This window comes from Anas acuta, chromosome 3, assembly GCF_963932015.1.
Source record: "Anas acuta chromosome 3, bAnaAcu1.1, whole genome shotgun sequence".
Classification (NCBI taxonomy): Eukaryota; Metazoa; Chordata; class Aves; order Anseriformes; family Anatidae; genus Anas; species Anas acuta.
This window is the reverse complement of record NC_088981.1, coordinates 117347948-117489288: the sequence shown is the minus strand read 5'-3', so window position 1 is coordinate 117489288 and position 141341 is coordinate 117347948. Positions and strand designations below refer to the sequence as shown.

The 141341-nt window shown below is 50.3% G+C and overlaps 4 protein-coding genes, 1 long non-coding RNA gene and 1 pseudogene across 12 annotated transcripts; all 6 read left to right on the top strand.

Moving 5' to 3' along the window:
* The first annotated feature begins 5714 nt into the window (after positions 1-5714).
* On the top strand, positions 5715-14337 carry LOC137854989 (interferon-induced very large GTPase 1-like). The gene is made up of 2 exons (XM_068679046.1): positions 5715-5964; positions 6730-14337. The coding sequence occupies exon 2, from the start codon at positions 6732-6734 to the stop codon at positions 14064-14066; it is 7335 nt and encodes a 2444-aa protein (XP_068535147.1). The 5' UTR covers positions 5715-5964; positions 6730-6731; the 3' UTR covers positions 14067-14337.
* Positions 14338-24212: 9875 nt separating this feature from the next.
* LOC137854999 (interferon-induced very large GTPase 1-like) lies at positions 24213-106160 on the top strand. Of its 7 annotated transcripts, XM_068679062.1 has the most exons (4): positions 24214-24355; positions 38900-39518; positions 40056-41538; positions 96993-106160. In XM_068679062.1, exon 4 carries the CDS (start codon positions 96995-96997, stop codon positions 104309-104311), a length of 7317 nt encoding a protein of 2438 aa, XP_068535163.1. In that variant the 5' UTR covers positions 24214-24355; positions 38900-39518; positions 40056-41538; positions 96993-96994; the 3' UTR covers positions 104312-106160. The 7 variants fall into 7 exon arrangements, 4 of the variants coding, with proteins under 4 accessions (XP_068535162.1, XP_068535164.1, XP_068535163.1 ...); XR_011095482.1 differs by lacking the exons at positions 38900-39518; positions 40056-41538; positions 96993-106160 and adding exons at positions 26225-28331; positions 28433-30053 and having other exon boundaries at positions 24213-24355; XM_068679061.1 differs by lacking the exon at positions 38900-39518 and having other exon boundaries at positions 24213-24355.
* LOC137855003 (interferon-induced very large GTPase 1-like) lies at positions 48377-56051 on the top strand (annotated as a pseudogene).
* Positions 63259-70349, top strand: LOC137855004 (interferon-induced very large GTPase 1-like). Its single transcript, XM_068679072.1, has one exon. The coding sequence runs from the start codon at positions 63264-63266 to the stop codon at positions 70344-70346; it is 7083 nt and encodes a 2360-aa protein (XP_068535173.1). The 5' UTR covers positions 63259-63263; the 3' UTR covers positions 70347-70349.
* Positions 106161-116477: 10317 nt separating the features above from the next.
* SELENOI (selenoprotein I) lies at positions 116478-137078 on the top strand. 2 transcript variants are annotated; one of them, XM_068679078.1, is made up of 10 exons: positions 116478-116619; positions 123137-123205; positions 123546-123654; positions 125442-125516; positions 126004-126266; positions 127505-127613; positions 129121-129169; positions 129611-129791; positions 130559-130741; positions 132741-137078. In XM_068679078.1, exons 1-10 carry the CDS (start codon positions 116572-116574, stop codon positions 132855-132857), a joined length of 1203 nt encoding a protein of 400 aa, XP_068535179.1. In that variant the 5' UTR covers positions 116478-116571; the 3' UTR covers positions 132858-137078. The 2 variants fall into 2 exon arrangements, with proteins under 2 accessions (XP_068535179.1, XP_068535180.1); XM_068679079.1 differs by having other exon boundaries at positions 132741-132854.
* LOC137855009 (uncharacterized) lies at positions 121769-122436 on the top strand. Its single transcript, XR_011095486.1, has 2 exons — positions 121769-122226; positions 122319-122436. It is a non-coding gene; the product is annotated as an uncharacterized lncRNA (long non-coding RNA).
* Positions 137079-141341: the final 4263 nt, after the last annotated feature.

Genomic DNA, 141341 nt, shown 5'->3' with positions numbered 1-141341 from the left:
TCCAGGTCTCGCAGATTGATGCTCAGGACACGTATTGGCCACAAAAGTGGCTACCCATTGCTTTCCCAATGGGGCTCCAACCAGACAGGTGAAAAAAGGTTCTTCGGTGTAGCAAGACCCAGGCACGTAGTATCTTGGCTTGGGGCATTAGTCCGGGTTACCATATGTTCTGTTGAGGGAGTGTGACGACCCAGGCTGACCTGAAAAACAGCCAGGGGGGATCAGGGGTGAAAGACAGCAGCTGGGAGAGAAACAGAAGTGATAAACACCCTTACAGACACTAAGGTCAGTGAAGAAGGAGGGGGAGAGGTGCTCCAGGTGCCGGAGCAGAAGTCCCCTGTGGCCTGTGGTGAGGACCATGGTGAAGCAGGCTGTCCCCCTGCAGCCCATGGAGTACCATGGTGGAGCAGGGTTCCACGCTGCAGCCCGTGGAGGGGACCACGGTGGAGCAGGTGGACCTCCACAGAATGAGGCTGCCGCCTGTGGAGGATCCCCACTGGAGAAGATTCCAGGCCAGACCTGTAGCCCATGGAGAGGAGACCACGCAGGAGCAGGTGATCTGGCAGGAGCTGCTGCCCGTGGGGGACCCAGGCTGGAGAAGTTTTCTCCTGAGGGATGGACCCCGTGGTACGGACCCATATCTGGAGCAGTTCTGGAAGAGCTGCTGCCTGTGAGAAGCCCACACAGGATCAGTTCAGGAAGGATGGCATCCTGTGGGAGGAACCCCGAGTGGAGCAGGGACAGAGAGTGACCGAGAAGGAGCGGCAGAGACAAAGTGCCATAGACTGACCACAACTCCCATTCTCCCATTCCCCTGCATCTCTTGGGGGAAGGAGATGGAGGAGGGTGGATAGGGAGAAGGCGTTTCTGGTTTATTTCCTTTGCTTCTCACTTCTCTAGCCTGTTAGTAAGAGGCAACAAATTTTATTATCTCCCTACGTTGAATCGGTTTTGCCCATCACAGCAATTGTTGAGCAATCTCCTCATCCTTATCTCAAGCCTTGAGCCCTTTGCATCGTAGTTTTCCTTTCAGGCCGTGGCATGGTTTACTGGATATGTTTCCAGCCACCCAGTAGTTGCTTCTACCATGGTGAGTATGTAACGTTTACCTTGGCAGCTTTGTGGAAGTGGTCCAATGTAGTCAATCTGCCAGGCCTCACCATTTCAAAATCCAAACCATCTCCCCCTGTTCCAGGGAGACTTTACCCTCATGGCTTGCTTGATTGCAGCACAGATCTCACACTGATGGGTAACCTGTGTGATAGCCTCAATGGTCAGGTCCACCCCTCGATCACGAGCCCACCTGTAAGTGGCATCCCTCCCTAGATGTCCTGATGTTTCATGGGCCCATCGAGCTACAGACAGCTCACCCTTACGCCCCCAGTCTAGGTCCACCTGAGCTAATTCAATTTTGGAAGCTCGATCTACTTCTTCATTGTTCAGATGTTCTTCAGTGGCACGATTCTTAGGCATGTGAGCATCTACACGATGTACCTTTACAGCCAGGTTTTCTACCCGGGCAGCAATATCTTGCCACAGGGTAGCAGCCCAGATAGGTTTACCTCTGCGCTGCCAGTTGTTCTGTTTCCATTGTAGCAGCCACCCCCAGAGAGCATTTGCCACCACACTAGGGTGATATCAGTGCTGTTACAGCTACGAGTGCAGAGCACAGCACTGTGTGGGCTGCTGCAGGAAAAAGGTGACTCCAGCTCAGACAGACCCAACACACCTTTGCATCGTATTTTCCTCCCCTTTCCCTTTGAGGAGGAGGAGTGAGAGTGGCTGAGGTGGAGCTCGGCTGCCCATCCGAGTAAAACCACCACACATAACTACCTCAGTAGCAACTGGAACATGAGCCTCCTCCGCTATTTTCCCTACCCGGACTGCTTGCATATGCAGCCACTGTGTGGTGCCCAATGCCCCTAGGGTGCCTCCTATTTCTAGTGCACCTCCTCAGAGTATATCCATGCCAGTCATAAACTCTTCAACTTCAGCAATCATGACCTGATAGTCATGAGGTAGCCAATCGCCTATTTGCAACTTGCGTTTCATGAGTTTCCCCGTGACTGGTTGCTCCCCTAGACCCCGCACCGGGCTTAAAGTTCCGCTATGTTTTCCTGGGTTGCCATGTATAATACTGACCTCCGCCCCAGCGTCCACTAACGCCCTAATCAGTTGCTTGTTTATTTGGGTCCACCATGTAGTACAAAGGATAAACAGCTGTGGGTGCTGTCCAGTTACATAATTGTCCATAAGTTCTGGGGGGATTAGGGTCCCAGTGGAGGTCTCTCAGGGGAACACAAAGAATTTATTAATGAGTTAGCTTGTTAACATACCGACCCCAGGGTGATGACAAGGGTACTGATGTTCACAATGCTTTTCCCAGTCATTGGTGTCATAGATACTTAGCCAGGTCATGGTCGGCATCCCGTTGGTGTGGTAGGCATCAATGTCTTGCAGGTTTCCCTGTGGAGGTAACATTAACCTCAGTTGATGTTCCTGCCCCCCCGCCCTGCTGACACAGAGCAACTTGCTCTTTTTATGGGTTGTGCCCCTGCACAACCAAGGTAAACGACCTGATGTGATCTTCTTGGACTTTAGCAAAGCTTTTGACACAGTTTCCCATGGGATCCTACTGGACAAAATGTCCAGCATAGAGATAAAAACAAAAAAATAAATCATATGATGGGCAAGCAATCAAAACATTCCTAACACAGGTGACTTGCAGCCTGGTGCCATATTGCTGAACAAGCAATATGTACTTTCAAAGGTTAGAGTTCTGCCTTGCTACTTTCATAGCAATCCCTGTTTCACATTGGACCAACCTAACTGTTTAGTTCTGTGAGGAATGTTTTAACAATTTGTGTCAATAAAGAACAGTCCTGTCTGCCTATGGGTCCTGCACTGGCAATTTAATTCTTGAACCACAGATGCAGTGTGTCCCAGTCTCCCCCTCATTCTAGTCAGTTTATCAAGTCTTCAGAAAATACTCCTCAAATCTATGAACCAGTTTGCTTTTGTTATTCCAAACTTCTATTTCTAACAGTTACAGCCTTTTTTTTTTCTCTTCTTCGAGATTAACTTAACACTGCTATAGATGTGTCTGTGAATGGCTGGGGAAGAAAGTTTTAAATACTCGTGAAGCGTCAAATAAGAAAGCTGTTTGTGTTTGATGTCTGGGAGTTTCAGAACAACTGATAACAACTAGTGACTGCTATGGGATACTATGCAAGCCTCTGATATCTGGCCAGGTGGCCAAGAGATTAAGAAGAAGAAAAAAAAAGAAGCTGAAGGACGGTTGGGAGACAAGACCTGCAGGGGATGCTGTGTAAACTTGACATGGTGCCAAGGAGTACAAAGGGGAAGGACAAGAAAAAAAACTTGGAGAGGAAGACTACAAGCCTTCAGCATGAAAGTCGTCTAGAGACCCCCAGAGGGACCACCGGAGACTGATGTGCATGCTCCAGTAGGAGGGACTGGACCCTGGAAGCTAATTATAATAACCCATTTTTTTTAGAATTAGTAATAAATATGTATTAGTCTAGGAGCATAAAAATCAGCTACTTGATGTAACTGGTGTGCGTCCTGGTGGAGCAGACACTCCTGATGCAGCCAGCGCTGTTTGCTTACCTCTATTCCTTTAATAAATTGTAAACTTTGATTATAATCCTAATTTGAAGACTGAGCCATTTATAACACTTCTAACACATACCCGTCCATTGGGATTTATTTCTTTTTCATTATTCTCTGTAAATAAATTAATTGAGACTGTTACTCTTTTTTCACACGTCTTCAACTGCAATCCTAATTTGACTATTCAATCTCCCCCTAATGAATTCGTTCCTGCTTCTGTACATGTAACAATTGCCTGGTGACCCTTTTAGTCTCCCAGCTTAATTCAGCAGATTCAAAAAGTGACACCAACATTCCAGACCTGTCTACCCCTGTTACTCTTAAGGTATTACTAGTCAAATTAAGTCCTGGTATCTTATAAGCTAAGGATGATTTGGCTGCCCCAAATTCTATCTACTAAGAATACAGACTCCTTATTAGGCCCCACCTCCAAATTTATCAAGGGGTCTTGGTGGGACGACTCTTCAGAGAACCTCTGACTGCCCTATTCTGAGTTTGTGATAGTGAACAATCTCTCTTCCCTTTTCAATTCAGAGCATTCTCCTTTAAAATGACCAATCTGCCCACATTTCAAACATCTTCTCTGTACTTGTTATTGCTGTGGCTGGGGGGCAGGTGACCACTTTAATTTTCCATTCCTGTTTCCTTTTTCTTCTTGATTCTTCTTCCAAAAGTCGGGATTTGTTATTAACATATAAATTTAAGTCTTTCTCAGACCTATATGCTGGCCAAACTACTGCAGGAGGCATTGTGGAACTGCAGGAGGCTCTTACTGACCCATTTCTCCAGGCTGGCCGGATCCCTTGGGTGGGCTGCAGCACCCTCTGGTGTATCCTCTGCTCCTGTCAGCTTTGTGCCATCTGCAGACCTGGTAAGGGCTCCCTCTGCACCATCACCCACATCATCAATGAGGATTGAGGTCAAACTGAACCAGACCCACTACTGACCCCAGGGTACTCTGCTGCTTACTGGCCTCCAACTAAACCAGGCCGTGGCCTTTCAGCCAGTTTTTGATCCACCTCATGCTGCCCATCCAGCCCAAACGCCATCTGCTTGTCTATGAGGATCTGAGGAGAGCCAGGGTCAAAGTGCTGTCTGATAAAGTGTTTGCATTTCTTATGCAGTGTGCAATACTCCAGATACACAGAATAGGTCGTGATATTGGTTTTTACAGCACTTCACAAATCTCAGTGCCAAGTTGCTTTTCCACAAAGCTGGCCCGACTCTGGACTTTCCCTGTTGATTTTTATAAAATTCTACACAGTAGAATTTTAAACTTATAACCTCCCTTTTACCCAGGGAGTTTGTTGAGTCTACTTCTGTGGTGGTTTTACTTGGGTGGGCGGCCGAGCTCCACCACAGCCACTCTCTCACTCCCCCTCCTCAGAGGGGAGCAGGGAGAAAATACGATGAAAAGGGCTCAAAGGTTGAGATAAGGACAAGGTTATCACACAGCACACATGGTGATGGGCAAAACAGACTCGGCATAGAGAGATAGTAAGATTTATTGCTAATTACTAACAAGATAGAGAAGTGAGAAACAAAGGAGAGAACCCAAAAACACCTTCCCCCCATCCACCCTCTTCCACCTCTTTCCCCCAAGCAGCGCAGGGTAATGGAGGAATGGGAGTGGTGGTCAGTCTATGGCACTATAGTCCCCTCCACGGGCTGCAGCGTGGAACCCTGCTCCACCGTGGCACTCCATGGGCTGCAAGGGGACAGCCTGCTGCACCATGGTCACAGAATCACAGAATCACAGAATTTCTAAGTTGGAAGAGACCTCAAGATCATCGAGTCCAACCTCTGACCTATCACTAATTAATTAAATTAAATTAAATTAAATTAAATTAAATTAAATTAAAATTAATTAAATTAGATTAAATTAAAATCACTATCTCAGTCCATGAGTTTTTTGGGTTTTGTTTTCCTTTAAGCATACTTTCTTCTCCACATCTTCTTCAAAGGAGGGGGAGTGAGAGCACATTGTGGTGGAGTTCAGCTGCCCAGCAAAGTAAAACCCCCTGGCTGGAGATTGGGATGCAGATGCCCCAGCAGCCTGGCTCAGCCCCAGAACAACCAGCAGCTGCCAAATTTCACTTTCAGGTGCTGTATCATCTAATGGCCTGACTTCCAAGAAAGAAGAAAGCCTCTCCCTGCTGTGTAAACAGGAAGCTTCAACCAGTGCAGAGGCTTGGGGCTCTGTAAGGGGTGGGGTAAGAGCTGGACTTTGGCAGTGCAAGAGCTGGGCTGAGGTGGTGCAGCAGCTGGGCTGAGAGGCTGCCGGAGCTGGGCTGAGGCGGTGCAGAAGCTGCAGAGCACCAGGGTGGGCAGGTAGGTCCTCGCTGACTTGTGCTGGGCAGGGCAGGTGCCACACAGGGAGCCCCCTTTTCCCCCAGGCCTCTGGTGCACAACCACCCTCTTGGTGAAGAACCTTTTCCTGATATCCAGCCTGACCGTCCCCTGTCCCAGCTCCATGCCGTTCCCTCGGGTCCTATTGCTGGTCACCAGAGAGCAGCGCCTGCCCCTCCGCTCCACTCCTGAGGAAGTTGGAGGCCACCATGAGGTCTCCCCTCAGTCTCCTCTTCTCCAGGCTGAACAATCAAAGTGACTTCAGCCGCTCCTCATATGCCTTCCCCTCTAGAAAATTTACCATCGTTGTTCCCTTAGTTAGTAGTTTTGCATGACAAAAGTGTAAGGGTATGTGGATGGCGAGAGTGTTGGCTTCATTAAGGTCATCCAGTCTCCAGTCGCTACTTGATGGGCCAGAGATTGCCTCTCTCCAGGCAATCCCTTTCTCTACCTCGTTTCGGTGAGTGCTGTAAGGACGAGGAGCCAGTGACGGGTGAGACCAGTCCTGACAGCTTATACATGGGTGCTGTTGAAGGCAGCGCCTTGTCCATGGCTATTTGTGCAGCCGTGCCAGTGGTTGCGTGTGTCTGTCTGGCTGTGTCTGCCTGTCTCGTGGGGTGCCCGAGGCTGGGTTCCAGCTGCAGAGCAGAAGAAATCCCTGAGCCAGGAACTGTGGAGAGGCCTCTTCGAAGGGGTGGTGGCCTCCTCTAACCTGATGTAACAAAAGTCTCTTTTCCCCTTCCACAGCCATGGAGTCACAAGAGGAGAGAGCAGATGCTGGGGAAAAGGCACGAATTGCTAAGCAATTGCTGGCAGAAGCATTTGAGAAGGAAGGACTTGATGAAGAATACTGGCTCCCCAAACTGTCAGAGATATTGGGTGTTAAGTCAATAAATGCTTTGAAATATCTGCAATATGAAGACTACATTAAACTGGAGTGTGAAATACGGTCCCCCTGGGAGACCAGGGCACTCCGAAAGCTCTTGGGAATCACAGACAACAAAACAGCTGTTGAAGAGCTGCAGAAGCAGCACTTGGAGATGATGAAGCAGAGAAAAGAAGAAGCCAAGTCAATCCTACGGGAGCTGGAAGAAATGCAGAAGAGCCGTAACCACAGCAAGGAAATGATAAGACAGAAAGAGGAGGCCCTACAGCAAGCCATGGACATTCCCAAGGAGTACTGGGCACCTCCAGAGAAGGCATTGCTGGATGAGCTGGTGAGCATCCGGAAGCAAGAGGAGCAGCAGGAGAAGTCCATGGGGAAGAGGGAGAACGTCTCTGACGAGGAGGTCCTGAGGCGGGCATCGGGAGGCCTGGCTCTGCAGGGGATTTACCAAACCAAGAGCCTGGAGGATGTGCTGGCAAAGCGAGAGCAACTCATCAGGGTCCCTGATGGCTTCATGCTCACTGGTCCAGTGCAAGGGTCGCTGCTTGAGAGGAAGGAGTTCTCCTCCTCTGCAGCAGAAGCCACTTTCACCAAGTCCATGGAGCAGCTGGGGTTCAGCATCAGCGCTTCTGCCAGTGACAGGTTCTCGGGGCTCATTGTTGAAAGAGGTGTAGATTCCAGCATGTCCTCACCATCAGAGGACTCCCGTCGGTCATGCTCGGAGCAGGCATACATTTGCATCACCAAGTACCAATACATGCCTCTGGCCTCCTACTACTTCCAAAAGGACCAGCTTCGCCTCTCAGACGCAGCCCTGCGAGAGCTGCAAGACATCGAACAGCTTCTGAGCATCACCCAGGAGGCAGAGAGGTTCCACCTACTGAAGAGCAGGTGCACCAGCTTCTTTAGCAGGTTTGGGTCCCATGTGAACCAGGGACCCATCCACTTTGGGGGAATATTCTGGTGGAAAGCATCTGCCGAAGGTTTCAGGGCAGAGCAATGGGATGAGATGAAGCAACAAACATCTGAAGCACTGAACAGCTACGTCGGGGCTAGCTTCAGCGGCTTCGGTACCAAGTCGAGAGTGAAGGGGGATGCTTCAAACTCCAGCTCACAGGCATCATTTCAGGGAAGAGACGGAAGCAGCACCCACAGAGCAGTTCAGCTCTATGTGACCAAAACAGGGGGCCCAGCAGAGACGGATTCCCTTCCCGAGTGGAAATGCGGGCTTGTGGCCAATAACACAACCTGGTGTGTGATCGACCGGGGCTCTCAGCTGATCCCAGTGTGGGACATAATCCTGTCCAACCACAGCAGCGATTTTAAAGCCTCCCATCAAATGGGCAGCAGCCTCAGGACTGTCTACAAAGCGCTAACGAATCACAGCTCCGGCATAAGCTTTGGAGAGGAACTAGCCAGTGCTGTAGAAGAGGCCAGAGCATTCCTGGAACAAGTGAAGACCTGGGAGGGGACAGTGGATGAAAAGAAACTGCTCATGTTGCTAGATTTTAAACAGGGTCTAAATAAGAGAACAAAAAATCACAGTGTCTGGATCAACATATGCCTGTCAGACAAAGCATTGCAGGAGTTCCTGGTGAACACTGTTTCTTTTTGCCAGAAGTCTTCTCCAGAAAAGACCACCTACATCAAATCTCTGCTGCAGAGCCTGCTGGATCCTCACATCTATTCTGTCAGGGACTTCCCCAAGACTTCCTTCATTATGCAATGGGTCTTCCACAAGGATCAGACACTTCCCCAAACTCGCAGTATTTCCAGTCTTGATGATCTCAATACGACACTGCTACAAATGAAGGAGTACATCATGGAAGTCACCTACGCACCGGCAACTTCTGTATCTGCCATTCATGAGGCAAAGATCAAAGCCACCTTCACTGTAAGCCAGTCTGTTTCTTCCTTGCTCCAGTCTCTGCAGCAAAGGGCACAGGAAGACATAGAACTCTTAGTGCTCTTAGTTACAACCAGCACGGGATACCAAGTAGAAAGCGGCACTTTTCAGTACCTCCTTGGGTGTCGAGAAATTAATTTCATGATAAAGGAAATGAGCGTGGCACATAACGAGTATCAGAGCCTGAAGGAACAGGATGTTTGCAGAGCTCAGGCCTTCCTGCTGCTGACAGGGCTCACCATAACATCCGAAAACAAGAAGGTCACCCCTGAGCAGAAACATGACCGCTTGGTTTTCATGAAAGAAAAGATGAAAAACACATGGTCCACAGAGATGAAAGCTCTCCTCGAAAAGCACAATGCATTCAAAGACTGGGAGAGGCTGGAAAGAGATCTGCAATCCTTCATCGATGGGCAAGTAGAGGACACATCTGGCAACCTGAAGAAAGCCAATAGAATCAAAGACATGAAAGATGCTTTTCAAGGCATGCAGCCTCCCAGTCAGTGCAAACCCAAATCAGACAGCAGCAAATCCAAAGCAAGTCAAGCCACTGCAAGCTCAGAGCTCCTCAACTTGCTTAAGCGCCTCGGGCTGGAAAGGTACTATCCAAGAAAAATGGGCACAGAAGATTTCCACAGAATACACCAGACATCTGTACACGACAGCCAGCCCAGCAAGGACAGCGAGCTACCATTTTACTTCCTGCAAAGGCTCCTGACCGTGGATTATCGGGTGAGGTACCTGACTTGCAAGGAGGCGAGTAAGCCGGGAGCTGTTCCCACACCAAACACCTCAGCAGAGGAGCACGAGCCCTCTGATTCCTTTGATGACTTTCTCAGTGACTTGGACAAAGGAGCCCCTAAATCTGCAAGCAGGGGGAGTCATGTGCACCCCATGGACCTCCAGATGGCAATTTTTCATTGTGCTGATGATTTCATGAGACAGTACCTTTCATCCAAGCTCGCTTTCTGCCAGTTTGCACTACCCCTCCTGGTACCAAACCCGGGCACTTCACAGATAGAGTTCCCTCTCTGGTCCCTCAGCCAAATCAAGAAGAGCTGGACAGGGGCGGTGAAATCGGGAGAGCAGACAAGGCTTAGCAGTCACAACAACAAACTCATTTATCAGGCAGAGACACCCATTGTGTCCTTCCTCCGCATCGGCAGCTCTCCTTCGTCTTCCAAGTCTCAGCTCCTGAATGCCCTACTGAGCAGGAAGAAACACGACACTTTTTTCCACCGCCATTGCAAAGGCAGCACCAAAGACTGCTTCCTGATGAAAGGTGTTGTGGAGATCTCCTGGTACCTTCCCCGTGGTAGTGACAATGACAGCTTTAAAGGCCCTGTTGCTTTCTGTAACCTGCACGGAGATGCAAGGGATCACGAACCCCAGCTGCAGTTTTTACAGGAGATCTCTGCCGTGATCGTGGTTCTTGTTTCTGAGTTGGATCAGAGCAATGAGAAAGGCAGGAAAATTTTACATGATCTGTGGCAGTCTCAGAGGCCTTTGGTTTGCCTTTTCACTGAGAAAGAGAGCATTGCAGCTGGCCGATCTGGCCAAAACGTAAGAATAGGGATCAAGAACAGAAATGAAGCAGAATTAGTGGCTGAGCTGACAAAAACCATCCGAGACCTAGTGGAAGGGTCGAGCATGCTTGTTAGCCTCAATGCATGCCTGAGCACAGCTCGCCAGCGCGGCTTCTTAGTTGATGAAGATGCAGAAGCGTGTGTGACAGCCAAAGAAATGGCAATCAAACTGGTGAATCTGTTGAAGAAGGAGAAGTTGTCTGAGATCAAATCACAGCTACTGCCTCTTCAGGGAAAACTGTGGTACCTGTGGTGTAAAAAGGACAAAGAACTCACTCGCTTGCAGGAAAAGGGGAACAAGAGCATAGAGCATCATCGGAGCCAAATTGAATTGGAGAAGTCGGCAATACGAAGACAGCAACTAGGCAAAGCATTTCCCCTCAATCAGCTGATGAAAACAGTCCTTGACTTTCTCCAGTCACAGCCAGACAATACCAAGAAATTCTTTCTGCAGTGGATGAAGATCTTCATGGACGACATCTCCCCTGATCACCTTCATGAGCTGAACAGAGAGTACCATCAGGTATGGTCTCAAATCCTGGCATTAAAGAAAAATAATGAAAGCAACAACCTGAAAACTGAATTGATGAAGAAATTAAATGCCCTTTCCCATGAAATCAATGATTCGTCCATTGGCCTTGAGCATATTTTGAGAGAGGTGGGGCAGATTTATGAGGCACTGGAATCAACAAACTCCAAAGAAAAATGGTATGTCAAACTACCTGAAATTGCTGCCAATCTGATGCTTTTAGGGTATCCCATTGAGCTGATGGATGGTGATGCTTCTTACGTACCACTGCAATGGATTGGAGCTGTCTTTGACAGGTTAATTGAGAAGCTAGGGGACAAGCGAGTATTTGTGCTTTCCGTGCTTGGCATCCGGAACACAGGGAAGTCAACCCTGCTGAATGCCATGTTTGGTCTCCAGTTTAACGTCAGCGCAGGGAGGTGCACCCGGGGAGCGTTTATGCAGCTCATTAAAGTGGACGAGAAGCTCCAACAGGATTTGAACTTTGATTACATGCTCGTTGTTGACACAGAAGGACTTCGTGCCATAGAGATGGCCAATAAGCAGTCACTTAACCATGACAATGAGCTGGCCACCTTTGTCATCGGCATCGGCAACATGACTCTGATCAATATCTTTGGAGAAAATCCTTCGGAAATGCAAGACGTCCTTCAGATTGCTGTGCAGGCTTTCCTGAGGATGAAGCAAGTTAATATTTCCCCAGCCTGCCTCTTTGTGCACCAAAACGTGGGCGAAAAAACTGCAAAGGAACAGAACATGGAAGGACAAAGACGTCTGCAGGAAAAGCTGGATGAAATGACCGTGACTGCGGCCCAGCAGGAATTCTGTGACATCACCTGCTTCAGCGACGTCATCCGCTTTGACGTGAACACCCACATTCATTACTTTGCTCACCTGTGGGAAGGAAACCCACCGATGGCACCGCCCAACCCCACCTACAGCCAGAACGTCCAGGAATTAAAGAGCAAAATTCTCCAAGCTGCCAAGAAGGAATCGCACAGCAGCGTTTTGAGGCTCTCCAGCCTGAAAGTTCGTATTAGTGACCTGTGGAATGCCCTGCTGAATGAAAACTTTGTTTTCAGCTTCAAGAATTCAGTGGAGATTGCTGCCTACAAGAAACTGGAAACTGCATTTAGTCAGTGGACCTGGCAGCTGAGAAGTCACATCTTAGACTTGCAAATGAAACTGGAAAACAAGGTGCGGAATGGGGAGTTGGGCAAGGTCACCATGGAACACCTTGAAAAACTGGTGCAAGAGAGAAGTGATGCCATCACCAAGAACATGGAAACATTCTTCAGTGAAGACAAAGACCGTGAAATACTGATCCAGTGGAAATGCAGCACAGAACTGAAACTGAAAGAACTGAGAGAGTCCCTTCTTGTTGAAACGCGAAGGAAGTGTGAGAAACTTCTAGAAGTAAAGAAGAGCCAGAGTAAACTGGATGAGATGAAGTCTGAATATGAAAATGAGCTCCTGAGAAAGAGCAGAGAATTGGCCCTGTCTCTAAAAGGCCAGAAATTAAGTGAAAGTCAACTGAGAAACCGCTTCAATTCTATCTGGAAGCTGTGGGTTGCTAAAGTGTCCTCTGCTGCTCCCCCTCTGGAACAGGTGGACATCGATGTGGACATAGAAAATGTCCTTTTAGAGCACTTTAGGGAGTCTAATGTAGTTAAACAAATATTGAATTTATACCAAAATACTATCTTTTCTCTTGACATAGAGAAATATGTGTCTAAGAAAATAGGCTTCCGCATCTTTTCTAAGGGTTTGGACGATGCCGACGTGAACAACATGCACCACATTACAGAGAGCATCATAATGCATGTGAAGAAAAACATTGAGAAGAAGGAAAAGGACAAAATGGATTACAGTCAAACTTTTATTCATGAAATACTGAATGAAGTGGAGAAAGGTATGAACTCTGTTCCTACCACTGCAAATTACAGTTTCAATAAAGATTACAGAATAGATCTATCACTGTACCTGTGCAGAATGGCAGCAGAAAGGTTTAAAGACATGCATGCAGCATTCAGGAAAGCAAATGATCCAGTTGTCTACCTGGAGAGCAAGAGAGAAGACTTCTTCAAATGTTTCCAGATTTCCTGCCAAGGAGCCTCTTGCATCACATTTGCTGATTTCCTGTGCAGCAAGATTGCCCCAGCTCTTCGACACGCCATCTATGAGAAGACAGCTCTTGACATAGCTCGAGATGTGAAGAATAAAATACCAGATTTCAGAGGCAATAGATCGACTCTGGAATATTACATGCTGAAATTCCTAGCAGAAGAAGAAAAATTTGAAAATTTCATGTATTACCTTAATGCCCCAGGAGAGTTTTTAAATAATTACATTAAGACAAAAGTTGAGATGTACTGTTTAGATAAGAACAGGAGGCTAGAGATGTTTTTAAGAGAATCCCTCTCCTGTTACTATGAAAGCATAAAGTCAGCTGTTTTTGCATCAACCACGGTTGTCAAAGACAGAAAAGACAGAAAGGATCAAATCTCTCTTTGGCTGGATGAATTCTGCAGAGCACTCGGAGATGTGCTAGACTTGTCCAGGAGTGACCTGAAGGGCATTGAACATCAGGAGATAACAGACATAGAGTTCCTGAATTATGCCATGACAAAGGCACTGTCTCCCGTTATTGATGATCTCAGGAAAGAGTTTGAAGAAGCTCGTATGAGCTCCTTTGAAAGGCAGCCTCACACAATACTGGCTGAGCAGTTTGCAGGGTGCCAGGAGCAGTGTCCATTTTGTGGGGCTGTTTGCACTAACACTATGCCAAACCATGATGGAGACCACCGGGTTGTCTTCCATCGTCCACAAGTTTTGAGAGGATTAATATGGTATGAAATCAGAGGATCCAAATGTCATAGAACAGACAACCTAATCACTGATATTTGTTCTAGCCTTGTTTCAAGTGACTGCACATTTGTGGTTGGTGAAGACACATGGATCCCCTACAAGAAATACCGGGATGCAGGACATCCCTATTCCACTTGGAGCATTCCTCCTGACCCATCCATGCAAGCATACTGGAAATGGTTTGTGTCTTCTTTCAGGACACAGCTAGAACATCACTACAATGGGAAATTTCATGGCAAAGGAGAAATCCCTGCTTCCTGGAAGAGAGTTACAAAGCAGAATGCACTCGCTGAACTGGAGAAATGTTAGGCTAAGTTGGTATGAAGGAAAAACTGCAAGTGCTTTGCATTTTAGAAGAACGTAATACGAGGATGACCACAAAATCTTCTTGTAATGATTATGATTTAACCATGTCAATAAAAACTAATATAATTACTGCAACATTGGGTGAACTAAGGACTGCTTCTCATGCCGCTGCTCAGCTATTCCCTTGCTGTGTGATAAAGTCAAAGTCCTCTCCCTTTCTTGCCATAAATATTTACCTCAGCTTTGTCTTAAAGCAAACTAGAAAAATATTCCTGCAGGAAGCAGTCCATCGAGTCCAAGCAGATCATCGAGTCCAACCTCTAACCTAACACTAACAGTACCCACTAAACCATATCCTTAAGTTCTACATCTAAACGTCTTTTGAAGACTTCCAGGGATGGTGACTCCACCACCTCCCTGGGCAGCCTGTTCCAATGCCTCACAACCCCTTCAGTAAAGAAGCTCTTCCTAACATCTAACCTAAATCTCCCCTGGCGCAACTTTAGCCCATTCCCCCTCATCCTGTCACCAGGCACGTGGGAGAACAGGCCAAACCCCACCTCACTACAGCCTCCTTTAAGGTATCTGTAGAGAGCGATAAGGTCGCCCCTGAGCCAGGCTGAACAAGCCCAGCTCCCTCAGACGCTCCTCGTAGGACTTGTTTTCCAGGCCCCTCACCAGCTTCGTCACCCTTCTCTGCACCCGCTCAAGCACCTCCATGTCCTTCTTGTAGCGAGGGGCCCAAAACTGAACACAGTACTCGAGGTGCGGCCTCACCAGAGCCGAGTACAGGGGGACGATCACCTCCCTAGCCCTGCTGGTCACACTGTTTCTGATACAAGCCAGGATGCTGTTGGCCTTCTTGGCCACCTGAGCACACTGCTGGCTCATATTCAGCCGACTGTCCACCATCACTCCCAGGTCCTTCTCTGCCTGGCAGCTCTCCAACCACTCGTCTCCCAGCCTGTAGCTCTGCTTGGAGTTATTGCGCCCCAGGTGCAGGACCCGGCACTTGGCCTTGTTGAACTTCATGCAGTTGACCTCAGCCCATCGGTGCAGCCTATCCAGATCCTCCTGCAGAGCTTTCCTACCCTCGAGCAGATCGACACACGCACCTAGCTTGGTGTCATCTGCAAATTTACTGAGGGTGCACTCAATGCCCTCGTCCAGATCATCGATGAAGATATTAAAGAGGACCAGCCCCAGCACCAAGCCCTGGGGAACGCCACTAGTGACTGGCCTCCAACTGGATTTGATTCCATTCACCATGACTCTTTGGGCCCAGCTATCCAGCCAGTTTCTAACCCAACAAAGCATACGCCAGTCCAAGCCATGAGCAGCCAGTTTCTTGAGGAGAATGCTGTGGGAGATGGTGTCAAAAGCCTTGCTGAAGTCAAGGTAGAGCACATCCACAGCCTTTCCCTTGTCCACCCAGCGCGTCACTTTGTCATAGAAGGAGATCAGGTTCGTCAAGCAGGACCTGCCTTTCATAAACCCATGCTGACTGGGCCTGATCGCCTGCTTGCCCTGCAAGTGCTGCGTGATGACTCTCAAGAGGATCTGCTCCATGAGCTTCCCTGGTACTGAGGTCAAACTGACAGGCCTGTAGTTTCCCGGGTCTGCCCTCCGGTCCTTCTTGTAGATGGGCGTCACGTTTGCTAGCCGCCAGTCAACTGGGGCCATGATAAGATCACCCTTCTAGTCAATCAAGGGAAATCACCTGATTTGATCTTTTTGGACTTCACAAAGCTTTTGACACAGTTTCCCATAGGATCCTACTGGACAAAATGTCCAGCATAAAATTTAGCAAAAACATCATACCATGGGTGAGCAATTGGTTGAGGGGCAGGGCTCAAAGGGTTGCGGTTAATGGGGCCATATCTGGCTGGTGGATGGTCACTAGTGGGGTCCACCAAGGCTCCATTTTAGAGCCAGTCCTCTTCAATGTCTTTATAAACGATTTGGATGTAGGACTAGAGGGTGTTTGGAGCAAATTTGCCAACGACACCAAACTTGGAGGAATTGTGGACTCAGATGAGGGTGGAAAGGCCTTGCAGAAGGATCTCGACAGACTGGGGAGCTGGGCGGTCACCAACCACATGAAGTTTAACAAGAGCAAGTGCGAGGTCCTGCTCCTGGGATGGGGCAACCCTGGCTGTACGTCCAGACTGGGGGTCGAAACGCTGGAGAGCAGCCCTGCAGAGAGAGATCTGGGGGCTGTGGCTGACAGCAAGTTGAATATGAGCCAGCAGTGTGCCCTGGCAGCCAGGAGGGCCAACCGTACCCTGGGGTGCATCAAGCAGGACATCTCCAGTTGGTCGAGGGAAGTGATTGTCCTGCTCTGCTCTGCAGTGGTGCGGCCTCTCCTCGAGTACTGCGTGCAGTTCTGGGCACCACAGTACAAGAAGGACATTAAACTGTTGGAGAGTGTCCAGGGGAGGGCGACGAAGATGGTGAAGGGCCTAGAGGGGAAGACGTGTGAGGAGCAGCTGAGGGCACTGGGCCTGTTCAGCCTGGAGAAGAGGAGGCCAAGCGGGGACTTCATCACCATTTACAACTTCCTCACGAGGGGGAGTGGATAGGCAGGTGACCTATTCTCTGTAAACACCAGTGATAGGACCCGCAGGAATGGTGTTAAGCTGAGGCAGGGGAAGTTTAGGCTGGACATCAGGAAGAGGTTCTTCACCGAGAGGGTGGTCGCACACTGGAACAGGCTCCCCAGGGACGTAGTCACTGCATCAAGCCTGTCGGAATTTAAGAAGCATTTGGACTGTGCACTTAGGCACATGGTCTAAACTTTTGGGCAGACCTGTGCGGTGCCAGGAGTTGGACTCCATGATCCTTATGGGTCTCTTCCAACTCGGGATATTTTATGATTCTATGATTCTGTGTTTAAAGGGAGAATCCCTGCTACGCATCACACAACTGAAGCTACAAGACACTGGAACTCATGATAAGGAAGCAGCAGACAGACAGAGAAACAAATGTAAGGACTATAAATCTCGAAACTGGACATTGGAATTCATTATAAAGATACAACAAACAGAAGAATTAGCAACGACCAGCTGTTGCAATTAAGAAACATGCCAACTCAGCAGATTCCTGACCAAAGGTGAAAAGTATACTGTGAGGAAGACTCGGGGTCTTCCTCCCAAAGACCCCTGCCCACGTCCCAAAGACCCCCGCCCACAATTCTTGGGAGGCTTGTCGTGGTTTAACCCGGCCGGCAGCTAAACACCACGCAGCCGTTCGCTCACCCTCCCCCCTCCCTCTCTGGGACGGGGGAGAGAAATGGAAAGTGAAGCCCGTGAGTTGAGATAAAGACAGTTTAATAAGACAGGAAAATAATAATAACAAAATAATAATAACAATAATAACAATAATAATACAATGGTGATAATAGGAAAGTAATAATAGTATGTACAAACAAGTGATGCACAATGCAATTGCTCACCACTCGCTGACCGATGCCCAGCCTAACCCCGAGCAGTCCGGCCCCTTCCCCCCAGCTAGCCACCCCTATATATTGTTTAGCATGACGTCAGATGGTATGGAATACCCCTTTGGCTAGTTTGGGTCACCTGTCCTGGGTCTGTCCCCTCCCAGCTCTTACTGCACCCCCAGCCTGCCCGTTGGCAGGACAGAGCAAAAGGCTGAGATGTCCTTGGCTTAGTATAAGCACTGCTCTGCAACAATTAAAGCATCGGGGTGTTATCAGCACTCTTCTCATCCTAAGCCAAAACACAGCATTCCACCAGCTACTAGGAAGAAAATTAATTCTGTGCTAACTGAAACCAGGACATCTATCCACCCCTTATTCCATACCATTTATGTCATGCTCAGGTTACACTCTTTTCCATACATTCTAATTAGTCACCTATAGTAATCATGGTAGTGATAACATACAGTATAATATACTATTTAACATGGTACAATTCAGTTCATGGGCTATTCTCACCCAGTATTAAATCTCCTTGAGGTACACACCGGACCTCTCCGTTCTTTTGCATCACCCACCAAGTGTATCCAGGTCCCTGAGCGAAAACAATTCCACGAATAGGTTTGCCTTTTCCTGAGGCAGGAGTAGCCCAGACTGTTTTACCCAGCATATTTTTTACATGCACTACAGGAACTTTATCCCCATCTACAGTACGTAACAGGTTTGATTGGGCAGGTCCAGCTCGGTTGGTAGATCCCCTAGTATTGACTAACCAGGTGGCCTTTGCTAAATGCGTATCCCAGTTTTTGAACGTCCCAGCGCCCATTGCTTTCAAGGTAGTCTTTAACAGGCCATTGTATCGTTCAACTTTCCCGGAGGCTGGTGCATGATAGGGGATGTGATACACCCATTCAATACCATGTTCTTTGGCCCAAGTGTCTATAAGGTTGTTTCGGAAGTGAGTCCCATTGTCTGATTCTATTCTTTCTGGGGTGCCATGTCGCCATAGGACTTGCTTTTCAAGGCCCAGGATGGTGTTCCGGGCGGTGGCATGAGGCACAGGATATGTTTCCAACCATCCGGTGGTTGCTTCCACCATTGTAAGTACGTGGCGCTTGCCATTGCAAGTTTGAGGGAGTGTGATGTAATCAATCTGCCAGGCCTCTCCATATTTATATTTCAGCCATCGTCCTCCATACCAAAGAGGCTTTGACCGTTTGGCTTGCTTGATTGCAGCACATGTTTCACAGTCATGAATAACCTGTGCTATAGCGTCCATGGTCAGGTCCACCCCTCGATCACGAGCCCATCTGTATGTTGCGTCTCTACCTTGATGGCCTGAGGTGTCATGGGCCCATCGGGCTATAAATAATTCACCTTTATGCTGCCAATCCAAGTCCACCTGAGCTACTTCAATCTTAGCAGCCTGATCCACCTGCTGGTTGTTTTGATGTTCTTCAGTAGCCCGATTCTTGGGCACATGAGCATCTACATGGCGTACTTTCACAGCCAGGTTCTCTACCCGAGCAGCAATATCTTGCCACAATGCAGCAGCCCAGATGGGTTTGCCCCTACGCTGCCAGTTGTTTTGCTTCCATTGCTGTAACCATCCCCACAGGGCATTTGCTACCATCCATGAATCGGTGTAGAGATAGAGAACTGGCCATTTTTCTCGTTCAGCAATGTCTAAAGCCAGCTGAATGGCTTTCACTTCTGCAAACTGACTCGATTCACCTTCTCCCTCAGCAGCTTCTGCAACTCGTCGCGTAGGACTCCATACAGCAGCCTTCCATCTCCGATGCTTCCCCACAATACGACAGGACCCATCAGTGAACAGGGCATATTTCTTTTCATTCTCTGGCAACTGGTTGTACAGTGGGGCTTCTTCAGCACGACCCACCTCCTCCTCTGATGATATCCCAAAGTATTTGCCTTCTGGCCAGTCCATGATCACTTCCAATATTCCTGGGCGACTGGGGTTTCCTATTCGAGCCCGCTGAGTAATCAGTGCAACCCACTTGCTCCATGTAGCATCAGTTGCATGATGCGTAGAGGGGACCCTTCCCTTGAACATCCAGCCTAGTACCGGCAATCGGGGTGCTATGAGGAGCTGCGCTTCAGTACCGACCACCTCCGAAGCAGATCGAACTCCTTCATATGCTGCCAATATCTCCTTTTCAGTTGGAGTATAGCGGGCCTCAGATCCTCTGTATCCCCGACTCCAAAACCCCAGGGGCCGACCTCGAGTTTCCCCAGGTTCTTTCTGCCAGAGACTCCAGGTGGGGCCGTTCTCCCCGGCTGCAGTGTAGAGCACATTCTTTACATCTGGTCCTGTTCGAACTGGCCCAAGGGCTACTGCATGGACTATTTCCTGCTTGATTTGTTCAAAGGCTTGTCGTTGTTCAGGGCCCCATTCAAACTCATTCTTCTTACGGGTTACTTGGTAGAGTGGGTTTACAATCAGACTGTAATTTGGGATGTGCATTCTCCAAAACCCCACAACACCTAGGAAAGTCTGTGTTTCTTTTTTGTTAGTTGGTGGAGACATAGCTGTTATTTTGTTGATCACATCCATTGGGATTTGACGACGTCCATCTTGCCATTTTATTCCTAAAAACTGGATCTCTCGTGCAGGTCCTTTGACTTTATTCTGTTTTATGGCAAAACCGGCTTTCAGAAGGATTTGGACTATTTTCTTCCCTTTCTCGAAAACTTCCTCTGCTGTGTCACCCCACACAATAATGTCATCGATGTACTGCAGGTGTTCAGGAGCTTCCCCCTGCTCTAGCGCAGACTGGATCAGCCCATGGCAAATGGTAGGGCTGTGTTTCCACCCCTGGGGCAGCCTATTCCAAGTATATTGGACTCCCCTCCAAGTGAAGGCAAATTGTGGCCTGCACTCTGCTGCTAGAGGGATGGAGAAAAATGCATTAGCGATATCAATTGTGGCGTACCACTTGGCTGCCCTCGATTCAAGTTCATACTGAAGTTCCAGCATGTCCGGCACTGCAGCACTCAGTGGTGGCGTGACTTCGTTCAGGCCACGATAGTCCACCGTTAGTCTCCACTCGCCATTAGACTTTCGCACTGGCCATATGGGACTATTGAAAGGTGAATGGGTCTTACTGATCACTCCTTGGCTCTCCAATTGACGAATTAGCTTATGGATGGGAATCAGGGAGTCTCGGTTAGTGCGATATTGCCGCCGGTGCACAGTTGTGGTAGCGATTGGCACTTGCTGTTCTTCGACCCTCAGCAACCCCACAACAGAGGGGTCCTCTGAGAGACCAGGCAAGGTAGATAATTGTTTAATGCCCTCTGTCTCTAAGGCAGCTATACCAAAAGCCCACCGGAACCCTTTTGGGTCCTTGCAATATCCTCTTCTAAGATAGTCTATGCCAAGGATACATGGAGCATCCGGGCCAGTCACAATACGGTGCTTTTCCCACTCATTCCCAGTCAGACTCACTTCAGCCTCCAATACAGTCAACTGCTGAGATCCTCCTGTCACTCCACAAATATAGATGGGCTCTGGTCCTTTATAGCTCGATGGCATTATAGTACATTGTGCACCGGTGTCTACTAAAGCCTTATACTTCTGTGCGCGTGATGTGCCAGGCCATCGAATCCACACAGTCCAATAAACTCGATTGTCCCTTTCCTCCCCCTGGCTGGAGGCAGGGCCCCCCTAATCCTGGTCAGAATCTTCTTCGTTTCTGTGTTTGAAGGATTGTCTGCTGGAAGTTGGAGCAGCAAACTTTTCGGAGAATCCTTTTTTCCTGATTGTTTTCTTTTGCAACTCACGTACCCGTGCCTCTAGGGTCGCGGTAGATTTTCCATCCCATTTTCTCATGTCCTCTCCATGGTCTCGTAAGTAAAACCACAGGGTGGCACGGGGTGAGTACCCACCATATCGTCTTCCTTGTGTGGGTGAACGCCTACCCCTGACAGCTGAGACACTGCTTTGTGCAGGTGCAGAGGAGAATAATCTCTCTTCAAGTTGGTGAACCTTTTCAGAAAGTTTCTCCCAAGTGTTCTCTTTTGGTCGGTGGGCACTGGTTGGTTCAGGTGGGGAGGACAATAGATTCTCTTCAAGTTGGTGAAACTTTTCAGAAAGTTTCTCCACAGCTGAGACGCAGGCCTGTAAGGAAGAGGAGAGACTTTCTTCGTACTGCCGGAGTTGTTTAGCCGCTTCATCCACTGTGGGTTCCTCATCCTCTTTCCAGGCCATTACTGCCAATGAGCTGGCATATGATGATGGTGCACTCCGTACAAACTTCCGCCACATGGGTCGTGTACACTTGACTTCATCTGGATCTTTGGATGTTTGTCTCTGGTCTGGATCCTCATAAATCACTTCCCGTACGGCTAATTCCCTCAGGTACTGGATTCCCTTCTCCATAGTGGTCCACTTGCCTGGTAGACATAGAATATCTTCCTTGAAGGGATACCTTTCCCTCACAGCTGAGAGGAGACGCCTCCAGAGGCTGGTGGGTCGTGCTCCATCTGCAATTGCTTTGTCAATGCCGGCATCTCGAGCAAGGGATCCCAACCGTCTGGCTTCCCTGCCGTCTAATTCCACACAATTGGCTCCAGAGTCCCAGCACCGGAGCAGCCAGGTGACAAGCTGCTCACCTATACAGCGACCAAAATCTTTTCGCACATCTCGTAGCTCGCGCTCGTTTAGGCTTCGGGTAGTTACTGTTGCTCTTTCGGCATCCTCATCTTCCTCCTCCTGAATCCTTGATGGCCCAGCGTCGTCATCATCTTCGTCATCTCTATACTTAGTTTTGGCAGAAGCTTTACCTGGATTGGCAGAAGACTCTCTGCGTTCTAAACGACTTGAATTTCTATACCATATTTTCACCTTCTCTACAGGGGCAGCTTGCACTGCTACTGCTCGTTTCTCTGACTTTGTTACAGGGTCTGCCACAGGGGTTGGAATACCCTCTGCAGGGGCAGCTTGCACTGCTACAGCTCGTTTCTCTGACCCCGTTACAGGGATTGGAATACCCTCTGCAGGATCAACTTGCACTGCTACAACACACAGCACCATAATGATCTGAAACCAGGGCCCGGAGAGGATAAACAACACGACAGAGAGCAAATACGGAAAATAATGTACTATAATACTCAATTTGGAAAACAGGCGCAGCAGAGTTGAGATTAAAGCAATCAGCATCATGACAAGTGACTATTAAGCAGGTCTAATCCTTACACCAATTTTAGTTTAACACACTCTGGTCAGATCTGCCGTTATCTCAACCTTTCGGGCCCCACGTTGGGCGCCAAAAAGGCTGTCGTGGTTTAACCCGGCCGGCAGCTAAACACCACGCAGCCGTTCGCTCACCCTCCCCCCTCCCTCTCTGGGACGGGGGAGAGAAATGGAAAGTGAAGCCCATGAGTTGAGATAAAGACAGTTTAATAAGACAGGAAAATAATAATAACAAAATAATAATAAAAATAATAACAATAATAATACAATGGTGATAATAGGAAAGTAATAATAGTATGTACAAACAAGTGATGCACAATGCAATTGCTCACCACTCGCTGACCGATGCCCAGCCTAACCCCGAGCAGTCCGGCCCCTTCCCCCCAGCTAGCCACCCCTATATATTGTTTAGCATGACGTCAGATGGTATGGAATACCCCTTTGGCTAGTTTGGGTCACCTGTCCTGGGTCTGTCCCCTCCCAGCTCTTACTGCACCCCCAGCCTGCCCGTTGGCAGGACAGAGCAAAAGGCTGAGATGTCCTTGGCTTAGTATAAGCACTGCTCTGCAACAATTAAAGCATCGGGGTGTTATCAGCACTCTTCTCATCCTAAGCCAAAACACAGCATTCCACCAGCTACTAGGAAGAAAATTAATTCTGTGCTAACTGAAACCAGGACAGGCTCTACGCAGGCGCAAGGTTCCAAAAGGCTAATTAGCATGAGAAGCGAGGGAAGGCGGGGATAGGTAATGAATATGTATAGGCGCTTGTAGAATATTGATAGATTGATTGTATAAATTCAAGACTGCTTTCCGCTTTGGGTATGCACGATAGGTGGAGAGATCCCCCCGTGCATCCAGCGCTGCAATAAAGAATATACCACTTAAGGAAATTTCGGCTTCAATCTTTGAAGCAGTTCCATAACACCGTTTATATATTTATTTATTTTTATTTATTATTTTTTTTCTTGAGGACCGGGACCCTCCTGTTTCCCCCTTGACTGGGTAATAATCCAGGTTCACAGCCTATCCGGTGCTTCACAGCCAATCCATGGCTTTCAGCTGCCGTCCCGTTACGAGTCGGATTTTTTTTGCCTTTGACACTCTTTGCGGCGGCCTGCATTTTACAAGGTCGCCTGCTGCGCTTTCTGATCGCTGCGAGCGTGCCCCAACACCACCTTCCTTCCTTCCCTCTCACCCACGTAAATGTCCCAAAACAACGTTTTTATGCCCAAAACACCAAGCACCCCCCGTGAAGGCGATGAAATGAAAGAGGGCACGTTTGGGACAGGTGCAGGGACGAAATCCTTTATTCTGAGGGTGGTGAGGCCCTGGTGGAGGCTGCCCCATCCCTGGGGGTGCCCAAGGCCAGGCTGGATGGGGCTGAGGGAGGGGGGGGGGGGGAAATGGCAGCCATGTTCCTGCCCCCCCCCCCCCCCACTCAGGGTCCTCCAGGCCGCTAGGGGGCGCTGTGGGGAGGGGCTGTGGGAGGGGGGGGCGGCGGTGACGTCACGGGCACGCCCGGTGGGCCGAGGCGGCGGCGGGAGGCGCCGTGAGGCGGCGGGCGCGGTGCTGGGGGGGGGGGGACGCCATGGGGTACGTGACGGGAGAGCAGCTGGCCGGCTTCGGCAAGTACAAGGTGAGGGGCCGCGGGGGGGGTCTGCTGGGTGTGGGAGGGGGTCGTGGTGCCGGGGGGGGGGCGGCCCGGTGCTTGGGGGGGGGGGTTGGAGGGAGGGAGGGAGGGGGGATCGGGGCCTGGTGCCGGGGGCCTGGTGCAGTGGGGGGGGGGGGCCCGGTGCTTGGGGAGGGGGTCTCGGTTCTTAGGAGTGGGTCAGGTCTTGATGCTGGGGGTCCCGGTGCTGGGGGGGGGGTCGGGTCCTGGTGCTGGGGGCCCTGGTGCAGTGGGGGGGGGGGTCCCGGTGCTTGGGGAGCGGGTCCCGGTGCTTGGGGAGGGTGTCCCGGTGCTTGGGGAGGGGGTCCCGGTGCTTGGGGAGGGGGTCCCGGTGCTTGGGGAGGGGGTCCCGGTGCTTGGGGAGGGGGTCCCGGTGCTTGGGGAGGGGGTCCCGGTGCTTGGGGAGGGGGTCCCGGTGCTTGGGGAGGGGGTCCCGGTGCTTGGGGAGGGGGTCCCGGTGCTTGGGGAGGGGGTCCCGGTGCTTGGGGAGGGGGTCCCGGTGCTTGGGGAGGGGGTCCCGGTGCTTGGGGAGGGGGTCCCGGTGCTTGGGAGGGGGTCAGGTCTTGATGCTGGGGGTCCCGGTGCTGGGGGGGGGGGTCGGGTCCTGGTGCTGGAGAGGGGTCGTGGTGCCAGGGAGGGGGTCCCGGTGCTTTGAGGGGGGGTCTCAGTGCTTGAGAGGGGGTCTCGGTTCTTTGGGGGGGGGGACCCATGTGCTTGGGGGGGGTCAGGTCTTGATGCCGGGGGTCCTGGTGCTGGGGAGGGGTCGTGGTGCTTTGGGGGGGGGCAGGTCTTGGTGCTGGGGGTCGTGGTGCTCTGGAGGGGTCCTCGTTCTTATGGGGAGGGGGGGGGTCTCGGTGCTTGGGGGGAGGGTACTGGTGCTTGGGAGGGGGGAGTCCCGGTGCTTGGGGAGGGGTCTTGGTTCTTGGGTGGGGGGGTCAGGTCTTGATACTGGGGGTCCAGGTGCGTGGGGAGGGGGTTTCGGTTTTTTTGGGGGGGGTCCCATGTGCCGGGGGGGGTCAGGTCTTGATGCCGGGGGTCCTGGTGATGGGGGGGGGTCGTGGTGCTTTGTGGGGTTGGTCAGGTCCTGGTGCTGGGGGTCGTGGTGCCGGGAGGGGGTGGTGTCCTGGTGCTTGGGGCGGGGGTCTCGGTTCTTGGGGGGGGGGTCAGGTCTTGATGCCGGGGGTCCTGGTGCTGGGGGCGGGGGGTTGTGGTGCTGTAAAGGGGTCCTTGTCCTTAGTGGGGGGGTCTTGGCTATTGGTGGGGGGTCAGGTCTTGGTGCCAGGTGTCCTGGTGCTTGGGGGGGGGGGGTCCTGGTGCTCTGAGGGGGGGCAGGTCATAGTGCTGTGGGTCATGGGAGGGGGTCCTGGTGCAGTGTGTGTGGGGGGTCAGGTCCTGGTGCTTGGGGGGGGGGTCCTGGTGCTTTGGGGGGCCTCGTGGTGCCGGAGGGGGGTCAGGTCCTGGTGCTCTGGGGAGGGTCGTGGTGCTGTGGAGCAGTCCTGGTGCTTCAGGGGGTGTTTTGGTGCTGGGAGGGGGGGCTCTGGTCCTTGGGGGTGGGGTCTTGGTCTTTGTGGGGAGGCGTCCAGACGGGCCTTGAGCATCTCCAGAGGAGGAGACCCCCCAGTCTCCCTGGGCAGCCTGTCCCAGCACTCCAGCACCCTCACCGTGAAGAAGTTTTTCTGTGTGTTGGTGCGGAACTGCCTGGGCTCCGTTTCGTGCCCATTACCCCTTGTCCTGTCCCCACAAACACTGAAAAGAGGTTGGCCAAACCCCTCTGCCTCCCACCCCTCAGGTATTTATGCACATTGCTGAGATCCCCTCTCGGTCTCTTTTCCCCAGGTCTCTCCTCCTCTCCTCGCAGGGAGGCTGCTCCAGGCCCCTCTCAGCTTTCCATCCACGCTTCGTGCAGCTGGAGCTTGGGTCCTGCCCAGTTCTTCCAGCTCTGGCCGCGTACTGGCAGCACCAGTTGCTCTTACTGGCCTTACTGGGAGGCAGCGTGGGGCCGGCAGGAGCCCAGCCAGCGGCGCGTGCCCCCGGGGCAGGCCTGCGGTCGTGTTGGCAGCAGTAGCTGCGCTCAGGAGGCTGTGGTTTCCCCGAATCAATAGGGGCTGTGACGGAGCACGATTCTGGAGCATCTCCACTGGTGCTGGGGCCCGGGAAACTCCATCAGGGCACAGCGTGGCCCCAAAAGAGGGAGCGAGGAGGCTGCTGCTTTTGGGGTGCGGGTAGGTGACGGTGCAAAATAGCAGGTTTCTTTCAGCTCTTGCTGTGCCGCTTGCTCTGCCTCATCCCCTCAGCAGCCTGCGTTCAGCCCTGGAGGAGGTGTTTTGTGCCCGGAGCACGTCCCCAAAGCCAGCACATCCCAAAGCAGGTGCCCTGTTGGGTGTTGTTGGGCGCTGAGCACCCCGTGCCGGGAGGGATGCAGCGCGGCTCCGCTGTTCAGGAGCGCAGACCTTGCGGCTGGCTGCCAGAAATCACGAGCTGCAGCTTGAAAAACCCATCTCCAAATCTATTTCTGGCAGGCTCCTGGGCAACCTCCTCCTAGAAAACTGTGGCCAGGGGAGAAAACGGGTGCGGGACGCTCACGGAGGCGCCTGCTCTTCCTCTTCCTCTCTCTTCTCTCGCCCTCGTGTGAGTTCTGTGCCTCTGCTGCGCGGTGCCCAGGGCGCAGCTCTCATCCAGCTGCTGCAGGAGGAGCAGAGGAAGCTCTCAGGTGATAAAAGCTGCGCGCAAGGCTCTTGCCACAGGGCTACCTGGCGTCATCCTTACCTGGCGATCTGCTGCTGGACCTTGGCTCCCCGCGCAGGGAGGCGATGCCCCGGGGGCAACGGTCTGGGGGGAGCGCCAGCGGAGCAGGGCGCTGGCACCGAGCTGCGGCAGCGCCACGTGGCCTGCTCGGGTCCAAAGGTGGGGCAGGATGCTGTCTCACCTCACAAACTCAGCGAGGGGAGAGGGAATTGGGGTTTGGGAAGTGCCTTTCAGAGCTGCCGCACCCCAAAATCCTTCTGGGGCCGTGTCTAGCAGCAGCGGTGCGGGGGCGGCGGGCAGCAGCGCGCTCGGTGGCGGCTCTCGTGAGAGGCTCTTTGTCTCCTTACCTGCGTGGGCGCTGAAACGAAGCCCTCGTGGTTCTCATGTGTCTGCAGGGCTGAGGCCGGGGAGCAGCTGGAAGGGACCACCAGTCCCGTGCGGTGTCCTCTGCCCCCAAAAAAGAGGGTGCCCCCTCTCCCAGGAGGAAATCCTTTTCCCCGCAGCCTCCAAACAGGGCTGCAGATGTGGCGCTGCGGGAAGCAGGTGGCTGGCGGCTGTCCTGGCAGCCTTGCAGAGGCTCGTCTGGAAATACGAGCCCTAAAAAGATCTCCGCGGGGCTTGCTCTGGCGAGCAGGCTCTGCAGAACAACACTGCAGCTGGCGGGGAGATTTTTGATGGTAGCGACCTGGATGGGAGGCTTGAGGCTACACAAAGGCCGGTCCTCACCCCCCCTGGGCAAACCGCTTGTCTTCTCCTGCAGGGCCCTTCCTGGGAAGGGTGCGGAGGAGGAGAAGCCTTTGAGCCCTGTTCCTGAATCACTTAACTCCTTCCCCAAGGGCTCCCTAATTGCTCTGAGGCTTCCGCGTGTGCCTGCCTTTAAACATCTCCTTCCCAAGGCGCCGCTTGCACAGGGAGCCGTAAGCTCAGCATCCTCCCGGCCTTCACCACTTCCAGGTGAGCGGCTGGGAGGTGGAGCTGCTTCCTTCTTTTTCTCCAGTTCTGCAGGGAAATTGAGGGGCTGAAACCTCAGCCCAGCTCAGAGCATCCCTTGCCTGTCTGAAAGCCCCCTCTTGGGTGAAAACCACCCAGCTGCCGGGGCTGCAGGCGGTGGTGGCATCGCTGTTCCCAGCCACACACGAAGCCCTCTGTGCTCGGGGACCACTGCAGTCCTGTTCAAAGTGTGAACTGGGTGCGAGGGGTGCAGGTAGCAGGCTCCTTGCCTCATCCTGCAGCAGGAGCCCTCCCAGCTTTGCTCAGCCGCCTGCCACCCGCATCCCTCTGCGTCCTTTGTCCCGACAGAGAGGGAGGGGACGGCTGCTGGAGCCGGGTGCCTTCCTCCTGGATGCGTGTAACAGAGGGGTGGGAAAGCAGAGCCGCTTCTTGGCGGCGTTTTGCTCTTCAGGTTGCCTTTAAAGCAAATGAAACCAAAAGCTCTGTCTTTTACTTTTTGTTTTTGCTCCAAATATCTGAGATATTCGTGTGCGCCTTCCTGCTGAGCCTGCTGGGATGGCCGGGTGCATCTTGTGCGTCTCGTCCCGAGTCGTGGCTGCGGGGACTCAGAGGGAGGTGATGGCAGGACAGAGGGCTTGTAGCTTCCCAGGGAGGCCCAAACTCTGCCGTGAGAAGCTTTCCCTTCTGCTGTGGGGTAGGAGAAACCCAAGGGAGGGTCAGCCCATCTCGGGTCTTCTTCGTGGCACTGAAATCCTGCTGCTTTGTTTGTTGCTGCGTGTCGGATCGTGGTGGTGAGGAGCTCCATCCAAAAAGTCACTGCCTGGTTCTCGTAGTTGTGAACCTCCTCTAGCCCTCGTTCCTCCTCTCTGCAAACAGAGCCAGAGGGTTATGTTTTTTTTTTTTGGGGGGGAAAAAACAAAAGTTTTATCTCTTTCAGGTCACATCTTGAAACTCAGCACCAGGAGCGGGCTCGCAGAGCTGCCTGCTTGGGGCCGATCCCCCTCTGGGCCCTGCAGCCCTCCCCTCCAGATCCCTGGCGGGCTGTAGATGAGCGTAAAAGCTTTGTTTGGCTGTCACAAGGCTGTTCTGTCAGGTTCCTGTTCGTGCACTTCTATTTCTGCCTTGTTTCCCTCCCCTATCCCTGCTCTGATCCTGAAATTCCTGCTCCGGATGAGCAAGGAGCCTCGGCTTTGTGGTTTGGGGAGCCGGACGAGGCTTCTGCTCGCCGTGGCAGCTCCTCTCACAGCAGAGGGGCTTCAGCCCTGCTCATGGACGTCATCAACGTGTGAAAACGGGTGAGAGGAGGGAAATGGGGCAGGCAGTGAGGCTGGGGGGCACCTCGAGCACCTCCTCCCCAGCGTCCCGCTGCCCCATGCGTCCTCCCTGCCAACAGCCACCCCTCGCACCCTTCCCTGCACGCTCCTCGCTGCCCCCGTGCTCCCTCCTGGTGCCAGCAGAGAAGTGACCTCGGGGAAAACAAACAGGTCGGTGGCACTGAACGCCCTTAAAGCGTGGCAGCAGAGCACGGGCAGAGTGCAGGGGGGGTTTGTTTGCCCTGGCACGGCTCGGCTGCGGGTCCTGGGGCCTGCCGGGCTCGCTGCCTCCTCTCAGCCCCCGTGGGGCAAGCTGCCCCCCTCGTACCGAAGGGGGGTTGTAGGAAACGGCCTCCTGGATGTTCTGGGGCCCCTGTGTCGAGCACACGCTGCCTTGCTCCTGCCTCGGGGCTCCCCCAGCCCCCTCTGGGTGTTTGAGGCCGGGGCGCCTGCACAGCAGGGTGCTGTCTGCTGCTGCCTCCCGCTAATGGGATTACTGAAAAGCCGTGGTGTTTTTCTGCCCGGGAAAGCTATTAGTGGAATCTGGGCTGTAAATCTGCGTTTTCTTCCTCGCGCACGTAATTGGATCCTGCGGAAACGTCCTGGTTTGGTGCTGAACGTTGGGTGTAAGCTCTGCGAGCCGCTCGTGTCTCTAAACCCCGTAACTGGCAGGCTGGCAGGCAGCTCAGTGCCGTGGTGGCACCAAGTTGTCCCTTGCAGGCCATGCTGGCGCTGAGTACCCCTCAGAACCCCCCCAGCTGGCTTCTTCGTGCGAGGAGGGAGGCTGAAGGCTGCCTCGGTGCACGCAGCGTGACCCCACTGATGGGCTCTGGCTTAGCACCAGAGCGTTGGGCTCCTTGCTGCCTTTATCAGTGCCGTGTTAGGTACGGGGTGTGCGTGTGGTGCCCCTTCCCCAGAACCGTGCTCATCAGCTGTGCCAAGAGCCTGCACGAGCTCACGCGTCCAGGTAAAGAGTTTCCGAGTGTAAATTACGCTGAGATCAATCAAATTGCCTATTTACGGCTTTTTTTTGTGCGTAGGAGCAGCTGCTTTTGGAAACGTCACCCAGCAGGGGCTGGAGATGGGGGGCAGCGGAGCTGGACAGAGGGCCCCTCATCCTGGTAGGGTTTTTTTAAGGAGATTGTTTTAAGGAGACTGTGGCCCTCTGCTTGGAAGAAGCCTCCCTGGGGGTGAATCTTTGAGCTGAGGGGACGTGTCCCATCCGTGTGGCTGGAGGGACGTGGCTGGGAGTTGCAGGGTGGCTCTGTGGGGGCTACGGGGTGCAGGGAGGCTGCTGCTGCACTGTGCTGGCCATGGGATCGCTGAGATGGGGAAATGGGGAGAGGGGAAAGAGCTGGGACCTTCCCCAGGGCACAGCCCCAGCAGACAAACTGCAGGGGGCTTCCCCTGCCTCGCTCCTGGTGTGGCGTTTGTTCCCTCGTTCGAGGCCGTGACAGGGATAATGAGATTTAATGGGCCTGCAGCCCTCCTCCTCCCCTATCTGGTGGTTACTCCAAAGCCTATTATCTCGTAAGGCGTCCAGCGTTCTGTCCTCCGCCGCTGAATTAAGCTGGGATGGAAATTCCTCGGGGCTGAGGCCTCGTCTCACACGGCCTCCAGCTCGGGGTTGTGGGGTAAGGATATCAGGGTATCCTCAGCCACCTCTGAGGATCAAAAAGCTTTGGGGTGAGGGGTAAGATCTCCTGCTTCCCCCTTCCCTCTGCAGGAATCTTGGCTTTGTGGTGGAGAGGAGCCTTCTGCCAGGAGCCCCACGTCTCCGTCCAGAGCTGGGGTCTGCGCCCCTCTGCTCCTCGCTGCCGAATAAATCATCCTCTGCTGCTTGCCCTGCAGCAGGGCGTGCGGGATTCGGGGATGCTCGTGGATGTGGGGTGGTGTCTGTGGCATTTCGGGGTATCTGCAGGACGAGGGAGGGGGCTGAAGGTCTTGCTCAGAGACAAATTCTGTCTTTCTGGAAGGAGAAGGTCTCTTCCAAGCAACAGGAGGTGAGTGGCACAGAGCTGCGATCCCAGTGGGTTATTCTGAACCACACCAGCACCCTGTTGGTGACCTGTCTCCTGTTTTAGGGGGGCCCAGGAGGTCCGTGGTCCTGCTCCTCTGGGAGAGCTGCGTGGCTCTGAGAGCTGGGGCAGGACTTGGCAGGGGGCAGGCAGGCAGGGCAGGGTGCATCAAGCTGTCCACGGTGCGGCTGCAATTCCTCTGGCTGGCCAAGAATGCTCCCTGTGCTGCCTGTGGAGGTCTCCTCTGCCTGTCTGTGGTGGTTTTACCGTACTGGGCAGCTAAACCCCACAACCGCTCTCTCACTCCCCCTCCTTTAGATGAGGAGGGGGAGAAGTAAAGCAAAGAACAACTCACGGGTTGAGATAAGGATAATTTAATTAAAGGGAAATAATTCTAATAATTAAATAAAGACTACCATGAACTAACAATTTAACTAAGGGGAAAATAAAAAGGGAAAGGGGAAAGGGAGGGGGAAAAAAAGGAAAATAAAAAGAAGGGAGGAAAACAAACAAACAAAATAAATGAAGGCTATATGGAAGTGCAGAGGAAAGAAATTACTCTCTACTTCCCACAAATGAGCGATGATTGACTACGTCCTTGAAGCAAGGCCTCAACGCACGCAGCCGGTGTTCGAGAGGAGGACCGACGTCTTCCAAACGAGAGCCCACCCCTCCCCTCTTCTTCCTGTTTCCACCTTTTATTGCTGAGTGTGACATCACATGGTATGGAATATCCCTTTGATTGGTTTAGGCCAGCTGCCCTAGTGATGTTTCTCTCCTCACCTTTTGCCCACCCCCTAGGAGGGTTAGAGAAAGGCCTAATACTGTGCCACTGCTGCTCAGCAGCAGACACAACACTGGTGTGATAACACTGCTGTTCCAGCTACAAGTACAGAGTACGGCACTGTATGGGCTGCTGCTGGGAAAGTTAACATTCCAGCCAGACCCAATACAACCTCCACCCCTTATTCCATAACATTTGTGTCACACTCAGATCCCCATACTTTAGCATACAAGCATCCTCATCATTATTCCTTGTCCTTTAACAGGACAAGGATTTAATAGGACAAGATTAATAGGCAGGTGTATCTTCTCATTCCATAGGTCTTTCTTGAAAAACGTTCATAAGAACTGTTGATGATTAGGTCTTCATCTGCCAAAGTGGCCACTCAAGGCAGGTGGAGTTGGATGTCTGGACGCGAGCACCAGCTTAGCTCAAGTTCTTGTTGCACTGCCCGGCTCCTTGCAACGTTGACCTGTCGTTGATCCTACAGCATCTTCCTACAACATATAACTTAGATTACAGATTAGTTTTCTCTCAGTGTCAAATCTCCTTGAGGCACACACTTGATATCCCCATTCCTTTGCATGACCCACCAGGTGGACCCTGGTCCTTGGGCGAAGACAATCCCACGAGTGGGTTTGCCTTTTCCCGAGGCAGGAGCAACCCACACTGCCTTCCCCATCCACCTTCCTACATGCACTACGGGAACTTTAGCTCCTTTCACAGTGTGTAGGGGTTTTGTTTCGGCAGGACCAGCACGGCTGTCAGACCCCCTATTGTTAACTAGCCAAGTGGCTTCTGGTAGATTTGTGTCCCATTGTTTCCATGTCCCAGCACCTAATGCTCGTAACATAGTCTTTAACAGTCCATTGTACCTCTCAACCTTCCCAGAGGCTTGTGGGTGATAAGGGATGTGGTATACCCACTCAATACCATGCCTCTTTGCCCAGGAGGTAACAAGATTGTTTCGGAAATGAGTCCCATTGTCAGACTCAATTCTCTCTGGTGTACCATGACGCCACAATACTTGTCTTTCCAGGCCCAAGATAGTATTTCGGGCCGTGGCATGGTTTACAGGGTATGTTTCCAACCACCCCGTAGTTGCTTCTACCATGGTGAGTATGTACCGTTTGCCTTGGCGGGTTTTTGGAAGTGGTCCAATATAGTCAATTTGCCAGGCCTCACCATATTGAAACCCTAGCCATCTCCCCCTGTTCCAGGGAGATTTTACCTTCATGGCTTTCTTGATTGCAGCACAGGTCTCACACTCATGGGTAACCTGTGATGGCTTCAATGGTCAAGTCCACCCCTCGATCACGAGCCCATCTGTAAGTGGCATCCCTCCCCAGATGTCCTGATGTTTCATGGGCCCATCGAGCTACAAACAGCTCACCCTTACGTTCCCAGTCCAGGTCCACCTGAGCCACTTCAATTTTCGAAGCTCGATCCACTTCTTCGTTGTTCCGATGTTCTACAGTAGCGCGACTTGGGCATGTGGGCATCTACATGACGTACTTTAACATCCAGGTTTCCTACCCGGGCAGCAATATCTTGCCACAGGGTAGCAGCCCAGATAGGTTTACCTCTGCGCTGCCAGTTGCTCTCTTTCCATTGCTGCAGCCACCCCCACAGAGCATTTGCCACCATCCATGAGTCAGTATAAAGATACAATACTGGCCAATTTTCTCTTTCGGCGATATCTAGGGCTAGTTGTATGGCTTTTACTTCTGCATACTGACTCGACTCACCTTCCCCTTCCATGGCCTCCACAACTCGTCGTATGGGATTCCACACAGCAGCTTTCCATTTCCGATGACTCCCTATCACACGGCAGGATCCGTCAGTAAACAACGCATACCGCTTTCTGTCCTCTGGCAACTCATTGTATGGTGGTGCCTCTTCAGCACGGGTTACCTCTTCTGTTGGTACTCCGAAATCTCTACCTTCCGGCCAGTCCATAATCTCTTCCAGGATTCCTGGGCGATTGGGTTTTCCCATTCGAGCCCGCTGTGTAATTAGTGCTATCCACTTACTCCATGTAGCATCAGTTGCATGGTGTGTAGTGGGAATTTTCTCTTTGAACATCCAATGTAACACAGGTAACCGTGGTGCCAAGAGGAGCTGTGCCTCTGTACCCACAACTTCTGAAGCAGCTCGAACACCCTCATATGCTGTGAGTATTTCTTTTTCAGTTGGGGTGTAATTGGCTTCTGATCCTCGATAGCCCCGACTCCAGAAGCCCAGAGGTCGGCCTCGAGTTTCTTCTGGGGTTTTCTGCCAAAGGCTCCAGGTGAGGCCATGCTCCCCAGCTGCAGTGTACAGTATATTTTGCACAGCTGGTCCAGTACGGACAGGCCCAAGGGCTACTGCACGAGCTATTTCTTGTTTGATTTGTTCAAATGCCTGTTGTTGCTCAGGGCCCCACTCGAAATAGTTTCTCTTTCGAGTCACTCGATATAGAGGATTCACAAGCTGACTATAGCCTGGCACATGCATTCTCCAGAATCCCACGAGGCCTAGGAAAGCTTGCGTTTCTTTTTTGCTAGTTGGCGGAGACATTGCTGTTATTTTATTGATCACATCCATTGGAATATGGCGACGTCCATCCTGCCATTTTACCCCCAAGAACTGGATTTCCTGTGCAGGCCCCTTGACCTTGCTCTGTTTAATGGCAAAACCAGCTTTCAGGAGAATTTGGATTATTTTCTTCCCTTTCTCGAAAACTTCTTCTGCTGTGTTGCCCCACACAAGGATGTCGTCAATGTACTGAAGGTGCTCAGGGGCTCCCCCTTGCTCCAGTGCAGACTGGATCAGTCCATGGCAAATGGTAGGGCTGTGTTTCCACCCCTGGGGCAGCCGATTCCAGGTGTATTGGATGCCCCTCCAAGTGAAAGCAAACTGCGGCCTGCATGCTGCTGCCAAAGGGATGGAGAAAAATGCATTAGCAATATCAATTGTGGCATACCACTTGGCTGCCTTTGACTCTAGTTCATACTGAAGTTCCAGCATGTCCGGCACTGCAGCACTCAGTGGTGGCGTGACTTCATTCAGGCCGCAGTAGTCCACTGTTAGCCTCCACTCGCCATTAGACTTTCGTACTGGCCATATAGGACTATTAAAGGGTGAGCGAGTCTTGCTGATTACTCCCTGACTCTCCAGTCGGTGAATCAACTCATGGATGGGAATCAAGGAGTCTCGGTTGGTGCGATATTGCCGTCGGTGCACCGTTGTAGTAGCAATTGGTACCTGTTGTTCTTCAACCTTCAGCAATCCTACAACAGAAGGGTCTTCTGAAAGGCCAGGCAAGGTAGACAGCTGCCTAATCTTTTTTGTGCTCAAAGCAGCTATGCCAAAAGCCCACCGGTATCCTTTTGGATCCTTGAAGTACCCTCTCTTGAGATAGTCTATGCCAAGGATACATGGAGCCTCTGGGCCAGTCACAATGGGATGCTTTTGCCACTCATTCCCAGTTAGACTCACTTCAGCTTCCAGTACAGATAGTTGTTGGGATCCCCCTGTCACTCCGGAGATACAGGTGAGTTCTGTCCCTTGGTAGCCTGATGGCATTAAGGTACATTGTGCGCCAGTGTCCACTAAAGCTTTGTATTCTTGTGGTTCTGATGTTCCAGGCCATCGGATCCACACAGTCCAATAAATCCGGTTATCCCTCTCCTCTACCTGGCCAGAGGCAGGGCCCCTCTAGTCCTGGCTGGAGCGTCTGCCACTTAATTCTTGCAAATGAGAGGTAGAGGTCTCTTCATCAGGGTCAAGAATAACATCAGCTCTTCTACTGCCTCTGGGGTACTGCCCCATGGAAACTGGAGCAGCATTTCTCTTAGGAACCCCTCTTCTTGCTGCTGTATTTCCTTTCAGTTCACGTACCCGAGCAGCTAGGGTTGAAGTAGGTACACCATCCCATTTCCTCATATCTTCCCCATGGTCACGCAGAAAAAACCACAAGGTGCCACGTGGTGTACGTCTTGGGTACTCTCTCTCTTGAGCGCGCGAATGCTGATTCTTAGTGGCTGAAGTATCACTCTGTCCAAATGAGGGGGAATATACTCGTTCCACGAGCTTGTCAAGTCCTTTAGACAGTTTCTCCACAGCTGAGACACTGGACTGTAGCGGAGCAGAGAGATTGTCTTCATATTTTTGAAGCTGGCAGGACATATCATACAATGTTGGTCCCATCCCCTCATCCCAGTTAATTGATGCCAGGGTACTGGCATGTGCTGGTGGTGCACTCCGCACAAATCTGCGCCACATGGATGTTGTGCACTGGACTTCATCGGGGTCTTGAGGTGTCTGGGCATTGTCCAAATCACTATAAATCATCTCCCGCACAGCTAATTCCCGCAGATGCTGGAGACCTTTATCTATAGTGGTCCACTTGCCTATTTGATATACAATATCTTCCTTATGGGGATATCTTTCTCTCACAGCCGCCAGGAGTCGTCTCCAGAGGCTGAGGGCCTGTGCTCCTCTCCCGATTACTTTGTCGATTACCCTTTCTCTAGAGAGGGATCCCAGCTGCTTGGCTTCATTGCCTTCTAATTGTAGGCTATTGGCCACAGCATCCCAGCATCGAAGCAGCCAAGTGAGGATGTGTTCACCTGGGCGTCGACCATAATCCTTTCGTATTTCTCGCATCTCACTCAGGGATAAGGATCGAGTGATTTCTGATTCCTTTATGATTTCTGTCTCGTCTTCCTGCTGTTTTTGTGATGGCCCTGCTTTAGAGGTGCCTGCCATTTCCCCTTCTTCCTCCTCCTTAGGAGAGCCTTCTTCCCTTACTAAACGAGCTGACCTCCGTTTCCATTTTTTTGACTTGACTATGGGGGCGACTGATACCATAGTTGGTTGGTCTTTTGGGTCAGCCACATCGTGTGTTACTTGGTCATCATATTCAGAGACTTCCTCCCTCTCTTCAAGTTGCTGGATGATGTTAAACAGTGTTTGATAGGAATAAGCCAGGACCCAGCACAATGCTGCAAGCTGTCGTTCTCCGGCATTATCAGGGTCAGGACATACAACTCTCAAACATTCTACTAATTTTTTAGGATTTAGCACTTGCTCAGGGGTGAAGTTCAAAACTATTGGAGGAGACACTCGTGACAGGTATCTGCTAACATCATCCCACACACCTAGCCACTCACCACAAGACTGTTTCGGGACAGATTCCCAAGTAAGTTTTCTAAACAATCGACTAATCTTAGAGAGAAAATGAAACTGGTTGTTCAGAATTAGAAGTAGCAATACATGGGTTACAGATGGATCTTCAAAATACTCCCAAACGGTTGTAATTAGCCCACTGTGAAAGGAGGGAAAGGTACCATTCTTAATATTATTAATAAACTGGTGTCCAGATGAGAAAAGGAAGGCAGTGTAGTTCTGAATATTCTCTGAAAGATAGTTTCCATGGGACCCAAATGATAACAGTGCAGAGCCTGAATTCCAGATTAAAACCAAGGTCAGTGCTTGGCAGCACAGCGAATTAAAAAAAGTGAACACAGATTGTAGCACTTTGTCGGATCGGATATATAGGAGAAAGGAGAATATGACACGGATTGCATGACATAGGAACAAAGCTATTATTATTAACAGGGCAATGTACATGGTTACTAGCAAGCAAGCGTGTTAGTTATATGCGTTTAATCAATTCTATTGTTATCTCAACCCTTCGAGCCCCACGTTGGGCGCCAAAAAGGACTGTGGTGGTTTTACCGTACTGGGCAGCTAAACCCCACAACCGCTCTCTCACTCCCCCTCCTTTAGATGAGGAGGGGGAGAAGTAAAGCAAAGAACAACTCACGGGTTGAGATAAGGATAATTTAATTAAAGGGAAATAATTTTAATAATTAAATAAAGACTACCATGAACTAACAATTTAACTAAGGGGAAAATAAAAAGGGAAAGGGGAAAGGGAGGGGGAAAAAAAGGAAAATAAAAAGAAGGGAGGAAAACAAACAAACAAAATAAATGAAGGCTATATGGAAGTGCAGAGGAAAGAAATTACTCTCTACTTCCCACAAATGAGCGATGATTGACCACGTCCTTGAAGCAAGGCCTCAACGCACGCAGCCGGTGTTCGAGAGGAGGACCAACGTCTTCCAAACGAGAGCCCACCCCTCCCCTCTTCTTCCTGTTTCCACCTTTTATTGCTGAGTGTGACATCACATGGTATGGAATATCCCTTTGATTGGTTTAGGCCAGCTGCCCTAGTGATGTTTCTCTCCTCACCTTTTGCCCACCCCCTAGGAGGGTTAGAGAAAGGCCTAATACTGTGCCACTGCTGCTCAGCAGCAGACACAACACTGGTGTGATAACACTGCTGTTCCAGCTACAAGTACAGAGTACGGCACTGTATGGGCTGCTGCTGGGAAAGTTAACATTCCAGCCAGACCCAATACACTGTCCCGTGAAGGGAACCTTCCAAAAATCTCCGTGGTGAGCCCAGGAGCTGTTTGTGGGCTGGTGGCTGGCGTTGCTGGAGCTGGCAGGCGCTTTTGAGAGTCATCACGCAGCACTTGCAGGGCAAGCAGGTGATCAGGCCCAGTCAGCATGGGTTTAAGAAAGGCAGGTCCTGCTTGACAAACCTGATCTCCTTCTGTGACAAACTGATGCGCTGGGTGGATGAGGGAAAGACTGTGGATGTGGTCTACCTTGACTTCAGCAAGGCTTTTGACACTGTTTCCCACAGCATTCTCCTCAAGAAACTGGCTGCTCTTGGCTTGGACTGGCGCACTCTTCATTAAGTTCGCAGATGACACCAAGTTAGGTGCATGTGTCGATCTGCTCGAGGATAGGAAGGCTCTGCAGGAGGATCTGGATAGGCTGCACCGATGGGCTGAGGTCAACTGCATGAAGTTCACCAAGGCCAAGTGCCGGGTCCTGCACCTGGGGCGCAATAACTCCAAGCAGAGCTACAGGCTGGGAGAGGAGTGGTTGGAGAGCTGCCAGGCAGAGAAGGACCTGGGAGTGATGGTGGACAGTCGGCTGAATATGAGCCAGCAGTGTGCTCAGGTGGCCAAGAAGGCCAACGGCATCCTGGCTTGTATCAGAAACAGTGTGACCAGCAGGGCTAGGGAGGTGATCGTCCCCCTGTACTCGGCTCTGGTGAGGCCGCACCTCGAGTACTGTGTTCAGTTTTGGGCCCCTCGCTACAAGAAGGACATCGAGGTGCTTGAGCGGGTGCAGAGAAGGGCGACGAAGCTGGTGAGGGGCCTGGAGAACAAGTCCTACAAGGAGCGTCTGAGGGAGCTGGGCTTGTTCAGCCTGGAGAAGAGGAGGCTCAGGGGTGACCTTATCGCTCTCTATAGGTACCTTAAAGGAGGGTGTAGAGAGGTGGGGTTTGGCCTATTTTCCCACGTGCCTGGTGACAGGACGAAGGGGAATGGGCTAAAGTTACGCCAGGGGAGTTTTATGTTGGATGTTAGGAAGAACTTCTTTACCAAAAGGGTTGTTAGGCACTGGAACAGGCTGCCCAGGGAAGTGGTGGAGTCACCATCCCTGGAAGTCTTTAAAAGACGTTTAGATGTAGAGCGTAGGGATATGGTTTAGTGGGGACTGTTTGTGTTAGGTCAGAGGTTGGACTCGATGATCTTGAGGTCTCTTCCAACCTAGAAATTCTGTGATTCTGTGACAGGGCGTACTGCTCAACAATAAAATCTAGGGGAGCTAGCCTGGGTGGGGGGCTGCCACTGCTAAAGCAAGGGTTAGGCTTCAGTCAGTGGTTGGTGACCAATTGCACTGTGTATCACTTGCTTTGGGTATTTGTTGGTTTATTATTAATCACCATCATCATCATTATCCATTCCTTTTCTGTCCTATTAAACTGTCTTCTTCTCAACACGCAGGTTGAGAAGATTGGCTCAGCAATCACATCTGCTAGCTCCCTCAGCACCCTCCGGTGGATCCCATCTAGCCCCATGGACTTGTGGTGTTGCCTGGATCAGTCCAAGGCAAACAGTGGGGCTGCGTTTCCACCCCTGGGGCAGTCGATTCCAGGTGGACTGGACGCCCCTGCAAGGGAAAGCAAACTGGGGCCTGCATGCCATTAGTCCACTGTCTTCATAATTCTGGAGTTAGCCGGACACTAAACACTGTTGGTCCCATCCCATCAATCCAGTTCATCACTGCCAGCATGCTGGCACACGATGGTGGTGCTCTGTATAAACTTCCACCATGTGGAACAAATTTCATCTGGATCCTTGGGTGCCTGGTCATCGTCCACATCACCATAAACCGTCTCGAGCACAGCTCATTCCCTCAGGTACTGGAGACCTTTCTCCACGGTGGTCGACTTGCCTGGCTGATGTACAGTACCTTCCTTGAGGGGATGGATACCTTTCCTTCACGCCTGACGTGGGCCATCTCCAGATGCTAAGGACTTGTGCCCTTTCCCAATCACTTTGCAAGGACCCTTTTCCTAGAGAGGGATTACAGCTGCTTGGCTTCCTTGCCTTCTGATTCCCAGCTACCAGCCCCAGTATCCCAGCATCAGAGCAGCCAGGTGAAAATGTGCTCATGTAGGTGACAGCTGAAATCCTTTTGCTACCTCGCACCTCTCTCAGGGATAGGGTTCATGTGGATTCTGACTCTGCTACGATTTCTGTCTCTTCTCCCTCCCATTTCTGTGATGGCTCTGCTTTAGAGCTGCCTGCTTCTTCCACTTCCCCTTCTGTTGCGGGATTTTTTGAAACAGCAAAGATCCCATGGCTTGCTGTAGCTGAGCAAACCAAGCTACCAGGGCAACTATGAGAAGTTCCCATGACAGTGTTCCCACATCGCCCAATTGAGGAATTCAGAAAAATATTGTTACCAGTAGCTGGCTTCAAGGACAAGGTCTATGTGACTGCTAATCACAAGTTTTCTTGCAGGTGGGGTTGTTTTCTTGTAGTTGTTTGTCTGAGTGCTTTTGAGCAATAATCTTGTGTGAAACACTGTCCGCCCCTGTTAAGTTCACTCTAAAAGTTAGGCTATTCGGGCAATAAAATGGAGCGTGATCTGACTCTCCTGGTGTCTGTCATGCATTCAGCCGTGCTTCCTGCAACACCCTTTCCTTCCGTGGAGGAGTGCTTGGGGATGTGGCTGCTCCAGCACAGCCAGCAACTGCCAAGTTTCACTTTCTGGCACTGCCTGAAAGGTAATAGCCTGACTTCCAGGAAAGGAAAAAATATCTCCCTGCTGTGTAACCAATAAACTGTGGCTAGTGCAGGGGCTTGGGGCTCTATAAAGAGTGGGGTCAGGAAAGGGCTGAGGCTGTGCAGGGGCTGCGCTGAGATGGCGCGGGAGCTGGGCTGAGACGCTACTGGAGCTGCAGAGCACCAGGGAGGGCAGGTAGGTCCCTGCTGACATGCACTGGGCAGGGTAGGGGCCACATGCGGAGACCCCTTGGCCTCCTGCTCGCTGTTTCACCCATCTCCTGCTGGGCTGCGAGATGCCAGGAGGGCAGAAGGGCTTTTCACACAGGGGAAACGGGCTCTGCTCGGGTGTCGGGGATGGAGGAGCAGCTCCCTCCAGTCAGGCTGCTGCAGGATGTGGGGGGGCGTGCTGCAAGGGCTGCCCTGGAGGGCAGGGAGGATCTGGGGGCCGGGGCAGGAGCAGGCAGGTAAGCAGGAGGCCCCCTGGGACAGCCCAATGCCCCGCAGAGGTGCGAAGCCTGGTGGTGGGGCTAGATAGGGCAGTGATTGCTAAACTCTCCTTACCTTGACCCACGAGCTTGTCTTGCTTTTGTGTCTCCACTTTTCTCCCAGTCCTTTTGGTGGGGAGCGGGGGAGCAGCTGCTGGGTTCTCCTTGTTGGCCGGGGCCAACCCAGCACAGGGGTCCTCTCTCTGTCTTGGGGGCTGCCGCATCACCCACAGCAGGCAGAGGCACAGTCAGGGTGGAGTAATTTTTTTCCTTGTAGCTGCTATAGGCTATGGGTTTGATTTAGGATGAGAAGGATGCTGACAGCACCAATGTGTTAGTTGTTGCGGAGCAGTGCTTGCACAGAGCCAAGGACTTTCCTGCTCCTCATGCTGTCCTGGCAGCGAGGAGCCCAGGGTGCACAATGAGCCAGGAGGGGACAGAAGCAGGACAGCTGACCCCAAGGAACCAAAGGATGTCCCATTCCAGAGGGCGTACTGCTCAGCAATAAAATCTAGGGGAGCTGGCTCGGGTGGGGGGCGGCCGCCGCTAAAGCGAGGGTTAGGCTTCAGACAGTGGTTGGTGACCAATTGCACTGTGTATCACTTGCTTTGGATATTTGTTGGTTTATTATTATCACCATCATCATCATTATCCCTTCCTTTTCTGTCCTATTAAACTGTCTTCTTCTCAACACGCAGGTTTTTAGCACTTCATAGTATCCTAAATTGGTTTGGATTGGAAGGGACTGTGGTGGTACTGTTCTTCTAAGCATTTGAGCTCTACCATAACTGCTCTCTCTCTCCCCGTCCTCATAGGAAAAGTGGGAGAAAATGCAATGAAAAGGGCTCGTGGATTGAGATAAGGACAGGGAGATCACTCAACAAGTGCGCTTAGATAAGCTTCTAAGAGCATCTGGATTTTTTTTTGCCCTTTAACTTTTTTTTTCTTCAGTTCCCTCCCCCATCCTGCTGTGGGTGTGGGGGGAGCCAGCGAACGGCTGTGTGGTGCTTTGCTGCCTGCCTGGTTAAACCACAACATCCTCCAACACCACCCCAGTGGGCTTCATGCTCCTCTGGCAGCTCCCCCAGGGCCCTTCCACCATGGCCCTGGGCAGGCGTTGGCTGCTCCCTGCATCGTGCTCTGAAACCAGCCCCAGAGGCATAGTCTGTGCATTGCCAGGTCATCTTCCCGACCATGAGAAACCAAGGCTCCAAATGCTAAAGAATCCTAAAATGGTTTGAGATGGAAGACATATTATATTATAGATCATTGTGGTTGTTCTGCTCGAGTGGGCAGCTGAGCTCCACCACAGCCACTCTCTCACTCCCCCTCCTCAAAGAGGAATGGGGAGAAAATACAATGAAAAGGGCTCAAAGGTTGAGATAAGGACAAGAAGATCACACAGTAATTATTAGTGAGGGGAAAACAGACTCAGCATAGGGAGACAGTAAGATTTATTGCTTATTACTAACAAACTAGAGAAGTGAGAAACAAAGGAAAGAAACCAAAAGCACCTTCCCCCCCCATCCACCCTCTTCCACCTCCTCCCCCCGAGCGGCACGGGGGAATGGGGGTTATGGTCAGTCTACAGCACTTCTTCTCTGCCGCTCCTTCTCGGTCACTCTCGTCCCCTGTGCTGTGGGGTCCCTCCCACGGGATGCAGTCCTTGACGAACTGATCCGGCGTGGGCTTCCCACAGGCAGCAGCTCTTCCAGAGCTGGTCCAGATATGGGTCCGTACCACGGGGTCCATCCCTCAGGAGAAAACTGCTCCAACCTGGCTCCCCTACGGGCAGCAGCTCCTCCCAGGTCACCTGCTCCTGCCTGGGCTCCTCTCCACGGGCTACAGGTCCGGCCCGGAATCTGCTCCGGCAGGGGTCTTCCACAGGCAGCAGCCTCCATCGGTGCAGGGCCACCTGCTCCACCGTGGTCTCCTCCACGGGCTGCAGCGTGGAACCCTGCTCCACCGTGGCACTCCATGGGCTGCAGGGGGACATCCTGCTTCACCATGGTCCTCACCACAGGCCGCAGGGGACTTCTGCTCCAGCGCCTGGAGCACCTCTCCCCCTCCTTCTGCACTGACCTTGGCACCTGCAAGGCTGTTTCTCACTCCCTTGACTCTCCTGGCTGCTGTGTGGTGCAGCGTTTTTTTCCCTGTCTTAAATATGCTCTCACAGAGGCGCAAAACAACATCGCTTATTGGCTCAGATCTGGAAAACAATGGGGCCCTTCCCAAACATGGGGCGGCTTCTAGATCTTTCTCACAGAAACGACCCATATGGCTCCCTGCTACCAAAAACTTGCCACGTAAACCCACTACACTAACCCTCTCCAGCAATTGTTTAAGATGATTATTCTCATGCACATATTTATCATTTTCAGTCACAACTTTGTCATCCTCAGTCGAAAGTTTATCCACTCTGATTCCTAATGTTTTTCCCGTCTCCCTTTCCAAGGCCAATGATGATTTCCATAGCTCATTCTCTGATTTCAAAGCTGAATGTTCCGCATCAGAGATCAGTTTGGGAGCAGGAGTTTCCTTAACTTCTTCCTGAGCACAAGACAAACAGGCTCCTGACACAGCACAAATTGCACCTTTACCCTTTCTTTGACCAATCTTTCGTGAAGCCTGACACTGCTCAATGCACTCTACCACTTTCTCCTCATCTTTCCAAAACTTTTGGGAAAACTCCTTCCCTACCTGGGAAAGGGCACATTTGTATTTTTGCAGCAGTTTATCCATAGCAATCCTGCCAACTACACCAATTGTACTGTCACGTTAAGGGGTGTAGCTGATTAACCGTTATGGGCCTGGTTGGATTCAGGGTACTGAACCAGTCGGACATTCACTAATAAGGCGTTAACTGTCTGGGGCTCCAGTCAGACATTCACCAATAACACGTTAACCGTCTGGAGGGTCTGGTTGGATTCAGAACACTGAACTATCACAGTCACGGATAACCACCCTTACCCTAGTTGCACTTAATGAGAGCTATCACAGTGCAATCAAGTATGGTTTATTATAGCAACAGATAACCAGGTTCTTTTGGATTGCTGGCGATAGTGACTGTCTGCAAAAGCAAGCTAGCATGCATGAAATACACAGGTGTTACAGGGGTTACAGGTGCGCAGCCTAGAAATAAACGCGTTAAAAGGATCAAAGAGTCTAGACAGATTTATAAGCAAGTATTCAGATCTCACCCAAAGGCGTCCCAATGGGGGGGAAAAAGAGGCTCAGCCCGTCAACTGATCCCAGGAGTCAGGAGGTCCTAAGGATGTTGTATTTCCTCGGGATGGTATCTCCGCTGATGGTGGTATCTTCCCTGACATCCCCTCTCTCTTAGGCCAATTCAAATTATTTTCTATCTTTTAGGTGGAGCATGAGTGACTCTAGTCAAGCATATCTTAGTTATGATTGGTGAAAAGTTCTCCCGTCTCCGTTTAAAGTAATAGGTCCCAAAAATTCAGGGCGCTTGCTCAGTGAGGGGCGGTCGCACCTTGGAGGCGGGTAGCTTTTGGGATGGAAGAGTGTTTTGGTATTATAATGATATTATAATGAGCAAAAAGTACACTAGGGTACAGCATTTGTCAAAGCATGACAGATCCTTGGCTCAGGGTGGCAAAAGTGCAGCTTATCGGTCTCGGTGGGCACAAGAACAATAAAGTCCCCACCTGGTTACAAAGCCTAGCCGTGGTGTCTCCACTCCACTCTACACTCCGTACTGTTCCTTAGGGCTAGCACACCAAGTTTCCCCAGAGCGAGAGCATCTAAGGTTGGAAGTCCAGGGAACGCTCAGGTAATGCAGCTATGCCCTACCCTGAAAGCCTCTTCAATGCTGTACGTTTTCTTTAAAACGTGAATGTTAGTTTTATTTCCCTAGTTACCTCAGGCAATTACACCACAGGAGTGCAGCTGCCCAGCAAAGTAAAACCCCCATACCTGCACACCAGGGGCACAGGGTGTACCTGGGGATGCGGATGCCCCAGCAGCCTGGCTCAGCCGCAGCACAGCCAGCAGCTGCCAAGTTTCACTTTCAGGTGCTGTATCATCTAATGGCCTGACTTCCAAGAAAGAAGCAAGCCTCTTCCTGCTGTGTAAACAGGAAACCGCAACCTGTGAAGAGGCTTGGGCCTTTATAAAAGTGGGGTCAGAGCTGGGCTTAGGCAGTGCAGGAGCTGGGCTGAGAGGCTGCTGGAGCTGGGCTGAGGCAGTGCAGAAGCTGCAGAGCACCAGGGAGGGCAGGTAGGTCCCCGCTGACTTGCGCTGGGCAGGGCAGGGGCCACAGCGGAGGCCCCTAGACCTCCTTGGCCTCCAGTGCCTGCAACACCCTCTCAGTGAATGTTAATTTTATATTTAGAATATATATTCTAAATATATAACATAGAATAGAATATATAATAGATAGAATATATAATATATTGAATATATAATATATAAAATATGTAATATGTAGAATAGAATATTATATAAATATAATATATAATATATAGAATTGTTTATTTAATATATAATATGTATATTATATAATATAATATATATTCTAAATATATAATATAGAATAATCGAATATATATTTAGAATATATTTTAAATTTAGAAGTATTTAGTTTATCTTTGCCTTGTTTCCTGTTGTCACATTAAGGGGTGTAGCTGATCAACCGTTATGGGCCTGGTTGGAGTCAGCGTACTGAACCAGTTGGACGTTCACCAATAACACGTTAACTGTCTGGGGGTCCCGTTGGATTCAGAACACTGAACTATCACAGTCACAGATAACCACCCTTACCCTAGTTGCGCTTAATGAGAGCTATCACAACGCAATCAAGTATGGTTTATTATAGCAACAGCTAACCAGTTTTTTTTGGATTGCTGGCGATAGTGACTGTCTGCAAAAGCAAGGTAGCATGCATGAAATACTCAGGTGTTACAGGTGTTACAGGTGCGCAGCCTAGAAATAAACACGTTAAAAGGATCAAAGACTCTAGAGAGATTTATAGGCAAGTATTCAGATCTCACCCAAAGGCTTCCCAATGAGGGGGAAAAAGATGCTGATCCCAGGAGTCAGGAGGTCCTAAGGATGTTGTATTTCCTCGGGATGGTATCTCCCCTGATGGTGGTATCTTCCCTAACATCCCCTCTCTTGGGCCAATTCATATTATTTTCTATCTTTTAGGTGGAGCATGAGTGACTCTAGTCAAGCATATCTTAGTTATGATTGGTGAAAAGTTCTCCCGTCTCCATTTAAAGTAATAGGCTCCGAGAAATTCAGGGTGCATGCTCAGTGAGGGGCGGTCGCACCTTGGAGGCGGGTAGCTTTTGGGATGGAAGAGTGTTTTGGTATTATAATGATATTATAATGAGCAAAAAGTACACTAGGGTACAGCATTTGTCAAAGCATGACAGATCCTTGGCTCAGGGTGGCAAAAGTGCAGCTTATCGGTCTCGGTGGGCACAAGAACAATAAAGTCCCCACCTGGTTACAGAGCCTAGCCGTGGTGTCTCCACTCCACTCTACGCTCCGTGCTGTTCCTTAGGGCTAGCACACCAAGTTTCCCCAGAGCGATAGCATCTAAGGTTGGAAGTCCAGGGAACGCTCAGGTAATGCTATGCCCTACCCTGAAAGCCTCTTCAATGCTGTACATTTTCTTTAAAATGTGAATGTTAGTTTTATTTCCCTAGTTACCTCAGGCAATTACACCACAGGAGTGCAGCTGCCCAGCAAAGGAAAACCACCATACCTGCACACCTGGGGAGCAGGGTGTACCTGGGGATGCGGATGCCCCAGCAGCCTGGCTCAGCCCCAGCACAGCCAGCAGCTGCCAAGTTTCACTTTCTGGTGCTGTATCATCTAATGGCCTGACTTCCAAGAAAGAAGCAAGCCTCTCCCTGCTGTGTAAACAGGAAACCGCAACCTGTGAAGAAGCTTGGGCCTTTATAAAAGTGGGGTCAGAGCTGGGCTTAGGCAGTGCAGTAGCTGGGCTGAGAGGCTGCTGGAGCTGCGCTGAGGCAGTGCAGAAGTTGCAGAGCACCAGGGAGGGCAGGTAGGTCCCCGCTGACTTGCGCTGGGCAGGGCAGGGGCCACAGCGGAGGCCCCTAGACCTCCTTGGCCTCCAGTGCCTGCAACACCCTCTTGTTAAACACCTTTTCCTGATATCCAGCCAGAACTTCCCCTGGCACATCTCCATGCCGTTCCCTCGGGTCCTCTTGCTGGTCACCAGAGAGCAGAGCTCAGTGCCTGCCCCTCCGCTCCCCTCGTGAGGAAGTTGGAGGCCACCACGAGGTCTCCCCTCAGTCTCCTCTTCTCCAGGCTGAACAATCCAAGTGACTTCAGCCACTCCTCATATGTCTTCCTCTTTAGTTGATTTACCATCTTTGTTCCGTTATTTAGTAGTTTTAGTTGTGTACCTTTATTTAGTAGCTTTGTTTAGTGCATGAAAAACTATAAGGATATGTGGATGGTGAGAGTATTGGCTTCATTAAGGTTATCCAGTCTCCAGTTGCTACTGATGTGAGGAAGAGACTCTACAACCATAGGGTTGTAAACTACGTATACTTTATTGCGGTGCACCGGGCGCACTGGGAATAGCTTCCCTCAAAAAGGTGCGCGCCTGCCCGGTCGTCTCTCACAACTTTATACACGAATACTGTTACATATTACATGAGCTCTAATACATATTCATTATTTTCCCCCAAAAGGCGGACCTCTACCAAGTACTCATTTCCATACTCCCCACCCTTAGCTCCATCTGGTTGCGCCTGCATCGTGTAGCCTTGTGGTCGTGGACAAGGGTCTTTCAGGATGAAGGCGATGAGTAAGAGGAGGTTAAACTTTTTACCTTTCTGGACTTTGACCTGCTGTTGGACAGTATTTAGAAGTTTTTTGTTTATCTTTGCCTTGTTTCCTGCTGTCACGTTAAGGGGTGTAGCTGATTGATTAACTGTTATGGGCCTGGTTGGATTCAGGGTACTGATCCAGTCGGACATTCGCCAATAATGTGTTAACTGTCTGGGGCTCCAGCCAGACATTCACCAATAACCAATTAACCGTCTGGGGGTCTGGTTGGATTCAGAACACTGAACTATCACAGTCACAGATAACCACCCTTCCCCTAGTTGCACATAATGAGAGCTATCACAGGCAATGAAACAGGTGTTGATGAGCTGCAGAAGCAGCATTTGGAGAGGATGAAGCAGAGGCAAGAAGAAGCCAAGTCAATCCTACGGGAGCTGGAAGAAATGCAGAAGAGATGCAGCTACACCAAGGAAATGATAAGACAGAAAGAGGAGGCCCTACAGCAAGTCACGGACATTCCCAAGGAGTACTGGGAACCTCCAGAGAAGGCATTGCTGGATGAGCTGGTGAGCATCCGGAAGCAACTGGAGCAGCAGGAGAAGTACATGGGGGAGAGGGAGAATGTCTCTGACGAGGAGGTCCTGAGGCGGGCATCGGGAGGCCTGGCTCTGCAGGGGATTTACCAAACCAAGAGCCTGGAGGATGTGCTGGCAAAGCGAGAGCAACTCATCAGGGTCCCTGATGGCTTCATGCTCACTGGTCCAGTGCAAGGGTCGCTGCTTGAGAGGAAGGAGTTCTCCTCCTCTGCAGCAGAAGCCACTTTCACCAAGTCCATGGAGCAGCTGGGGTTCAGCCTCAGCGCTTCTGTCAAATCTGGGTTCTGGGGGTTCAGTTTTGAAACAGGTGTAGATTCCAGCAAGTCCTCACAGTCAGAGGACTCCCGTCGGTCACGCTCGGAGCAGGCGTACATTTGCATCACCAAGTACCAATACATGCCTCTGGCCTCCTACTACTTCCAAAAGGACCAGCTTCGCCTCTCAGACGCAGCCCTGCGAGAGCTGCAAGACATCGAACATCTTCTGAGCATCACCCAGGAGGCAGAGAGGTTCCACCTACTGAAGAGCAGGTGCGCCAGCTTCTTCAGCAGGTTTGGGTCCCACGTGAACCAGGGACCCCTCCACTTTGGGGGAATATTCTGGTGGAAAGCATCTGCCGAAGGTTTCAGAGCAGAGCAATGGGATGAGATGAAGCAACAAACATCTGAAGCACTGAACAGCTACGTTGGGGCTAGCTTCAGCGGCTTCAGTACCAAGAGGGGAGTGAAGGGGGATGCTTCAAACTCCATCTCACAGGCATCATTTCAGGGAAGAGACAGAAGCAGCACCCACAGAGCAGTTCAGCTCTATGTGACCAAAACAGGGGGCCCAGCAGAGACAGATTCCCTTCCCGAGTGGAAATGCGGGCTTGTGGCCAATAACACAACCTGGTGTGTGATCGACCGGGGCTTTCAGCTGATCCCAGTGTGGGACATAATCCTGTCCAACCACAGCAGCGATTTTAAATCCTCCCATCAAATGGGCAGCAGCCTCAGGACTGTCTACGAAGAACTAACGAATCGCAGCACCGGTGTGATCATTGGAGAGGAACTGGCCAGTGCCGTAGAAGAGGCCAGAGCTTTCCTGGAGCAAGTGAAGACCTGGGAGGGGACAGTGGATGAAAAGAAACTGCTCATGTTGATAGATTTTCAACAGAGTCTGAAAAAGAGAACAAAAAATCACAGTGTCTGGATCAACATATGTCTGTCAGACAAAGCATTGCAGGAGTTCCTGGTGAACACTGTTTCTTTTTGCCAGAAGTCTTCTCCAGAAAACACCACCTACATCAAATCTCTGCTGCAGTGCCTGCTGGATCCTCACATCTATTCTGTCAAGGACTTCCCCAGGGCTTCCTTTATTATGCAATGGGTCTTCCAGAAGGAGCACATGCTTCCCAAAACTCCCAGTATTTCCAGTCTTGAAGATCTCAATACAACACTGCAGCAGATGAAGGAGTACATCCAGGAAGTCACATACGCACCGGCAACTTCTGCATCTGCCATTCATGAGGCAAAGATCAAAGCCACCTTCACTATAAGCCTGGCTGTTTCTTCCTTGCTCCAGTCTCTGCAGCAAAGGGCACAGGAAGACATAGAACTCTTAGTGCTCTTAGTTACAACCAGCACAGGATACCAAGTAGAATACGGCACTTTTCAGTACCTCCTTGGGTGTCCAGAAATTAATTTCATGATACAGGAAATGCACATGGCATATAACGAGTATCAGAGCCTGAAGGAACAGGATGTTTGCAGAGCTCAGGCCTTCCTGCTGCTGACGGGGCTCACCATAACATCCGAAAACAAGAAGGTGACCCCTGAGCAGAAGAATGACCGCTTAGTTTTCATGAAAGAAAAGATGAAAAACACATGGTCCACAGAGATGAAAGCTCTCCTCGAAAAGTACAGTGCATTCAAAGACTGGGAGATGCTGGAAAGAGATTTGCAGTCCATCATCGATGGGCAACTGGAGGACACATCTGGCAACCTGAAGAAAGATGATAAAATCAAAGACGTGAAAGATGCTTTTCAAGGCATGCAGCCTCCCAGTCAGTGCAAACCCAAATCAGACAGCAGCAAATCCAAAGCAAGTCAAGCCGCTGCAAACCCGGAGTTCCTCAACTTACTTAAGCGCCTCGGGCTGGAAAGGTACTATCCAAGAAAAATGGGCACAGAAGATTTCCACATAATACACCAGACATCTGTACATGACAGCCAGCCCAGCAAGGACAGCGAGCTACCATTTTACTTCCTGCAAAGGCTCCTGACCGTGGATTACCGGGTGAGGTACCTGACTTGGAAGGAGGCGAGTAAGCCGGGAGTCACGCCCACACCAAACACCTCAGGGGAGGAGCATGAGCCCTCTGATTCCTATGATGACTTTCTCAGTGACTTGGACAAAGGAGCCCCTGAATCTGCAAGCAGGGAGAGTCATGTGCACCCCATGGACCTCCAGATGGCAATTTTTCATTGTGCTGATGATTTCATGAGACAGTACCTTTCATCCAAGCTCGCTTTCTGCCAGTTTGCACTACCCCTCCTGGTACCAAACCCGGGCACTTCACAGATAGAGTTCCCTCTCTGGTCCCTCAGCCAAATCAAGAAGAGCTGGAAAGGGACGGTGAAATCAGGAGAGGAGACCAGGACTAGCAGTCACAACAACAAACTCATTTATCGGGCAGAGATGCCCATCGTGTCCTTCCTCCGCATCGGCAGCTCTCCTTCCTCTTCCAAGTCTCAGCTCCTGAATGCCCTGCTGAGCAGGAAGAAACATGACACTTTTTTCCACCGACATTGTGAAGGCAGCACCAAAGACTGCTTCCTGATGAAAGGTGTTGTGGAGATCTCCTGGTACCTTCCCCGTGGTAGCGACGACGACAGCTTTAATGGCCCTGTTGCTTTCTGTAACCTGCACGGAGATGCAAGGGATCACGAACCCCAGCTGCAGTTTTTACAGGAGATCTCTGCCGTGATCGTGGTTCTTGTTTCTGAGTTGGATCAGAGAAACGAGAAAGGCAGGAAAATTTTACATGATCTGTGGCAGTCTCAGAGGCCTTTGGTTTGCCTTTTCACTGAGAAAGAGAGCATTGCAGCTGGCCGATCTGGCCAAAACGTAAGAATAGGGATCAAGAACAGAAATGAAGCAGAATTAGTGGGTGAGCTGACAAAAACCATCCGAGACCTAGTGGAAGGGTCGAGCACGCTTGTTAGCCTCAATGCATGCCTGAGCACAGCTCGCCAGCACGGCTTCCTAGTTGATGAAGATACAGAAGCATGTGTGACAGCCAAAGAAATGGCAATCAAACTGGTGAATCTGTTGAAGAAGGAGAAGTTGTCTGAGATCAAATCACAGCTACTGCCTCTTCAGGGAAAACTGTGGTACAAGTGGTGTAAAAAGGACAAAGAACTCACTCGCTTGCAGGAAAAGAGGAACAAGAGCATAGAGCATCATCGGAGCCAAATTGAATTGGAGAAGTCTGCAATACGAAGAAGGCAACTAGGCAAGGCGTTTCCCCTCAATCAGCTGATGAAAACAGTCCTTGGCTTTCTCCAGTCACAGCCAGACAATACCAAGAAATTCTTTCTGCAGTGGATGAAGATCTTCATGGACGACATCTCCTCTGATCGCCTTGATGAGCTGAAGAGAAAGTATCATCACTTATGGTCTCAAATCCTGGCATTAAAGAAAAACAATGAAAATAACAACCTGAAAACTCAATTGATGAAGAAATTAGATACCTTCTCCGATGAAATCAATGATTTGTCCATTGGCCTTGAGCATATTTTGAGAGAGGTGGGGCAGATTTATGAGGCACTGGAATCAACATACTCCAAAGAAAAATGGTATGTCAAACTACCTGAAATTGCTGCCAATCTGATGGTTTTAGGGTATCCCATTGAGCTGATGGATGGTGATGCTTCTTACGTACCACTGCAATGGATTGGAGCCATCTTTGACAGGTTAATTGAGAAGCTAGGGGACAAGCGAGTATTTGTGCTTTCCGTGCTTGGCATCCAGAGCACAGGGAAGTCAACCCTGCTGAATGCCATGTTTGGTCTGCAGTTTAACGTCAGCGCAGGGAGGTGCACCCAGGGAGCGTTTATGCAGCTCATTAAAGTGGACGAGAAGCTCCAACAGGATTTGAACTTTGATTACATGCTCGTTGTTGACACAGAAGGACTTCGTGCCATAGAGATGGCCAATAAGCAGTCACTTTACCATGACAATGAGCTGGCCACCTTTGTCATTGGCATCGGCAACATGACTCTGATCAACATCTTTGGAGAAAATCCTTCGGAAATGCAAGACGTCCTTCAGATTGCTGTGCAGGCTTTCCTGAGGATGAAGCAAGTCAATATTTCCCCAGGCTGCCTCTTTGTGCACCAAAACGTGGGCGAAATAACTGCAAAGGAACAGAACATGGAAGGACAAAGACGTCTGCAGGAAAAGCTGGATGAAATGACCGTGACCGCGGCCCAGCAGGAATTCTGTGACATCACCTGCTTCAGCGACGTCATCCGCTTTGACGTGAACACCCACATTCATTACTTTGCTCACCTGTGGGAAGGAAACCCACCGATGGCACCGCCCAACCCCACCTACAGCCAGAACGTCCAGGAATTAAAGAGCAAAATTCTCCAAGCTGCCAAGAAGGAATCGCACAGCAGTGTTTTGAGGCTCTCCAGCTTGAAAGTTCGTATTAGTGACCTATGGAATGCCCTGCTGAATGAAAACTTTGTTTTCAGCTTCAAGAATTCAGTGGAGATTGCTGCCTACAAGAAACTGGAAACTGCATTTAGTCAGTGGACCTGGCAGCTGAGAAGTCACATCTTAGACTTGCAAATGAAACTGGAAAACAAGGTGCGGAACGGGGAGTTGGTCAAGGTCACCACGGAACACCTTGAAGAACTGGTGCAAGAGAGAAGTGATGACATCACCAAGAACATGGAAACGTTCTTCAGTGAAGAGAAAGACCGTGAAATACTGATCCAGTGGAAATGCAGCACAGAACTGAAGCTGAAAGAACTGAGAGAGTCCCTTCTTGTTGAAACACAAAGGAAGTGTGAGAAACTTCTAGAAGTAAAGAAGAGCCAGAGTAAACTGGATGAGAGGAAGTCTGAATATGAAAACGAGCTCCTGAGAAAGAGCAGAGAGTTGGCCCTGTCTCTAAAAGGCCAGAAATTAAGTGAAAATGTACTGAGAAACTGGTTCAATTCACTCTGGATGCAGTGGGTTGCTGAAGTGTCCTCTGCTACTCCCCCTCTGGAACAGGTGGACATTGATGTGGAGATAGAAAATGTCCTTCTAGAGCATTTTAGGGAGTCTAATGTAGTTAAACAAAGATTGAATTTATACCAAAATACTATCTTTTCATTTGACATCACGAAACATGTGTCTAAGAAAAAAGGCTTCCGCATTTCTAAGAGTTTGGATGACACCAAAATGACCAACATGCACCGCATTACAGAGAGCATCATAATGCGTGTGAAGGCAAACATTGAGAAGAAGGAAAAGGACAAAATGGATTACAGTCGAACTTTTATTCATGAAATACTAAATGAAGTGGAGGAAGCTATGAACTCTGTTCCTAGCACTGCAAATTACAGTTTTAATAAAGATTACAGAATGGAATTATCACTGTACTTGTGCAGAATGGCAGCAGAAAGGTTTAAAGACATGCATGCAGCATTCAGGAAAGCAAATGATCCAGTCGTCTACCTGGAGAGCAAGAGAGAAGACTTCTTCAAATGTTTCCAGATTTCCTGCCAAGGAGCCTCTTGCATCACAACATTTGCTGATTTCCTGTGCAGCAAGATTGCCCCAGCTCTCCGACACGCCATCTATGAGAAGACAGCTCTTGACATAGCTCGAGACGTGAAGGATAAAATTCCAGATTTCAGAGGCAATAGATCCACTCTGGAAAATTACATGCTGAAATACCTAGCAGAAGAAGAAAATTTTGAAAATTTCATGTATTATCTTAATGCCCCAGGAGACTTTTTAAATAATTACATTAAGACAAAAGTTGAGACATACTGTTTAGATAAGAACAGAAGGCTAGAGATGTTTTTAAGAGACTCCCTCTCTCGTTACTATGAAAACATTCAGTCAGCTGTTCTTGCATCAACCATGGTTGTCAAAGACAGAAAAGACAGAAAGGATAAAATCTCTCTTTGGCTGGATGAATTCTGCAGAGCACTTGGAGACATGCTAAACTTGCTGAGGAGTGACCTGAAGGGCATTGAACATCAGGAGATAACAGACATAGAGTTCCTGAATTATGCCATGACAAAGGCACTGTCTTCCATTATTGATGATCTCAGGAAAGAGTTTAAAGAAGCTCGTATGAGCTCATTTGAAAGGCAGCCTCACACAATACTGGCTGAGCAGTTTGCAGGGTGCCAGGAGCAGTGTCCATTTTGTGGGGCTGTTTGCACTAACACTGCCAAACCATGATGGAGACCACTGGGTTGTCTTCCATCGTCCACAGTTTTTGAGAGGATACAGATGGTATGAAAAGAGAGGATCTAAATGGCATAAAACAGACAACTTTAAAATTGATATTTGTTCTAGCCTTGTTTCAAGTGACTGCAAATTCAGGATTGGTGAAGACACATGGATCCCCTACAAGAACTACTGGGATGCAGGACATCCCTATTCCACTTGGAGCATTCCTCCTGATCCATCCATGCAAGCATACTGGAAATGGTTTGTCTTATTTCAGGACACAGCTAGAACAATGCTACAATGGGAAATTTCATGGCAAAGGAGAAATCCCTGCTTCCTGGAAGACAGTTACAAAGCAGAATGCACTCGCTGAACTGGAGAAATGTTAGGCTAAGTTGGTATGAAGGAAAAACTGCAGCTGCATTGTATTTTAGATGAACATAATATGGGGATAACCACAAAATCTTGTTTTAATGATTATTACTTAAAGAATGTCAATAAAACTTAATGTAATTGCTGCAACATTGGGTGAACTAAGGAGTACTTCTCATGCCTCTGCTCAGCAATTCCCTTGCTTTGTGGTAACGTCAAAGTCCTCTTCCTTTCTTGCCATAAATATTTACCTCAACTTTGTCTTAAAGCAAACTAGAAAAATATTCCTGCAGGAATATTCCTGCAGGAATATTTTTCTCTGCGTGCTTCATTTCAAGGTGAGCCACATTTATCCCAGAATCACAAAATCAGAATGCTTTGGGTTGGAAAGTACTTTGAAGATCATCTAGTTCCAACCCGCCTGACATGGGCAGGGCCACCTCCCACTAGATCAGGTTGCTCAGAGCCCCATCCAGCCTGGCCTTGAACACCTCCAGGGATGGGGCACCCACAGTGTCTGTGGAAAACCTATTCCAGTGCTTCGCTGCCATCATAGTAAAGATTTTCTTCGTAATTTCTAATCTAAATCTCCTATCTTTTAGTTTAAAGCCATTCCCCCTTGTCCTATTGCTACACATCTTGATAAAGAGTCCTACCCCAGCTTTCCTGTAGAATCCTAGAATCATGAAGGTTGGAAAAGCCCTCCAAGATCATCTGATCCAACCATCCCCCCACCACCAATGTCACCACCAAACCATGTCCTCAAGCAGCACGTCCAACGTCTCCTTAAACACTCCCAGGAGTGTGACCTCACCACTTCCCTCAGCAACCTGTCCCAATGCCTGACTGCTCTTTCTGAGCAGAAATGTCTCCTCATTTCCAACCTGAACCTCCCCTGGCACAACTTGAGGCCATTCCCTCTAGTCCTATCACTAGTTACCTGTGAGAAGAGGCTGACTCCAAGCTCTCCAGACCTTCCTTTCAGGTCATTGTAGAGAGCAATGAGGTCTGCCCTGAGCCTCCTCTTCTCCAGATCAAACATCCCCAGTTCCCTCAGCCGCCCCTCACAGGACTTGTGCTCGAGGCCTTTCACCAGCTTTTTAGCCCTGCTCTGGACACACTCCAGGGCCTCGATGTCCTTCTGGTAGTGAGGGGCCCAAAGCTGAACCCAGCACTCGAGGTTTGGCCTCACCAGAGCAGAGCCCAGGGGGACGATCACCTCCCTGGTGTGCTGGCTGCACTGCTCCTGACACAACCAGGATGCCCTTGGCCTTCTTGGCCCCCTGGGCACACTGCGGCTCGTGGTCAGGCGAGCATCAACCAGCACCCCCAGATCCTTTTCCTCTGAACAGCTTTCCAGACACTCTGCCCCAAGCCTGTAGCGCTGTGTGGGGTTGGTGTGGCCTGTTGTGGTTTAACCCGGTCAGCAGCTAAACACCACGCAGCTGTTCTCTCTCCCTCCCCATTCCCTCTCTGGGATAGGGGATAGAAATGGGAAAGTGAAGCCTGTGAGTTGAGATAAAGACAGTTTATTAAGATAGGAAAATAATTACAATAATAATAATAATAATAACAACAACAACGAGTACGAAACAAGTGATGCACAATGCAATTGCTCACCACCCGACGAACAATGCCCAGCCTATCCCTGAGCAGCCAGCCCCCCAACCCAGCTAGCCACCCATATATATATTGTTTAGCATGACCCCATATGAGATGGAATACCCCTATGGCTAATTTGGGTCAGCTGTCCTGGGTCTGTCCCCTCCCAGCTCCTGCCGCACCCACAGTTTGCCCACTGGCAGGGCAGCACGAGGAGCTCGAAAATCCTTGGCTTAGCATAAGCACTGCTCTGCAACAATTAAAACATCAGCATGTTATCAGCACTCTTCTCATCCTAATCCAAAATATAGCACCCTACCAGCTACTAGAAGGGAAATTAACTCTATCCTAACTGAAACTAGAACATTCTGAGAGCTGGTTCTGCTATAAAGCAAAACAAGGTTAAAGGACTCACACACGAGATCCAGTTCTTGTGAGTAAAATGGCAGGGTGGATGTGATCAATTAGATAATAGCTATGTCCCCACCAACTAGCAAGAGAGAAACACAAGCTTTCCTAGGCCTTGTGGGATTATGGGCAATGCATGCTCAGTTTGTGACTCTATATTAAGAGACTCGCTAGAGAAACTATGATGAGTGCAGCCCTGAGCATCAACAAGCCTTTTTGAATGGACTAAAGAGGAAACTGCTTGTGCAGCATCTCTTGGGGCTGTCTGTACAAGGCCAGCTATGCAAAACCTGCTTTACACTGTACCTAGGAAGCACGGTGTGGTGGTTCGACCCTGCAGGGCTGCTGAGCTCCACCGCAACCGTTCTCTCACTCCCTCTCTTCAAAAGAAAAAGGGGCAAAAATATGATGGAAAGGGCTCAAGGGTTGAGATAAGGACAGGGAGATCACTCAATAATTATTGTCATGGGCAAAACAATCTCAGCACAGGGAGATAAATACAATTTATTGACCTAGCAGACTGCAGCGCTGAGAAACTAAAAGGAAACTACGGACACCTTCCTCCAACCCATCCTCTTCTGTCTTCTCCTCCCAAGTGGTGCAGGGGACACGGGAATGGGGCTGCAGTCAGTCCCTGATGTTTTGTCCCCGCCACTGCTTCACGTCCCTCTCTGCCCTTTTCCTCAAATTTCCCCCTTTCCTGATTTTTCCCCTTTCCTCAACCTGTTCTCACAGTGTTGCTCACTGGGTTGGCTCTGGACAGCAGCAGGTTCCTTTGGAGCCATCTGGAGCTGGCTCTGATCTGACCTGGGGCAGCTGCTGGGCTCTGTAGAGGCCTCCCCTGTAGCCCAACCTGCACATAAGCCACATAAACCTAATACAAGCCAAATAAACCCAACATCAATACATAAATAACCCACATAAACCCAATACCAACCCAATTCAAGCCCTTAGAATCATAGAATCCTAGAATCATTACAGTTGGAAAAGCCCTCCAAGATCATTTTGTTCAACCATCCCCCTACCACCAATGTCACTCACTAAACCCTTTCCCCAAGCACCACGTCCAACCTCTCCTCGAACACCTCCAAGGACAATGACTCTACCACCTCCCTGGGCAACCTGTCCCAACACCTGACTTCTCTTGCTGAGCAGAAATGTCTCCTCATTTCCAACCTGAACCTCCCCTGGCACAACTTGAGACCATTCCCTCTAGTCCTATCACTAGTTACCTGTGAGAAGAGACCTACAGCTCCCCACACCTTCCTTACAGTTGGTTGTAGAGAGCAATAAGAGCCCTTGCCACATAAACACAATACACATGGCCTCAGCTGGAGCTTCTGGCAGAAAATCTCAGCAGAAACCTGAGGTTGACCTCTGGAGTTCTGGAGCCAGGGTTATCAAGGATCAGAAGCCCACTGCATCCCAACTGAAAAGGAGACACTAACATTGGATGTGGGGTTTGAGCCACTTCAGATGTTGTTGGTGCAGAAGCACAGCTCCTCTTGGCACCATGGCTGCCTGTACTACATTTGTCTCACGTCAGTGCCTGGTAAAATTATGGAGAAGATGATCCTTGAAGTTATTGAAGTGCAGCTGGGGGACAATGAAGTCATAGGTTCCAGCCAACATGGGTTCATGAGGGGTAGGTCCTGCCTAACAAATTTGAATTCCTTTTATGATAAGATCACCCTTCTAGTCAATCAAGGGAAATCTCCTGATGTGATCTTCTTGGACTTCACAAAGCTTTTGACAGTTTCCCATAGGATCCTACTGGACAAAACGTCCAGCATACAACTTGGCAAAAACATCATACCATGGGTGAGCAATTGGCTGAGGGGCAGGGCTCAAAGGGTAGTGGTTAATGGGGCCACATCTGGCTGGTCGATGGTCACTAGTGGGGTCCCCCAAGGCTCCATTTTAGGGCCAGTCCTCTTCAATGTCTTTATAAATGATTTGGATGTAGGACTAGAAGGTGTTTGGAGCAAATTTGCCAACGACACCAAACTTGGAGGAATTGTAGACTCGGATGAGGGTGGAAAGGCCTTGCAGAAAGATCTGGCCAGATTGGAGAGCTGGGCGATCACCAACCACATGAAGTTTAACAAGAGCAAGTGCGAGGTCCTGCTCCTGGGATGGGGCAACCCTGGCTATACGTCCAGACTGGGGGACAAAACGCTGGAGAGCAGCCTCGCAGAGAGGGGTCTGGGGGTTGTGGTAGACAGCAAGTTGAATATGAGCCAGCAGTGTGCCCTGGCAGCCAGGAGGGCCAACCGTATCCTGGGGTGCATCAAGCACGGCATCGCTAGTTGGTCAAGGGAAGTGATTGTCCTGCTCTGCTCTGCGCTGGTGTGGCCTCACCTCGAGTACTGCATGCCTTTCTGGGCACCACAGTACAAGAAGGACATTAAACAGTTGGAGAGTGTCCAGAGGAGGGCGACGAAGATGTTCAAGGGACTAGAGGGAAAGATGTATGAGGAGTGGCAGCTGATGGCAGTATTTTTTCAATCCAAATGACTTGCAGCCTGGTGCCATACTGCTGAACAAGCAATATGTACTATCAAAGGTTAGAGTTCTGCCTTGCTACTTTTACAGCAATCCCTGTTTCACATTGGACCAACCTAACTGTTTAGCTCTAACACATACCCATCCATTGGGATTTATTTCTTTTTCATCATTCTCTGTAAATAAATTCATTGAGACTGTTACTCTTTTTTCACAGATCTTCAACTGCAATCCTAATTTGACTATTCAATCTCCCCCTAATTAATTTGTTCCTGCTTTGGGTACATGTAACAATTGCCAGGTGACCCTTTCAGACTCCCACTATAATTCAGTAGACTCAAAAAGTGACACCAACATTCCAGACCTGTCTACCCCTGTTACTCTTAAGGTATTACTAGTCAAATTAAGTCTGGTATCTTATAAGCTAAGGATGATTTGGCTGCCCCAAATTCTATCTACTAAGAATACAAACTCCTTATGAGGCCCCACCTCCAAATTTATCAAGGGGTCTTGGTGGGACGACTATTCAGAGAACCTCTGACTGCCCTATTCTGAGTTTGTGATAGTGAACAATCTCTCTTCCCTTTTCAATTCAGGGCATTCTCCATTAAAATGACTGATCTGCCCACATTTCAAACATCTTCTCTGTATCTGCTGTGGCTGGGGGGCAGGTGACCACTTTGATTTTCCATTCCTGTTTCCTTTTTCTTCTTGATTCTTCTTCCAAAAGAGGACATTTGTTATTAACATATAAATTTAAGTCTTTCTCAGACCTATATGCTGGCCAAACTACTGCAGGAGGCATTATGGAACTGCAGGAGGCTCTTACTGACCCATTTCTCCAGGCTGGCCGGATCCCTCGGGTCGGCTGCAGCACCCTCTGGTGTATCCCCCACTCCTGTAAGCTTTGTGCCAATCTGCAGACCTGGTAAGGGCTCCCTCTGCCCCATCACCCACATCATCAATGAGGATTAAAGTCAAACTGAACCAGACCCGCTACTGACCCCAGGGTACTCTGCTGGTTACTGGCCTCCAACTAAACCAGTCGATGGGAAGTAGACAGGAATTTCTTTTCTCTCTTGCAGTGCTTCCACCCAGCCTTTGCTTGTGTTTCTTTTTTTGTTTGTTTGTTTGTTTATTTTTGTTTTTGTTTGTTTTTGTTTTCTTCATTCTTCTTTTCCTTTTCTTTTCCCATTAATTAAATTATCCTTATCTCAGTCCATGATTTTTTTTTCTTTTCAGCATACTTTGTTCTCCCCATCTTCTTCAAAGGAGTGGGAGTGAGAGTACAGTTGTGGAGTGCAGCTGCCCAGCAAAGTAAAACCCCCGTACCTGCACACCAGGGGCACAGGGTGTGCCTGGGGATGCGGATGCCCCAGCAGCCTGGCTCAGCCCCAGCAAAGCCAGCAGCTGCCAAAGTTCACTTTCAGGTGCTGTATCATCTAATGGCCTGACGTCCAAGAAAGAAGCAAGCTTCTCCCTGCTGTGTAAACAGGAAACCGCAACCTGTGAAGAAGCTTGGGCCTTTATAAAAGTGGGGTCAGAGCTGGGCTTAGGCAGTGCAGTAGCTGGGCTGAGAGGCTGCTGGAGCTGCGCTGAGGCAGTGCAGAAGCTGCAGAGCACCAGGGAGGGCAGGTAGGTCCCCGCTGACTTGCGCTGGGCAGGGCAGGGGCCACAGCGGAGGCCCCTAGACCTCCTGGCCTCCAGTGCCTGCAACACCCTCTCATTAAACACCTTTTCCTGATATCCAGCCAGAACTTCCCCTGGCACATCTCCATGCCGTTCCCTCGGGTCCTCTTGCTGGTCACCAGAGAGCAGAGCTCAGTGCCTGCCCCTCCGCTCCCCTCGTGAGGAAGTTGGAGGCCACCACGAGGTCTCCCCTCAGTCTCCTCTTCTCCAGGCTGAACAATCCAAGTGACTTCAGCCACTCCTCATATGTCTTCCTCTTTAGTTGATTTACCATCTTTGTTCCGTTATTTAGTAGTTTTAGTTGTGTACCTTTATTTAGTAGCTTTGTTTAGTGCATGAAAAACTATACGGGTATGTGGGTGGTGAGAGTATTGGCTTCATTAAGGTTATCCAGTCTCCAGTTGCTACTGATGTGAGGAAAAGACTCTAAAACCATAGGGTTGTAAAGTACGTATACTTTATTGCCTTGCACTGGGCGCATTGAGAATAGCTTCCCTCAAAAATGTGCGCGCCTGCCTGATCGTCTCTCACAACTTTATACAGAAATACTGTTACATATTGCATGAGCTCTAATACATATTCATTGTTTTCCCCCAAAAGGAGGACCTCTTCCAAGTACTCCTTTCTGTACTCCCCGCCCTTAGCTCCTTCTGGTTGTGCCTGCGCAGTGTAGCCTGGTGGTCGTGGGCAGGTGTCTTTCAGGATGAAGGCGATGAGGAAGAGGAGGTTAAATTTTTACCTTTCTGGACTTTGACCTGGTGAAGGACAGTATTTAGAAGTTTTTTGTTTATCTTTGCCTTGTTTCCTGCTGTCACGTTAAGGGGTGTAGCTGATTGATTAACTGTTATGGGCCTGGTTGGATTCAGGGTACTGATCCAGTCGGACATTCACCAATAATGTGTTAACTGTCTGAGGCTCCAGCCAGACATTCACCAATAACCAATTAACCATCTGGGGTTCCGGTGGGATTCAGAACACTGAACTATCACATTCACGGATAACCACCCTTACCCTAGTTGCACATAATGAGAGCTATTACAGGCAACGAAAGAGGTGTTGATGAGCTGCAGAAGCAGCACTTGGAGAGGATGAAGCAGAGGCAAGAAGAAGCCAAGTCAATCCTACGGGAGCTGGAAGAAATGCAGAAGAGCCACAGCCACAGCAAGGAAATGATAAGACAGAAAGTGGAGGCCCTACAGCAAGCCATGGACATTCCCAAGGAGTACTGGGAACCTCCAGAGAAGGCATTGCTGGATGAGCTGGTGAGCATCCAGAAGCAACTGGAGCAGCAGGAGAAGTCCATGGGGAAGAGGGAGAACGTCTCTGACGAGGAGGTTCTGAGGCGGGCATCGGGAGGCCTGGCTCTGCAGGGGATTTACCAAACCAAGAGCCTGGAGGATGTGCTGGCAAAGCGAGAGCAACTCATCAGGGTCCCTGATGGCTTCATGCTCACTGGTCCAGTGCAAGGGTCGCTGCTTGAGAGGAAGGAGTTCTCCTCCTCTGCAGCAGAAGCCACTTTCACCAAGTCCATGGAGCAGCTGGGGTTCAGCATCAATGCTTCTGTCAAAGCTGGGTTCTGGGGGTTCAGTTTTGAAACAGGTGTAGATTCCAGCAAGTCCTCACAGTCAGAGGACTCCCGTCGGTCACGCTCGGAGCAGGCGTACATTTGCACCACCAAGTACCAATACATGCCTCTGGCCTCCTACTACTTCCAAAAGGACCAGCTTCGCCTCTCAGACGCAGCCCTGCGAGAGCTGCAAGACATCGAACAGCTTCTGAGCATCACCCAGGAGGCAGACAGGTTCCACCTACTGAAGAGCAGGTGCGCCAGCTTCTTCAGCAGGTTTGGGTCCCACGTGAACCAGGGACCCCTCCACTTTGGGGGAATATTCTGGTGGAAAGCATCTGCCGAAGGTTTCAGAGCAGAGCAATGGGATGAGATGAAGCAACAAACATCTGAAGCACTGAACAGCTACGTTGGGGCTAGCTTCAGTGGCTTCAGTACCAAGAGGGGAGTGAAGGGGGATGCTTCAAACTCCATCTCACAGGCATCATTTCAGGGAAGAGACAGAAGCAGCACCCACAGAGCAGTTCAGCTCTATGTGACCAAAACAGGGGGCCCAGCAGAGACGGATTCCCTTCCCGAGTGGAAATGCGGGCTTATGGCCAATAACACAACCTGGTATGTGATCGACCGGGGCTCTCAGCTGATTCCAGTGTGGGATATAATCCTGTCCAACCACAGCAGCGATTTTAAATCCTCCCATCAAATGGGCAGCGGCCTCAGGGCTGCCTACGAAGAGCTAACGAATCACACCACCGGTGTGATCTTTGGAGAGGAACTGGCCAGTGCTGTAGAAGAGGCCAGAGCTTTCCTGGAGCAAGTGAAGACCTGGGAGGGGACAGTGGATGAAAAGAAACTGCTCATGTTGCTAGATTTTAAACAGAGTCTGAATAAGAGAACAAAAAATCACAGCGTCTGGATCAACATATGCCTGTCAGACAAAGCATTGCAGGGGTTCCTGGTGAACACTGTTTCTTTTTGCCAGAAGTCTTCTCCAGAAAACACCACCTACATCAAATCTCTGCTGCAGTGCCTGCTGGATCCTCACATCTATTCTGTCAAGGACTTCCCCAGGGCTTCCTTTATCATGCAGTGGGTCTTCCAGGAGGAACAGACACTTCCCAAAACTCCCAGTATTTCCAGTCTTGAAGATCTCAATACAACACTGCAGCAGATGAAGGAGTACATCATGGAAGTCACCTACGCACCGGCAAATTCTGCATCTGCCATTCATGAGGCAAAGATCAAAGCCACCTTCACTATAAGCCTGGCTGTTTCTTCCTTGCTCCAGTCTCTGCAGCAAAGGGCACAGGAAGACATAGAACTCTTAGTGCTCTTAGTTACAACCAGCACAGGATACCAAGTAGAATACGGCACTTTTCAGTACCTCCTTGGGTGTCCAGAAATTAATTTCATGATAAAGAAAATGCACGTGGCACATAAGGAATATCAGAGCCTAAAGGAACAGGATGTTTGCAGAGCTCAGGCCTTCCTGCTGCTGACGGGGCTCACCATAACATCCGAAAACAAGAAGGTGACCCCTGAGCAGAAGAATGACCGCTTAGTTTTCATGAAAGAAAAGATGAAAAACACATGGTCCACAGAGATGAAAGCTCTCCTCGAAAAGCACAACGCATTCAAAGACTGGGAGATGCTGGAAAGAGATTTGCAATCTTTCATCGATGGGCAACTGGAGGACACATCTGGCAACCTGAACAAAGACAGTATAATGAAAGACCTGGAAGATGCTTTTCAAGGCATGCAGCCTCCCAGTCAGTGCAAACCCAAATCAGACAGCAGCAAATCCAAAGCAAGTCAAGCCGCTGCAAACCCGGAGTTCCTCAACTTACTTAAGCGCCTCGGGCTGGAAAGGTACTATCCAAGAAAAATGGGCACAGAAGATTTCCACATAATACACCGGACATCCGTACACAACAGCCAGCCCAGCAAGGACAGCGAGCTACCATTTTACTTCCTGCAAAGGCTCCTGACCGTGGATTATCGGGTGAGGTACCTGACTTGCAAGGAGACGAGTAAGCCAGGAGTTGTTTCCGCACCAAACACCTCAGGGGAGGAGCACGAGCCCTCTGATTCCTTTGATGACTTTCTCAGTGACTTGGACAAAGAAGCCCCTGAATCTGCAAGCAGGGAGAGTCATGTGCACCCCATGGACCTCCAGATGGCAATTTTTCATTGTGCTGATGATTTCATGAGACAGTACCTTTCATCCAAGCTCGCTTTCTGCCAGTTTGCACTACCCCTCCTGGTACCAAACCCAGGCACTTCACAGATAGAGTTCCCTCTCTGGTCCCTCAGCCAAATCAAGAAGAGCTGGAAAGGGACGGTGAAATTGGGAGAGCAGACGAGGATTAGCAGTCACAACAACAAACTCATTTATCAGGCAGAGATGCCCATCGTGTCCTTCCTCCGCATCAGCAGCTCTCCTTCCTCTTCCAAGTCTCAGCTCCTGAATGCCCTGCTGAGCATGAAAAAGCACGACACTTTTTTCCACCGCCATTGCAAAGGCAGCACCAAAGACTGCTTCCTGATGAAAGGAGTTGTGGAGATCTCCTGGTACCTTCCCCGTGGTAGCGACGACGACAGCTTTAACGGCCCTGTTGCTTTCTGTAACCTGCATGGAGATGCAAGGGATCACGAACCCCAGCTGCAGTTTTTACAGGAGATCTCTGCCGTGAATGTGGTTCTTGTTTCTAAGTTGGATCAGAGCAACGAGAAAGGCAGGAGAATTTTACATGATCTGTGGCAGTCTCAGAGGCCTTTGGTTTGCCTTTTTACTGAGAAAGAGAGCATTGCAGCTAGCCGATCTGGCCAAAACGTAAGAATAGGGATCAAGAACAGAAATGAAGCAGAATTAGTGGGTGAGCTGACAAAAACCATCCGAGACCTAGTGGAAGGGTCGAGCACGCTTGTTAGCCTCAATGCATGCCTGAGCACAGCTCGCCAGCACGGCTTCTTAGTCGATGAAGATGCAGAAGCGTGCGTGACAGCCAAAGAAACGGCAATCAAACTGGTGAATCTGTTGAAGAAGGAGAAGTTGACTGAGATCAAATCACAGCTACTGCCTCTTCAGGGAAAACTGTGGTACCTGTGGTGTAAAAAGGACAAAGAACTCACTCGCTTGCAGGAAAAGAGGAACAAGAGCATAAAGCATCATGGGAGCCAAATTGAATTGGAGAAGTCTGCAATACGAAGAAAGCAACTAGGCAAAGCGTTTCCCCTCAATCAGCTGATGAAAACAGTCCTTGACTTTCTCCAGTCACAGCCAGACAATACCAAGAAATTCTTTCTGCAGTGGATGAAGATCTTCATGGACGACATCTCCTCTGATCGCCTTGATGAGCTGAAGAGAAAGTATCATCAGTTATGGTCTCAAATCCTGGCATTAAAGAAAAGCAATGAAAATAACAACCTGAAAACTGAATTAATGAAGAAATTAGATACCCTTTCTGATGAAACCAATGATTCGTCCATTGGCCTTGAGCATATTTTGAGAGAGGTGGGGCAGATTTATGAGGCACTGGAATCAACAAACTCCAAAGAAAAATGGTATGTCAAACTACCTGAAATTGCTGCCAATCTGATGCTTTTAGGGTATCCCATTGAGCTGATGGATGGTGATGCTTCTTACGTACCACTGCAATGGATTGGAGCCATCTTTGACAGGTTAATTGAGAAGCTAGGGGACAAGCGAGTTTTTGTGCTTTCCGTGCTTGGCATCCAGAGCACAGGGAAGTCAACCCTGCTGAATGCCATGTTTGGTCTGCAGTTTAACGTCAGCGCAGGGAGGTGCACCCAGGGAGCGTTTATGCAGCTCATTAAAGTGGACGAGAAGCTCCAACAGGATTTGAACTTTGATTACCTGCTCGTTGTTGACACAGAAGGACTTCGTGCCATAGAGATGGCCAATAAGCAGTCACTTAATCACAGCAGTGAGCTGGCCACCTTTGTCATTGGCATCGGCAACATGACTCTGATCAACATCTTTGGAGAAAATCCTTCGGAAATGCAAGACGTCCTTCAGACTGCTGTGCATGCTTTCCTGAGGATGAAGCAAGTTAATATTTCCCCAGCCTGCCTCTTTGTGCACCAAAACATAGGCGAAATAACCGCAAAGGAACAGAACATGGAAGGACAAAGACGTCTGCAGGAAAAGCTGGATGAAATGACCGTGACCGCGGCCCAGCAGGAATTCTGTGACATCACCTGCTTCAGCGACGTCATCCGCTTTGACGTGAACACCCACATTCATTACTTTGCTCACCTGTGGGAAGGAAACCCACCGATGGCACCGCCCAACCCCACCTACAGCCAGAACGTCCAGGAATTAAAGAGCAAAATTCTCCAAGCTGCCAAGAAGGAATCGCACAGCAGCGTTTTGAGGCTCTCCAGCTTGAAAGTTCGTATTAGTGACCTATGGAATGCCCTGCTGAATGAAAACTTTGTTTTCAGCTTCAAGAATTCAGTGGAGATTGCTGCCTACAAGAAACTGGAAACTGCATTTAGTCAGTGGACCTGGCAGCTGAGAAGTCACATCTTAGACTTGCAAATGAAACTGGAAAACAAGGTGCAGAACGGGGAGTTGGTCAAGGTCACCACGGAACACCTTGAAGAACTGGTGCAAGAGAGAAGTGATGCCATCACCAAGAACATGGAAACATTCTTCAGTGAAGACAAAGACCATGAAATACTGATCCAGTGGAAAAGCAGCACGGAACTGAAGCTGAAAGAACTGAGAGAGTCCCTTCTTGTTGAAACGCGAAGGAAGTGTGAGAAACTTCTAGAAGTAAAGAAGAGCCAGAGTAAACTGGATGAGAGGAAGTCTGAATATGAAAACGAGCTCCTGAGAAAGAGCAGAGAGTTGGCCCTGTCTCTAAAAGGCCAGAAATTAGGTGAAAGTGAACTGAGAAACTGGTTCAATTCTATCTGGAAGCAGTGGGTTGCTGAAGTGACCTCTGCCACTCCCCCTCTGGAACAGGTGGACATCGATGTGGACATAGAAAATGTCCTTCTAGATCACTTTAAGGAGCTTAATATAGCTAAACGAATCAGAAAGTTTTCCCAAAAGACTGTCTTTTGTGTTGACAAAGAGAACCACGTGTCTAGGAAGAAAAATTTCCTTGGCTTCTCTAAGAGTTTGGACGATGCCGATGAGAACAGCATGCAACGCATTACAGATAGTATCATAATGCGTGTGAAGGCAAATATTGAGAAGAAGGAAAAGGACAAAATGGATTACAGTCGAACTTTTATTCATGAAATACTAAATGAAGTGGAGGAAGGTATGAAGTCTGTTCTTAACACTGCAAATTACTGTTTTAATAAAGTTTACAAAATAGATTTATCACTGTACCTGTGCAGAATGGCAGCAGAAAGGTTTAAAGACATGCATGCAGCATTCAGGAAAGCAAATGATCCAGTCGTCTACCTGGAGAGCAAGAGAGAAGACTTCTTCAAATGTTTCCAGATTTCCTGCCAAGGAGCCTCTTGCATCACAACATTTGCTGATTTCCTGTGCAGCAAGATTGCCCCAGCTCTCCGACACGCCATCTATGAGAAGACAGCTCTTGACATAGCTCGAGACGTGAAGGATAAAATTCCAGATTTCAGAGGCAATAGATCCACTCTGGAAGCTTGCATGCTGAAATACCTAGCAGAGGAAGAGAATTTTGAAAAATTCATGTATTATCTTAATGCCCCAGGAGACTTTTTAAATAATTACATTAAGACAAAAGTTGAGACGTACTGTTTAGATAAGTACAAAAGGTTAGAGATGTTTTTAAGAGACTCCCTCTCTCGTTACTATGAAAACATTCAGTCAGCAGTTTTTGCATCAACCACAATTGTCAAAGACAGAAAAGACAGAAAGGATAAAATCTCTCTTTGGCTGGATGAATTCTGCAGAGCAATCGGAGATGTGCTAAGCTTGCCCAGGAGCGACCTGAAGGGCATTGAAAATCAGGAGATAACAGACATAGAGTTCCTGAATTATGCCATGACAGAAGCACTGTCTCCCGTTATTGATGATCTCAGGAAAGAGTTTGAAGAAGCTCGTATGAGCTCCTTTGAAAGGCAGCCTCACACAATACTGGCTGAGCAGTTTGCAGGGTGCCAGGAGCAGTGTCCATTTTGTGGGGCTGTTTGCACTAACACTATGCCAAACCATGACGGAGACCACCGGGTTGTCTTCCATCATCCACAAGTTTTGACAGGACGCAGATGGCATAAAACAGACAACCTAATCATTGATATTTGTTCTAGCCTTGTTTCAAGTGACTGCACATTCGTGGTTGGTGAAGACAGAAGGATCCCCTACAAGAAATACCGGGATGCAGGACATCCCTATTCCACTTGGAGCATTCTTCCTGATCCATCCATGCAAGCATACTGGAAATGGTTTGTGTCTTCTTTCAGGACACAGCTAGAACAATGCTACAATGGGAAATTTCATGGCAGAGGAGAAATCCCTGCTTCATGGCACACAGTTACAAAGCAGAATGCACTCGCTGAACTGGAGAAATGTTAGGCTAAGTTGGTATGAAGGAAAAACTGCAAGTGTTTTGCATTTTAGAAGAACATAATATGGGGATAACCACAAAATCTTCTTTTAATGATTATGATTTAACCATGTCAATAAAACTAAATGTAATTACTGCAACGTTGGGTGAACTAAGGAGTGCTTCTCATGCCGCTGCTCAGCGATTCCCTTGCTGCATGATAAAGTCAAAGTCCTCTCCCTTTCTTGCCATAAATATTTACCTCAGCTTTGTCTTAAAGCAAACTAGAAAAATATTCCTGCAGGAAGCAGTCATACCGCCAAGATCAAGACCAAGTACCAAGAGCAAAGGCAGCATTAGCAAGTACCAGTTTTATCAGCTGCTATGGGAAAAGAAATGACACTGGCAAAAGAACAGTTTCCCTGCAGCAATACTTGTCACACTTGCAGAAAGAACAGCAGGGTCTGCGAGCAGGTGAACATTTGTGGGGAACTCAGCTATTTAGTTATTTGGGGTTATTGTTTGCATTCATAAACTTAGTACTCAGGTTCTGTTCTTTTTCTGATGAGATTAAGAGTCTCATGCTCTACCGACTGAGCTAGCCGGTATTATTGTGTGGGGTGACACAGCAGAGGAAGTTTTCGAGAAAGGGAAGAAAATAGTCCAAATCCTTCTGAAAGCCGGTTTTGCCATAAAACAAAATAAAGTCAAAGGACCTGCACGAGAGATCCAGTTTTTAGGAATAAAATGGCAAGATGGACGTCGTCAAATCCCAATGGATGTGATCAACAAAATAACAGCTATGTCTCCACCAACTAACAAAAAAGAAACACAGACTTTCCTAGGTGTTGTGGGGTTTTGGAGAATGCACATCCCAAATTACAGTCTGATTGTAAACCCACTCTACCAAGTAACCCGTAAGAAGAATGAGTTTGAATGGGGCCCTGAACAACGACAAGTCTTTGAACAAATCAAGCAGGAAATAGTCCATGCAGTAGCCCTTGGGCCAGTTCGAACAGGACCAAATGTAAAGAATGTGCTCTACACTGCAGCCGGGGAGAACGGCCCCACCTGGAGCCTCTGGCAGAAAGAACCTGGGGAAACTCGAGGTCGGCCCCTGGGGTTTTGGAGTCGGGGATACAGAGGATCTGAGGCCCACTATACTCCAACTGAAAAGGAGATATTGGCAGTATATGAAGGAGTTCGATCTGCTTCGGAAGTGGTCGGTACTGAAGCGCAGCTCCTCCTAGCACCCTGATTGCCAGTACTAGGCTGGATGTTCAAGGGAAGGGTCCCCTCTACGCATCATGCAACTGATGCTACATGGAGCAAGTGGGTTGCACTGATTACTCAGCGGGCTCGAATAGGAAACCCCAGTCGCCCAGGAATATTAGAAGTGATCATGGACTGGCCAGAAGGCAAATACTTTGGGATATCATCAGAGGAGGAGGTGGGTCGTGCTGAAGAAGCCCCACTGTACAACCAGTTGCCAGAGAATGAAAAGAAATATGCCCTGTTCACTGATGGGTCCTGTCGTATTGTGGGGAAGCATCGGAGATGGAAGGCTGCTGTATGGAGTCCTACGCGACGAGTTGCAGAAGCTGCTGAGGGAGAAGGTGAATCGAGTCAGTTTGCAGAAGTGAAAGCCATTCAGCTGGCTTTAGACATTGCTGAACGAGAAAAATGGCCAGTTCTCTATCTCTACACCGATTCATGGATGGTAGCAAATGCCCTGTGGGGATGGTTACAGCAATGGAAGCAAAACAACTGGCAGCGTAGGGGCAAACCCATCTGGGCTGCTGCATTGTGGCAAGATATTGCTGCTCGGGTAGAGAACCTGGCTGTGAAAGTACGCCACGTAGATGCTCATGTGCCCAAGAATCGGGCTACTGAAGAACATCAGAACAACCAGCAGGTGGATCAGGCTGCTAAGATTGAAGTAGCTCAGGTGGACCTGGATTGGCAGCATAAAGGTGAATTATTTATAGCCCGCTGGGCCCATGACACCTCAGGCCATCAAGGTAGAGACGCAACATACAGATGGGCTCGTGATCGAGGGGTGGACTTGACCATGGACGCTATAGCACAGGTTATTCATGACTGTGAAACATGTGCTGCAATCAAGCAAGCCAAACGGTCAAAGCCTCTTTGGTATGGAGGACGATGGCTGAAATATAAATATGGAGAGGCCTGGCAGATTGATTACATCACACTCCCTCAAACTCGCAATGGCAAGCGCCACGTACTTACAATGGTGGAAGCAACCACCGGATGGCTGGAAACATATCCTGTGCCTCATGCCACCGCCCGGAACACCATCCTGGGCCTTGAAAAGCAAGTTCTATGGCGACATGGCACCCCAGAAAGAATAGAATCAGACAATGGGACTCACTTCCGAAACAACCTTATAGACACTTGGGCCAAAGAACATGGTATTGAATGGGTGTATCACATCCCCTATCATGCACCAGCCTCCGGGAAAGTTGAACGATACAATGGCCTGTTAAAGACTACCTTGAAAGCAATGGGCGCTGGGACGTTCAAAAACTGGGATACGCATTTGGCAAAGGCCACCTGGTTAGTCAATACTAGGGGATCCACCAACCGAGCTGGACCTGCCCAATCAAACCTGTTACGTACTGTAGATGGGGATAAAGTTCCTGTAGTGCATGTAAAAAATATGCTGGGTAAAACAGTCTGGGCTACTCCTGCCTCAGGAAAAGGCAAACCTATTCGTGGAATTGTTTTCGCTCAGGGACCTGGATACACTTGGTGGGTGATGCAAAAGAACGGAGAGGTCCGGTGTGTACCTCAAGGAGATTTAATACTGGGTGAGAATAGCCCATGAACTGAATTGTACCATGTTAATTAGTATATTACACTGTATGTTATCACTACCATGATTACTATAGGTGACTAATTAGAATGTATGGAAAAGAGTGTAACCTGAACATGACATAAATGGTATGGAATAAGGGGTGGATAGATGTCCTGGTTTCAGTTAGCACAGAATTAATTTTCTTCCTAGTAGCTGGTGGAATGCTGTGTTTTGGCTTAGGATGAGAAGAGTGCTGATAACACCCCGATGCTTTAATTGTTGCAGAGCAGTGCTTATACTAAGCCAAGGACATCTCAGCCTTTTGCTCTGTCCTGCCAACGGACAGGCTGGGGGTGCAGTAAGAGCTGGGAGGGGACAGACCCAGGACAGGTGACCCAAACTAGCCAAAGGGGTATTCCATACCATCTGACGTCATGCTAAACAATATATAGGGGTGGCTAGCCGGGGGGAGGGGGCCGGACTGCTCGGGGTTAGGCTGGGCATCGGTCAGCGAGTGGTGAGCAATTGCATTGTGCATCACTTGTTTGTACATATTATTATTATTTCCCTATTATCACCATTGTATTATTATTGTTATTATTGTTATTATTATTTTGTTATTATTATTTTCCTGTCTTATTAAACTGTCTTTATCTCAACTCACGGGCTTCACTTTCCATTTCTCTCCCCCGTCCCAGAGAGGGAGGGGGGAGGGTGAGCGAACGGCTGCGTGGTGTTTAGCTGCCGGCCGGGTTAAACCACGACACCATTAAAGCAATTAACGCAGCAGCCTATGCGGATTTAGACAGTGACTTTTAACTGTGTGGTTATTAGGCATATGTCCTAGGTTAAGATGTGCCCCCACTTCCATGAGCCACTCCTACTCATGAGCTTGGGCCTGGCAAACTTCCCAGCAGCTCCCAGCCACCCCAACTGCTTTTGCCCTGCACTTCTGTGTTGGGTAAAAGCCCTTTATAACCAATGTAGAGAATTAGACAGCTTTGCAGCTTCCTCAGCAGCTGTCAGCAGTGCGTGAGCTTAGCGTTTGTGCTGTTAAGACAGGCAGGTGGCAACTGAACAAAAAGGGTCTGGAGAACATGGAAGTGGCTCTGCCTGCACCAGTGCAGTGGCAGGGGTGTTTACTGTGCACTTTTCCTGCAATCCTGCTGCAAACCCAATGACCAGAGTCTCCTGAAGAGCTGTCAAGAGTGGTGATTCATTATAATGCTTTGTAGTCTTTGCTAGTAAACTGTTTGAGTTGGACTGGACTGGTCACTGCATGCTTCATTTCAAGGTGAGCCACAATTCTCCTAGAATCATAAAATCAGAATGGTTTGGGTTGGAAAGGACTTTGAAGATCATCTAGTTCCAATCCCCCTGCTATGGGCAGGGCCACCTCCCACTAGATCAAGGTTGCTCAAAGCCCCATCCAGCCTGGCCTTGAACACCTCCAGGGATGGGGCATCCACAGCATCTCTAGGAAACCTGTGCCAGTGCCTCACTGCTGTCATATTAAAGATTTTCCTCCTAATTTCTAATCTAAATCTCTCCTCTTTTAGTTTAAAGCCATTACCCCTTGTCCACCACCCCCCAGGGATGGTGATGCCACTGCCTCCCTGGGCAACCATCCCAATGCCTGACTGCTCTTTCTGAGCAGAAATGTCTCCTCATTTCCAAGCTGAACCTCCCCTGGTACAACTTGGGCCCATTACCTTCTTATCAATGGGTGTCATATTTGCAAGTCTCCAGTCATCTGCAACATCTCCAGTTGACTAGGCCCGCTGATATATGATGGAAATTGGCTCAGCAAACACATCTGCTAGCTCCCTCAGCACCCTCAGGTGGATCCCATATGGCCCCATGAACTTGTGACAGTCCAGGTGGAGCAGCGGGTCTCTTTCCACCTGAACTGTGGGGGGGTTATTCTGCTCCAGATTTCCAGGTCAGGAGCCTGAGACCCTGAGGCTGAGACCTGAGGATAACTGGTCTGACTGCTGAAGACAGATGTAAAGAAGGCATTGAGAATCTCAGCCTTTTCCTTATCCTCCGTAGTCATGTTCCAGTAAAAGATGGAGACTCTCCTTGGTCCTGCTTTTACTGTTAGTATAGTTGTGAAAATGTTTTTTATTGTCTTTCACCACAGCTGCCAGTTTGAGTTCATGCTGGCCTTTAGCCTTTCAGATTTCCTCTCTGCATATGCTAGCAAACTCCTTGTACTCTCCCTGAGTTCCCTGTTCCTTCTTCCACAGAAGGCAAATGCTTTTTCCCTCAAAGACTCAGCAAACGTTCCCTGTTCAGCCATGTTAGTCTTCCTCCCCAACAGCTCTTCTTAAGGCCCATGGGGACAGCCTGATCCTGCAAGTTGGAGTCCCCTACGAGAGCAAGCACTGACGATTGCATGACTTCTGCCAGCTGCTTGTAGAATGCCTCTTAGAATCATGGAATCATAGAATGGCATGGGTTGGAAGGGAGCTTAAAGACCATCTAGTTACAACCCCCCTGCCATAGGCAGGGATGCCACCCACTAGATCAGGTTTGCCAGGGCCTCATCCAGACTGACCCTGAACACCTCCAGGGATGGGGCATCCACAGCCTCTCTGGGCAACCTGTGCCAGTGCTTCTCCACCCTCTGCGTTAAGAATTTCTTCCTAACATCGAATCTAAGTCTCCCTTCTTTCAGTTTAAAACCATCCCCCATTGTCCTACCATTATCTACCCAAGTAAAAAGTCCCTTTTCACCCTTTTTATAAGAACTCTTGAAGTATTGAAAGGCTGTGATGAGGTCCCCCCAGAGCATTCGCTTCACCAGGCTGAACATCCCCAGCTCTCTCAGCCTTTCTTCCTAGGAGAGGTGCTCCAGCCCTCTGATCATCTCTGTGGCCCTCCTCTGGACCCACTCTAATAGCCCCATATCTTTCTTGTGCTGGGGGACCAGGACCTGGACGCAGCACTCCAAGGGGGGCCTCACAAGGGCAGAATAGAGGGGGACAATCACCTCCCTTCACCTGCCAGCCAGGCCTCTGTTGCTGCAGCCCAGGATGCAGTTGGACTTCTGGGTTGCAAGTACACACTGACAGCTCACGTCGAGCTTCTCATCCACCAAAACCCCCAAATCCTTCTGCACAGGGCTGCTCTCAATGAGTTCTTCTCCCAGCCTGTACTCATGTCTGGGATTGCCCCGTCCCAGGTGCAACACCCTGCACTTGGACTTGTTGAACCTCATTCGGTTCACGGGGGAACACTTCTCAAACTTATCCAGGTCTCTTTGGATAGCATCTCTTCCTTCTGTCGCTCCCCTTCTCTGGTCATCCCTTTTCCAAGCTGTCAACTGACCAAGGCCTTCTCTGAGGTGTACACTCACCAGGATCAAAACTAACAGTTAGCCTCTGCCTGTCATTGTTTATAAATCTTAGGTTTCCAAATAATTATGAATATCAAGAATAAGATGCATGCTTCTACAAGAATAAAAACCCTTTGCGGGCACTCCAAGCCTGTATGAGCCAGTCCTTTCTCCCAGTCACAAGTCACATTCAGTAGCTACCTCTGAAAATAAAAAGTTGATTTACAATTATAGTTTGCAATTATACAAGTTTAGTCTCTAAAACCAGTTTTGACAGGTGTTTCTTTAATGTCTGATTCATTTGTTCCACTTTCCCAGAGGAGGAAGGATGCCATGGGGTATGAAACTACCATTTTATTCCTGAAGTTCTCATTAATCTTTCTAAAACATACATGTATGAAGGAAAATGACTCCCTTGATCTGAGTTTATATTTTCAACAATCCCATATCTAGGGATTATTTGTTCTGGAATTACCTTCTTCCCCTGAATATTAGATGTCACTGATATTGAAGGAAAAGCTCCTACCCATCCTGACAAATGGTCAGTTAAGCTAGCAACTTAAATCTGCCTACTTTACGTTATTCAGTAAAAGCTACCTGGAAGCTCTGAAAAGGTCAAAGTCCTGGCTCCCATCCACCCAGAGGTTCCACACAGCCTTCTTATTCACCCATTGGTGTGTTATGCAACTGTTACACACCTGCTTAGCTATGGTAAACATTCCTACACTCACATATTTTCTCAGTACAGCGTCACACATTGCCTGGACTCCCCAGTGGCCTCCTTGATGTAGAACAGATAAAATTTCCCTCATTATTTGTTTATTTGCCATTTCTCTATCATCAGGGAGAGTCCACTGTCCTTCTGACTTCTTTGCTCCTAACTCCTTGAAGGTTTCCATCTCTTTTTCATTGAATATTTGCTTTTCAGGTGAAGGCTTTATTTCAGGTACAAGAAACAGATTCATTTCCACTCCTAATTGCAAGGACAATTCTTCAGCCTTTTCATCTGCAATTCTGTTTCCCCATTCGACTAGGGATTTTTCCTTTGATGTCCTCTAACATGCACGATAGCAATCTCTTTTTCAGATTTTCCAGAATCTGTCTAATTGTTTCTTCATGGACCAATTCTTTTCCCTTACTGTTTACTAAACCCCTTTCTTCCCAAATGATTTCCAAATGTATTTACCACCCCATATGTATATCAAGAATCTGTTTATATAGTTCCCTGTTTCCCTTGTAACAACTTAAATGATTGATTTAATGCATATAATTCACAAGTTTGAGCTGGCCGATTAATAGGCAGTCTTCCCACTTCCTCAGCTTTCCCATCTATCCCTTTGACAATGGCATAACAATTGCATAGCCTTCCTTGTATCATCCTAGAAGATCCATCTGTGAACAATATTTCCCCTTCATCCAAGGGTACATCTTGTAAATCTAATCTGATCTTTGTTTGCTCATTTTTTAGACCTAAGCAGTTATGTTCCACATCCATTGGATCTTCACTTCCCTTTGACAAGAAGGAGGCAGGATTCAAAACAGATTCAGGAGTTACAGTTAAATCATCCTTTTCAGTCAGGACAGCTTCATATTCCAGTATTTTAGAGTCTATCAGCCACCTTCCTGCTTTCTGAGTAAGGATGGTCTTCACTTGGTGAGGGGTAACAACACTGCATTGCCACCCAGTGGTTAATTCTTTCCTGCTCTCTTCCACCAGTAAAGCAGTTGTTGCCACTGCCTGAATACACTCGCCAGTCCCGGTATACAGCATCTAATAATTTAGACAGATATGCTACAGGTTTTCTTGTCTCGTCCCATTCTTGGGTTAAGACCCTCAAAGCAGCACCCTCACTTGCAGTTATGAAAGGATGAAATGATTTCTTTAGGGCAGGAAGAGCGAAGACTGGTGCTGTCATCAGATCTTGTTTTAACTGTTCCTCTATTTTTTTTTTCTTCTTTTGTCCAATTCAATCCATTGAGGTTTTCCTCCAATAATTTGAGATATAAGTTCTTTGTTGTCTGCGCATATGCCTCTATCCAAAATCTGCTATATCCATTTAAACCTAAAACTTTTCTTCTTTCTTTGTTCTAGGTAGAGGAAGTTGCACAATTCCCTGAATCCTTTCAAGGTTTATTCTCCATCTACCCTCTATCTGACCTCTATTTCTACATATTGTAATTTAACCTTAGATACTTTTAGCCCATGATCTCTTAAAAAAACTCAAGAGTTTGTTTGTGGCTTCTTTTACCTTTGATTTTTCTACCCCTAGATATCAACAAATCATCTACATATTGTAACAATGTCTCCCCTTCTGGGATCTGAAATGTTTCTAAAATCTTTCCCAATAGTCAGCCAAACAAACTGGGGGATTCAGTGAATCCTTGAGGCAAACCAGTGCAACAAACAACAAAATATTGTTGTTCACGGCCTGTTTCTGGGTCTTCCCATTCAAATGCAAAAATATCCTGACTTTCAGGATCCAATGGGCAAGCCCAAAAGGCATCCTTGAAATATGTAACAGTGAACCATTCGTGCTCATAAGGAATTTGACCCATCAGAGTGTAAGGGTTAGGAACCACAGGGTGGCGTTTTCATACTATCTCATCAACCTTTCTGAGGTCTTGCACCAATCAGTACAAGTCGTCTGGCTTTCATACTGGTAAAACTGGAGTGTTATAAGGTGACATACAAGGCTCCAAAAGACCATCCCTAATTAAAGTTTGCAGTACAAGATTCAGGCCCATTTTTCCTTCAAAAGACAGAGGCTACCGCCATTGTTTCACTATTCCACTCCCTTCTTGAACAGTTGCTTTAAAGGAGCTATATTAAGTCCCGCACAATTTTCTTCCCTTACCCTCTTCTAGTTAGATTCCGGGGCAGAAACTGAATGGTTCAGCCCAGCAATGATCAGACAACAGCTATATATACATATGTATATAAAGCAAGTGAGCTGTTTGGGGATGTCAAATACACTCACACACACACACGAGCAATAGAATGACAAAGAATTTATTAATGAGTTAGCTTGTTAACATACCAACAATGCCTGTTTCAAATCAGACCAACACAACGGTTTTTAGTCCTAACACATGCCACCGCATGGTCTGAGAGTGGAACAGGCTGGTACTCACCTACACATGGTACATGGTTTCGATACAGCATGGTGTCAAAATAGAGATGCCATGAAACTGCATAAAAATGTTAAAAATATTTGCATAAAAAGGATAGTAAGCATGGGCTACAACATGATGTACAGGCAGATGCAGCGAGAACTAACAAAGTGTAGAGTGACCATTTTTGTAACCAAGGCCACCCCCAATGCCAGGACAAGGTGTTCCACAACAGACCAAACAACTTACACATGCCACCGCGTGGTCCACTGTTGGAAGAGATCGATATTCCACAATCCGTACTACACGCTGTTGAAACAGAGAGTCTGTTACTGATATCAGCCAGGGCAGTAGACATGGAACACAGAATGCAATTCATAGGAGAACTACAAAGTAGTTTTGTAGCCATGCCACCACCACCCCCCCCACACACACACACACAGACACCCCATACAGTCTCCAAATGGGTTCCTGCTATCATTCATCTTCAGTTGTTTGCTTAATTCTTCTCATTCCTTCACTGGTACCAACTGGGAATGATCGTACAACACATACCCCCAGAGTCCTCGCAACTGTGACCATGGACAAGTAACAAAAATCAATCGCAGTTCTATTTTGTAGCGTAGCATGCCTTATTAAGTTTAGGTCAAGCAGCAAGCCAGATAGCGCAGCCCTAGTGGCATTGCTAAATTTCCTTAGCCAGTACCTTAGGTGATTCAGGGTGGTTAACGCTCAAGCACTAGCCACGCCAGGTTTCATACTATCCATCCACCATGAAACTAAGTCATTTTCCATGCATACATGAAAAATGTGCAATAGGTGACCGAGAACGAGCCCAGGAAGCTCAATCCTTGGGACAGGAGGCTTGGTGTCTCCCCAGCTCTGGATATCCAACCATTCCAGGAGTCACTTCAGGGCTCACAGATTGACACTCAGGACACGTATTGGCCACAAAAGTGGCTACCCATTGCTTTCCCTATGGGGTTCCAACCAGACAGGTGGAAAAAGGTTCTTCGGTGTAGCAAGACCCAGGCACGTAGTATCTGGGCCTGGGGCATTAGCCCGGGTTACCATATGTTCTGTTGAGGGCGTGCAACGACCCAGGCTGACCTGAAAAACAGCCGGGGGGAATCAGGGGTGAAAGACAGCAGCTGGGAGAGAAACAGAAGTGATAAACACCCTTACAGACACTAAGGTCAGTGAAGTAGGAGGGGGAGGAAGTGTTCCAGGTGCTGGAGCTGAAGTTCCCCTTCACATTCCTAACACAGGTGACTTGCAGCCTGGTGCCATAATGCTGAACAAGCAGTATGTACTATCAAAGGTTAGAGTTCTGCCTTGCTACTTTCACAGCAATCCCTGTTTCACATTGGACCAACCTAACTGTTTAGTTCTGTGAGGAATGTTTTAACAATTTGTGTCAATAAAGAACAGTCCTGTCTGCCTCTGGGTCCTGCACTGGCAATTTAATTCTTGAACCACAGATGCAGTGTGTCCCAGTCTCCCCCTCATTCTAGTCAATTTATCAAGTCTTCAGAAAATACTCCTCAAATCTATGAACCTGTTTGCTTTTGTTATTCCGAACTTCTATTTCTAACAGTTACAGCCTTTTTTTTTTGTCTTCTTCGAGATTAACTATAGGTGTGACTGTCCCTGGGAATGGCTGGTGGGGAATGTTTTAATTACTCGTGAAGTGTCAATAAGAAAGCTATTTGTGTTTGTGTGAAGTCTTTAATGTCTGGGTGTTTCAGAACAACTGATAACAACTAGTGACTGTTATGGTATACTATGCAAGCCTCTGATATCTGGCCAGGTGGCCAAGAGATTAAGAAGAAGAAAAAAAAAGAAGCTGAAGGACGGTTGGGAGACAAGACCTGCAGGGGATGCTGTGTAAACTTGACATGGTGCCAAGGAGTACAAAGGGGAAGGACAAGAAAAAAAACTTGGAGAGGAAGACTACGAGCCTTCAGCATGAAAGACCCCTAGAGACCCCCAGGGGGACCACCGGAGACTGATGTGCATGCTCCAGTAGGAGGGACTGGGTCCCGGAAGCTAATTATAATAACACATTTTTTTTAGAAGTAGTAATGAATATGTATTAGTCTAGGAGCATAAAAATCAGCTACTTGATGTAACTGGTGTGCGTCCTGGTGGAGTAGAGACTCCCGGTGCACCCAGCGCTGTTTGCTTACCTCTATTCCTTTAATAAATTGTAAACTTTGATTATAACCCTAATTTGAAGACTGAGCCATTTATAACAGTTCTAACACATACCCGTCCATTGGGATTTATTTCATTTTCATCATTCTCTGTAAATAAATTCATTGAGACTGTTACTCTTTTTTCACAGGTCTTCAACTGCAATCCTAATTTGACTATTCAATCACCCCCTAATTAATTTGTTCCTGTGACCAGCAGGGCTAGGGAGGTGATCGTCCCCCTGTACTCGGCTCTGGTGAGGCCACACCTCGAGTACTGTGTTCAGTTTTGGGCCCCTCGCTACAAGAAGGACATCGAGGTGCTTGAGCGGGTGCACAGAAGGGCGACGAAGCTGGTGAGGGGCCTGGAGAACAAGTCCTACGAGGAGCGGCTGAGGGAGCTGGGCTTGTTCAGCCTGGAGAAAAGGAGGCTCAGGGGTGACCTTATTGCTCTCTACAGGTACCTCAAAGGAGGCTGTAGCGAGCTAGGCATTGGTCTGTTCTCCCACGTGCCTGGTGACAGGACGAGGGGGAATGGGCTAAAGTTGCGCCAGGGGAGTTTTAGGTTAGATGTTAGGAAGAATTTCTTTACTGAAAGGGTTGTGAGGCATTGGAACAGGCTGCCCAGGGAAGTGGTGGAGTCACCATCCCTGGAGGTCTTTAAAAGACGTTTAGATGTAGAGCTTAGCGATACGGTTTAGTGGAGGACTTGTTAGTGTTAGGTCAGAGGTTGGACTTGATGATCTTGAGGTCTCTTCCAACCTAGAAATTCTGTGATTCTGTGATTCTGAGTGCCTGGGGATGTGGCTGCTCCAGCACAGCCAGCAACTGTCAAGTTTCACTTTCTGGCACTGCCTGAAAGATAATAGCCTGACTTCCAGGAAAGCAAAAAATATCTCCCCGCCATGCAACCAATAAACTGTGGCCAGTGCAGGGGCTTGGGGCTCTATAAAGAGTGGGGTCAGGGGTGGGCTGAGGCTGTGCAGGGGCTGCGCTGAGATGGTGCAGGAGCTGAGCTGAGACGCTACTGGAGCTGCAGAGCACCAGGGAGGGAAGGTGGGTCCCAGCTGACATGCACTGGGCAGGGAAGAGGCCATGTGCGGAGACCCCTTGGCCTCCTCCTGCTTGCTGTTTCATCTCCTGCTGGGCTGCGAGGTGCCAGGAGGGCAGCAGGGCTTTTCACACAGGGGAAATGGGCTCTGCTCGGGTGTCGGGGACGGAGGAGCAGCTCCCTCCAGTCAGGCTGCTGCAGGATGTGGGGGGGCGTGCTGCAAGGGCTGCCCTGGAGGGCAGGGAGGATCTGGGGGCTGTAGTGGGTTTACGTGGCAAGGTTTGGTAGCAGGGGGCCATAGGGGTGGTTTCTGTGAGAAAGATCTAGAAGCCGCCCCATGTTTGGGAAGGGCCCCGTTGTTTTCCAGATCTGAGCCAATAAGCGATGTTGTTTTGCGCCTCTGTGAGAGCATATTTAAGACAGGGAAAAAAAACGCTGCGCCACACAGCAGCCGGGAGAGTCAAGGGAGTGAGAAACAGCCTTGCAGGTGCCAAGGTCAGTGTAGAAGGAGGGGGAGAGGTGCTCCAGGCGCCGGAGCAGAAGTCCCCTGCGGCCTGTGGTGAGGACCATGGTGAAGCAGGATGTCCCCCTGCAGCCCATGGAGTACCACGGTGGAGCAGGGTTTCACGCTGCAGCCCGTGGAGGAGACCACGGTGGAGCAGGTGGCCCTGCACCGACGGAGGCTGCCGCCTGTGGAAGACCCCTGCCGGAGCAGATTCCGGGCCGGACCTGTAGCCCGTGGAGAGGAGCCCACGCAGGAGCAGGTGATCTGGCAGGAGCTGCTGCCCGTAGGGGAGCCAGGTTGGAGCAGTTTTCTCCTGAGGGATGGACCCCGTGGTACGGACCCATATCTGGACCAGCTCTGGAAGAGCTGCTGCCTGTGGGAAGCCCACGCTGGATCAGTTCGTCAAGGACTGCATCCCGTGGGTGGGACCCCACAGCACAGGGGACGAGAGTGACCGAGAAGGAGCGGCAGAGAAGAAGTGCTGTAGACTGACCATAACCCCCATTTCCCTGTTCCCCTGCGCCGCTCGGGGGGAGGAGGTGGAAGAGGGTGGATGGGGGGGAAGGTGCTTTTGGTTTCTTTCCTTTGTTTCTCACTTCTCTAGCTTGTTAGTAATGAGCAATAAATCTTACTATCTGTCTTCTTATGCTGAGTCTGGTTTGCCCGTTACACTAATTATTGCGTGATTTTCTCGTCCTTATCTCAATCCTTGAGCCCCTTTCACATATTTTCTCCCCATTCCTCTTTGAGGAGGGGGAGTGAGAGAGCGGCTGTGGTGGAGCTCGGCTGCCCATTCGAGCGGAACCACGACACGGGGCAGCAGCAGGCAGGTAAGCAGGAGGCCCCCTGGGACAGCCCAATGCCCCGCAGAGGTGCGAAGCCTGGTGGTGGGGCTAGATAGGGCAGTGATTGCTAAACTCTCCTTACCTTGACCCACGAGCTTGTCTTGCTTTTGTGTCTCCGCATTTCTCCCAGTCCTGTTGGTGCGGAGCGGGGAAGCAGCTGCTGGGTGCTCCTTGTTGGCTGGGGCCAACCCAGCACAGGAGTCCTCTCCCTGCCTTGGGGGCTGCTGCATCACCCACAGCAGGCAGAGGCACAGTCAGGATGGAGTATTTTTTTTCCTTGTAGCTGCTATAGGCTATGGGTTTGATTTAGGATGAGAAGGATGCTGACAGCACCAATGTGTTAGTTGTTGCGGAGCAGTGCTTGCACAGAGCCAAGGACTTTCCTGTTCCTCACACTGCCCTGGCAGCAAGGAGCCCAGGGTGCACAATGAGCCAGGAGGGGACAGAAGCAGGACAGCTGACCCCAAGGAACCAAAGGATGTCCCATCCCAGAGGGCGTACTGCTCAGCAATAAAATCTAGGGGAGCTAGCCTGGGTGGGGGGCTGCCACTGCTAAAGCAAGGGTTAGGCTTCAGTCAGTGGTTGGTGACCAATTGCACTGTGTATCACTTGCTTTGGATATTTGTTGGTTTATTATTATCACCATCATCATCATTATCCCTTCCTTTTCTGTCCTATTAAACTGTCTTCTTCTTAACACGCAGGTTTTTAGCACTTCATAGTATCCTAAACTGGTTTGGATTGGAAGGGACTGTGGTGGTACTGTTCTTCTAAGCATTTGAGCTCTACCATAACTGCTCTCTCTCTCCCCGTCCTCATAGGAAAAGTGGGAGAAAATGCAATGAAAAGGGCTCATGGGTTGAGATAAGGACAGGGAGATCACTCAACAAGTGCGCTTAGATAAGCTTCTAAGAGCATCTCGATTTTTTTTTGCCCTTTAATTTTTTTTTCTTCAGTTCCCTCCCCCATCCTGCTGTGGGTGTGGGGGGAGCCAGCAAACGGCTGTGTGGTGCTTTGCTGCCTGCCTGGTTAAACCACAACATCCTCCAACACCACCCCAGTGGGCTTCATGCTCCTCTGGCAGCTCCCCCAGGGCCCTTCCACCATGGCCCTGGGCAGGCATTGGCTGCTCCCTGCATCGTGCTCTGAAAACAGCCCCAGAGTCTGTGCATTGCCAGGTCATCTTCCCGACCATGAGAAACCAAGGCTCCAAATCCTAAAGAATCCTAAAATGGTTTGAGATGGAAGACATATTATAGATCATTGTGGATGTTCTGCTCGAGTGGGCAGCTGAGCTCCACCACAGCCACTCTCTCACTCCCCCTCCTCAAAGAGGAATGGGGAGAAAATACAATGAAAAGGGCTCAAAGGTTGAGATAAGGACAAGAAGATCACACAGTAATTATTTGTGAGGGGAAAACAGACTCAGCATAGGGAGACAGTAAGGTTTATTGCTTATTACTAACAAACTAGAGAAGTGAGAAACAAAGGAAAGAAACCAAAAGCACCTTCCCTCCCCATCCACCCTCTTCCACCTCCTCCCCCCGAGCGGCGCGGGGGAACGGGGGAATGGGGGTTATGGTCAGTCTACAGCACTTCTTCTCTGCCGCTCCTTCTCGGTCACTCTCGTCCCCTGTGCTGTGGGGTCCCACCCACGGGATGCAGTCCTTGACGAACTGATCCGGCGTGGGCTTCCCACAGGCAGCAGCTCTTCCAGAGCTGGTCCAGATATGGGTCCGTACCACGGGGTCCATCCCTCAGGAGAAAACTGCTCCGACCTAGCTCCCCCACGGGCAGCAGCTCCTGCCAGGTCACCTGCTCCTGCGTGTGCTCCTCTCCATGGGCTACAGGTCCGGCTCGGAATCTGCTCCGGCAGGGGTCTTCCACAGGCAGGAGCCTCCATCGGTGCAGGGCCACCTGATCCTGCGTGGTCTCCTCCACGGGCTGCAGCGTGGAACCCTGCTCCACCGTGGTAGTCCATGGGCTGCAGGGGGACATCCTGCTTCACCATGGGCCTAACCACAGGCCGCAGGGGACTTCTGCTCCGGCGCCTGGAGCACCTCTCCCCCTCCTTCTGCACTGACCTTTGCGCCTGCAAGGCTTTTACAGAGAAATGACTGGCTGACGGGGTGGTGTCTGGACCAGGGATTTGGGTATTTTGATCTTGGGCCGTCCTTTGAGAGGTTGGGTATGTGGGCTATGGACAGACACCAAGTGGGGCGCAAGTGTGTTGGGGAGCAAGCTCTCTGGGCTGATTACCAGGGCTTTAAACTAGGTTTGATGGGGGAAGGGAGGGGAGCTAAAGGTGACAGAGAAGGGCTGGGGGAAGTCATCACTGCTGTCACTGTTGAAGACAGGGAAAAACTTCTCAGCTCTCCCATAGGATTGTCTGAGGGCTCCTCAGAGAAGGTAGCGTTCCCAATCCCCTGTCCAGTATCTTCTTCTTGCATCCCCCCAGGGGTAACTGCACCTGCTGCTTCCCTAAAGTGCCTGTACACCAATGCACGGAGCATGGGAATCAAGCAGGATGAGCTTGAGATCTGTGTTCGGTTGAGAGGCCACGATCTCGGTACGATCACTGAGACGTGGTGGGACAGCTCGCATGACTGGAACGCAGTCATGGAGGGCTATGTCCTCTTTAGGAAAGGCAGGCTGGGGAAGCAAGGGGGTTGGGCTGCCCTTTATGTGAGGGAGCAATTAGAGTGTACCCAGCTCCAGCTGGGGGAGAGTGAGGGACAAGTGGAGAGCTTGTGGGTGAGAATTAAGGGGTGGGCTGGTATGGGAGACACAGTGGCGGGGGTCTACTACAGGTCTCCAGATCAGGAGGAGGAAGTCGATGAGGCCTTCTACGAGCAGCTGCTAGTAGCCTCACGATCACAAGCGCTGGTCCTCATGGGGAACTTCAGTTACCCAGACATCTGCTGGGTAAGCGACTCGGCCAGGCACAAGCAGTCCAAAGGGTTCCTACAAAGTGTTGAGGACAATTTTCTGATGCAGGTGGTAGAGGAGCCGACGAGGCAGAGGGTGCTCCTGGACCTCGTTCTTAGCAACAGGGATGGCCTTGTTAGCGATGTGAAGGTTGGGGGCAGCTTGGGATGCAGTGACCATGAGATGGTGGAGTTCCAGATAGAACTAGGCAAAGGAAGTAAAGCTAAAAGCAGGATTGCTACCCTGGACTTCCGAAGAGCCAACTTTGACCTCTTCTGGGACCTGCTTGGGAGTATCTCATGGGATAGGTTGCTAGAAGGCAAGGGTGCTTGTGAGAGCTCGGCTACATTTAAGCAGCACTTCTTCCATGCTCAGGGTCAGTGCATCCCGAGGAATAGGAAATCGGGGAAGGGGGGCAGGAAGCCCGCGTGGATGAGCAAGGAGTTCATCAATAAGAATAAAAGGAAGAGGAAGGTCTGTGAAATGTGGAAAAAGGGCCTGTCCTCTTGGGAGGAGTATAGATGTGTGTGGTGGTTTTACTCAGGTGGGCAGACGAGCTCCACCACAACCGCTCTCTCACTCCCCCTCTCCTCAAAGAGGAAGGGGGAGAAAATACAACACAGAGAACTCGAGGTTTGAGATGAGAAAGGTTTAATTAAAGGGAAAGGGAATGGGGAGGAAAAACAGAAACAAAAGAAGCAATCAGTCCACGCGGAAGCACAGAGAGAGAGAAAAACCAAATTATTCTCTACTTCCCATCAACGAGCGGTGTTCGGCCACGTCCTGGGAAGCAGGGCCTCAAAACGCGTAGTGGTTGTTCAGGAGGAACAGCCCCCTCCCCCACGAGAGCCCCCCCTTTTATTGCTGAGTGTGACATCAGGTGTTATGGAATATCCCTTTGGTTGGGTTAGGTCAGCTGCCCCGGCAATGTCCCCTCCCCATCACTTGCCCACCCCCAGCCTGCTGGCTCTTGGGGACTTGGAAGGAGTCCTGATGCCAGCACTACGCAGCAATAGACACAACACTGGAGTGATATCAGTGCTGTTCCAGCTACGAGTGCAGAGCACAGCACTGTGCGGGCTGCTGCAGGGAAAAGGTGACTCCAGCTCAGACAGACCCAACACAACTTCCACCCCTTATTCCATAACATTTGTGTCACAATCAGGTGCAGTTTAGTATATAGAAGTTCTTATCACCATTGTTTTCTGTCCATTGAAGCATTTTTATGTCTGTACTTCTCTTTATTCTGTAGGTCTTTTCCCAAAATGCTCATAAAAACTGTTGATGGTTTCAGCTTCATCTGTCAAAGTGGTCACTCAGGGCAGGCGAAGTTGGTTTTCTTGACACCAGCACCAGCTTAGCTCACATCACTGTTACACTTGCCCAGTTCCTTGCAAAGTTGACCTGTCATTGGTTCTGCAGTGTCCTCCTACAACACATAACTTGGATGACAGATTAATTTTCTCCCAGTGTTAAATCTCCTTGAGGCACACACTTGATATCCCCATTCTTTTGCATGACCCACCAGGTAGACCCTGGTCCTTGGGCAAAGACAATCCCATGAGTGGGTTTGCCTTTTCCCATGGCAGGGGCAACCCACACTGCCTTCCCCATCCACTTTCCCACATGCACTACAGGGACTTCAGCTTCTCCCACAGTGTGTAGGGGTTTTGTTTCAGCAGGACCAGGACGGCTGTCAGACCCCCTATTGTAAACTAGCCAAGTGGCCTCTGGTAGATTTATATCCCAGTGTTTCCACGTCCCAGCACCCAATGCTCGCAGCATAGTTTTTAACAGTCCATTGTACCTCTCAACCTTCCCAGAGGCTTGTGGGTGATAAGGGATGTGATACACCCATTCAATGCCATGTCTCTTGGCCCAGAAAGTGATCAAATTGTTTCAGAAGTGACTCCCATTGTCGGACTCAATTCTTTCTGGTGTACCATGTTGCCACAGCACTTGTCTTTCCAGGCCCAAGGTAGTGTTTAGGGCCGTGGCATGGTTTACTGGATATGTTTCCAGCCACCCAGTAGTTGCTTCTACCATGGTGAGTATGTACCGTTTGCCTTGGCGAGTTTTTGGGAGTGGTCTGATATAGTCAATTTGCCAGGCCTCACCATATTGAAACCCTAGCCATCTCCCCCTGTTCCAGGGAGACTTTACCCTCATGGCTTGCTTGATTGCAGCACAAGTCTCACACTCCTGGGTAACCTGTGTGATGGCCTCAATGGTCAGGTCCACCCCTCGATCACAAGCCCGTCTGTAAGTGGCATCCCTCCCCAGATGTCCTGATGTTTCATGGGCCCATCGAGCTACAAACAGCTCACCCTTACGTCCCCAGTCCAGGTCCACCTGAGGTATTTCAATTTTTGAAGCTCGATCTACTTCTTCCTTGTTCTGATGTTCTTCAGTAGCACGATTCTTAGGCATGTGAGCATCTACATGACGTACCTTTACAGCCAGGTTTTCTACCCGGGCAGCAATATCTTGCCACAGGGTAGCAGCCCAGATAGGTTTACCTCTGCGCTGCCAGTTGTTCTGTTTCCATTGTTGCAGCCACCCTCACAGAGCATTTGCCACCATCCATGAGTCAGTGTAGAGATACAGTACCGGCCACTTTTCTCTTTCAGCAATTTTTAGGACCAGTTGTAGAGCTTTCACTTCTGCATCCTGACTCGACTTGCCTTCCCCTTCCATGGCCTCCACAACTTGTCATGTGGGACTCCACACAGCAGCTTTCCACTTCCGATGGCTCCCTACCACACGGCAGGATCCGTCAGTAAACAACGCATTTCTGTCTTCTGCTTTCTGTCTTCTGGAAACTCATTGTATGGTGGTGCCTCTTCAGCACAAGTTACCTCTTCTGTCGGTACTCCAAAATCCCTGCCCCCTGGCCAGTTCATAATCTCTTCCAGGATTCCCAGGTGGTTGGCATTCCCCGTTCAAGCCCGCTGTGTAATTAACGCTACCCATTTACTCCACATAGTGTCGGTTGCATGGTGTGTAGTGGGTTTTTTCCCTTTGAACATCCAATGTAACACAGGTAGCCGTGGGGCCAAGAGAAGTTGTGCTTCTGTACCAACAACTTCTGAAGCAGCTCGAATCCCCTCATATGCTGTTAATATTTCCTTTTCAATTGGGGTGTAATTGGCTTTTGATCCTCAATAGCCCCAGCCCCAGAACCCCAGAGATCGGCCTCGAGTTTCTCCTGGGGTCTTGTGCCAGAGGCTCCAGGTGAGCCCATGCTCCCCAGCTTCAGTGTACAGTATGTTTTGCACAGCTGGTCCGGTACGGACAGGCCCAAGGGCTACTGCACGAGCTATTTCTTGTTTGAGTTGTTCAAAGGCCTGTTGTTGCTTGGGGCCCCACTCGAAAGTGTTCCTCTTTTGAGTCACTCGAGATAGAGGACTCACAAGCTGACTATAGCCGGGCACATGCATTCTCCAGAATCCCACGAGGCCTTGGAAAGCTTGTGTTTCTTTTTTGCTAGTTGGTGGAGACATAACTGTTATTTTGTTGATCACATCCGTTGGAATGTGGCGACGTGCATCCTGCCATTTTACCCCCAAGAACTGGATTTCCTGTGCAGGTCCCTTGACCTTATTCTGTTTAATGGCAAAGCCAGCTTTCAGGAGAATTTGAATTATTTTCTTCCCTTTCCCAAAAACTTCTTCTGCTGTGTTACCCCATACGATGATATCATCGATGTACTGCAGGTGTTCAGGAGCGTTCCCCTGTTGCAGTGTCATCTGGATCAGTCCGTGGCTAATGGTAGGGCTGTGTTTCCACCCCTGGGGCAGTCGATTCCAAGTATACTGAATGCCCCTCCAAGTGAAAGCAAATTGTGGCCTGCATGTTGCTGCTAGAGGGACAGAGAAAAATGCATTAGCAATATCGATTGTAGCATACCACTTGGCTGCCTTTGACTCTAGTTCGTACTGGAGTTCTAGCATGTCTGGCACTGTTGCACTTAGTGGTGGTGTGACTTCATTCAGGCCCCGATAGTCCACTGTTAGCCTCCACTCACCATTGGACTTTCGCACTGGTCATATAGGACTGTTAAAAGGTGAATGAGTCTTGCTGATCACTCCTTGGCTCTCCAGATGGTGAACTAACTCATGGATAGGAGTCAGGGAGTCTCGGTTGGTGCGATATTGCCGCCGGTGCACAGTTGTAGTCGCAATTGGCACTTGCTGTTCTTCAGTCCTCAGCAATCCTACAGCAGAAGGGTCTTGTGAGAGACCAGGCAGGATAGACAGCTGCTTAATCGTCTCTGTGCTCAAGGCAGCTATGCCAAAAGCCCACCGGTAGGTACCCTTTTGGATCCTTGAAGTACCCTTTCCTGAGGTAGTCTATGCCGAGGATGCACGGAGCTTCTGGGCCAGTCATGATGGGGTGCTTTTGCCACTCATTCCCAGTGAGACTCACTTCAGCTTCCAATATGGTTAGCTCTTGGGATCCCCCCGTCACTCCAGAGATAGAGGTGGGTTCTGCCCCTTGGTGGCCTGATGGCATTAAGGTACACTGTGCGCCTGTGTCCACTAAAGCTTTATATTTTTGCGGTTCTGGTGTGCCAGGCCATCGAATCCACACAATCCAGTAAATCCGGTTGTCCCTCTCCTCTACCTGGCCAGAGGCAGGGCCCCACTAGTCCTGCTCTGAGTATCTATCAATTAATTCTTCCAAATGTGAAGCAGAAGTCTTTTCGTCAGGGTCAGGAGTAATACTATCCCTTCTACTGCCTCTGGGGGACTGTCCAACAGAAACTGGGGCAACAATCCTCCTAGGGGCCCTCTTTGTTGCTGCTGTATCTTTCCGTAGCTCACATACCCGAGCAGCTAGGGCCGAGGTCGGTTCACCGTCCCACTTCCTCATATCTTCCCCGTGGTCACGTAAATAAAACCACAAGGTACCTCGCGGTGTGCGTCCCGGATTCTCCCTTGTTTGAGCCGGGGACTGCTGGTGCTTGATGGCCGAAAGATTTTTCCGTCTAGGTGAGGACGAAGCTATGTGTTCATCTAGCCGTTGGGACAGTCTCTCCACAGCTGAAATGCAGCCCCGTACTGGGGCAGAGAGATTTTCTTCATATTTATGAAGTTGATTGGACACGTTGTCCACAGTTGGCCCCATCCCCTCCTCCCAACCCATTACTGCCAGTGTGCTGGCATGTGTTGGGGGTGCAGCCCGTACAAACTTCCGCCACATGGACGTTGTGCATTGAACTTCATCAGGGTCTTTAGGTACCTGGGCGTTGTTTAAATCATTATAGCGCATCTCCAGCACAGTTAATTCCTGCAGCTGCTGGAGGCCCTTATCCATAGTGGTCCATTTGCTTACGTGGTATACAATATCCTCTTTGTGGGGATACCTTTCTTTCACAGCTGTTAGGATTCGCCTCCAGAGGCTGATAACTTGTGGCTCTCTTCCAATTACTCTATCAATGAGCCTTTCTCTAGAAAGGGATGCCAGCTGCTTGGGTTCATTGCCTTCTAGCTGTTGGGTATTGGCTCCACTATCCCAGCATCGAAGCAGCCAAGTGAGGATGTGCTCACCTGGATGGCGACTGAAGTCTTTTCGTATTTCTCGCAGCTCACTCAAAGATAGAGACCAAGTAGTTTCTGATTCATCTATGATTTCAGTCTCTTCTTCGTGATATTGCCGTGATGACGCTGCTTTAGAGCTGCCTGCCTTTTCCTCTTCTCCCTCATCCGTAGGAGGAGCTTCTTCCCTTACTAAACGACCTGATCTCTGTTTCCACTGTTTTGTCTTTACTACAGGGGCGACTGATACCATAGATGGTCAGTCCTCTGGGGTGGTCACAGTGTGTGCTGTCTCATCATCAAATTCAGGAACCTCCCTATCCCCTTGAGGGTGCTGGGCAATGTTAATTGACATCTGATAGGCGTAAGCCAGACCCCAGCAGAGTGCAGCAAGCTGGTGGAGTTCTCTAGGATTGCCAGGGTCAGGACATACATCTTTCAAACATTCTACCAGTTTTCTTGGATTTTGTACTTGTTCAGGGGTGAAATTTAGAACCATTGGAGGAGAAAACCATGATAGGTACCTGCCCAAATACCCCCACACACCTTGCCACCCACAACTACTTTGTCTGGGGACAGGTCCTTGGATAATATTCTTAATAAATTGCTTTACCTTGGGGAAGAAGACAAACACTAGACCTAGTAAGAGGAGGATAATATCTGACCGAGGGTATCCAAGATACTGAAAGGCTGCTGTAATTAGCCCACAGGGAGAAAAGGAGAAGGCACCACACCCGATATTATTCACTGATTGACTGCTAGGGGCAAAAAAGAAGGCACTGTAATTCTTAATATTTTCAATAAGATAATCTCCAGGAGACCAGGAGGATAACAAGGCCGGGCCTGAATACCAAACAAAACTGAAGGCCAGTATGTGACAGCACAACATGATAAAAAAAATAAGCACAGACTTCAACACTTTCTCCGATCGGATGTAAAGGAAAAAAGAAAACAGAGAGTGGGCTACATACAACATATCCACACAGAAAAGTATTACCAGAAAACCAAGCATTATGACTATCAATATGTTAGTTGTAAATACTTCAATCAATGCTATTATTATCTCAACCCTCGAGCCCCACGTTGGGCGCCAAAAAGGACTGTGGTGGTTTTACTCAGGTGGGCAGACGAGCTCCACCACAACCGCTCTCTCACTCCCCCTCTCCTCAAAGAGGAAGGGGGAGAAAATACAACACAGAGAACTCGAGGTTTGAGATGAGAAAGGTTTAATTAAAGGGAAAGGGAATGGGGAGGAAAAACAGAAACAAAAGAAGCAATCAGTCCACGCGGAAGCACAGAGAGAGAGAAAAACCAAATTATTCTCTACTTCCCATCAACGAGCGGTGTTCGGCCACGTCCTGGGAAGCAGGGCCTCAAAACGCGTAGTGGTTGTTCAGGAGGAACAGCCCCCTCCCCCACGAGAGCCCCCTCTTTTATTGCTGAGTGTGACATCAGGTGTTATGGAATATCCCTTTGGTTGGTTTAGGTCAGCTGCCCCGGCAATGTCCCCTCCCCATCACTTGCCCACCCCCAGCCTGCTGGCTCTTGGGGACTTGGAAGGAGTCCTGATGCTGTGCCAGCACTACGCAGCAATAGACACACCACTGGAGTGATATCAGTGCTGTTCCAGCTACGAGTGCAGAGCACAGCACTGTGCGGGCTGCTGCAGGGAAAAGGTGACTCCAGCTCAGGCAGACCCAACACAATGTGTTGTCAGGGCCTGCAGGGACGCAATGAGGAAGGCTAAAGTCCACCTAGAGATGAGGCTTGTAAAAGAGATAAAGGATAATAAGAAGGGTTTTTTTCAAGTATGTAAACAGCAAGAGGAGTACTAGGGATAATGTGGGTCCCTTGCTGAATGAGGGGGTGTCCTGGTCACAGGAGACACTGAGAAGGCAGAGATACTGAATTCTTTCTTTGCTTCAGTCTTTGCTCCAAGGACACTTCCCCGGGACTGCTCACCCCTGACAAGAGGACAAAGGGTCTGGGAAATGGAGGGCTCCCCCCTGGTGGACATGGGAGTGGTTCAGGAGTGTCTGAGTGGGCTGAACGCACACAAATCCATGGGTCCCAATGGGATGCATCCACGTGTGCTAAGGGAGCTGGCAGTTGTGATCACCAAACCACTCTTTATCATCTTTGAAAGGTCCTGGAGAATGGGTGAGGTGTCTGAAGACTAGAGGACAGCCAATGTCACTCTGGTCGTCAAGAAGGGCAGGAAGGAGGATTCGGGAAACTACAGGCCAGTCAGTCTCACCTCTGTCCCTGGAAAGGTATTGGAGCAGCTTTTTCTAGATGCCATCTCCAAGCAATTGGAAGAGAAGAAGGCTATGAGGAGTAGTCAGCATGGATTCATTGAGGGGAAGTCATCCTCGACCAACCTCGTTGCCTTGATGTCATCACCAGCTGGGTAGGTGGGGGGAGAGCGGTGGATGTCATCTACCTTGACTTTAGCAAGGCTAAAGAGGGTGGTGATCGGGGGAGCAGAGTCTGGCTGGAGGCCTGTGACTAGCGGTGTTCCCCAGGGGTCGGTGCTGGGTCCGGTCTTGTTCAACATCTTCATCAACGACCTTGATGAGGGAATATTGTCTGCCCTCAGCAAGTACACCGATGACACAAAGCTGGGAGGAGTGGCTGACACGCCAGAAGGCTGTGCTGCCATTCAGTGAGACCTGGACTGGCTGGACAGATGGGCAGGAAGAAGCCATATGAGATTTAATAAGAGCGAGTTTTGGGGCCTGCACCTGGGAAGGAACAACCACATGTATCAGTACAGGCTGGGGGACAACCTGCTGGAGAGGAGCTCTGAGGAGAAGGACCTGGGGGTCCTGGTGCACGACAGGTTGACCATGAGCCAGCACTGTGCCCTGGTGGCCAAGAAGGCTAATGGGATCCTGGCGTGCATTAAGGGGAGCGTGGCCAGCAGGTCAAGGGAGGTGATCCTCCCCCTCTACTCTGCCCTGGTCAGGCCTCACCTGGAGTACCGTGTCCAGTTCTGGGCTTCCTGGTACAGAAAGGACAGGGGTCTCCTGGAAAGAGTCCAGCGGAGGGCCACAAAGATGAGACGGGGCCTGGAGCATCTTCCCTATGAAGAAAAGCTGAGAGACCTGGGTCTGTTCAGCCTGGAGAAGAGGAGACTGAGAGGGGATCTCCTCAGTGTATATATCAGAGGGGTGGGGGACAATAGGATGTAGCCAACCTCTTCTCAGTGGTTTGTGGGGATAGGCCAAGGGGCAATGGCTGCAAGTTAGAGCCCAGGCAGTTCTGCACTGACATGCGAAAGAACTTCTTCACAGTGGCGGTGACGGAGCATTGGAACAGGCTGCCTAGGGAGGTTGTGGAGTCTCCTTCTCTGGAGATATTCAAGGCCTGTCTGGACGCCTATCTGGGCAGCCTGCTCTGAGGAACCTGCTTTGGCAGGGGGGTTGGACCCGATGGTCTTTCGAGGACCCTTCCATCCCCTACAGTTCTGTGATTCTGTGATTTTCCTCACTCCTCTCACTCTCTCAGCTGCTTTATGGCACAGCGGTTTTTTCCCTGTCTTAAATATGCTCTCACAGAGGTGCAAAACAACATCGCTTATTGGCTCAGCTCTGGTCAGGAGTGGGGCCCTTACCAAACTTGGGGCAGCTTCTAGATCCTTCTCACAGAAACCACCCCTATGGCCCCCTGCTACCAAAACCTTGCCACGTAAACCCACTACAGCTGCCAGGACTGGTCTCACCCATCACTTTTTGCGTCTCTGTGAGAGCTTATTTAAGACAGGGAAAAAAACACTGCACCACACAGCAGCTGAGAGAGTGAGAGAAGTGAGGAAAAGCCTTGCAGGCGCCAAGGTCAGTGCAGAAGGAGGGGGAGAGGTGCTCCAGGCGCTGGAGCAGAAGTCCCCTGCGGCCTGTGATGAGGACCATGGTGAAGCAGGATGTCCCCCTGCAGCCCATGGATTACCACGGTGGAGCAGGGTTCCACGCTGCAGCCCGTGGAGGAGACCACAGTGGAGCAGGTGGCCCTGCACCGACGGAGGCTGCCGCCTGTGGAAGACCCCTGCCGGAGCAGATTCCAGGCCGGACCTGTAGCCCGTGGAGAGGAGCCCACGCAGGAGCAGGTGACCTGGCAGGAGCTGCTGCCCGTGGGGAAGCCAGGTTGGAGCAGTTAGCTCCTGAGGGATGGACCCCATGGTACTCTGTCGGTCTGTGTCTGCCTATCTCGGGGGTGCCCGAGGCTGGGTTCCAGCAGCAGGGTAGAAGAAATCCCTGAGCCGGGAACTATGGAGAGGCCTCTTTGAAGGGGTGGTGGCCTCCTCTCACCTAATGTAACAAAAGTCTCTTTTCCCCTTCCACAGCCATGGAGTCACAGGAGGAGAGAGCAGATGCTGGGGAAAAGGCACAACTTGCTAAGCAATTGCTGGCAGAAGCATTTGAGAAGGAAGGACTTGACGAAGAATACTGGCTCCCCAAACTGTCAGAGATATTGGGTGTTAAGTCAAGAGATGCTTTGAAACATCTGCAATATGAAGACTACCTTAAACTGGAGTGCGAAGTACGGTACCCTTGGGAGACCAAGGCACTCCAAAGGCTCCTAGGAATCACAGACAACAAAAGAGCTGTTGATGAAGTACAGAAGCAGCGCTTGGAGAGGATGAAGCAGAGACAAGAAGCAGCCAAGTCAATCCTACAGGAGCTTGAAGAAATGCAGAAGAGTGGCAGCCACAGCAAGGAAATGATAAGACAGAAAGAGGAGGCCCTACAGCAAGCCATGGACATTCCCAAGGAGTACTGGGCACCTCCAGAGAAGGCATTGCTGGATGAGCTGGTGAGCATCCGGGAGCAACTGGAGCAACAGGAGAAGTCCATGGGGAAGAGGGAGAACGTCTCTGACGAGGAGATCCTGAGGCGGGCATCGGGAGGCCTGGCTCTGCAGGGGATTTACCAAACCAACAGCCTGGAGGATGTGCTGGCAAAGCGAGAGCAACTCATCAGGGTCCCTGATGGCTTCATGCTCACTGGTCCAGTGCAAGGGTCGCTGCTTGAGAGGAAGGAGTTCTCCTCCTCTGCAGCAGAAGCCACTTTCACCAAGTCCATGGAGCAGCTGGGGTTCAGCATCAGCGCTTCTGCCAAAGCTGGGTTCTGGGGGTTCAGTTTTGAAACAGGTGTAGATTACAGCAAGTCCTCACAGTCAGAGGACTCCCGTTGGTCACGCTCGGAGCAGGCGTACATTTGCACCACCAAGTACCAATACATCCCTGTGGCCTCCTACTACTTCCAAAAGGACCAGCTTCGCCTCTCAGACGCAGCCCTGCGAGAGCTGCAAGACATTGAACAGCTTCTGAGCATCACCCAGGAGGCAGACAGGTCCCACCTACTGAAGAGCAGGTGCGCCAGCTTCTTCAGCAGGTTTGGGTCCCACGTGAACCAGGGACCCCTCCACTTTGGGGGAATATTCTGGTGGAAAGCATCTGCCGAAGGTTTCAGGGCAGAGCAATGGGATGAGATGAAGCAACAAACATCTGAAGCACTGAACAGCTACGTCGGGGCTAGCTTCAGCGGCTTTGGCAAAAGGTGGGGAGTGAAGGGGGATGCTTCAAAGTCCAGCTCACAGGCATCATTTCAGGGAAGAGACAGAAGCAGCACCCACAGAGCAGTTCAGCTCTATGTGACCAAAACAGGGGGCCCAGCAGAGACGGATTCCCTTCCCGAGTGGAAATGCGGGCTTGTGGCCAATAACACAACCTGGTGTGTGATCGACCGGGGCTTTCAGCTGATCCCAGTGTGGGACATAGTCCTGTCCAACCACAGCAGTGATTTTAAATCCTCCCATCAAATGGGCAGCGGCCTCAGGAGTGTCTACGAAGCGCTAACAAATCACAGCACCGGTGTGATCTTTGGAGAGGAACTGGCCAGTGCCATAGAAGAGGCCAGAGCTTTCCTGGAGCAAGTGAAGACCTGGGAGGGGACAGTGGATGAAAAGAAACTGCTCATGTTGCTAGATTTTCAACAGGGTCTGAATAACAGAACAAAGAATCACAGTGTCTGGATCAACATATGTCTGTCAGACAAAGCATTGCAGGAGTTCCTGGTGAACACTGTTTCTTTTTGCCAGAGGTCTTCTCCAGAAAACACCACCTACATCAAATCTCTGCTGCAGTGCCTGCTGGATCCTCACATCTACTCTGTCAGGGACTTCCCCAGGGCTTCCTTCATTATGCAATGGGTCTTCCACAAGGAGCACACACTTCCCAAAACTCCCAGTATTTCCAGTCTTGAAGATCTCAATACAACACTGCAGCAGATGAAGGAGTACATCCAGGAAGTCACCTACGCACCGGCAACTTCTGCATCTGCCATTCATGACACAAAGATCAAAGCCACCTTCACTATAAGCCAGTCTGTTTCTTCCTTGCTCCAGTCTCTGCAGCAAAGGGCACAGGAAGACATAGAACTCTTAGTGCTCTTAGTTACAACCAGCACAGGATACCAAGTAGAAAGCAGAACTTTTCAGTACCTCCTTGGGTGTCCAGAAATTAATTTCATGATACAGGAAATGCGCATTGCACATAACGACTATCAGAGCCTGAAGGAACAGGATGTTTACAGAGCTCAGGCCTTCCTGCTGCTGATGGGACTCACCATAACATCCAAAAACACAAAGGTGACCCCTGAGCAGAAGAATGACCGCTTAGTTTTCATGAAAGAAAAGATGAAAAACACATGGTCCACAGAGATGAAAGCTCTCCTCAAAAAGCACAATGCATTCAAAGACTGGGAGATGCTGGAAAGAGATTTGCAATCCTTCATCGATGGGCAACTGGAGGACACATCTGGCAACCTGAACAAAGACAGTATAACCAGAGACCTGGAAGATGCTTTTCAAGGCATGCAGCCTCCCAGTCAGTGCAAACCCAAATCAGACAGCAGCAAATCCAAAGCAAATCAAGCCGCTGCAAACCCGGAGTTCCTCAACTTACTTAAGCGCCTCGGGCTGGAAAGGTACTATCCAAGAAAAATGGGCACAGAAGATTTCCACATAATACACCAGACATCTGTACACAACAGCCAGCCCAGCAAGGACAGCGAGCTACCATTTTACTTCCTGCAAAGGCTCCTGGCCGTGGATTATCGGGTGAGGTACCTGACTTGCAAGGAGGCGAGTAAGCCAGGAGTTGTGCCCACACCAAACACCTCAGCAGAGGAGCACGAGCCCTCTGATTCCTTTGATGACTTTCTCAGTGACTTGGACAAAGGAGCCCCTGAATCTGCAAGCAGGGAGAGTCATGTGCACCCCATGGACCTCCAGATGGCAATTTTTCATTGTGCTGATGATTTCATGAGACAGTACCTTTCATCCAAGCTCGCTTTCTGCCAGTTTGCACTACCCCTCCTGGTACCAAACCCGGGCACTTCACAGATAGAGTTCCCTCTCTGGTCCCTCAGCCAAATCAAGAAGAGCTGGAAAGGGACGGAGGGATCGGGAGAGCAGACGAGGACTAGCAGTCACAAAAACAAACTCATTTATCAGGCAGAGATGCCCGTCGTGTCCTTCCTCCGCATCGGCAGCTCTCCTTCCTCTTCCAAGTCTCAGCTCCTGAATGCCCTGCTGAGCATGAGAAAACACGACACTTTTTTCCACCGCCATTGCAAAGGCAGCACCAAAGACTGCTTCCTGATGAAAGGTGTTGTGGAGATCTCCTGGTACATTCCACGTGGTAGCGACGACGACAGCTTTAACGGCCCTGTTGCTTTCTGTAACCTGCACGGAGATGCAAGGGATCACGAACCCCAGCTGCAGTTTTTACAGGAGATCTCTGCCGTGAATGTGGTTCTTGTTTCTGAGTCTGATCAGAGTAACGAGAAGAAAGGCAGGAGAATTTTACGTGATCTGTGGGAGTCTCAGAGGCCTTTGGTTTGCCTTTTCACTGAGAAAGAGAGCATTGCAGCTGGCCGATCTAGCCAAAACATAAGAATAGGGATCAAGAACAGAAATGAAGCAGAATTAGTGGGTGAGCTGACAAAAACCATCCGAGACCTAGTGGAAGGGTCGAGCACGCTTGTTAGCCTCAATGCATGCCTGAGCACAGCTCGCCAGCACGGCTTCTTAGTTGATGAAGATGCAGAAGCGTGCGTGACAGCCAAAGAAACGGCAATCAAACTGGTGAATCTGTTGAAGAAGGAGAAGTTGACTGAGGTCAAATCACAGCTACTGCCTCTTCAGGGAAAACTGTGGTACATGTGGTGTAAAAAGGACAAAGAACTCACTCGCTTGCAGGAAAAGAGGAACAAGAGCATAGAGCATCATCGGAGCCAAATTGAATTGGAGAAGTCTGCAATACGAAGAAAGCAACTAGGCAACGCTTTTCCCCTCAATCAGCTGATGAAAACAGTCCTTGGTTTTCTCCAGTCACAGCCAGACAACACCAAGAAATTCTTTCTGCAGTGGATGAAGATCTTCATGGAGGACATCTCCTCTGATCACCTTGAGAAGCTGAAGAGAGAGTATCATCAGTTATGGTCTCAAATCCTGGCATTAAAGAAAAGCAATGGAAAAAGCGACCTGAAAACTCAATTGATGAAGAAATTAGATGCCCTTTCTGATGAAATCAATGATTCGTCCATTGGCCTTGAGCATATTTTGAGAGAGGTGGGGCAGATTTATGAGGCACTGGAATCAACAAACTCCAAAGTAAAATGGTATGTCAAACTACCTGAAATTGCTGCTGATCTGATGGTTTTAGGGTATCCCATTGAGCTGATGGATGGTGATGCTTCTTACATACCACTGCAATGGATTGGAGCCATCTTTGACAGGTTAATTGAGAAGCTAGGGGACAAGCGAGTATTTGTGCTTTCCGTGCTTGGCATCCAGAGCACAGGGAAGTCAACCCTGCTGAATGCCATGTTTGGTCTGCAGTTTAACGTCAGCGCAGGGAGGTGCACCCGGGGAGCGTTTATGCAGCTCATTAAAGTGGATGAGAAGCTCCAACAGGATTTGAACTTTGATTACATGCTCGTTGTTGACACAGAAGGACTTCGTGCCATAGAGATGGCCAATAAGCAGTCACTTAACCATGACAATGAGCTGGCCACCTTTGTCATTGGCATCGGCAACATGACTCTGATCAACATCTTTGGAGAAAATCCTTCAGAAATGCAAGACGTCCTTCAGATTGCTGTGCAGGCTTTCCTGAGGATGAAGCAAGTTAATATTTCCCCAGCCTGCCTCTTTGTGCACCAAAACATAGGCGAAATAACTGCAAAGGAACAGAACATGGAAGGACAAAGACGTCTGCAGGAAAAGCTGGATGAAATGACCGTGACCGCGGCCCAGCAGGAATTCTGTGACATCACCTGCTTCAGCGACGTCATCCGCTTTGACGTGAACACCCACATTCATTACTTTGCTCACCTGTGGGAAGGAAACCCACCGATGGCACCGCCCAACCCCACCTACAGCCAGAACGTCCAGGAATTAAAGAGCAAAATTCTCCAAGCTGCCAAGAAGGAATCGCACAGCAGCGTTTTGAGGCTCTCCAGCTTGAAAGTTCGTATTAGTGACCTGTGGAATGCCCTGCTGAATGAAAACTTTGTTTTCAGCTTCAAGAATTCAGTGGAGATTGCTGCCTACAAGAAACTGGAAACTGCATTTAGTCAGTGGACCTGGCAGCTGAGAAGTCACATCTTAGACTTGCAAATGAAACTGGAAAACAAGGTGCGGAACGGGGAGTTGGGCAAAGTCACCATGGAACACCTTGAAAAACTGGTGCAAGAGAGAAGTGATGCCATCACCAAGAACATGGAAACATTCTTCAGTGAAGACAGAGACCGTGAAATACTGATCCAGTGGAAATGCAGCACAGAACTGAAGCTGAAAGAACTGAGAGAGTCCCTTCTTGCTGAAACGCGAAGGAAGTGTGAGAAACTTCTAGAAGTAAAGAAGAGCCAGAGTAAAATGGATGAGAGGAAGTCTGAATATGAAAACGAGCTCCTGAGAAAGAGCAGAGAGTTGGCCCTGTCTCTAAAAGGCCAGAAATTAGGTGAAAGTGAACTGAGAAACCACTTCAATTCCCTCTGGATACAGTGGGTTACTGAAGTGTCCTCTGCTGCTCCCCCTCTGGAACAGGTGGACATTGATGTGGACATAGAAGATGTGCTTCTAGATCACTTTAAGGAGCCTAAGGTAGATATACGAATCAGAATGTTTTCCCAAAAGACTGTCTTTTGTGTTGACAAAGAGAAACACGTGTCTAGGAAGAAAAGTTTTTTTGGCTTTTCTAAAAGTTTGGACAATGCAGATGAGAACAGCATGCAACGCATTACAGAGAGCATCATAATGCGTGTGAAGGCAAACATTGAGAAGAAGGAAAAGGACAAAATGGATTACAGTCGAACTTTTATTCATGAAATACTAAATGAAGTGAAGGAAGGTATGAACTCTGTCCCTACCACTGCAAATTACAGTTTTAATAAAGATTACAGAATGGAATTATCACTGTACCTGTGCAGAATGGCAGCAGAAAGGTTTAAAGACATGCATGCAGCATTCAGGAAAGCAAATGAACCAGTCGTCTACCTGGAGAGCAAGAGAGAAGACTTCTTCAAATGTTTCCAGATTTCCTGCCAAGGAGCCTCTTGTATCACAACATTTGCTGATTTCCTGTGCAGCAAGATTGCCCCAGCTCTCCGACATGCCATCTATGAGAAAACAGCTCTTGACATAGCTCGAGACGTGAAGGATAAAATTGCAGATTTCAGAGGCAATAGATCCACTCTGGAAAATTACATGCTGAAATACCTAGCAGAAGAAGAAAATTTTGAAAATTTCAAGCATTACCTTAATGCCCCAGGAGACTTTTTAAATAATTACATTAAGACAAAAGTTGAGACGTACTGTTTAGATAAGAACAGAAGGCTAGAGATGTTTTTAAGAGACTCCCTCTCTCGTTACTATGAAAACATTCAGTCAGCTGTTTTTGCATCAACCACAGTTATCAAAGACAGAAAAGACAGAAAGGATAAAATCTCTCTTTGGCTGGATGAATTCTGCAGAGTACTCGGAGATGTGCTAAGCTTGCCCAGGAGCGACCTGAAGGGCATTGAACATCAGGAGATAACAGACATAGAGTTCCTGAATAATGCCATGACAGAAGCACTGTCTCCCGTTATTGATGATCTTAGGAAAGAGTTTGAAGAAGCTCGTATGAGCTCCTTTGAAAGGCAGCCTCACACAATACTGGCTGAGCAGTTTGCCGGGTGCCAGGAGCGGTGTCCATTTTGTGGGGCTGTTTGCACTAACACTATGCCAAACCATGACGGAGACCACCGGGTTGTCTTCCATCGTCCACAAGTTTTTAAAGGATGCAGATGGCATAAAACAGACAACCTAGTCATTGATATTTGTTCTAGCCTTGTTTCAAGTGACTGCATATTCAGGATTGGTGAAGACAGATGGATCCCCTACAAGAAATACCAGGATGCAGGACCTCCCTATTCCACTTGGAGCATTCTTCCTGATCCATCCATGCAAGCATACTGGAAATGGTTTGTGTCTTCTTTCAGGACACAGCTAGAACAATGCTACAATGGGAAATTTCATGGCAAAGGAGAAATTCCTGCTTCATGGCACACAGTTTCAAAAAGGGATGCACTCGCTGAACTGGAGAAATGTTAGGCTAAGTTGGTATGAAGGAAAAACTGCAAGTGCTTTGCATTTTAGAAGAACATAATACGAGGATAACCACAAAATCTTCATGTAATGATTATGACTTAAACCATGTCAATAAAACTAAATGTAATTGCTGCATCGTTGGGCAAACTAAGGAGTGCTTCTCATGCTGCTGCTCAGCGATTCCCTTGCTGTGTGATAAAGTCAAAGTCCTCTTTCTTTCTTGCCATAAATATTTACACCAGCTTTGTCTTAAAGCAAACTAGAAAAACATTCCGGTAGCAAGCAGTCATACCGCCAAGATCAAGACCAAGTGCCAGATGAAGAGCAAAGGCAGCATTAGCAAGTACCACTTTTATCAGCTGCTATGGGAAAAGAATGGACTCTGGCAAAAGAACAGTTTCCCTGCAGCAATACTTGTCACACTTGCAGAAAGGACAGAGGGGTCTGCGAGCAGGTGAACATTTGTGGGGAACTTGGCTGTTTTGATTTTTGGGATTATTGTTTGCATTCATAAACTTAGTACTCAGGTGCTGTTCTCTTTCTGATGCCATTAAAGCAATTAACACAGCAGCCTATGCGGATTTAGACAGTGATTTTAACTCTGTGGTTATTAGGTATATGTCCTAGGTTAAGATGTGCCCCCACTTCCATGAGCCATTCCTATTCATGAGCCTGGGCCTGGCAAAGTTCCCTCCAGCACCTAGCCACCCCAATTCCTTTTGCCAAGCACTTCTGTGTTGGGTAAAAGCCCTTTATAACCAACGTAGAGAATTAGACAGCTTTGCAGCTTCCCCAGCAGCTGTCAGCAGTGCGTGAACTTAGCGTTTGTGCTGTCAAGACGGACAGATGGCAACTGAACAAAAAGGGTCTGGAGAACATGGAAGTGGCTCTGCCTGCACCACTGCAGAGGGAGAGTTCTGCCTGAAGAACTGTTGTTATAAATGGCTCAGGATTCAAATTAGGATTAAATAAAAAAATAGGATTTATTAAAAGAATATAAAGGAATAGAGGTAAGCAAACAGCGCTGGGTGCACCTGGAGTCTCCGCTCCACCAGGACACACACAAGTTACATCAAGCAGCTGATTTTTATGCACCTAGACTAATACATATTCATTACTACTTCTAAAAAAATAGATTATTATAATTAGCTTCCGGGGTCCAGTTCCTCCTACTGGAGCATGCGCATCAGTCTCCTCTGGGGGTCTCTAGGAGTCTTTCATGCTGAAGGCTCGTAGTCTTCCTCTCACCTTTGTACTTACTCGGCACTATTCCAAGTTTATGGAACACTCTCTGTACACTCTCTGCAGGTCTTGTCTCCCAACCGTCCTTCAGCTTCTTTTTTCTTCCTCTTAATCTCTTGGCCCCCCTGGCCAGATACCAAGGATCCTCATAGTATCCCATAACAGTCACTAGTTGTTATCAGTTGTTCTGAAACTCCCAGACATCAAACACAAACAGCTTTCTTATTTGACGCTTCACGAGTAATTAAAACATTCTTCCCCAGCCATTCACAGACACATCTATAGCAGTGTTAAGTTAATCTCGAAGAAGACAGGAAAAAAGGCTGTAACTGTTAGAAATAGAAGTCCGGAATAACAAAAGCAAACAGGTTCATAAATTTAGGGAGTGTTTTCTGAAGACGTGATAAATTGACTAGAATGAGGGGGAGACTGGGACACACTGCATCTGTGGTTCAAGAATTAAATTGCCAGTGCAGGACCCAGAGGCAGACAGGATTCAAACAGAATTGTTCTTTATGGACACGAATTGTTAACACATTCCTCACACTGTCAAGAGTGGTGATTCATTATAATGCTTTGTAGTCTTTGCTAATAAACTGTTTGAGTTGGACTGGACTGGTCTCTGCGCGCTTCATTTCAAGGTGAGCCACAATTCTCCTAGAATCATAAAATCAGAATGGTTTGGGTTGGAAAGGACTTTGAAGATCATCTAGTTCCAATCCCCCTGCTATGGGCAGGCCCACCTCCCACTAGTCCAGGTTGCTCAAAGCCCCATCCAGCCTGGCCTTGAACACCTCCAGGGATGGGGCATCCACAGCATCTCTAGGAAACCTGTGCCAGTGCCTCACTGCTGTCATATTAAAGATTTTCTTCCTTGTTTCTAATCTAAATCTCCCCTCTTTTAGTTTAAAGCCATTCCCCCTTGTCCTATTGTTACACGTCCTGATAAAGAGTCCCACCCCAGCTTTCCTGTAGAATCCTAGAATCATGAAGGTTGGAAAAGCCCTCCAAGATCATCTGGTCCAACCATCACCCCATCACCAATGTCACCCACCAAACCATGTCCCCAAGCACCACGTCCAACCTCTCCTTGAACACCCCCAGGGACGGTGATGCCACTGCCTCCCTGGGAAACCCATCCCAATGCCTGACTGCTCTTGCTGAGCAGAAATGTCTCCTCATTTCCAGCCTTCTTATCGATGGGTGTCACATTTGCAAGTCTCCAGTCATCTGCAACATCTCCAGTTGACCAGGACCGCTGATAGATGATTGAAAGTGTCTCAGCAATCACATCTGCTAGCTCCCTCAGCACCCTTGGGTGGATCCCATCTGGCCCCATGGACTTGTGACAGTCCAGGTAGAGCAGCAGGTCTCTTACTGTTTCCACCTGATCTGTGGGGGGGTTATTCTGCTCCCCGTTCCAGATTTCCAGGTTGGGAGCCTGAGACCCTGAAGCTGAGACCTGAGGATAACTGGTCTGACTGCTGAAGACAGTTGTAAAGAAAGCATTGAGAATCTCAGCCTTTTCCTTATCCTCCGTAGTCATGTTCCAGTAAAAGATGGAGACTCTCCTTGGTCCTGCTTTTACTGTTAGTATAGTTGTGAAAATGTTTTTTATTGTCTTTCACCACAGCTGCCAGATTGAGTTCATGCTGGCCTTTAGCCTTTCAGATTTTCTCTCTGCATATGCTAGCAAACTCCTTGTACTCTCCCTGAGTTCCCTGTTCCTTCTTCCACAGGAGGAAAACGCTTTTTCCCTCAAAGACTTAGCAAAAGTTCCCTGATCATCCATGTCAGTCTTCCTCCTCAACAGCTCTTCTTAAGGCCCATGGGGACAGCCTGATCCTGCAAGTTGAAGTCCCCTACGAGAGCAAGCACTGACGATTGCATGACTTCTGCCAGCTACTTGTAGAATGCCTCTTAGAATCATGGAATCATGGAATGGCATGGGTTGGAAGGGAGCTTAAAGACCATCTAGTTGAAACCCCCCGCCATAGGCAGGGATGCCACCCACTAGATCAGGAATGCCAGGGCTTCTTCCAGACTGACCCTGAACACCTCCAGGGATGGGGCATCCACAGCCTCTCTGGGCAACCAGTTCCTGTGCTTCTCCACTGTCTGCGTGAAGAATTTCTTCCTAACATCCAATCTAAATCTCCCCTCTTTCAGTTTAAAACCATCCCCCATTGTCCTACCATTATCTACCCAATTAAAAAGTCCCTCTTCACCCTTTTTATAAGAACTCTTGAAGTATTGAAAGGCTGCGATGAGGTTCCCCCAGAGCATTCGCTTCTCCAGGCTGAACATCCCCAGCTCTCTCAGCCTTTCTTCCTAGGAGAGGTGCTCCAGCCCTTTGATCATCTCTGTGGCCCTACTCTGGACCCACTCTAATAGCCCCATATCTTTCTTGTGCTGGGGGCCCAGGACCTGGACGCAGCACTCCAAGGGGGTCTCACAAGGGCAGAATAGAGGGGGACAATCACCTTCCTCCACCTGCCAGCCATGCCTCTGCTGGTGCAGCCCAGGATGCAGTTGGCCTTCTGGGTTGCAAGTACACACTGCCGGCTCACGTCGAGCTTCTCATCCACCAAAACCCCCAAATCCTTCTGCGCAGGGCTGCTCTCAATGAGTTCTTCTGCCAGCCTGTACTCATGTCTGGGATTGTCCCGTCCCAGGTGCAGCACCCTGCACTTGGACTTGTTGAACCTCATTCGGTTCACGGGGGAACACTTCTCAAACTTATCCAGGTCTCTTTGGATAGCATCCCTTCCTTCTGTTGCTCCCCTTCTCTGGTCATCCCTTTCCCAAGCTGTCAACTGACCAAGGCCTTCTCTGAGGTGTACACTCACCAGGATCACAACTAACAGTTGGCCTCTGCCTGTCATTATTTATAAATCTTAGGTTTCCAAATAATTATGAATATCAAGAATAAGATGCATGCTTCTACAAGAATATAAACCCCTTGCGGGCACTCCAATCCTGTATAAGCCAGTCCTTTCTCCCAGTCACAAGTCACATTCAGTAGTTACCTCTGAAAATAAAAAGTTGATTTACCATTATAGTTTACAATTATACAAGTTTAGTCTCTAAAACCAGTTTTGACAGGTGTTTCTTTAATGTCTGATTCATTTGTTCCACTTTCCCAGAGGAGGAAGAATGCCATGGGGTATGAAACTACCATTTTATTCCTGAAGTTCTCATTAATCTTTGAAAACATACATGTATGAAGGAAAATGACTCCCTTGATCTGAGTTTATATTTTCAACAATCCCATATCTAGGGATTATTTGTTCTGGAATTACCTTCTTCACCTGAATATTAGATGTCACTGATATTGAAGGAAAAGCTTCTACCCATCCTGACAAATGGTCAGTTAAGCTAGCAACTTAAATCTGCCTACTTTACGTTATTCAGTAAAAGCTACCTGGAAGCTCTGAAAAGGTCAAAGTCCTGGCTCCCATCCACCCAGAGGCTGTTTCCACACAGCCTTCTTATTCACCCGTTGGTGTGTTATGAAACTATTACACGGCTGCTTTGCTATGGTAAACATTCCTACACTCACATATTTTCTCAGTACAGCGTCACACATTGCCTGGACTCCCCAGTGGCCTCCTTGATGTAGAACAGATACAATTTCCCTCGTTATTTGTTTATTTACCATTTCTCTACCATCAGGGAGAGTCCACTGTCCTTCTGACTTCTTTGCTCCTAACTCCCTGAAGGTTTCTATCTCTTTTTCATCGAATATTTGCTTTTCAGGTGAAGGCTTTATTTCAGGTACAAGAAACAGCTTCATTTCTACTCCTAATTGCAAGGACAATTCTTCAGCCTTTTCATCTGCAATTCTGTTTCCCCATTCGACTAGGGAGTTTCCCTTTGATGTCCTCTCACATGCACCATAGCAATCTCTTTTTCAGATTTTCCAAAATCTGTCTAATTGATTCTTCATGGACCAATTCTTTTCCCTTACTGTTTACTGAACCCCTTTCTTCCCAAATGATTTCCACATGTATTTACCACCCCATATGTGTATCAAGAATCTGTCTATATAGTTCCCTGTTTCCCTTGTAACAACTTAAATGCTTGATTTAATGCATATAATTCACAAGTTTGAGCTGGCCAATTAATAGGCAGTCTTCCCACTTCCTCAGCTTTCCCATCTATCCCTTTAACAATGGCATAGCCTTCCTTGTATCGTCCTAGAAGATCCGTCTGTGAACAATATTTCCCCTTCATCCAAGGGTACATCTTGTAAATCTAATCTGATCTTTGTTTGCTCATTTCTTAGACCTAAGCAGTTATGTTCCACATCCATTGGATCTTCACTTCCCTTTGACAAGAAGGAGGCAGGATTCAAAACAGATTCAGGAGTTACAGTTAAATCATCCTTTTCAGTCAGGACAGCTTCATATTTCAGTAGTTTAGAGTCTATCAGCCACCTTCCTGCTTTCTGAGTAAGGATGGTTTTCACTTGGTGAGGGGTAACAACACTGCATTGCCCCCCAGTGGTTAATTCTTTCCTGCTCTCTTCCACCAGTAAGGCAGTTGTTGCCACTGCCTGAATACACTCGCCAGTCCCGGTATACAGCATCTAATAATTTAGACAGATATGCTACAGGTTTTCTTGTCTCGTCCCATTCTTGGGTTAAGACCCCCAAAGCAGCACCCTCACTTGCAGTTATGAAAGGATTAAATGATTTCTTTAGGGCAGGAAGAGCTAAGACTGGTGCTGCAGTTGTTTTAACTGTTCCTCTATTTCTTTTTCTTCTTCAGTCCAGTTCAATACACTGAGGTTTTCCTCCAATAATTTGAGATATAAGTTCTTTGTTGTCTGCGCATATGCCTCTATCCAAAATCTGCTATATCCATTTAAACCTAAAACTTTTCTTAATTTTTTCTTTGTTCTAGGTAGAGGAAGTTGCACAATTCCCTGAATCCTTTCAGGGTTTATTCTCCATCTACCCTCTATCTGACTTCTTTTTCTACATATTGTAATTTAACCTTAGATACTTTTAGCCCATGTTCTCTTAAAAAAACTCAAGAGTTTGTTTGTGGCTTCTTTTACCTTTGATTTTTCTACCCCTAGATATCAACAAATCATCTACATATTGTAACAATGTCTCCCCTTCTGGGATCTGAAATGTTTCTAAAATCTTTTCCAATATTTGGCCAAACAAACTGGGGGATTCAGTGAATCCTTGAGGCAAACCAGTGCAACAAACAACAAAATATTGTTGTTCACGGCCTGTTTCTGGGTCTTCCCATTCAAATGCAAAAATATCCTGACTTTCAGGATCCAATGGGCAAGCCCAAAAGGCATCCTTGAAATATGTAACAGTGAACCATTCGTGCTCATAAGGAATTTGACCCATCAGGGTGTAAGGGTTAGGAACCACAGGGTGGCGTTTGCATACTATCTCATCAACCTTTCTGAGGTCTTGCACCAATCAGTACAAATCGTCTGGCTTTCGTACTGGTAAAACTGGAGTGTTATAAGGTGCCATACAAGGCTCCAAAAGACCATCCCTAATTAAAGTTTGCGATACAAGATTCAGGCCCATTTTTCCTTCAAAAGGCATAGGCTACCGCCATTGTTTCACTATTCCACTCCCTTCTTGAACAGTTGTTTTAAAGCAGCTATCTTAAGTTCCCCACAATTTTCTTCCCTTACCCTCTTCTAGTTAGATTTCAGGGGCAGAAGCTGATTGGTTCAGCCCAGCAATGATCAGACAACAGATATATATACATATTTATAGAAAGCAAGTGAGCTGTTTGGGGATGTCAAATACACTCACACACACACTTGAGAGATAGAATGACAAAGAATTTATTAATGAGTTAGCTTGTTAACATACCAACAATGCCTGTTTCAAATCAGACCAACCCAACGGTTTTTAGTCCTAACACATGCCACAGCATGGTCTGAGAGTGGAACACGCTGGTACTCACCTACACATGGTACATGGTTTCGATACAGCATGGTGTCAAAATAGAGATGCCATGAAACTGCATAAAAAGGATAGCAAGCATGGGCTACAACATGCAGTACAGGCAGATGCAGTGAGAACTAACAAAGTGTAGAGTGACCATTTTTGTAACCAAGGCCACCCTGAACGCCAGGACAATATGTTCCACAACAGACCAAACAACTTACACATGCCACTGCGTGGTCCACTGTTGGAAGAGATCGATATTCCACAATCCGTACTACACGCTGTTGAAACAGAGAGTCTATTACCGATATCAGCCAGGGCAATAGACATGGAACACAGAATGCAATTCATAGGAGAATTACACAGTAGTTTTGTAGCCATGCCACCCCCGCACACAGCTTTCCTGCTATCATTCCTCTTCAGTTGTTTGCTTAATTCTTCTCATTCCTTCACTGGTACCAACTGGGAATGATCGTACAACACATACCCCCAGAGTCCTCGCATCTGTGACCATGGACAAGTAACAAAAATCAATCGCAGTTCTATTTTGTAGCGTAGCATGCCTTATTAAATTTAGGTCAAGCAGCAAGCCAGATAGCGCAGCCCTAGTGGCATTGCTAAATTTCCTTAGCCAGCACCTTAGGTGATTCAGGGTGGTTAACGCTCAAGCACTAGCCACGCCAGGTTTCATACTGTTCATTCACAATGAAACTAAGTCCTTTTCCATGCATACATGAAAAATGTGCAACAGGTGACCGACAACGAGCCCAGGAAGCTCAATCCTTGGGGCGTGAGGCTTGGTGTCTCCCCAGCTCTGGATAACCAACCATTCCAGGAGTAACTCCAGGTCTTGCAGATTGACGCTCAGGACATGTATTGGTCACAAAAGTGGTTACCCATTGTTTTCCCAATGGGGCTCCAACCAGACAGGTGGAAAGAGGTTCTGAGGTGTAGCAAGACCCAGGCACGTAGTATCTTGGCCTGGGGCATTATTCCGGGTTACCATATGTTCTGTTGAGGGAATGCGACGACCCAGGCCGACCTGAAAAACAGCCGGGGGGATCAGGGGTGAAAGACAGCAGCTGGGAAAGAGAGAGAAGTGATAAACACCCTTACAGACACTAAGGTCAGTGAAGAAGGAGGGGAAGGAAGTGTTCCAGCTGTCGGAGCTGAAGTTCCCCTGCGGCCTGTGGTGAGGACCATGGTGAAGCAGGTTGTCTCCCTGCAGCCCATGGAGTACCACGGTGGAGCAGGGTTCCACGCTGCAGCCCGTGGAGGGGACCACGCAGGAGCAGGTGGACCTCCACAGAACGAGACTGCCGCCTGTGGAGGATCCCCACTGGAACAGACTCCAGGCTGGACCTGTAGCCCATGGAGAGGAGACCACGCAGGAGCAGGTGACCTGGCAGGAGCTGCTGCCCATGGGGGAGCCAGGTTGGAGCAGTTTTCTCCTGAGGGATGGACCCCGCGGTATGGACCCATATCTGGAGCGGATCTTGAAGAGCTGTTGTCTGTGAGAAGCCCACACAGGATTAGTTTGGGAAGGACGGCATCCTGTGGGAGGGACCCCGAGTGGAGCAGGGACAGAGAGTGACCGAGAAGGAGTGGTGGAGACCAAGTGCCATAGACCAACCACAACTCCTATTCCCCCATTCCCCTGCGTCTCTTGGGGGAAGGAGGTGGAGGAGGGTGGATGGGGAGAAGGCGTTTCTGTTTTATTTCCTTTGTTTCTCACTTCTCTAGCCTGTTAGTAAGAGGCAACAAATTTTATTATCTCCCTTCTCTGACTCTGTTTTGCCCATCAGAGCAATTGTTGAGCAATCTCCTCATCCTTATCTCAAGCCTTGAGCCCTTTGCATCATATTTTTCCTTTCATGCCGTGGCATGATTTACTGGATATGTTTCCAGCCACCCAGTAGTTGCTTCTACCATGGTGAGTATGTAACGTTTACCTTGGCAGGTTTGTGGAAGTGGTCCAATGTAGTCAATCTGCCAGGCCTCACCATATCGAAATCCAAGCCATCTCCTGCTATTCCATGGCTTGCTTGATTGCAGCACAGATCTCACACTAATGGGTAACCTGTGTGATAGCCTCAATGGTCAGGTCCACCCCTCAATCACGAGCCCATCAGGACATCTAAGCATCCCTCCCTAGATGTCCTGATGTTTCATGGGCCCATTGAGCTACAAACAGCTCACCCTTACACCCCCCAGTCCAGGTCCACCTGAGCTACTTCAATTTTTGAAACTCGATCTACTTCTTCGTTGTTCTGATGTTCTTTGGTAGCACGATTCTTAGGCATATGGGCATCTACATGATGTACCTTTACAGCCAGGTTTTCTGCCTGGGCAACAATATCTTTCCACAGGGTAGCAGCCCAGATAGGTTTACCTCTGCGCTGCCAGTTGTTCTGTTTCCATTGTAGCAGCCACCCCTACAGAGCATTTGCCACCACCCATGCGTCAGTGTAGAGATACATTACTGGCCATTTTTCTCTTTCAGCAATTTCTAGGACCAGTTGTAGAGCTTTCACTTCTGCATCCTGACTCGACTCACCTTCCCCTTCCATGGCCTCCACAACTTGTCGTGTGGGACTCCACACAGCAGCTTTCCACTCCCGATGGCTCCCTACCACACGGCAGGATCCGTCAGTAAACAACGCATACTGCTTTCTGTCTTCTGGAAACTCATTGTATGGTGGTGCCTCTTCAGCACAAGTTACTTCTTCTGTCGGTACTCCAAAATACCTGCCCTCCGGCCAGTTCATAATCTCTTCCAGGATTCCCAGGTGGTTGGCTTTCCCCATTCAAGCCTGCTGTGTAATTAACGCTACCCATTTACTCCACATAGTGTCGGTTGCATGATGTGTAGTGGGGATTTTCTCTCTGAACATCCAATGTAACACAGGTAGCCGTGGGGCCAGGAGGAGTTGTGCTTCTGTACCAACAACTTCTGAAGTGGCTCGAATCCCCTCATATGCTGTTAATATTTCCTTTTCAGTTGGGGTGTAATTGGCTTCTGATCCTCGATAGCCCCGGCTCCAGAACCCCAGAGGTCGGCCTCGAGTTTCTCCTGGGGTCTTGTGCCAGAGGCTCCAGGTGAGCCCATGCTCCCCAGCTTCAGTGTACAGTATGTTTTGCACAGCTGGTCCAGTACGGACAGGCCCAAGGGCTACTGCACGAGCTATTTCTTGTTTGAGTTGTTCAAAGGCCTGTTGTTGCTCGGTGCCCCACTCGAAAGAGTTCCTCACTCACTCGAAAGAGTTCCTCTTTCCTCTTTCCAGTCACTCGATATAGAGGACTCACAAGCTGACTATAGCCTGGCACGTGCATTCTCAAAGTCCCACTCTACTCTGCAGTTCTGGGCACCACAGTACAAGAAGGACATTAAACTGTTGGAGAGTGTCCAGAGGAAGGCGACGAAGATGGTGAAGGGCCTAGAGGGGAAGACGTGTGAGGAGCGGCTGAGGGCACTGGGCCTGTTCAGCCTGGAGAAGAGGAGGCCAAGAGGGGACTTCATCACCATTTACGACTTCCTCACGAGGGGGAGTGGATAGGCAGGTGACCTATTCTCTGTAAACACCAGTGATAGGACCCACAGGAATGGTGTTAAGCTGAGGCAGGGGAAGTTTAGGCTTGACATCAGGAAGAGGTTCTTCACCGAGAGGGTGGTTGCACACTGGAACAGGCTCCCCAGGGCCGTAGTCACTGCACCAAGCCTGTCGGAATTTAAGAAGCATTTGGACTGTGCACTTAGGCACATGGTCTAAACTTTTGGGCAGACCTGTGCGGTGCCAGGAGTTGGACTCCATGATCCTTATGGGTCTCTTCCAACTCGGGATATTTTATGATTCTATGATTCTGTGTTTAAAGGGAGAATCCCTGCTACGCATCACACAACTGAAGCTACAAGACACTGGAACTCATGATAAGGAAGCGGCAGACAGACAGAGAAACAAATGTAAGGACTATAAATCTCGAAACTGGACATTGGAATTCATTATAAAGATACAACAAACAGAAGAATTAGCAACGACCAGCTGTTGCAATTAAGAAACATGCCAACTCAGCAGATTCCTGACCAAAGGTGAAAAGTATACTGTGAGGAAGACTCGGGGTCTTCCTCCCAAAGACCCCTGCCCACGTCCCAAAGACCCCCGCCCACAATTCTTGGGAGGCTCTACGCAGGCACAAGGTGCCAAAAGGCTAATTAGCATGAGAAGCGAGGGAAGGCGGGGATAGGTAATGAATATGTATAGGCGCTTGTAGAATATTGATAGACTGATTGTATAAATTCAAGACTGCTTTCCGCTTTGGGTATGCACGATAGGTGGAGAGATCCCCCCGTGCATCCAGCGCTGCAATAAAGAATATACCACTTAAGGAAATTTCGGCTTCGATCTTTGAAGCAGTTCCATAACACCGTTTATATATTTATTTATTTTTATTATTTATTTTTTTCTTGAGGACCGGGACCCTCCTGCTTCCCCTTTGACTGGGTAATAATCCAGGTTCACAGCCTATCCGGTTGGCTTCACAGCCAATACATGGCTTTCAGCTGCCGTCCCGTTACGAGTCGGATTTTTTTTGCCTTTGACACTCTTTGCGGTGGCCTGCATTTTACAAGGTCGCCTGCTGCGCTTTCTGATCGCTGCAAGCGTGCCCCAACACCACCTTCCTTCCTTCCCTCTCACCCACGTAAATGTCCCAAAACAACGTTTTTATGCCCAAAACACCAAGCACCCCCTGTGAAGGCGATGAAATGAAGGAGGGCACGTTTGGGACAGGTGCAAGGACGAAATCCTTTATTCTGAGGGTGCTGAGGCCCTGGTGGAGGCTGCCCCATCCCTGGGGGTGCCCAAGGCCAGGCTGGATGGGGCTGAGGGAGGGGGGGGGGGGTGGCAGCCATGTTCCTGCCCCCCCCCCCCACACACACACACTCAGGGTCCTCCAGGCCGCTAGGGGGCGCTGTGGGGAGGGCTGTGGGGGGGGGGGCGGCGGTGACGTCACGGGCACGCCCGGTGGGCCGAGGCGGCGGCGGGAGGCGCCGTGAGGCGGCGGGCGCGGTGCTGGGGGGGGGGGGACGCCATGGGGTACGTGACGGGAGAGCAGCTGGCCGGCTTCGGCAAGTACAAGGTGAGGGGCCGCGGGGGGGGTCTGCTGGGTGTGGGAGGGGGTCGTGGTGCCGGGGGGGTCGGCCCGGTGCTTGGGGGAGGGTGTTTGGGGGGAGGGGGGGGGTCGGGCCCTGGTGCAGGGGGCCCTGGTGCAGTGGGGGGGGGGTCCCGGTGCTTGGGGAGGGGGTCCCGGTGCTTGGGAGGGGGTCCTGGTGCTTGGGGAGGGGGTCTCGGTTCTTGGGAGGGGGTCAGGTCTTGATGCTGGGGGTCGTGGTGCTGCAGTGGGGGGTCTCAGTTCTTGGGGGGGGGGGGTCAGGTCCTGGTGCTCGGGGTCCTGGTGCTGGGGGGAGGGGTCCTCGTCCTTATGGGGGGGTCCTGGTTCTTGGGGAGGGGGTCTTGGTTATTGGGGGGGGGTCAGGTCTTGATGCTGGGGGTCCTGGTGCTGGGGGGGGAGGGGTTGTGGTGCTGTAGAGGGGTCCTTGTCTGTAGTGGGGGGGTCTTGGTTATTGGTGGTGAGTCAGGTTTTGGTGCCAGGGGTCCTGGAGCTCTGAGCGGGGGGGCAGGTCGTAGTGCCGTGGATCGTGGGAGGGGGTCCTGGTGCAGTGTGTGGGGGGGGTCAGGTCCTGGTGCTTGGGGGGGGGTCCTGGTGCTTTGGGGGGCCTCGTGCTGCCGGAGGAGGGGATCAGGTCCTGATGCTCTGGGGGGTATTGTGGTGCTGTGGAGGAGTCCTGGTGCTTCGGGGGGTGTCTTGGTGCTTTGGGGGGGGTCTTGTTCTTTGTGGAGAGCGTCCAGACGGGCCTTGAGCATCTCCAGAGAAGGAGACCCCCCAGCCTCCCTGGGCAGCCTGTCCCAGCGCTCCGGCACCCTCACCGGGAAGAAGTTTTTCTGCGTGTTGGTGCGGAAATGCCTGGGCTCCGTTTTGTGCCCATTACCCCTTGTCCTGTCCCCAAAAAAACACTGAAAAGAGGTTGGCCAAACCCCTCTGCCTCCCACCCCTCAGGTATTTATGCACATTGCTGAGATCCCCTCTCGGTCTCTTTTCCCCAGGTCTCTCCTCCTCTCCTCGCAGGGAGGCTGCTCCAGGCCCCTCTCAGCTTTCCAACCACGCTTCGTGCAGCTGGAGCTTGGGTCCTGCCCAGTTCTTCCAGCTCTGGCCGCGTACTGGCAGCACCAGTTGCTCTTACTGGCCTTACTGGGAGGCAGCGTGGGGCCGGCAGGAGCCCAGCCAGCGGCGCGTGCCCCCGGGGCAGGCCTGCGGTCGTGCTGGCAGCAGTAGCTGCGCTCAGGAGGCTGTGGTTTCCCCGAATCAATAGGGACGGAGCACGTTTCTGGAGCATCTCCACTGATGCTGGGGCCCGGGAAACTCCATCAGGGCACAGCGTGGCCCCAAAAGAGGGAGCGAGGAGGCTGCTGCTTTTGGGGTGCGGGTAGGTGACGGTGCAAAATAGCAGGTTTCTTTCAGCTCTTGCTGTGCCGCTTGCTCTGCCTCATCCCCTCAGCCTGCGTTCAGCCCTGGAGGAGGTGTTTTGTGCCCGGAGCACGTCCCCAAAACCATCAGAGCCCAAAGCAGGCGCTCTGTTGGGTGTTGTTGGGCGCTGAGCACCCCGTGCCGGGAGGGATGCAGCGCGGCTCCGCTGTTCAGGAGCGCAGACCTTGCGGCTGGCTGCCAGAAATCACGAGCTGCAGCTTGAAAAACCCATCTCCAAATCTATTTCTGGCAGGCTCCTGGGCAACCTCCTCCTAGAAAACTGTGGCCAGGGGAGAAAACGGGTGCGGGACGCTCACGGAGGCGCCTGCTCCTCCTCCTCCTTTCTCTTCTCTCGCCCTTGTGCGAGTTTTGCGCCTCTGCTGCGCGGTGCCCAGGGCGCAGCTCTCATCCAGCTGCTGCAGGAGGAGCAGAGGAAGCTCTCAGGTGATAAAAGCTGCGCACGAGGCTCTTGCCACGGGGCTACCTGGCGTCATCCTCACCTGCTGAGCCGCTGCTGGACCTTGGCTCCCCGCACAGGGAGGCGATGCCCCAGGGGCAACGGTCTGGGGGGAGCGCCAGCGGAGCAGGGCGCTGGCACCGAGCTGCGGCAGCGCCACGTGGCCTACTCGGGTCCAAAGGTGGGGCAGGACGCTGTCTCACCTCACAAACTCGGCGAGGGGAGAGGGAATTGGGGTTTGGGAAGTGCCTTTCAGAGCTGCCACACCCCAAAAATCTTCTGGGTCCGTGTCTAGCGGCAGCGGTGCGGGGGCGGCGGGCAGCAGCGCGCTCAGTGGCGGCTCTCGTGAGAGGCTCTTTGTCTCCTTACCTGCGTGGGCGCTGAAACGAAGCCCTCGTGGTTCTCAAGTGTCTGAAGGGCTGAGGCCGGGGAGCAGCTGGAAGGGAGCACCAGTCCTGTGCGGTGTCCTCTGCCCCCGAAAAAGAGGGTGCCCCCTCTCCCAGGAGGAAATCCTTTTCCCCGCAGCCTCCAAACAGGGCTGCAGATGTGGCGCTGCGGGAAGCAGGTGGCTGGCGGCTGTCCTGGCAGCCTTGCAGAGGCTCGTCTGGAAATACAAGCCCTAAAAAGATCTCCACGGGGCTTGCTCTGGCGAGCAGGCTCTGCAGAACAACACCGCAGCTGGCGGGGAGATTTTTGATGGTAGCGACCCGGATGGGAGGCTTGAGGCTACAAAAAGGCCGGTCCTCACCACCCCCGGGCAAACCGCTTGTCTTCTCCTGCAGGGCCCTTCCTGGGAAGGGTGCGGAGGAGGAGAAGCCTTTGAGCCCTGTTCCTGAATCACTTAACTCCTTCCCCAAGGGCTCCCTAATTGCTCTGAGGCTCCCGCGTGTGCCTGCCTTTAAACATCTCCTTCCCAAGGCGCCGCTTGCACAGGGAGCCGTAAGCTCAGCATCCTCCCGGGCTTCACCACTTCCAGGTGAGCGGCTGTGAGGTGGAGCTGCTTCCTTCTTTTTCTCCAGTTCTGCAGGGAAATTGAGGGGCTGAAACCTCAGCCCAGCTCAGAGCATCCCTTGCCTGTCTGAAAGCCCCCTCTTGGGAGAAAACCAGGGCTGCAGGTGGCGGTGGCATCGCCGTTCCCAGCCACACACGAAGCCCTCTGTGCTCGGGGACCACTGCAGTCCTGTTCAAAGTGTGAACTGGGTGCGAGGGGTGCAGGTAGCAGGCTCCTTGCCTCATCCTGCAGCAGGAGCCCTCCCAGCTTTGCTCAGCCGCCTGCCACCAGCATCCCTCTGTGTCCTTTGTCCCGACAGAGAGGGAGGGGACGGCCGCTGGAGCCGGGTGCCTTCCTCCTGGATGCGTGTAACAGAGGGGTGGGAAAGCAGAGCTGCTTCTTAGTAGTGTTTTGCTCTTCAGGTTGCCTTTAAAGCAAACGAAACCAAAAGCTCTGTCTTTTACTTTGTGTTTTTCTCCAAATATCTGAGATATTCGTGTGCGCCTTCCTGCTGAGCCTGCTGGGATGGCCGGGTGCATCTTGTGCGTCTCGTCCCGAGTCGTGGCTGCAGGGACGCAGAGGGAGGTGATGGCAGGGCAGAGGGTTTGCAGCTTCCCAGGGAGGCCCAAACTCTGCCGTGAGAAGCTTTCCCTTCTGCTGTGGGGTAGGAGAAACCCAAGGGAGGGTCAGCCCATCTCGGGTCTTCTTCGTGGCACTGAAATCCTGCTGCTTTGTTTGTTGCTGCGTGTCGGATCGTGGTGGTGAGGAGCTCCATCCAAAAAGTCACTGCCTGGTTCTCGTAGTTGTGAACCTCCTCTAGCCCTCGTTCCTCCTCTCTGCAAACAGAGCCGGAGGGTTATGGTTTTTTTGGGGGGGAAAAAAAAAAAGTTTTGTCTCTTTCAGGTCACATCTTGAAACTCAGCACCAGGAGCGGGCTCGCAGAGCTGCCTGCTCGGGACCGATCCCCCTCTGGGCCCTGCAGCCCTCCCCTCCAGGTCCCTGGCGGGCTGTAGATGAGCGTAAAAGCTTTGTTTGGCTGTCACAAGGCTGTTCTGTCAGGTTCCTGTTCGTGCACTTCCATTTCTGCCTTTTTTCCCTCCCCTATCCCTGCTCTGATCCTGCAATTCCCGCTCTGGAGGAGCAAGGAGCCTCGGCTTTGGGGTTTGGGGAGCTGGACGAGGCTTCTGCTCGCCACAGCAGCTCCTCTCACAGCAGAGGGGCTTCAGCCCTGCTCATGGACATCAGCAACGTGTGAAAACGGGTGAGAGGAGGGAAATGGGGCAGGCAGCGAGGCTGGGGGGCACCTCGAGCACCTCCTCCCCAGCGTCCCGCTGCCCCATGCGTCCTCCCTGCCGCCGGCCGCCCCTCGCACCCTTCCCTGCACGCTCCTCGCTGCCCCCGTGCTCCCTCCTGGTGCCAGCAGAGAAGTGACCTCGGGGAAAACAAACAGGTCGGTGGCACTGAACGCCCTTAAAGCGTGGCAGCAGAGCACGGGCAGAGTGCAGGGGGGGTTTGTTTGCCCTGGCACGGCTCGGCTGCGGGTCCTGGGGCCTGCCGGGCTCGCTGCCTCCTCTCAGCCCCCGTGGGGCAAGCTGCCCCCCTTGTACCGAAGGGGGGGTGTAGGAAACGGCCTCCTGGATGTTCTGGGGCTGCTGTGTCGAGCACACGCTGCCTTGCTCCTGCCTCGGGGCTCCCCCAGCCCCCTCCGGGTGTTTGAGGCCGGGGCGCCTGCACAGCAGGGTGCTGTCTGCTGCTGCCTCCCGCTAATGGGATTACTGAAAAGCCACGGTGTTTTTCTGCCCGGGAAAGCTATTAGTGGAATCTGGGCTGTAAATCTGCGTTTTCTTCCTCGCGCACGTAATTGGATCCTGTGGAAACGTCCTGGTTTGGTGCTGAAGGTTGGGTGTAAGCTCTGCGAGCCGCTCGTGTCTCTAAACCCCGAAACGATGGCAGGCAGCTCAGTGCCGTGGTGGCACCAAGTTGTCCCTTGCAGGCTGTGCTGGCGCTCAGTACCCCTCAGAACCCCCCAGCTGGCTTCTTCGTGCGAGGAGGGAGGCTGAAGGCTGCTGTGGGTGCCCTCGGTGCACGCAGCGTGACCCCACTGATGGGCTCCAGCTTAGCACCAGAGCACCGGGCTCCTTGCTGCCTTTATCAGTGCCGTGTTAGGTACGGGGTGTGCACGTGGTGCCCCTTCCCCAGGACCGTGCTCATCAGCTGTGCCAAGAGCCTGCACGAGCTCACACGTCCAGGTAAAGAGTTTCCGAGTGTAAATTACGCTGAAATCCATCAAATTGCCTATTTACGGCCTTTTTTTTTTTGTGCATGGGAGCAGCTGCTTTTGGATACGCCACCCAGCAGGGGCTGGAGATGGGGGGCGGCGGAGCTGGACAGAGGGCCCCTCATCCTGGTAGGGTTTTTTTAAGGAGATTTTTTTAAGGACGTTCCCCAGGGCACCGCCCCGGCAGACAAACTGCAGGGGGCTTCCCCTGCCTTGCTCCTGGTGTGGCGTTTGTTCCCTCGTTGGAGGCCGTGACGGGGATAATGAGATTTAATGGGCCTGCAGCCCTCCTCCTCCCCTATCTGGTGGTTACTCCAAAGCCTATTATCTCGTAAGGCGTTCGGCGTTCTGTCCTCCGCCGCTGAATTAAGCTGGGATGGAAATTCCTCGGGGCTGAGGCCTCGTCTCGCACGGCCTCCAGCTCGGGGTTGTGGGGTAAGGATATCGGGATATCCTCAGCCACCTCTGAGGATCAAAAAGCTTTGGGGTGAGGGGTAAGATCTCCTGCTTCCCCCTTCCCTCTGCAGGAATCTTGGCTTTGTGGTGGAGAGGAGCCTTCTGCCGGGAGCCCCACGTCTCCTTCCAGAGCTGGGGTCTGCGCCCCTCTGCTCCTCGCTGCCGAATAAATCATCCTCTGCTGCTTGACCTGCAGCAGGGCGTGCGGGATTCGGGGATGCTCGTGGATGTGGGGTGGTGTCTGTGGCATTTCAGGGTATCTGCAGGATGAGGGAGGGGGCTGAAGGTCTTGCTCAGAAACAAATCATGCCTTTTTGGAAGGGGAAGGTCACTTCCAAGCAACAGGAGGTGAGTGGCACAGAGCTGCCATCCCAGTGGGTTATTCCGAACCACACCAGCACCCTGTTGGTGACCTGTCTCCTGTTTTAGGGGGGCCCAGGAGGTCCCTGGTCCTGCTCCTCTGGGAGAGCCGCGTGGCTCTGAGAGCTGGGGCAGGACTTGGCAGGGGGCAGGCAGGCAGGGCAGGGTGCATCAAACTGTCACCGATGCAGCTGCAATTCCTCTGGCTGGCCAAAAACGCTCCCTGTGCTGCCCGTGGAGGTCTCCTCTGCCTGTCCCGTGAAGGAAACATTCCAAAAATCTCCGTGGTGAGCCCAGGAGCTGTTTGTGGGCTGGTGGCTGACGTTGCTGTAGCTGGCCAGGTGCTTTTGGGATTGCTCAGCGCCATCCCTGGTGTGAGCCCGTTCCTGGCTCGAGTGTTCGTGCGATGCAAAGATTGGTGGCAGGTGCCCGCAGGGAAAGCTTGATGTTGAGGATCTCCGGCTTCCTGCACGAGGTCCTGGAGCCCTGACTGTTGTGTTTTGACTTTTGTTTCCCCTCTCGTTCACAGTACAGCGCGGTGGACAGCAACCCCCTGTCCCTGTACGTCATGCATCCCTTCTGGAACACGATAGTGAAGGTGAGACCTCGTCCTGCCCCGAGCAGGACAGCGAAACGCCGCTCACCACCACATCTTCTGCTCAGAAGTGTCAGCTGCAGGGCCCTGCTTGGCTGAACAGACCCGCTTCGTTTGCGGTGTGACTAATTACAAAGGGCACGGCCTTCCAGCTGGCGGCTGCCCCGAGCTCACTGCAGCGCAGCCCAAAGCTTCATGCAGCCCCATGGTGTTGGATACGCCCGGGCAGTGCTGTCCAGCACCCAGACGACTTTAACCAGCTCTCTGCTGTGGCCGGGAGCAGCGCGTGGTCCTCGTTAAATATTCTAATGAGTTCATGTCTTCTTTTGCTGCTCTCCCATAGATCTTCCCTACCTGGCTGGCCCCAAATCTGATAACGTTTTCTGGCTTCCTGCTGCTTGTCTTCAACTTCTTCCTCATGGCATACTTCGACCCTGACTTTTATGCTTCTGGTAAGGCTGCCTTCTTCTGTTTGGATGTGTCACCTCCTCTCCTGTGCCTTCTGGTGCTCGGAGGTGAGCCCCTGCAGTCAGGGCCCTTCCGGGCAGCTGGCTGCACCACAGGAGGGATGGAGCCAAGGGCCTGAAGTCACCGGGCTTCTCGATGAGGATTTGGCCAGGTGACACCTTCCCTCCAGCCGCTGGGTGCGTTTGCTCCTGGCCGGCTGCGTGCAGGCAGAGGACAAAACAGTCAGAGTCGAGTGGGATTCAGCTCTGCCTTGGCAGAGGACAAGAGCGAGTGCCCTCCTTTTGAACCAGAAAGTGTGGGAAAAGGGTAACGTGGGGAACTCTGCTTTCTGAAGGCAGCAAGCGGAGCCTCTTTATTTGCATCCCAGCTAATTGCCCTCTTGCAGAAACATGCTGGCACCACGTTCAAGCTAACAAAAGCAAAGTCCTCATTCTCCATTTCACCATTTTGCATAACGTGAGGATGTGCGCAGCTTTACACTTTTTAAACAGTTCCCGTGTCCGCCTGTTCCTGAATCAGTTCAGTCATCTCCTTGCTTGTGGGAGTGTACTAGGGAAAATCCTAACACAGCATGGTAACTCACAGTCACTTACCAATAGCTTCCTTTCTGTATTTTTTTCTCCCTCTCCCTCCACCAGGTTTGGTTTAGGCTGCTCAGAACAGTTCATCTAGTTCTCCTAAAACCCGGCCAATCATCAAAGTACACTTAAGTGGAAAGTACAGTTAAGTGAGAAAAATATTTTAATTTTTTTTGGTATAGCCGTCATTGATAGGTAGACGAGCACTGTTACCAGTATGAAAAACTTTCAAAAGCTTGGGTGACGTGAGCACAGCTAAGATTTGGGCTGTGCTTTGGTCCGTGAGCCCTAGGAAGAAAAGCTGACAGCTCACAGGAGCCCAAAAATCCTCAGGACAGGACATCAGATCTTCAAAAAGTTGTGCTCTGCCAAAGGGATGGCAAAGCTTAGGCTCTGGGACCCTTTTACATTCATGTTACGGGTCTTCTGCTTGGAAAGAGAAAGTTTAATTTTGCTGGTGAGGCCTCCAGAAGCTTGTGCCTTCGTGGATGGTTGGTTTGGTGACCTGCTGCTGGAAGGCACCATCCTGCTGCTAAAAGGACACAAGAAGGTGAAGTTTTGGGACGTTGTTGCTCCCCGTAGGAGACCTCTGTGCATCCTCATGCGAGGCTGCCACCAAGAAGCAGCTCCCTGCTTTTTTTGAGATGCAGCTTTGGGCTCCCCGAGTTGCAGCTAAGCTGGCTGGCTGCCGAGACAGCACCGGCGGAGGAGGAGAGGTTATTAAGGAGGAACTCGGTTTCAATTGGCAGGGACGAGGTCTGGAGACTGGGAGGGAATTCCCCACGTGCCTGCAGCAGAGGCAGGGCGCAGCCACTTCTCCAAGAGGCTCTGGTGATGCTCTGAGCAGTGCAGGAGGAGTGCCTGATCCGCACACACTTCCATGCCCTGCATTTGGGCTGCAGTTGCTAGCTGCCATCACCAGCTCTTGGCTCCTGTGGCTGGGGAGCTGGGGACAGAGGACAAATACATCCTGGTTTGCAAAGTCCTAGAATTCCTGTCTCTGTAACCCTATTCCATGGGGAGCTGTGGGACAAACAACTCTGCCACCTCTCCCTGGAGACCTAGCATCTGTTTCGCTGTTTGAGTTGTGGGGGTGCTTTGTCTCGGTGAGCCGCTGGGCCTCTTGTGCCAAAATAAACCCGCCGAGTGCGTGTACTGAGCTGTCCTCCCCTGGGTCTTTCTGATCTCTGCAGCTCCTGACCACCAGCACGTTCCAAACGGAGTGTGGGTCATTGTGGGTCTCCTCAACTTCATTGCCTACACGTTAGGTAAGAGTTTATCTGCCTGCGGGGGGGTTTGTCTCGGTCATCTGTTCATGCTGCAGCTGCGTGCCATCTTATCTCCGAGCCTGCTGAAAAATCTTTGATTCTGGGCCTCAGCCACGGCCCGCTCTGATTGCTGCTCGTGCTGCTAGAGCAGTTCCAGGAACCGCTTGGCAAAGCACATGGAAGGAAGGTGGCCCGGAGCGGCTGACGTGGAAGGAGGATGCTGGAGCTGGCTTTGAGGTGCTCTGTGAAATCCTGTCCCTGCTCTGCTTCAAATAAACTCTTGCCAGACTTTCCCTCTGTTGCATTTTTCAGTCTCAGGTGGAGCTGGGGAGCAGGATGTGCTCGCTGTTGAAGGATAAGGGGGAGCTGGCTGCACGTCTTGTCAGCTGCAGGCTGGCCCGTTGCTCTGCGTAGGGGTGCCCAGCAAAGCTTCCAATTTTGGGGGATGTCTGTCAAAACTCCCTGTTTCTCCTTGCTCTCTTCCCAGACGGCGTTGATGGGAAACAGGCCCGCCGGACCAACTCCAGCACGCCCCTGGGGGAGCTCTTTGATCACGGCCTGGACAGCTGGGCGTGCGTGTACTTCGTCGTGACAGTTTACTCCACCTTTGGACGGGGCTCCACGGGTGTCAGTGTCTTCGTTCTCTACCTCCTCTTATGGGTGGTGTTGTTTTCATTCATCCTCTCCCACTGGGAGAAGTACAACACGGGGATTCTCTTCCTGCCCTGGGGATATGACATCAGCCAGGTGGTAAGTACGCGCCGCAGCGGCTTCAGCAGGAGCTCGATAAAGGGCTGGCGTGCCCGGGGTGCAGCTCCGGTGGCCGTGCAGCCCCCTGTAAATCAGATCCTCTCCGGGGTGGCTGTCCCCAGCCTGCCCCAGCAGCGTGGAGCAGGGCAGGACTCAGAGCTGTGTGCTGAGATGTGTTGGTAGGGTTCAGCTTTGCACAAATGTTAAATCCAAGGAAGTTTATGTGGGTTTTTCTGTGCATAGTAGCTTTTGCAGATGGATTTCCTACGAGAAACAAGGCTTGAGGAATGGATATCGCCTTGTTTCCTCTCCGTGTGTTCTGGGAACCTCCTGGGTACCTAAATGCCTAGTTTCCTGCTTTATACCCCACGGGTAATTCAAGCCTAGAAGTTCGGGGTGCCTTTATGCACGAGCAGGATGTGTGTCAAAGTTCAGCTGTGGGACTAGTTTGCATGTTAATCACCGTGCCTGGAGCAAAGGTTCCTTGGGAGGTGCCCCCCTGTGGCTGGGTAATGAGGCAGTTGATGTTGAGGTTAACAGTGATGGACCGGTTGGGATGTTGGCACTTCCTTTTCTCGTTAAGGACTTCCCTGCAGGAAACACCTTCTGAAGAGCCCATCAGAACCGTCTGGATGAGTAAAATTCAGCTTTATTGCTTGCAGCTGCCCGTCCTAGCCAGGGTGCAGTCTCACAGCACTGAGCAGGGCACCGTACTCATGTCACATCCTGGGTGGGAAATGCAACAAGCTGGAAGGAGAGTGATTAATTGCAATAATTATCTCTCCTGGTAAAATGAGACTGGAGCTGGTCCCGTCTGACTATACTCTGAGCTCCTCCCCCAGAAGCGTTTTCTTGACCTGGGTGCTTTTGGACCTCTGCCTAGCACAGAAATCATAGAATCATAGAATATCCTGAGCTGGAGGGGACCCATAAGGATCATCGAGTCCAACTCCTGGCACCACGCAGTTCTGCCCAGAATTTCAGACCATGGAAAAAGAAAGTCAGGCTGGAGGGCTGAACTACCCCACAGCACGCTCCGTGCACCTTCAGGGCTTCCACCACAATTCAGGTGTTCCCTGTTAGCTTTTTCCCTGTAATAACTTCAGCAGATGGCTGATAGGAGACCCAGGTCAAACCTCCAGAGCCCGGCTGCTGTTCCCTGAAGCTCCCGGGCGTGCGTTGTGCTGCCAGACTGGGGCCGTGCTGCTGACACCCGCTTCTCTTCTGCTTTCTTTCAGACCATTTCCATCGTCTACATAGTGACGGCCATTGTGGGAGTTGAGGCCTGGTATGCACCTTTCCTGTTTAATTTCTTATATAGAGACCTATTCACTACAATGATTATTGGTAAGAAACTCCATGTTGAAGCCTGTCTTTTAAACACAAACCTCTTTTCCCAACACCCAATGTCCTAATTACTCTGTGCCGCTGTTCTGTTTGCTGTAATGAAGGCTCTCGTGGGCTGTCACCCAGCTGACTAACGCAGGGTGTTCGTGCAGCCTGCCCTTTGCCGGGTCTCCCGGGGCAGTTAATTTGGAGAAGCTGACTTGCTGCAGCATGTCTGGGTCAGTGGTGGCCAGAAGGATGAGGAGGCAGCACGCTGAGCTCGTGCCTTCGGGTTTATTCAGGCTGATCCCAAGGGGCTGGAGCATGGTGGCTGGTGCCAGCCCTGGTGCTACCCTTGGGTCCGTGCAGCCAGACCCAAAATCCTTCCTCGCCTGGAGCTGGGCTCCAGCCCGGGCAGAGGAGAGCTGCTGAGGGAGCAGGAGCTGGAGCCAGAATGCTGTGCCAGCAGCCTTGGGCTGCTGCAGGGAGCGATGTTAGGTGGGGAAAGCACCTTTGTGGGTCCTGCCCTCCATGCACTTGTCCAAAAATTAAATAAAAGGGTGTGCAGCCTTCCTCCAGGAAAGCTGACTCCTCTCCAGCAGAATAAGTCCCTGCAAAGGGGGGAGTAACGCAGAAAGAGCTGCGTGGCTTGATGTGATTTGGCTTATTCAGAACTTCTTCCTCGACTGTATTTTCTTAACCTATGCCCTTTTCTTTAGGGGTTAATTATAAGTGCTTAATTTCAAGTCAGTGTGTCTTGAATTGTTACATTAAGAGAAGTGCAAGCATCAGATTTACCCAGGTGGATATTTTGAGCTTTCTTTTGGCAGACACGGAATTTAAGATATGAATAATAAATGCACTTTGCCTTCGTGGAAAGTGGAGCACGATGCGTACACTCAGTGTATTTGTGCATTCGAATGGGAGTCAGGTTATTAAAAGCAGGAATACTTACGTGTCTGTTAAAATACCTCCTGCTATATAAACATGGAAGGAGTTGTGATGGACTTCCGTGGGTTTGGGTGTAGCAAATGATGTTTCCCATTTAGGTCTAGATTTTCAGGTTTTTTATATCATTTGTCAAGCTGAATCACAAGTGTTTTGCACAATGGGAACTGGAAATGCTTGCACGTGGTGGGAGAAACAGCAGGTTGGCTTTACTGTGAGGACTGAAACCTCTGCTGTGTGCATCCATGTCGCTTGTGGGGTTTGAACTCACCTTGGGTCCCATTAAAAGCAGGATTGTAATTAAACTTAGTAACTGTTTAAAGCATAACGCCGGGCTCGTGAATGAAACTTTTTAAAATGGAAATGTCCTTAATTAATAGCAGACCTTAACTTGTAATTACAACTCTTGAACCAGAATCTTGAGCACCTCCTTTTAAACCTGCTGAGCTGTTCTTGGTGCACCTCTGAGCTATTTGAGTTGCAAGCAGCTTAAACTGGAGCCCAACCATCTGCCCCTCCGTGGGGTGCACGCGATGGCCTCCCTCTGCGTGGGGCAGTAACGTGGCTCTTTCTCTTCCAGCTTGTGCCCTCACCGTGACGCTGCCGATGAGCCTGTACAACTTCTACAAGTAAGTTTTGCCATTTTTAACTCTCCCTGCCTGCATTAGCACCTTTGCAGGAACCCCCAGAGCCTCTGGTGGGTTGCCCTGGTAGCTTTCAGATGGGTGTTTTCAGGGTGACAAAGCAGCTTCTGAATATCCAAAGGTTGCAGCTGTGGGGTGCAGCCTGCTCAGCAGGGGCTTGCTGAAGGTCTCCTGGCTTATGCAGGCTTGTCCAGTTGTTCACAACCCAGAAGTGCAGGTGCCTTTGTCATTCGGGGCTTTCTTGGGTTTTAGGTTAACAATTAAGGTGTGCATCATTCTTGTGTGACTGTGCTTATGACTGGCATTGGCAGTTTTGGGAGGCAGAATGGCCAGTGAGATTTTACGGGGTACATCTGGAGGCAGGGACCAGGTGTTTCTCAGCTGTGGTTCCTGGAGTTTTCATTTCTCTGTCTGCTTGCCTTGCAGGGCCTATAAAAATAACACCTTGAAGCACCACTCTGTGTACGAAATCATGCTGCCACTGGTGTCCCCGGTGTTGCTCTTTGTGCTGTGCACCACGTGGATCTTCGTGTCACCCATGGACATCCTGGAGGTCCATCCCAGGCTCTTCTATTTCATGGTTGGAACAGCCTTTGCGAACATTTCTGTGAGTGGCTTTTGCTTTATGCTTCTGTGTAGCCCCTGGGAAGCGTGCAGCCTCCCAGGGTGAAGAAAAATGCCAGTTCAAATCAGAGGAAGGAAGGGAGGTGTGAAAGTTTAACTTGAGACAGCTCTGATATTTTGCTGTGACTGAAAAGAACGAGCAGGAAAGCAGACAGGGTTTGTGGTCTGCAAATGTCACAGGCATCTGTGCTGCAGCTCTCAGCTCTTGCGAAACGAGAGACGTAGTTAACGTGAGTGTGTTCACACCCGTGCATCCTTTGTGGTGTCAGTAGCAAACTGTTAATATCAAGAAAGTTCTTGTTTCTTTTTGGGGAGTAAACTTAAAAACTGGAGGGCCAGCAGCTGTTGTCCAAACCTGATTTAGCTGCATATTGTATCTGTGCCTGCTTGAGACCTTACCAAAGGGACCTGTGCCTATTGTATCACATCTGTGTCCGTGCTCTGCCTGCAGCCCGTGCTGCTGATCGTGCAGAATGCTGCTGGTAAGGCTCGGTCAGCTCAGGGGAACTCCTTTTCCCTTTGAACATGCCCCTGATGGCTGTGACCTGCACCACAGGGCTCTGCTCTGTGTCTCACAGGAATTATAACGCAAAGGCAGATCCCAAACAAGAAGCTCAAAGAAACTGATGGTAGTTGTAAGCGCAGGCAATCGGTTTGTGTACCTGTGTGACCGTGCTCCATGCTGTGAACAGTTCTGGGCTTGCAGAGCCTGTGCTGGCTGCAAACTCTGACAGCTTTCTCTCCCCGCAGTGCCAGCTGATCGTTTGTCAGATGAGCAGCACACGCTGCCAGCCTCTGAACTGGATGCTGCTCCCCATAGCGCTGGTGCTCTCCGTGGTGGTGTCCGGCTTCGCCCCCAACAGTGAAACTCTTCTCCTCTACCTGCTGACTGCTTTCCTCACCCTGGCACACATCCACTACGGCGTGGTCGTGGTAGGTGAACTGGGCACGTGGGCGTTGGGCTCGGCTGCAGGCTCTGCTAGGGAGCTGCTGCTTAAAAACAGGAACGTCAGTGGAACAGCTTGGGGCTGCGAGCTCTGTGGGGCTGGCCGTGACCATGGGAAAGGTGGGAGGCTCTGGAAGGCTGGTTGGGTTTGAAACAAGCCTTGCACAATGTTCTCTGGGGTTCTTGTGCCAGAGATGGGTTTGAAACAAGTCCTCGTGTCTCTGCTGCTGTGTTTTTAACTCGTGGCTGTGGCTGCAGCTTAGAGACCAGCCTGTAGGTCACTCGCACCCCTGGGCAGCAGGAGGCACTCCTGGAGATGCTCACAGCAGTGGCTGTGGTGTCTGCACGTTGGGAAGGAGTGCCTGGTTTGGGAGTCCTAGTGTCAAACAATTTGCTGTCAGTGGTTAATCTGCGACCCTACTGACGTGCCCTGTGCTGGGGAAGCATCCCTTGCACTGCAGCTGCCTGCCTCCTCCTTGCTCCTGGGGCAGGGAGCTGGGTTTGCTCCCCTCGCTCTCTGCAAACTCTGCCTGAGTTTTGATTAAGAGAGAAAACAAACTCAGAGGAGACCAGGTCCAGTTAGAAATGCCCTGGGAAGCTGCTCAGGAAGTAGGGCAAGGGCCCAGATGTTCCCTGCAGAGCTGGCTGCTGCCACGTGTGTAAACCCTCCTTGGGAAGCCCTGTCCCCTGGGAGCCCCGGCGCTAATGTGGAGCCTCCAGAGTCAAGTTTGAGCTGTAATTACAGCGAGGAAGTAATACCCAGGTTGTCTTGTCTTTCCAATTAGTGTAATGAGGCTTCTATGCGAGAAGGATTTGAATAGCTAAGAAGCTTAAATAAATTTGGTCTTGGAGTCATAGCTGGAGATGGGAGACCGAGAGGAGACGGTGTAATCCTCTCTGCCCAGGCCTGCCCATCAGTCAGGGAGTTTTCCAGTGCTCTGCTCCCCTGAATTTGTGTTGCCCCCCTTCCAGCTTTCCCAGGGCCCTTCTGCAGCCTCCCCTCCCAGGACAGAAGCGCCTTTACTGATCCTGAGGTGCAGAACTTTTAGGGCAGTGACTGGGATGTAATCCCCAATATTCAGAACTTGGGAACGCTGGCGTGGACTAGATGCTGTGCCACGGCTTGCTGCCCTGCTCAGCACCTGGTGGTGCTCAGCACTGCTCAGCACTGCTCGCTGGTGGATCTGCAGTGCCCCACCATCCGTTTTATCCTCCATGGCTCTGCACCTCTGCTGGCTGCCAGGCACATAGAAGTGGTGCTTCCCTGGCTAACGGGGCTCTGTGAGCACCTGAAAGAGCCTTTGCTGGTGCAGCTCTCGGTCCTTTGTGGTTTTCTCACTGCTTCACAAGAGGTGGTGAAAGCTGGCTTCCTCATTCTGCTGTAAAAGGCACCCGATTACCCAAACCTGGCATTGGGCACGCTCCTCACCGCTGCCTTCCTGTGCCAGTGCAAAGTACTCGACCCCCAGTTTTAATTGGAAACGGACTCAGGGAACAACTTTTCCTGTGGTTATCCGAGATTATCAAATTAATTGAAGGTAAATATTAATAATATTGCTCTGAAGGGCCAAGAAGAAGTGCTGCAGAGTAAAAACACTAGTGCCTGTGCTCGGGGCAGGGTGTTTCTGAATCCTGTGTATGAGGGTAGGATGGAGGCAAGCCTGCTCCTGGACAGGCGTGGCTCTTGCTTCTGCTCTAATTCAGCTGTTGTAAAGCCTGGCTGCATAAAACCATCCAGGGAGGGGGCAGGAGAAATCTGCCCTCCCTGGTGTGCTGGGAGAAGTGGGGCAATGCTGGGCAGATGCTGCAGTCCAGCTCTGCTGCGCCAGGGGGAGCAACTGGCTGGGACAGTGATGGGGAAGGTGGGTGCAAGGAGGTGGCAGGGCTTTGTCAGCCGTGCAGGGAACAGGTTGGGCTCTCTGCCTGCTTTTCTCCTTGTCCCCCTGCGCCTTGCTGACCCTCTTGTGTTGCCTGCCTTGTCCCCAGGTGAGCCAGCTGAGCAGGCACTTCAATATACGACCCTTCTCGCTAAAGAAGCCCACGCCGGATTGACTAGGAGTGGAGGAAGAGAAAATCAGCTTGCAGTCTGCAGAAGTACTGTAAATAACTGCTGCAAATACCTGTAAATACTTCAACCATCACCACGGATCTAAACCTATCCTCTGGACAGACATCAGGGCAAAGTATGCGCGGTATCTGGTGCAGCCAGGTTGGGACTGGTACGGGACAGCCTCTGCTGCTGTTCAGCGAACACAAGCCTACGGTTTTGGGTGAAACTGGACGAGGAGGGTAGCCTTTCAGGTCACTATTACTGTATTTTAGACCAGCTGAATGTTCCCAGTAAAACCTCAAACCCCAGCGCTTGCTCAGATAAAGCTGGTTGGGGATGCAGATGGCTTTACCTGAGCAAAGCACCTTGACCCATCACCAGAACCAACGTAGCAGCTGATTTCTGCGAGGTCAAGGGAACATCCTGGTGGTCAAGCGTTCCTGTCTGTCCCTAATCCTGTTAGCCCTTCTCCCGGGCCGGTACTTAAGGAGCAAACGGTGACAGTTCTCCCACATTCTGTCCTGCCTTCCTGCACTCATTCATTTGGGCAAATACTTGCACCTTTTTTTTAAAGCAGAAGTAAACACACAACACTTGTAGTAATATTCTACTTAGGTGGGGGGCTTAGGAATCAGGGCTCAATTTGATGTAGAAGTGGGGAGGCAGCTTCCCCTGCCCCTGCCTGAGCGGTGGGCACCTGGGACCACATCTCAATGTTCTCTGTGGACTGGCACGTGGGCCCTGACCAGCAGTGAGACGTGGCTCACACCAGCCTCTGTAACACGGAGCCAAACCCCCCAATTCCTGCTGGTATGAACTGGCTGCTCCAGGTCGGCTCTGCTGGGTCGCTGCGTGCTGCCCGAGCCTCGTCTTCTGTGGCAGTGCAGCCGCGCTCAGCCTGCCCTTCCCACCAGCCCTCCGGCAGCAGCAAATCCACAGCTCGGAGAAGCACCTTAATAATGTCGTGTTGGTTGCGTGTGCACTTTCAGAAAGCTCACAGGCGTGTGTGTGGTGGGGTCCTTCCCAAATACCACTTTGTTTTCCAAACCGCTGTCCCCGGCGGCTGCGTGTCTCATCCAGGGATATATTTGTTTACTGTCCATTTGTAGAAGATGTTTGCATTGATTTTTTTTAAAAAACATTACTGTAATTGAGTTAATTGAGTGGGGTGGTGAAGACTGAATGCTGATTTTCTTTTCTGTTCACTTTTATTTAATGAAGACCTGTGCTTGAATGAAGAGTGTAGCTTAAACCCAGGTTCTGGAAAGGCTGCATCCGGAAGTGGACAAGCACAGCAGATTGTGCATATGTAATTACCATGGGAACAAAGTCTCTTACACACTGATTATTGTGGGTCTTGGAAGCTTGGTCACGGCATTTTCCTTCCGCAGGTGAAGCCTCCTCCTCCTGCTTTAGGAAACCTTCAAGCTGTAACTACTATTTAATGATTTGGCATTTTTTTTTGTTTGCTTTTTTTTTTTTTTTTGTAAATTTGAATCATTGTCATGCAGACTGAGACTTGAAATCCTGAGGCAGCTCGCAGTGTCCGCTGCTCTGCGCGGTGCCGTGGGTGGAATTGGGGTCTCTCGGTCATGGTACGTCCTGCGTGGGGTCGGCTGCGGCGTTCGGGCTGGCACCACCGGAGGGCTCGGCTGCTCGTCTGTCTGTCCGTGTGTCTGTACAGCCACGTGTCTGCGAGCGGTGTCTGATCCGGGAGAGGGGGCAAATGGTCTTCAGAATTTATTTAATAAAGTAGCTTACTCTATATATTTTACTGATATTGTACAGAAAAAAAAAATTAAGTGTGCAAAGGAGTTGGGCTGTGCTTGAATCTTTGACTCTGGCTGTTTAAATTCATTTATGAAGGGAGATAAATTACAGGGACTCTCTGAAATGGAACACAGCTCTTACCTGGGGGGCCCGTTCAGGTAACAAAACTCTGCTAGCAGCACTGGCAAAAGCGGCAGTTAGATGATTTATTTTCTAGGTAGATGTCTGCAGGACTAGGGAACAACTGAGCTGTTCCCTCAGCCCTTCAGCTGAGCTGTAGGGTCCCGAGCTTGTGTTGTCCTGGCTCTTCCCATAGCTGGGCCCAAGGACTGGGCTCACCAGTGCTGCCAGAGGATGTCTGATCTTAAACCTCGGGGTGTCATTTTGTCTCCTTACTACACGGTTTGTCTCTTGTCTTGCTTGGCTGTGAGCTGGTGGATTTTTGTAGCCCGTAAGAGTATGCCCTGAAAAAAGGCCTTTGTAAAGCTACAAACGTGGAAGCAGGACTTCCTCTCTACAATCCTGCAAATACTTGTGCTGTAGGAAAAAAAGATGTCTCTTAAAAACTGGAACCGCTTCCTATCTGCACAGGCTTTATCTGTGAAGAGTCCTGGATTTTTGGTGCCTTAATTTATTGCACCTTGAAGCTAGAAAAATACCTGCTTAAATCTTAAATAAATCTTAAATCAGTGCTGGAAAGTAGGCTCGCTCCTCTCTAGTGCTGCCAGGCTCGTGGCAAAGCGAGGGGAGAGCAGACCTGGTCTCGGTGGGCACCCGACTCCAGTTCTGACTCGTGCTGCTGTGAAGCTGGGTGGGTTTCTGTCTGGGCTGTTGTATCGTGGGTGATTTCTGACCCCGGCTCCTGGGGGAACAGAAACACTTGAGCAGAAAGACCAAACCGTCTCGCCGTGGTGGGGTAGGGCATGCTGAGAAACAAATTATTTATTAATAATAATGGTTTGAAGTCTTAAAAATAAATTTATTCATTGCTAACTGCATCTGAGGGTGTGTTATGGTGCTGGTTGCTCCCCTTGCTGGCTGGGCTGTGTCCTCAGGCCTGCCCGGGGCCAGTCCTTGCGGTTTGTGCTGTCGTTTCTTGCAGGGATAGAGTTGATCATAGTTTCTTAATTACTGGTGGACCTGCTGAGTTGATAACAGGACTGGTAGGTGCTTCCCTAAATCTATTTTGCACACTTTATCTCAATCCAGAGTATTCTGGGGGAGAAAAATCCTGTTCAGGGAGGGTGCAGTCCTTCAGGACCCACGGGACCATCGGGCTCCAGGCAGGTCCATGTGCTGCTCCTGCTCCTTGCTGTGGTCGGTCACTGTTCATGGTGAAGTGGGGAGCTGGGACACGTTAGCAGGCTGGTGCCAGGCTCACCTGGCTGGGACAGCCTGGCAGACTGGGCTAACGCAGGCTTTTTATCTCAGTTGTGTGGCTTCGTGTCCCAGTTCCTGCCTCTGCACCATCCCCGGGACCTAGCGCAGGAATTCCTCAGCTGGGGCTGGCATGCGGGTGTTGTGGCCTCCTGGAGTTTGCATTAAAGCAGTGTTTACACTAAGAAATGTTTTATAACTGCAATAACTGCCTGGAAATCATGGACGTGGGCGCTGTGGTTTTAGCTCATTCCTTCCCCTCAGTGTCTGTGCCGCAGTTGGCTCCGGCTGTCCCGTGGGGGTCATTGCATGGCTCAGCAGCAGCCTCTCCTTGCAAACATCAGGCACCCAATGCAGCCAGGGCCAGGGGTGCAGGATGCTGCAAGTGTGAGCTGCTAATGCCCTGAAAACATACTTTAGAGCTGGCCTGGTGTTACTCTGGGTGCGGGGAGTACGTGCAGTTTGTAATCTGAGAGCAGCTTTGATCTGTGCCTCTGAAGAGCCAGTCAGTTCTACCAAGACCCCTAAAATCCCCTCCTCTGGGAGCATCTGTGCCTGCGTGGGATAGACCTGCGAAGCCTCTGGGAAAGTAGCAGAGATTTGTGTGTATACACAGACCCGAGAGTGCAGCTGCTTTGTGTGCACGCAGGAGCTGTAGCTGAAGCTCTGCTCCCTTAGTTTATGGCACAACCGGGCACAGGGCTTTTGTACCCCAAAACATGTAGGAAATTCCCCGAAACGGTCTCATTTCCAGCCGTCCCGTTTTGCTTAGTGTGCAGCACTTACGTGAGGGCGCAGGAGGAGTTCCCCCCACGGATCAAAATCTTCCTCTCCCCCTCGTGCAGGGAGCCTGGCCTGCTTCTGTCCCTCGAGCTTGTAGTTGAAGTGGGTGCTGGTTTTGGTGGGGGTCCCTCAGCCCAACCTGCCTGCCCATGAGCAGCCCTGGCATGGCTGCGGGCCCCAGGACCCCGATTCCTTCCCTGGAGCCGTCCTCAGGCTGGGAGTTTAGGTACTGAAGTGAGTTTGGATTCGTCTCTTAAATGCTATTACTGAAGTATTTATTGTGTTTAAAATGAACGAAAAACTATTACAGTTCAATAAAGAATGAAATTTTCCAAGCCTTTTAAGGGTGTTTGTCTTTTTTTTTTCTTTTTTTTTTTTTCTCTCCCTTCTGCAGCTCAGGACAGGGATGTGAAAGGTGATGGGGCAGGGCAGCAGCACATCCTACCAGGCTCTCCATCACTCCGCAGCCTCCCCAGGGCAGGCAGGGCTCCTCAGAGGACAGGAGCATCTGCTCAGGGCTTTGTGCCCTGCTCCTGCCACGCCAGCAGCTTGTTGACAAGGTGCAGCCTTTGCAATGAAGCCGCTCCCTGCAGCAGCATCCATCTCTCAGGCATCAGGCTCTGCTCCTGGCCTTGCTCCAGGTTGCCTGCCCTGCCCTACAGCACGTGCCGGGGTCAGCACTAAGCCCTGTGCAAGCGATTAAATCTCTTAACAAGCCTTTAACAGTTGATGCTGAGTTTCCAGGAACAACTTGGGGAGAGCTGGGGCTGTGTGGGGACGTGGCCACGGGGCTCCAAGGTGCAGGGAGCAAACAGGCATCGCTTCACGGGGCAGCCCTTCCCTCCACGCATCACAGCCCGCTTCCACCACGCCTCATCCCGTGTGGTGCTCACCCTGGCTGCTCACAAAAGCGCCCTGGGAGGAGGAGGAGGAGGTTGGGTGGCGGTGGAAAAGGAGTTTTCCCAGTGCCACCCGGCCTGCCCCGATCCTCTTAGCAAAGCAGACAAGTCGGAACACGGCCCTGCCCCAACTGAGCTGTCTGAGCTCGCAGCGAGCTCTCAGCTGCTGGCTGCAGCGGGAATCGGGGCAATCCCCACCTCAGCCCTGCACCAGCACAACCGGAGCTGTGCACCGGGCCGTAAGCAGTAAGATCCTTTGTGTGGGGTGCCCAACGTTTACTGTTTTCAGTGAAATAGCAGCACTTTGTTACAGTAACTGGATCAATACTAATCCATCACCAGGACAAGTCAGTGATTAGTCTACTATGTAGCCAAGTTGCTAGATCTTGCCATAAATATGGTGCCTTCAGGGGTTGAAGGTTCACACGCCAACAAGTGCACAAGCATGTAAGGATCTCAGATTTGAGGAATAACCTTGAGAGGCGTTCCAGCCCCGGTGGGCATCACATCTGCTGCTTCCACAAGGAGAGCTCGTTAAGCCTTCTCTGACTGCTGTATTAATGAGATAAAGCGCTTGGCTCATAGTCAGTCCTCTACCACATTGGTTTTGGTCTCTCCGTGTAAATTGCTACTTCTCCATGAGTAATTTCAATGGATCACCTGTTCTAGGGCTGTACCCCCTGTTTTGTGGTCACGGCTGTGAGTAACTGCCCAGTGCTGTTAATTAAGGAGTTGCCCAGTTCAGGGAACGCTCACACCGAGGTCTCCTGTGGTTTGTAACCTGAGCAAGACTGATGCTGAGAACAGGAGCTGGGCGTATCCGCCACAGGAGGGCACCTTGTTTTGTGGCCACCAAATGGCACCGAAGATGAGCTGGGCGTTGAATCACAGAATCATAGAATTTCTAGGTTGGTCTGAATCACTGCTCTGCGATTCCCCCAGCATGCCCACTTAGGCTAAACAGAGAGGAATGGGCTCAGGGGTTGGAGCCCTCCTGGCTGCAGGCTGGGGGCAGAGCCTTGAGCAGAGCCCTGGAGCCCTGTAACCTCTCCCCGCTCCCTGGGCCATGCTCTTTCCATCCGGGCTAAAGCCTAGGTGTATGTAAGTGACACCTTGTTCTTTATCATCTGTCTTGATGGCTTCCTCTAAGAGGATTGTTGCGGTAGGTGTAATATACTTAAGGGATTGTTAATAACAGAAGCATTTTGCAGTGCTCTGTGTGCTGGTGGTGCAGGCTGCGAGCTGTGGGAAGTCTGGTTTGGCCACAGGAGCTGGCCATCTGGCACATCCACACGCCTTCGGACTCACTGGGGTGGGTCCAGGCCAGCGGGGCCAAGTGCTTGTATGCCTGGGGGTCATTTATCACCTCCAGGAACACGGCGGGCAGCGCTGAGCGATTCCCACCATGGGGGATCGACATACGAGGATGGGAGAGATCAGAGCATTGACCTGCGCTGTGCAGAGCTGTTTGCAGCTCTGGGGAGGCAGAAAGAAAAGTCCGCAGCCTCCCATCTGGTGAAGGAGGACAGACTTCTCTGCTAGTGGTCGTGCCAGGAGGGGCTGCATGCCTGTGGATGCTGCTTTCCTCAAGGTTTGAGCGTGGCTGAGCAATTGTCCTGAAAAAAAATCATTCCTCTACTGCAGTTTTCCTCTTCCGGGCTAAACCCGGTGGGCAGCTGAACCCCACCCAGCTTCTCACTCACCCCCTCCAGCAGGATGGGGGAGAGAATCAGAAGGGCAAAAGTGAGAAAAGCTCATGGGTTGAAGGGCAAAGTGTTTAATTTGTGTGCAAGGGAAAAGAGAAAACAACCAAAAAAAAAAAAAAAAGACGTGATGCAAAAAGCAATCCTCACCGCTAGCTGACTATTAAACCTGTACAATCTCCGTCCCTTATTCCATACCCTCAGCATTAGGCTCACATCCCACACTATCCAACACATCCTTGTTAGCCACCAACACCCTTCCCGTTTTTTGATTTATACACAGGTATCATTCCTTCAGTCTTTGAGCCACCCCACAAAAACAAGTAGAAGTCAAGTCCAAAGTGTAGCTGCCTCAGCAAGACATCTGCCACAGGAGAAATCAGCTGGCCATCAAGGAAGAACTTTAGGCACCACAAGCACAGAATTCAACAGGATCCAGCCCCACATGCAAAAGATCTCAAGATCCCTGATGGAATCCCTGGACACCACACAAATCTGCATGGACCTGCTGGGCAAAATGAAAAAAACTACTGAGACTGATGCTCAAGATTTGCACAGAGCACTGAATAAGGTGTCCCCTCTCTGCTAGTGAGAAATGACGTGAGGAATGCGGTGATCCTCTGCTTGGGGACACACAAGAGGCATCGAGCCTGCAGTAGGGAAATCTGAAGAGACCGAGCAGGAAGGAGCAGCAGGGACACACTCCACAGTCGCTAGCACTGTGGCTGTGCGTGGAGCAGGACAGGGGAAGTCTCTCCACATCCCAGATCCCATGTGGCCTCTGCCCCCATGGGCACAGCCACCCTCCCCAAATGCCCTTGACCAGCTTCAGAGAGCCGGGATGGAGCCACTGCCGCAGGTGCCTTTCATGGGCCTAGGTCCGTGTGGCTCCATGCAGTGTCTGCGACACTCCTAGGGACAGATGAAGAGCAGAGTGTTGAGAAACATTAGAAGAAAGGCACAATGTGTCTGCAACGCATTTGCCATGGGAGACATCAGCTGGCCATCAACGAAGAACTTTAGGGGCCACAAGATCAGAATTCACCAGGAATAGCTGGAATTTCGATCTTTGGAAGTTAAGACCCCAGCTCCAGTGCCACAAGCACAGTGGCTGCCATGATGGCCCCTAGGGACCCTACTTCAGACTCTGGGCTGTGTCCTGGGGTGTGCTGCCCCACAAACCCTCAGTGGGGGTCTTGGGGCCACTTTCTCAACGGCTTCATAGCTTTCTGCACCATCCTGTGTGTATATGTCCAGGTTTTAGGTTCAGCGAGGCTTGGGCTTGTCCCTGCTACCCTAACAAAGATCCCTGCTTGGGGACACCAAGTGCAGCTCTGCCCAGGGCTACCATGGCAACCATTATGAGGTCAAAGTGATGTCATCATTGCATCACAAACGTGGCCCTATAGAAGTGGGGTTTGGGGGCTTGGCTGTCACTTTGCCTGCGCGTCAGCGAGGAATAAGCTGATCGAGCAGCTGACGAAGGCAAAGTGTGTTGAGGTGGCCACAGTCAGCGTCAGCTGAGTGCGGTAGCGGAGCTGTGCGGAGGAGCACGGTGGTGGGTAGGAGCAGGGTGCTCGCTGGGTTTTTCGGGTGCCTAAAGCCCAGATCCCAGGCATCCTTTTGGCTGGGAGGGTTGGGGCTGCTCTCACAGGGCCACTTCTGAGAGCTGGGTGCTGTGTTTTAGGTTACATCTCTGAGCAAGGAGACGGAGTGAGAGCAGTGTTTGGGCTTCAGGCTCAGGATGAAAACTGTGTTCAAGCTGAAGATATGGAGGCTGGAGGTGCTGCTGGCCTTTTTGGGCCTGAGCACTGTGGGCCTCTATCTCCTTGGGGTGCCATGCACCCCTTACTTTCTGGCCCTACCTGTTCTGGCAAGCCTCGTGGCCAGGATACATAACACCAAAGCCAAGGTAGGAGCCAGGTTTCTATCACTCCAAACTCTCCCCGGGCACAGCAGGGATGAGCCGAGAGCTGGGCCCATGCCTGGGGCACTCTGCAGAGGG

Excerpts from the sequence above, each read along its gene's own strand:
- LOC137854989 (XM_068679046.1), top strand. The coding sequence starts at position 6,732 with ATGGAGTCACAAGAGGAGAGAGCAGATGCTGGGGAAAAGGCACGAATT.
- LOC137855004 (XM_068679072.1), top strand. The coding sequence starts at position 63,264 with ATGAGAGCTATTACAGGCAACGAAAGAGGTGTTGATGAGCTGCAGAAG.
- SELENOI (XM_068679079.1), top strand. The coding sequence starts at position 116,572 with ATGGGGTACGTGACGGGAGAGCAGCTGGCCGGCTTCGGCAAGTACAAG. Across the intron at positions 116,620-123,136 it reads CCGGCTTCGGCAAGTACAAG|TACAGCGCGGTGGACAGCAA; the intron begins GTGAGGGGCCGC and ends TCTCGTTCACAG. Across the intron at positions 129,170-129,610 it reads AGCCTGTACAACTTCTACAA|GGCCTATAAAAATAACACCT; the intron begins GTAAGTTTTGCC and ends CTTGCCTTGCAG.
- LOC137854999 (XM_068679063.1), top strand. The coding sequence starts at position 96,995 with ATGGAGTCACAGGAGGAGAGAGCAGATGCTGGGGAAAAGGCACAACTT.